General features: G+C 39.7%; 1 protein-coding gene and 1 pseudogene across 2 annotated transcripts; both read left to right on the forward strand.

The window, feature by feature from the left end:
• Positions 1–17,596: 17,596 nt before the first annotated feature.
• LOC128068054 (rab GTPase-activating protein 1-like) lies at positions 17,597–37,693 on the forward strand (annotated as a pseudogene).
• Positions 37,694–37,904: 211 nt separating this feature from the next.
• MINPP1 (multiple inositol-polyphosphate phosphatase 1) lies at positions 37,905–91,959 on the forward strand. Of its 2 annotated transcripts, none has more exons than XM_052660985.1 (5): positions 37,905–38,541; positions 41,446–41,643; positions 45,545–45,642; positions 50,127–50,260; positions 91,887–91,959. In XM_052660985.1, exons 1-5 carry the CDS (start codon positions 37,905–37,907, stop codon positions 91,930–91,932), a joined length of 1,113 nt encoding a protein of 370 aa, XP_052516945.1. In that variant the 3' UTR covers positions 91,933–91,959. The 2 variants fall into 2 exon arrangements, with proteins under 2 accessions (XP_052516945.1, XP_052516944.1); XM_052660984.1 differs by lacking the exon at positions 91,887–91,959 and adding an exon at positions 69,234–69,627.
• Positions 91,960–144,179: the final 52,220 nt, after the last annotated feature.

Below are 144,179 nucleotides of genomic sequence, written 5' to 3' on the forward strand. Positions count from 1 at the left end.
CTGTTTTATTGACTATGCCAAAGCCTTTGACTGTGTGGATCACAATAAACTGTGGAAAATTCTGAAAGAGATAGTATAGGACTTGGTGAAATGCTGGCTTAGAGTTCCTCCTCCCAAACCTCTAGACTATAATCTTTTCTCTTTTCCTTCTTCTTCAGCTTCTTTTTCTATAATAGAGCCCCTAAAGTGCAGAAGGAAAGTTACTTTGACTGTGAAAATTATTGTCCTGCAGTTTTCTCAGGGTGGACATTCTTAGTGAACTCTTCCTGTGGGCATGTGTTTCGCTCTCAGTGTTAATAACTCCCTGAAGCTCTGTGCTCTTAATGCCAGTACCCCCTGTTTAATGTATATCCCAGCAAGCAACAAAGACCTTAAGACTTTCCATATCCCTTTTTCTCCAGTCTTCTCTTCCAGTGTTGTAAACCTCTTTGCCTTATGGGTCCAGTCCAGGACTAACAAAGTACCGTATTCCATACATACAAATATAGTGCACATAATCATAGACATTATCCCATTTTTCACATTAGCTTAGCAAATAATAATAATATGTATATAGGAATTCCATAGGTATGCTGCTACTGCTGCTGCTGCTAAATCGCTTCAGTCGTGTCCGACTCTGTGCGACCCCATAGACGGCAGCCCACCAGGCTCCCCCGTCCCTGGGATTCTCCAGGCAAGAACACTGGAGTGGGTTGCCATTTCCTTCTCCAATGCATGAAAGTGAAAAGTGAAAGTGAAGTCGCTCAGTTGTGTCTGACTCTTTGCGACCCCATGGACTGCAGCCTTCAGGCTCCTCCGCCCTCAGGATTTTCCAGGCAAGAGTACTGGAGTCGGGTGCCATTGCCTTCTCCATCTATAGGTATGACTCTTAGTTTTAGATTGTCTGTGTGATTCATCCTTTATTTATACATTTATTCTAACTCTAATGGTATTCCTCCCAGGTACTTTGAGATAAAGAGCAATAGATCCCAAGTCTTCCTTTCTGTTCCATGAGTAAAACGATTCTCTTTAGAGCTAGATTTCTTATCCCAGCTTGAGTGGCTCCCTTGTCCTGGATGGAGATGTTGTCTGTCTTGGACATCCGTCATCCTGAAAGCAAGGAAATTCACTCATGTCTGTCCTCAGCTTCTGCCTGTCCTGCTTCTCGTGCTTTTAACCCCTACTGTATCTCTAAAACAATTCATATTTCTTTTCATCATTAAACTTCTTTTTCCAGAGTTATCCTCCATAGCCTATAATCTTTCTTAAATGCAAAATATAATCTCCCTTCATCGCATTTCATTACCAAATTTATAATGGCAAAATATTTTACTTTTCATGTTACCGTTCTTTTATTCTTTCAAGAGGAGGCACTGTCAAGTGATCATAAGTACCTAGAATTGCTCATAGTGTTCCTTGTAAGGGCGCATGATAAATAGATTAAGATATTGCTTGACAGTTGAATTTTACATGCTTCATGACAATGCTGGTCCAATCTTAAACATATTGGTCTAATTTAAAAAACAAAACCCAAGCCAAAGCTAATTAATAATACATTCTAGATTATTTGGAAAACATAGTTAATTTCACCAGCCAGAAAGACAACTTTTTCCTTTTAATTTTTATACACATAAATTTAAACCAATCTATTAAAATGTGATCTCTAATACACATAGAGAATTGAAATAATCAAGTATTTCTATAAAATGTATATATAAAAATGGTAATCAGGAACTATTTCCAATATTCGGTTGTTTATTGTGGTGCATTTTTTCCTCATCTTTAAATAGTTGTTTGGTTTTCTAGACTGGCCAGCAAATATTTATTTAATCTATTAAGTTACTGAAATGCTCTCCATCTTTAACAATGGTGAAATATTGTATCACAATTTTAGTGATTAAACAAAAGTAAAATGTAATAAAAACAAAATTAAAATATTTGTCTTAAATATTGAGAATTGACACAAAATATATTTGATTTTCAATTGAATGATTATCAAGAGATAGTTGAAAAATTTTATAGATATATGGTGATTTTACAAAATGTTTTTGAATGATGGCACTAGTTATTAGGTTTATTTCATTCCAAAATTCCTTTTGGTCAGTGGAGGCATATTATTAACACTAGTTAACACTAGCTAAGTATCGGTTGATATACTGGATATGGAAGTGTTAGGTGAGGTCTTAAATACTGAAATATATATAATACTCAAGTTATGAATACTCAGCTGGAAAAGTCCCATGCTGGTGAATGGTTCTTTTACACTTCAGCTTCCTTCTTCACTGAATTGCCGCTCTGGGGAGCAACCTTGCTATGCAAGCTGATAGCACCACCTGCTGTCTAGTACCCAGGGCCCATGCACAGGGATTTTCTTATCTTCTCTCAGGGTCATTACAGCCCTTTTAGTGCTGGAGTCCTTCTTATCTTTCACGACTGAGAATTAGTTTATTTGACTGAAAACAATTATCCACACAATCCTCTTAAACACTTTTTTTAAACCTCCCTATGGAGGGATTCTCTGGTGGCTCAGACGGTAAAGTGTCTGCCCACAATGCAGGAGACCAGGGTTCAATCCCCTGGTTGGGAAGATCCCCTGGAGAAGGAAATGGCAACCCACTCCAGTATTCTTGCCTAGAAAATCCCACGGGTGGAGGAGCCTCGTGGGCTACAGTCCATGGTGTCGCAAAGGGTTGAACATGACTGAGCAACTTCATGGAGGTTTCCCTAGTTAGTTACTTCAGTTAGGTCTCATTTTTCCACTTACTTTCTTTTTTTAATTACCATGTTTTTGCTTTGCTTATTCTAGTCTCCTTTCCTGGAGATCTCCTTTCCTCAGATCATGAACTCCTTATTGCCAAATTCAGACTTAAATTGAAGAAAGTAGGGCAAACCACTAAACCATTCGGGTATGACCTAAATCAAATCGCTTAGGATTATACAGTGGAAGTAATAAACAGGATTAGATATGATAGACAGAGTGCCTGAAAACTATGGACAGAGGTTTGTGACATTATACAGGAGGCAGTGATCAAGACCATCCCCAAGAAAAAGAAAGGCAAAAAGGCAAAATGGTTGTCTGAGGAGGCCTTATGAATAGCTATGAAAAGAAGAGAAGTGAAAAGCAAAGGAGAAAAGGAAAGATATACCTATTTGAATGCAGAGTTCCAAAGAATAGCAAGAAGAGACAAGAAAGCCTTCCTTAGTGATCAATGCAAAGAAATAGAGGAAAAGAACAGAATGGGAAAGACTAGAGATCTCTTCAAGAAAATTAGAGATACCAAGGGAACATTTCATGCAAAGATGCATACAATCAAGGGCAGAAATGGTGTGGACCTAACAGAAGCAGAATACTAAGAAGAGGTGGCAAGGATACACAGAAGAACTATACAAAAGGATCTTCATGACCTAGATAACCACGATGGTGTGATCACTCACCTAGAACCAGACATCCTGGAATGTGGAGTCAAGTGAGCCTTAGAAAGCATCACTACGAACAAAGCTAGTGGAGGTGATGGAATTCCAGTGGAGCTATTTCAAATCTTGAAAGATGATGCTGTGAAAGTGCTGCACTCAATATGCCAGCACATTTGGAAAAGCCAGCAGTGGCCACAAGACTGGAAAAGGTCAGTTTTCATTCCAATCCCAAAGAAAGGCAATGCCAAAGAATGCTCAAACTACCGCACAATTGCACTCATCTCACATGCTAGCAAAGTAATGCTCAAAATTCTCCAAGCCAGGCTTCAACAGTATGTGAACCATGAACTTCCAGATGTTCAAGCTGGAGTTAGAAAAGGCAGAGGAATCAGAGATCAAATTGGATCATGGAAAAAGCAAGAGCATTCCAGATAAACATCTATTTCTGCTTTATTGACTACGCCAAAGCCTTTGACTGTGTGGATCACAATCAACTGTGGAAAATTCTGAAAGAGATGGGAATACCAGACCACCTGACCTGCCTCCTGAGAAATCTGTATTCAGGTCAAGACACAACAGTTAGAACTGGACTTGGAACAACAGACTGGTTCCAAATCAGGAAAGGAGTACGTCAAGGCTGTATATTTTCACCCTGCTTAACTTATATGCAGAGTACATCATGAGAAATGCTGGACTGGAAGAGATACAAGCTGGAATCAAGATTGCCGGGAGAAATATCAATCACCTCAGATATGCAGATGACACCACCCTTATGGCAGAAAGTGAAGAAGAACTAAAGAGCCTCTTGATGAAGGTGAAAGAGAGTGCCAAAGTTGGCTTAAAACTCAACATTCAGAAAACCAAGATCATGGCCTCTGGTCCCATCACTTCATGGAAAATAAATGGGTAAACAATGGAAACAGTGACAGACTATTTTTGGGGGGGGCTCCAAAATCACTGCAGATGGTGACTGCAGCCATGAAATTAAAAGACACTTGCTCTTTGGAAGAAAAGTTATGACCAACCTAGAAAGAAAGAAAGAAAGAAAGAAAGTGAAGTTTCTCAGTCATGTCCGACTCTTTGCAACCCCATGGACTGTAGCCTACCACGCTCCTCCATCCATGGGATTTTCCAGGCAAGAGTACTGGAGTGGGTTGCCATTTCCTTTTCCAATGACCAACTTAGACAGCATATTAAAAAGCAGAGATATTACTTTGCCAATAAAGTCCTAGTCAAGGCTATGGTTTTTCCAGTAGTCATGTATGGATGTGAGAGTTGGACTATAAAGAAAGCTGAGTGCTGAAGAATTGATGCTTTTGAACTGTGGTGTTGGAGAAGACTCTTGAAAGTACCTTGGACTGCAAAGAAATCCAACCAGTCAATTGTAAGGAAATCAGTCCTGGATATTCATTGAAAGGAATGATACTAAAGCTGAAACTCCAATACTCTGGCCACCTGATGCTAAGAGCTGACTCACTGGTAAAAACCCTGATGCTAGGAAAGATTGAAGGCGGAGGAGAAGGGGACAGCAGAGGATGAGATGGTTATATGGCAACACCAACTCAATGGACATGAGTTTGAGTATAAGCTCCGGGAGTTGCTGATGGACAGGGAGGCCTGATGTGCTGCAGTCCATGGGGTCTCAGAGTCGGACACGACTGAGAGACTGAACTGAACTGAACTGAGTCTCCTTTCCTGTTTTCTAAGAGGTGGTCATGTATCTAGTATTTGCATCTAGTGTTTGACAATACAGGAAAAGGCTGGCTTGAAAGACTGTGAAATTGGGAGGCTGTCGCTTAGCACCACTGATGTACTGAGCAGTATAGATGACAGGAACAGAGCTATTAAGCACCAACTGAAATCCCAATGTGAGTCAAAGGGTCTTGTTGGCAACTTTTAAAGAGATCCTCAGCACTGGCAACCAGAGGGCAGATTAAGCTGAAAACCAGGCATATACCTTAATTCACAGTGGCAGAACGTCAGAGAAGGTGGATTCTCGGCCTGGGCAAGGGCCCACAGTCAAAATCAGGGCCGTGGTAAGAAAGGAGTGAGACTGTGAAACTTGGGATGCAGATACCTGTTTGTACGGTCAGTCCACTCAAGGTGGTTGTTTTGTTCTCGGTACATCCACTGCTTCACCTACATCCTGCTCACATGACTGACCTTCCTACCGACTTGTCCCAGGTCCCAGCTAGTGAGTGTTCTTATCCAAGGCATAGTGAGGGGCATGCCCCTCTGCTAGGACCTTGATTACTCAGTTGCCCCTGAACACCCTCTGGCCCTACAGGGATGGCCCTCTGTCTTGTTGGAAGACAGGAAAAATTTCTCTTTGCTTGAAAACCTATATAGAAGCTTCAAATTAGTCAAGTGTCTTATAAAATAACACTGGCCCTGCTCAGAATTCATCTTATTTCTCTCTTACCAGCTAATTCTAGACTCACATTTTAGTATGATCCACCTGGGGAAGTGCAGGGTCTATTAAGGGAAGAGAGAAATATATGGCAAAGGATCTGCTGGATCTGGTTGATATTTACCAGCAGGAATCCAGGGAATAAGCCTGGAAGCAGATCCCAAGGGTGCTGGATCAAGAGGATGGAATATGAAGCTGGAAAAGGAGAGCTTACCAATATTGTGGTAGTATTGTCCAGGGACACAGGATTTAACACACTGGGCAGAGCCCTGGAATGACTCTCGGAAGCTTGGCTATCCTATTTCTGTTACATTAGTCACATTTTAATCTCACCTGCCTCATCTATAAAGTAGAGGACTTGACATTGTAATTCAACTGTACTTCAATAAAAAATAAATGTAAAAAAGGCAGAAACCTCCCACAACACTGAAATTCAACTATACTTCAACTAAAAAGAAAATTTCTTTTAAAAAAGAAGGAAAATAGAGGACTTGAACAGTGCTTACTAATCAATTGTTTCAGCAAATGTTTACTAGCTTTTCAACATACACTAAGTAGTGGGTCTTCAATGTTCCTCAAGATAGACATAGCCCTTCACCTCCTGGAGCTTAGTGGGAGAGACAGATAGTAATCAAGTAAACAAAACAATTAAGTAATTCAGATTGCAACAAGCTCTCTGAAGGAAATAAGATACTGTAATAGTGACTAGTGGAAGGGAGGGCCCAATTTAGCTAAGGTGATAAGGAAGGGCCTCTCTTAGGAGGTGTTATTAAGCTTACAACCAAAAGATAAGAAATCAGCCATGTAAACAGTTTGAGTAAAAGGTTTCCAGGTTAAAGGGGAATGGAAACAGAAAGGCCTTAAGGTAAGAAAGGGATTGGTACTGTGCTGTGCTCAGTTGCTTCAGTTGTGCTTGACTCTTTGCAACCCTATGGACTGTATGTAGCCCACCAGGCTCTTCTGTTCATGTTCTGGATTGTCTTCCAGAAACTGATAAAAGGTTAGAGGTACACTATGTTCCCTTAGTGTTGTTTTGCTGCTTAGGTTTTGGAACTCTACTTAACATCAGGAGAAAAGTGAAAAAATGTCTAGGCAAAACTACCTTTGATGTATACTACAAATAAAATAGGGTTTCCCAGGTGGTGCTAGTGGTAAAGAATCCACCTGCCAAAGCAGGAGATATAAGAGACATGGGTTTGATCCCTAAGTTAGGAAGGTCCGCCGGAAGAGGACATGGTAACCCACTCCAATATGCCTGCCTAGAGAATCCTGTGGACAGAGGATCCTAGGGGGCAACAGTCCATAGAGTCCCAAAGAGTTGGACACGACTGAACCAACTTAGCATGCAAGCATGCATAGATAAAATAATTTAAATAATTAAAAGTTTCTAATATGAACTTGCATTATTATTTTTGGATATAAACAATAACATTAGATTTCATTTATTTATCCTGCTAAATACCATGTACTTTATAAATACTCCTTAACTTTAATTTTCCCAACAATCCTTCAAGATGGCTAATATTATCCCATTTATAAATGAGGAAACCAAAGCCTAAAGAAGTTAAATAACTTGACTGAGTTCACTTAGTACAAGCAAGAGGATTTTTTTCCTACTGTGCTGTGCTCAGTTGCTTCAGTTGTGTTTGACTCTTTGCAACCCTATGGACTGCAGCCCACCAGGCTCTTCTGTTCATGGAATTCTCCAGGCAAAAATACTGGAGTCAGTTGCCATGCCCTCCTCCAGGGGGTCTTCCTGACCCAGGGATTGAACCCTGTCTCCTGTGCCTCCTGCATTGTAGGCAAATTCTTTACCACTAAGCCACCAAGAAGTCCTTTTTTCTACTACTTGCACCAAAAGCCTACTCCAGCAGACCTGATTGTGTATTTCCAAATACAAAATCCAAAGAACTTTATATTAATTTAAAGATTTGGCCCTGAAATATAGCATATTACTTTATGACAGAGGAAAAAAAGAGCTTTTCTTTGATGGGTACAATGAACACCAAGTTAACTTTCCTAGTTTGCATCTAACAATTCTCTTCTTAAGATAACAGGATACTATTTCAACAAATTAGCCCAGGTTCAATATGGATGGCAGGGCTAAAATAATTCAACAAGGTTTAAAAGCTAAATTCAGTAAATAAAGGAGCAAGAACTATATAATGACAACAATAACAAAGATAAGTAACCAATAGCCTGTTAAATATTTAAATTTTTGATGATTATGTCTGAAGAAACTCCTCAGTGTTTTATAATCTGAAGGGCTGTTGCTAGCAACTGAGGGAGCTCTGGAGTGCACTAGAGAAGAATTTACAAATTAAACTTATTTTAAGGGCCATCCAAAGGCTGTAAATCCAGTAGCTAAAATTCAGATGTGTATAGACATGTAAACAAGCGAACTTTGTACTGCTGCTGAGCTTCAGTTTCTTAATTATAGAACAAAAAGTCAATGTTATCCTTTCAAAATTCATAGGAAAATTACAAAGGACTAAATGAAGGAACATTTTCTTGGCCCAGAAATATACTTGTTGAGTTAGCACAGGATCAGATTCAAAGGCTATGACCGGCATGTACTGAGGCAAGGATAATAAGCAGGTACATTTGGTCGAGCAACTCAAGGTAGTAAAAGAGATGGTGCAGTTTCAGCTCAATAGGGCTTCCTCGGTGGCCCAGATGGTAAAGAATCTCAGTGCAGGAGACCTGGGTTTGATCCCTGGGTTGGGAAGACCCCCTGGAGAAAGGGATGGCTACCGACTCCAGTATTCTTGCCTGGAGAATTCCACGGACAGAGGAACCTAGCAGGCTACAGTCCCTAGGCTCAGACACGACTGAGTGACTAACACTTTTCATTCAGCATAATGATGAAGAGAAGACACGCTGAGAGGAGGTCTGTCTAGTCTTTCTAGTCAAAATGGGAAATATAATGACATTGAAACTACTCCATTATAAATGTCCAGTGACTCTCATTCCACCTGTAATGGAACCTGATGGCACTGAGTGACTAGCAAGGTTAGCAGGATAAAGAAGTGGGACCCAGGGTGAAAGGAGCAGAAGTGGGCAGTGGTCCTCAACCTAGACTGTGCATTGCCTTGGTGGAAATTTAAGGGGGAAAAAAAGATGCCCATGACCTTACCCCAGAACAAAGGAATCAGACCCTCCAGGTGTGGGGCCTAGGTATTAATAAATTTGAAAAACACCTTAGGGGATTCTAATGTCTAGTATGGATTGAGAGTCACTGGGTTAAAGAAACTCAGGAGCTGTAAAGCAGAGTGGAGGGAGAAGGGGAAGTGTACAAAGCGAATGGATCTTGACAGACTGAAGGAATCATGCCCCTTAAAGTGCTGAGGGCAGGTTGAAGAGGATGAAGGAGCCACACCCCAACCCCTTAATCCCCTCTGAACCTTGTATGGTTTGGAAGATACAATTCAAACATATACCAGTTAAAGGACCAAGGCTTCTTCCTGACTTTTCATGTACGTCACTGGCTGAAATAAAGATTGAACCACTCTTCCTCTTCACTTTTAAGTGCTTAGTACTGAGGTTTCATTCTTTTCCAAGGTTGTTCTTAAAATGGAAATAGGAAAGTTTCAAATGGATTCACTTTCTCTGCCATCCATCATGCATTGCTTGTCACCTGTAAATTATTTCAGTTTGAGCTGGTTGCTGAAGACTGACCAAATTTCAGTTGCTAAGTGTCTGTGGTAACCAAGTCCTTCATAGCCTTACACTGGATTGTTTACACTGCAAAGTCTACATATGAGCTACTTGACCTGTGCATGGTCGGTAAGAAAAAATTACAGAAACTCTATCACTTCAAGTAATACCTACAAAAAGAAATTCTGAGGAAACATAAAGGTTCCTCTTTAGACTCTGAGTTGATGCAAGTTCAGAATAAAGAGTAAGCTAGGAGTTTAAGGATCCCAAGACAGCTTTTTTCCCCCCAATATTAAAGGTCTCTACTGGTCCTTGTATTTCCCACATAAATCATGTATTGCACCTCAGTACAAGTGCAAATATTACTTCAGATAAATAGCAGCATTAGTTCAATTTATCACATTAGCCAGTCAGCTGGCAGAATCCTGAGAGCAGGAAGAATCACCAAGTTCTAATAAATGAAGAGAAAGATGTTAGGTTTGGGACGCTACCTTGGACTAGTAAGACTCTAAATTGGGAGACTCCAGACTTAAGCAATTTCTCTGAACTCATTGGGTATATGTGGGTGCCAGACATATACTGGCTTCTTTAAGTCTGGGTTTGGTGATATGGGGGCTTAGCTTAGTATGAGAATCTCCATTTTGAACCTGTCTTTAATATACTTCCTAATCTGAAGAGTGCTTAAACATAATGAAGGCTGCTCAACTAAGAAACATAGGGTTAGGATGAAGTCTCTTGAGTTCTGTTCCCTGAATTTCATAGTAAATCTGAGCTTTTTCCAGGAAATATGCTAGATATTCACTTTGGATCAGTCCTGTGATCTTATATTACATTGGAGACTCTACTAATAGAAAGATGATTATACTTTCTTTCCTCTTTGGCAGACAAGGGAATATATTGGTTATACCACTCAAAACATTCTAATACTTAAATAACCTCCTTATGTTAGGGATGGAATGTATTAGTTCAAATAATATTAAGGACCAATTGTTGGGGTTCTTTAATGGACCAGAACCTGGTGGTCCAGAGTCGATGATAAGAAAGTGAAAGAGAGAGCTGGAGAGAGAGAGAGAGAGAGAGAGAGAGAGAGAGAGAGAGAGGCACGGGGACCCAGTCTCTGATGGAGCAAAGGTGTTTTAATGATCTTTCTGTGAGTATATATAGGCTGTTGTACAAGAAATTTCTTTCGACAATGATAAAGATCAGGAAACCAAATGTACAGCAACCATTAGCAAGGGAACAAGGGATTAATAATGGTCACCAGGTCAGGAGACAATCCATATCTCAAGAAAGAGGATCGAGACTAAGCAGTTTTGTTGTAAGGAGAATGTTTACTGAAGGAGATTCAAGCCTGTCTCATCCTATGACCTCAGTCCTGGGAGCGGCTTGCCATTCCACTGGTATCTGGCAACAGAAACTGATAAGGAACAGAGGATTTATGAGAAACAGCATGTAGGAATCCTCCTATTAAACATTCCCTGACAACCAATCTTTAAGATGTTCTAATGCCATGCAGAATAAACTCTGATATGGAAGCAAAATATTATATGCCTAATATCCCATTTATTAAACATCTATCCTGATCTCTTCTTTGCCATATTGTAAGTTTTAAGATGCTCAAGTCTCCTTTTAGTCTCTAACTAATCTAATGAGTTTGATAATGCTTCTCACAATAAGACTCTCAGGAAGAAAAGAAGAAAATATTCCCTTGATATGCAAAAGAGCACACATTATCCCATATTGTAAGGCCAGTTCTGATGAAGTAAAGAATTTAGGACATCCACAAAAACATCACTCCTATCTCTTATCCAATGTGAAGACCTGTGAAAGTGAAAGTGTTAGTTGCTCAGTTACATTCAACTCTTTGCAACCCTGCAAAGCTTCTCTGTCCATGGAATTCTCTGGGCAAGAATACTACCATGGGTATCCATTCCCTTCTCCAGGGGATCTTCCCAACCCCATGATCAAACCTGGGTCTCCTACACTGCAGGCAGATTCTTTACCATCTGAGCCACCATGAAGCCCCTGTACAAACTACATAATGTACTTTAACCTTCCTCTGTTTAAAAGAAGAGTCTTTTAAGATACTTCAATTCTCAGTATATTGCTATATCCTGTGAAAGGGACCTTATAGTTGTCAGATTTCTGTAATTATGATTGGTAGACTTATGTAATAACTTCTTGCTCAAATAACATTTAAATTGGCTGCTTTTTTATGAAAAGTATAAATGCTTGCAGGATTTCTTCACTAAGCATGAAGCGCTTCATAACGTCCTTCTTGTTCCTTTATATTTAAAATAGCAATAAACCTATGATTCTGTTCCATTCCTTATTTAAGAGTTTGAGAGACTTTGTCTCATTTAAATTCACACTGCTAAGTGCTATGGTGGAGGTTAAACGAAGAATCATAGCTGTCAAGAGGAAGTAACAGTTCTGTCTGAGAATGAGGACCTGAGAAAGCTTCACATAGGAGATGACATTTAAGATTCTGTGATGGAACAGCAAAATCTCTGCAAGCAAAAAAGAGGAGAAAGGATTGGGGAGAGAACATTTCAGGCAGAAGAAGTTGAAATGCCTTGAAAACATAAAGTACCAAAAGTTTAAACAATATTGTCCATTTCAATGTGGTAAGGGACGGGAACTGGTTACTAAATGAATCTGGAAGAATTGATTGAGTCAGATCAAATGTGATATTAAGTATTTTGGAGCTTTTTAAAATTTAAGTTGTGATATGCCAACAGATGTGGGTGAATTGAGAAGTAATGTGATTATCTATTTACTTAGAAATGTAAATAGCAGAAAGATGGAAGATATACTGAAGAGGAGAAAACCTAGATACAGAGATACCATTTAGGAAGCTACCTGATTAGTCTCTGTGAAAGATGACAAGAACAGTAGTAATGAAAAAATAAAGAGATGGAGAATTCTAAAGACATTTCAGAAGTGTAATCCTCTAGAAATAGAAAATGAAGAAAAAGGTTGGATACCCCTAAAGCGTAGGTTACGGAAAGGGGTTACAGTATCTCTTTTTAATTTTACATTTGTAATATTTGCACTGTATACTGATGGGCTGTTTCAGAGGTGAAAGAGGAGTAAATTAATTACTTGAAGTTTTCCCTAATTCTATTATCTGTGATTAAAAGCCTATAGCCATATATGTAGCCTATCTTAGTGGAAATCATCAACAACAATTAAAATATCCTATACCCTCTTTCTATGAGACCATCCTAACATTTCTACTCTAGAGAACTTTAATAATATTCTTGCTCTGGAATGCTCATCTTTCACCATAGTGACTTCCAACTTTACTCATATCCCAGAATGTAGCTATGTGAATAATGTAACCACTTTTTTACTTATGTAGAATGAGTTTCGGCTTTCAGTTCAGTCACTCAGTTGTGTCCGACTCTTTGCGACCCCATGAAACGCAGTACGCTAGGCTTCCCTGTCCATCACCAACTCCCAGAGTCTACTCAAACCCATGTCCATTGAGTCGGTGATGCCATCGAACCATCTCATCCTCATCGTCCCCTTCTCCTCATGCCCTCAATCTTTCCCAATATCAGGGTCTTTTCAAATGAGTCAGCTCTTCGCATGAGGTGGCCAAAGTATTGGAGTTTCAGCCTCAACATCAATCCATCCAATGAACACACAGGACTGATCTCCTTTAGGATGGACCGGTTGGATCTCCTTGCAGTTCAAGGGGCTCTCAAGAGTCTTCTCCAATGCCACAGTTCAAAAGCATCAATTCTTCAGCACTGAGCTTTCTTTATAGTCCAACTCTCACATCCATACATGACCACTGGAAAATCCATAGCCTTGACTAGATGGACCTTTGTTGACCTTTGTTTTGGCTTTACAGAGGGTCAATAATTGAACATTATAAGATGTTTCTATAATCCCCTCATTCACTCTTAATTTATCAATTGTTCCCATCCTCTGAATCGTTTCTCTTTAATTCAAATTTTATTATTTTTGTCTTTAAGTTTCATTCACTTTTATGGTAAACACCTTTGGTAATATTTTTCATGAAGGATAAATTATAAAAATAAATGATACAAAGTAAGCCATTGATGTGTTACATCATTGGGATAAATGATGCTCGGTAATTTTAGAGCTCTAGTTTGATAAAAGTCACTAACTCAAGTGACAAGGCTTAGCATTAAGGTGTTTTAAATTGTTATACATTCAGATTTAATTTTAGAAAAGTTATGATCATGGAATATGCATCAACAAAATAAATTTATAAATTATCTTCATCTCCAGCCAACCACATTATATAATTTTCCAAGACATGAATTTTAATGTAATGCAGGGTAGTTTTATTCTCTGAGCTATCTGAAATACTTGTTATCAGAGACAGACCTTGTCAGCATTTTGATTTTTATTATAGATTCCAAACTATTAATAAAAACAAAAAAGTCAACACCAATTTATAAAAGAAGTAGGAGAAGAGGAAAACATGTATATTTCTACATATTTTGGAGTCATTCAAAACAGAAAATAGTTTCCTCTGCAAGGGCAAGACAGAAGTGGGTGTTTTGAATGCACATTATTGAGATAAGCAAACCATTTGGTTCTAGCAGATGGGGGCTATATTGAATGATTGTGTGCATGTGTGTGCTCAGTCTCCCAGGCATATCTGACTCATTGTGGCCCCATGAACCCCCTGGCCCACCAGGCTGCTCTGTCCATGCAATTTTCCAGGCCAGAAGACTGGAGTGGGTTTCCATTTCCTACTCCAAGGGATCTTCCCAACCCAGGGATTTATTGACAGATATTTATTGAAGATCTATCTCTGTGTCAGGCACTGGGATTACAGCAATGTACAAAACTGATAAAAAATCCCTGCCCTCATAGAGCTTAAGTTCAAAGGGTGGTAAATGTTATAAAGGTAAATGCAGACTGTTACAAGAACCCATTCAACACAAACCCAATAGTTGTCTAACCATTCGTTCAAATATCTCTTGGAAAGGGCCAGGAAACTGACTTCTGATATGTTTCCTCAGGAGTAAGTTCAGGCAGTAGTAGACTAGAGAGCCTGAGAATGATGGAGTAGGGTTTTGTTTTTGCCTGAAGACCCTGTACCTTGCAATTATATTTTTTGCAATGTGTAACCACCACATTGATGAGGTGCACTTAAGTTAGTTAAGGATGTCCCTTGCACAAACCTAGACTGGAATACATACAGGAATGTGCCAGCATTGCCTATATGGATGTATGCATGCTTCAAAATGGAAAAAAAGAAACTTTTTTAGCATAATGATGTATAGAAAATATATAAGACAACAAGGGAGTTGATCTTTGAGAAAACTGGCAGTTTACTGATATGTTTTGTTGTAGTGAGGGATAATTATTAGGAAACATTTAATGAGCACTTATTCTATGTGGGCACTGTTTTAAGCCCTCTACATGTTCTAGTACAGGTGTGGGATATCTATGTGTGAATGTGAATACTAGGTGTAAATAATCTAACCTCATGTATTTTTTTAGTTAATGTTTAAAAAAACACAGAGATACAGGTATTGAATAACAAAATGGAAAAAGATGACTTCTAAATGAAAGGGATGAGATGAATCTTATAGAGGATATGATTGAAGCTGAAACAACTGAAAGCAACATAGCTTTAAAAAGCTAAGAACTGTTTTCATTAGCATGACTGTATTCTAGGAAATTCTTGCCCCAGAAAATAAAGTTACAAATAATTTTTTTGTTTGTTTTAAGAATGTCCTGAAAATCTATAGATCTGAACAAAAGACTACTCACACAGCCTTCATCAGTGTAAATAGCTCCCTTTCCAGAACAAGAGATCACTCAAATGACTATTCAGACGGCTTTACCCTTCAAGTATGTCTTCATAATCCTTGCCTCACCTTATCAACAATCCTACCGTTTGCCTATCCTGAAGTTTGCCCTATTCAATCAGACCCACTACCTCACATTGAAAGACATACTCTAAAATTAGTCAAGAGGATCAAAAATATCCACTTTGGCAGATACTTTGAACTGAAGTCACTTACATAGCAAAGGACACTTGCAGATGTAATTAAGGTTACAGACCTGGGGAAAGTACCCTGGATTATCTTGGTGGGCCCAATCTAATTACAGGTGTCCTCTGTCTACGGTCAGAGGGAGATGTAAAAATTGAAGAGGGTCAAGAGAAATGAAACTTTGCTGGCTTTAAAGACAGAGGAGGGACTTCCCTGTTGGTTCAGTGGTTAAGACCTCATCTTCCAATGCAAGGGGTGTGGGTTCGATCTCTGGTCAGGGAGCTAAGATTCCACATGCCTCGGGGCCAAAAAACCAAAACATAAAGCGGAAGCTATATTGTAACAAATTCAACAAAGACTTTAAAAATACTTCAAATTAAAAAAAAAACCTTTAAAAAAAGAGACAGAGGAAAGAGACCATGAGCCAAGAAATGTGGGCAATATCTAGAAGCTAGAAACACTGGGGAAACAGATTTTTCCCTAAATACCCCAGAAAGAAACATAACTCTTTCAACACCTTGCTTTTAGTTCAGTGAGGACCATGTTTGACCTCTGACCTATAAAACTATGAAATGATAAATTTGTGGATTTTCTTAGCTACTAAATTTGTGGTGATTTGTTATGGAAGCATAGAAAACTAATACATGGTATGATGTAAAAGTTCATCATTTTTGTGTATGGATATCCAATAGAACCAGTGGTACCATTTGTTAAGAAGACTATGCCTTCCCTATTGATTTACATATTTGTTGAAAATCAACTGATCTCATATACATGCCTATTTCTGGACTCTTCTTTACATTTCATTAATCTACATATGTATATATGCATAGTGTTATTATAATATTAGTATTATAATATATAATAAGGATTTTCCTACTTATTAGAATTAACAGAAGCTAGGCATAATCTATTCTATTCATCTTTTTATATTACAACTATCATTTTTATACTTTGTATAAATTTTCCTTTGGGGTATCATTAGAAACTCACGGTCTTTTAAAAATTCAGTGAGTTCTAATTTAACATGATTCTTATAATTTTTATTATCAAATTGACTCAACCTGGTTACGGGAATATCCTTAAACGGGCCTGTTTTGCTTGTTTAGAGTTCCCTCTAATGATCCCAAGAACATCCTGACTTTCTTTAAAGAAGAAAAGGAATTTCTGGATGCTTCTCATTTTTTTTCCTGCTGCAGGACATGACATTAACTATCCTCAAAAACCTGTTTCCTCTAGAACAGAATGACATAGACATCGAAGTATGGGCCCAGAGGTGGATTTTATAAGCATGGTGGTAAGCAAAAGTGCTTCTTCTGTGGCTGCACTGGACTGCCACAGTAAAGATTGCTCTTTATGGCTCGCATTGGTAGTTTTAGTTTAACACATTCTGTCATTGTACTTTACTTATTATTGTATGGTTCCATCAATCACTAAGACTTTCCTCACACTGGCACTTCTAACAAAACAAAACAAAACAAAAGCCAGAAGTAGGATATCATTTTTCATCTTATACACTGGAGATTAAGAAGACTGATGATGCTCAGTGTAGGCCAGAGGGAAGGGAAACAAGACATTCCCATCAACTGTTGGGGGTAGTATAAACTGGTATTACATTTTTAAAGAACAAGTTGATAACATCTACTGATAGCAAAATACTTGTTGACTTAGAAATTCCATTTTTAGAAAATTTTCTTACATATAAACTCATATACAAGTATGCATGATTACTGCAACATTGCTTGACATAGTATATAACAGGAAACCATCTAATGTCATCATGAGAGGACTCATTAAGTAAATTATGGTACAGCCATAAGATAAAATGCTATGGAACCACTAAAAAATGCATTTCCATGGAAAAATGCCTAAGATACATTTTTGGGTGAAAAAGTAAGCTAAAGAAAAGTTAGTTTAGTTTGATCCTCTGTGTGTGTATGTGTACATATACACATATATACACATACGGATCATATAGATATACATGTTTGCATTCTAATAGCAAATGTCGGGCTATATAAGAAACAATGGTTTTACCTTTGGAAATTTGAATAGGGAAGATCAGAGAGAGGAAGACTTTCACTCCCTATTTTATAATCTTTCATACTAATATAACACTTTAAAAAATACTGTCAAATTTAAACAGGGAATAGAAAAGAAGGTTGCGATTACAGTGTAGCAACTTTCTAACAAAGAATTAGCTATTGAAAGATGTTTTGGAATCTTATTAAGCCTAGGCTGAAGCATGAAGAACTATGACATTTATTTACTGGAGATGGAATCCATGGGAAAGAGCTATGATGGGAGAGCTTATATTATCACTGGCATGTGGAATAGCAATGCATCAATACTTTGGCACTTAATGAAGAAACTCCAAAAGATAAACAAGTATATATGACTGTGGCAAAGGATATGGTAGTCACGGAGGCAGTGGAGGCTATCTATTTTCAGCTGGAGACAGCTGTACATGTGTACCCTGCAAAAGAGTGTTTGTGGCATTTTAGGAGAAACCCTTTTACTTTTTCACAAGGTTGGAACAGCCTGAGGGGAAAAGCCATACCAATTCAGGAAATATATGAGGTGGTAAGTTGACAGTGCAAGTCAGAGAAGGAGGAACCAATCACTCCTGTTGGTGGATGGGGTCCAGTGTCACCGCAGGAGGATGAAGCAGAAGAGGAGAGTGATAATGAACTCTTAAGTGTGACAGGTGGTATGTCTAAGGACGGTCCTGAGACGATCCTATATTCTGGGGAGAATTGTTAGGAAGATGGTACAATAACGTTGGTGCACGACAGAAAGGGCTATCTGCTGTGGGAAAGAGTGGAGTTCCTGAAGCATTGAAGGAAGAGGTAATGATTAGCAGGCTGCCATGACAACCGGGCAATGCTGGATAGATATCAATTTCTTATCACAGTGAACTAAGCCCAGGAGAGTGATAGTCATCATACATTTCTTGCATATCATTAAAGATACCAGAGGACATGGCCAGGAATTGCTCTATAAGATCTGCAAGGCCTACTCTATGATGAAGACATTCATCAAGAACAGTTTTTTTCTTGCTGCCGTATCACTGCTGCATATGCCAGAGGAACAGTACTCTGTGTTTTGGTGAAAATCAGGAATGACTGTTTATGAGACTTCAAGAACAGCTTTGAAGACCATCAGTGCAAATTCTATCAGTTAGAGAGACTGTCAAGGGCAGTCACTGGACCTGCACAATCACTTTTCTGATCTGAATCTGGAAGCTCATATGTATGACCCCCAGTGGTTTCTCACTCCTTTGACTGTCAAGTCCCCACTCTGCCTGTCTTCCCTATCATTGACTTACTGCTTTGTGAAGGATTGAACATGGTCTTTCATGTAGCCTTGGCTCTCCTAAAGCCCTAAAAGCGAGATTTTCTGTAAGCTGAATTTGAAGGTACTTAAAAGTTCTTCAGAGCTCAGCTTTCTAGAGTCAATTAGAGATGGCAGAATAGGAGGGAGGCTCAAGAAGGAGGGAATATATGTACACATATGGCTGATTCACACTGTTGTACAGCAGAAACTAATACAATATTGTAAAGCAATAATTCTTCAACTATTACAAAAATTAAGTTATTCAGAGATACAAGGCAGAGGAAAATGTAAGAAGGTTAATGGAGCAGGCTTGCAATATTAAGGTATCAACAAAGAAACTGAGGAAAAAAGAAAAAGAATATCAGACAATGTGAGAGTCATCTGCAACAGGCAGACCCAGTGGATCTATAGTTTGTATATTTGCAGGTAACTCTCCTCTTGTTTGTACTAGGAATCTTCATAAGCTGAAAGAAAGAGAGGGAAAAAGAAAGAGAAAAAGTGGATATCAACCACCTTCAAAAATGGGAAAAAAGGAAAATGACAAAGTACTGTTTTAGCTGTGCATGGTCACATCCTAATCTACTTTAATCTTTTCCTTCATACTATATTATATCCTTCAAGATCCCAAAGAAAAGCAATGATTTAGTCAAATATTTGATTAAACATAGTAACTAGTTATATTTGTTCAACTCATCACTAATAGTGTCAAGTTGAGAGCACTCTAAATGTCCAATACTTAAATTTTAAAACAACTCAAAATGTTCATTGCCTCATACCAAGCTTCACGTTTACATGATGCATAAAATTTATAATGTCTGTAGTACTTCAGAACATTTAGTGTTGATCGATTTGCAGAAGTTTTTAAACATTTTAAAGAACATTGCCAAACAAGCAAAGTATGCCTGATGGACTAAAAATGAATTAGAAAGAAAAAAAACTGAAATGGTAGAAAAAAATTTTAACACATTTTTTGTTGTTACTTTTCTTATATGTACTTTTTTTCATATATTATGAAAGCAAGGCATAACATTACAATAGAAAGCAAAAAGAATATAATGTGCCTCCTAATTCTGTCTATCCACAGATATTAATAGTAGAATTTAACAATGTGGTAGAGCTTTGCTCCTAAACACATACTTTTCTTTCCTCTGAACACAATCATCTTTCATCCTAAGGAGCCCTGTCATTCCTGTCACCAGAGTCTTAATGTTATTAGTTTTTAAACCTGAAGGAGGAAAAGGAAGGCTGAAGGATCCAAAAGGAGCATAGTATAAAGAGGCAAAATGACTGAAATGAAGCTTCAGACTTCACAATTTTGCTTTGGATTAATTGAGGCCTAAAAACTACCACATAGCTACTCAATAACTGTTTGTCAAACAAATAAACATATGTGTCAACAAGCAAAATCGATGTAATACATATTTATTAATCTTTAGTGTTCAATTTATCGTAAGAATGTTATTTCTATCTTTAGGATAAAAATTCAAAGCAGTTTTCAGCTCCTGACATATTTATCTTGGGCCTGACACTGTCCCTTTCTGTTTCAATTCTGTTGTATCATCATATCCGAACCAACCACTCCGAGGTAACTAGCACATTATCACTTTACATTTTCCTCACTTTCTTAATCCTATAACAGACATGAATATTTTGTTTAATCCTACGTACTTCAGTCGTTGCTCATGTGAAGAATAGATATCTTATCATTGGGATTTGGTTTGAGGGCAGAAATTCTGTCACAGTAATTGGCCCAAATATTAAGAATCTAGAAATGCCTTTAAAAAACAAGCAGCCATTCCTTATCTATATCCCAAATCATCAAATGTTTTTATATATTCTCTTTAAAATTTTTAAACTTCTTTAAAAATGTTTTATTGTATTCACATGTAAAAGAGAGGATAATAAGTAACCCAGTCCTCTAGATTTCCTATTGTTTGCAAACTGTATATATATAAAATACACATCAACTACTCCAGTTATAGGAACAATAGCAATTATTTAAGAACTTCAATAAGTAATACTTTTACCTAATGTACAATGTAACAGTGTTCATTATAAAGAAGTTTCTCCCTTTTAAAAACATTTTTCATTTATTTATTTTTGGTTGTAGTGGATCTTCGCTGCTGCGCACTGGCTTTCTCTAGTTATGGAGAGTAGGGGCTCCTCTCTAGCTGCAGAGGGCAGCCTTCTCATTGTGCTGGCTTCTCATGTTGCGGAGCACAGACTCTAGAGAGCAGCTGTGGCACACAGGCTCAGCTGCCCCTCAGTATGTGAAATCTTCCCAGAGCAGGGATTGAATCCTGTGTCACCTGCACTGGCAGATGGGTTCTTACCACTGGATCGCCAGGGAAGTCCATGAAGAAGTTTTAATACAGAGGGGAACATTTCCCCACCCCACCCCCCCAGAAACTTTAAGAAAATATATTCTTCTTCAAGAACATTTAAGGTTTCTGAATGTTTGACTTTCAAACACCAAGCACAGATATTAGCAGAACAGTTTTCAGTCTTTTTCCCTTGAGAATGATGTTACCTGGGAGTTCATTATATATAGCCTTTGTCATGTAGAGACAGTTCCCTTCTATCCCTAGTTTAATAAGGGTTTTTCTCATGAAGAAAAGCTGGATTTGTCAAATGCTTTTTCAGCATCAATTGAGATGGACATATGGTTCTCCTCCTTTATTCTATTAATGTGGTGAATTATACTGATTGACTTTTGTATGTTGAACTACACTTGCATTTCTGGGATAAATCCCCCTTGGTTAAGGTGTGTGATCTTTTTAACATGCTGCTGAATTCTATTTGCTAGCATTTTATTGAAGAATTTTGTATCTACATTCACAAAGAATATTGGCCCATAGTTTTCTTGTAGTGTCTTTTTCACTAGCTTTAGTATCAGGATAATGATAACTTCATAAAATGAGTTAATAAGTATTCTTTCCTCTTCTAAATATTGGAAGAGTTTGAGAAGTAATCATGTTAATTCTTTAAATGTTTGTAGAATTCACCAGTGCAGTTATGTGGTCCTAGGCTTTTCTGTGTTGCGAGATTTCCAGCTGCTAATCCAATCTCCTTATTTGTTATAGGTCTATTCAGATTTTCTATTTCTTCTTTAGTTAGTTTTGGTAGTTTGTGTGTTTGTTATAGGGGCTTCCCTGGTGTCTCAGATGATAAAGAATATACCTGCAATGTGGGAGACTCAGGTTCAATCCCCGGGTTGGGAAGATCCCCTGGAGAAGGGATTGGCTACCCACTCCCATGTTTGTTATAATACTTTTTATTCCTGTAAAGTCAGTGATAATATCCCCTATTTAATTTCTGATTTTAGAATTTGAGTATTTTCTCTTTTTTCTTAATCTTTAGATTGGTCAATTTGTTGTTTTTTTTCTTTCAATCAATTTTTGGCTTCATTGAGCCTCTCTATTGCTTTTTTAGTCTCCATTTCATTTATTTCTACTCCAGTTCTTATTATTTCTTTCCTCTTTATGGCTTCAAATTCAATTGAATATAACATATGCAGGAATTAATTTTTTCTAAAATGCCTAAAATGGAAGAATAAATAATAATCTCTGAGTCATCAGGCAAAGACCAACCTATTTGTTAGATTTACTGTTTAAATCCATGTTAACAGCTCTCATATAATTTGCAAAAGAATATTACTATATCATTATGAAGATACCATATTTAGAAAAGGGCAAAAGTAATGAGGGAAAACTACCATACTTTGAATGTTAAGCTATCTTCTAGTTTATGAGACTTGTGTCAGGCTGAAAGAAGGTAGTACCATGGGCCTCTGGGATGTTTACAGGAAAAACTAAAATCAAGCCTCTCATTTTTAGACCATCATGTTATCATGAGACACATCCGAACTTGGTCTGTTTCTGAAGAAAACAAGCATGACAAGCATTCTCTTATATACCATGAACATTGACTTCTTCCTGGAGAGAAGAACATGGGTTGATGCCACTACTATAATATGGGTTTCACAACTCTCCCCCAAACATATGGCTCCTATGTCCCTAAGACTGGCTCTACTCAGAATAGTCGCCTTCTGCCACGTATGACAAACCCACAGCTAATATCATTTTAAACAGTGAAAAGCTGAAAGCATTTCATCTAAGATCAAAAACAAGACAAGGATTTCCATTCTCACCACTTTTATTCAACATAGTTTTGGAAGTCCTAGTCAAAGAAATCAGAAAAGAAAAAGAAATAAAAGGGATCTAAATTAGAATGCTACCAGAAAACTATTAGAGATAGTCAATAAATTCAGTAAAGTTGCAGGACACAAAATTAATATACAGAAATCTCTTGTATTCCTGATATACTACAATGAAAGATCAGGAAAGGAAATTAAGGAAACAATCTCGTTTACCATTGAATCAAAAAGCATAAAATACCTAGGAAGAAACCTATCTGAAAAGACAGAAGACCTGTACTCTGAAAACTATAAGATACTGATGAAAGAAATCAAAGATGACACAAACAGATGGAAAGATATACCATGTTCTTGAACTGGTAGAATCAGTAGTGTCAAAATGACTATACTACCCAAGGCAATGTACAGATTTAATGCAATTGCTATCAAATTACCAATGGAATTTGAAAAGAACTAGAACAAAAACTCAAAAATTTGTACAGAAACATGAAAGACTTCAAATAGCCAAAGCAATCCCGAGAAAGAAAAACAATGCTGGAGCAATCAGGCTCCCTGGTTTCAGACTATACTACAAAGCTATAGTAATTAAAAGAGTATGATACTGGCACCAGAAAAAAGAAAACCACCAGAAATATATATCAATGGGACAGGTTAGAGAGACCAGAAATAAACCCATACACCTCTGGTTAATTAATCTATGACCAAAAAGGCAAGAATATACAATGGTGAAAAGATAGTCTCTTGAATAATTGATCCTGGGAAAACTGGACAGCTATATGTAAAAGAATGAAATTAGAAAATTCTGTAAAACTGTACACAAAACTAAACTCAAAATGGATTAAAGACTTAAATGTAAGGCTGAACATTATAAAACTCTTAGAAGAAAACATAGGCAGAAAACTCTCTGACATAAACCACAACAGGGTCTTTTTGATCCATTACTCCTAGAGTAATGAAAATAAAAACAAAAATAAGCAAATGGGAACTAACTAAACTTTTTCTTTGCATAGCAAAGAAAATCATAAATGAAACAGACAACCGTCAGAATGAGAGAAAATATTTGCAAATGAAGCAAGGGGCTTAATCTCCAAAATATACAAACAGTTCATGCAGTTCAACATCAAAAAATAACCCAATCAAAAAATTGGCAGAAGACCTAAACAGACATTTCTCCAAAAAAGACATACAGATGGCCAAAAAGCACATGAAAAGAAGCTCAACATCACTTATTATTGTTAGTATTTATTCACTAAGTCATGTCTGACTCTCTCCAACCCCATGGAGCATAGCCTGCCAGGCTTCTCCAACCATGGGATTTCGTTTCGCAGGCAAGAATACTTGAGTGGATTACCATTTCCTTCTCCAGTGGGTTGTCATTTTCTTCTCACTACTTATTAGAGAAATACAAATCCAAACTATAATGAAGTATTACCTCATATCAGTCAGAATTACCATTATCAAAAAAAATCTACAAACAATAAATGCTGGAGAAGATGTGGAAGAAAGGAAACCTACACTGTTGCTGGAAATGTAAATTCATACAGCCACTATGGAGGACTGTATGGAGGTTCCTTAAAAAGCTAAAAATAGAGCTACCGTAGGTCCAGCGATCCCACTTCTGAGCATATATCTGGAGAATACCATAATTCATAAAGATGTATGCACCTTAATGTTCATTATAGCACTATTTACAATAGCTCAGATTTGGAGGCAAACTACATGTCCATCGACAGAGGATTGAATAAACAAGATGTGGTACACATATACAATGGAATATTACTAAGTCATAGAAAAGAATGAAATAATGCCATTTGCAGCAACATGGATGGACCTAGAGATTATCATACTTTAAGTGAAGTAAGTGAGACATAGAAAGACAAATATCATATGATGTTGCTTATATGTGAAATCTAAAACAAATGATACAAATGAACTTATTGGCAAAAGAGAAACAGACTCATTGACTTCAAAAACAGACTTATGGTTACCAAAGCAGGAAACGTAGAGGCAAGGGATAAATTAGGAGTCTGGGATTAATTTACACACACAAATATGTATAAAAAAGAAAATCAACAAGGATCTAGTGTACAGCACAGGGACTTCTACTCAATATTATGTAATAATCTATATGGGAAAGGAATCTGAAAAGAATAAATATATGTATAACTGATTCACTTTGCTGTACACCTGAAACTAACACAACATTGTAAACCAACTATATGCCAACATAAAATAAAAATTAAATTAAAAAATAAGTAAAGATTTGAATACTGCCCCCTCCCACCCAGAAAAAAGAATGGTTGCCTTCTCTCTGTTTTCATTTGCATCTCCCACTTAGCTCACATTTCACTTTACCTGACCAGGATCACCTCCATCACCAGGTATCTCATCCTACCCACTCACTTCCTAATTTTCCCAGTGTTTCCTATGTTTTGTTAACTGTGATCATTCAGAGACCCAAAGTCATATCTAATGGGTTGTAATCAGACAATCACCATCTATGATTTTCTGTTATTCTCAGTAGATGACTTAAGGGAAATCAAGAAAAGTATGAAAGGACATCCTAAGTGGTTAAGTGCGGTTAATAGATATCAATACTTACCCCAATTAGGAGGCCTTCTACAGAAAATAATGAAACATTGGTTTAAACGGTAAAGGCATTTATCACCTTAGATGACAAGAAGCTCATAGTACATATACTCCAGGTTTAATCCATCGGCTCATTAGCATCATCTGAGACAGGTTCTTTTCATTTTCTTCTGTGTGATCTCATTGCTTTAGCTTTGTTTTCAAGCTGGCTCCTTTCTGGTAGCAAGATGATGTAGCAGGTCTGGTTATCTTCAGACATGCTAGTGTCCAGCGCATTTGCCTCTTCCTTGAGCGTATCTCTCTCATTTTAGGAATGAAAGTTTTTAAGATTATATTTTAAATTATTTCCATCTTTGTGCTGCTGATCTTTTTCATCTTTCCAACCTTCAATGGCATCCATTAAAAATAAAATGTCTATGTAAAATACTTTAATAACATTCATGGAACTGTTGCTGAGTTAGGTGGGGGTTTTTAGGGGTGGGGTGGGCAGTGAGGTGCACAGGCTACTGGAAGGTGAGACGCTACTGGGGCTTAAGTCCAATAAGAACAGAATTTAGAAACAGGAACAAAAGTTTTGATTCAAAATTTCTTGACCTCTCATTTTTTTTAACCTCCTTACTTTTAAAAGATTTGGGACATTGTTAATATTTACAAAATGATGAATTTGGAAATCCCTTATGACTTTACAGTGGAAGTGACAAAAAGATGAAAGGGAATTGATCTTTGTTGAGGAATGAAAAGGAAGCTGCTGTCTCCTACATCATCAGTTTCATGATGTCACTTTCCAGGGCTTTATTCTTTTAAAATAAGTGATTTTTGAATAGAGTTTTAGATTGGCAATTTTTCTTAGCACATTTAAGGTTTTTCCTACCTGACACTGGCTTCTCATGTTCTTAGTGACTTCAGTTTTAGCACAGATATTTTGCAATTTGAGGTAATATAAAATCAGTCTCTGTCTCAGTATTTTTCTCTGTCAATTTCTTTCTATTTCTTATCACTATAGCCAAAGTAAGCTAGGTTTTAATGTATTAATGAGCAGCCAATATTTTTTTTTCTCTCATACGACGTGTTCTATTCAGTTTGCTATGGCAAAAGGGAGAGCAAGATAGATCAACAAGGAGAAACCATAGCTTTTGGCATGTCAGTCTTACCTCAAATAGGAATTTTTTTTTTTAAAAAAGAATTCTTTGCAACCTGAAGAATATCATCAAAGATCTGCTACTGGTGAGATTGGAAAAGATATTCCAGTTGTTATCAGAATGTCTGATGAATTTTCCAGGGTATAAACCTACCACAATAGTTGGAATTGAGGAAGATATTATCAAATATCACAGCAAGCTGGGAATATCCTTGGTAAATACTGTGACCACCCAATCACATTCTAGTTTACCCTTTGGCTCAGATCAAATACATTTAGACTAGACTGTGTCATTATTATGTATCGTTTCAAAGTTCTCTTAACCTCACTGTCCTTAGTTTTGCTTCAGCTACTCAGAGATCCAACCAGTCCATTCTGAAGGAGATCAACCCTGGGATTTCTTTGGAAGGAATGATGCTAAAGCTGAAGCTCCAGTACTTTGGCCACCTCATGCGAAGAGTTGACTCATTGGAAAAGACTCTGATGCTGGGAGGGATTGGGGGCAGGAGGAGAAGGGGATGACAGAGGATGAGATGTCTGGATGGCATCACTGACTTGATGGACCTGAGTCTGAGTGAATTCCAGGAGATGGTGATGGACAGGGATGCCGGGCGTGCTGTGATTCATGGGGTCGAAAGAGTCGGACACGACTGAGCGACTGAACTGAACTGAACTGAACTCTGTTATAATCTTCAAGCTTCAGGTTTTCCTGCAGCCTCAACATCGCCACAAATAGGATGTGAGCTCCCCACCCCGGTGAGCAGGTGCACCAGTGTGATGAGAGTGCCACAAATCCCAAATCTTGTCCTCCTCTGTGACCTACTTACATTCAAAAGCACCAATAAAATGCCCTCAGGTAGTTACTTTCTATTAAAAAAAAAAAAAAGATTTGGGACGACCATAGTGATGGTAAGGGGAGGGAGGAGGGAGGGGGGTTCAGGATGGGGAACATGTGTATACCTGTGGCGGATTCATGTTGATGTATGGTAAAACCAATATAATATTGTAAAGTAATTAACCTCCAATTAAAATAAATAAATTAATATAAAAAATAAATGAAAAAATAAAAAATTAAAGATTTGTATTCTATAAATTACCTTGGTTAAGCTTTCTTAATCTCATATTCTAAAATGTCTCAATTAACCAATAACAACCACTGTACCACCTCCAAAATACCCATTAAGCATTTCATTCACTAAATACCATTTTCTTTCCTTCCAGAATATTTCACTGTGCCAACTGCAATATTCCTCTGATTCAATAGAACCTCCAATCCATTGACCATTGACTGATCATCACTCCATCATTTAATTCTTTCTTAGACCCAAAAAAACTTTCCCAGAAACTTCCCAGTAGACTGACCTTCATATCTCAGTGGCTGGAACTGAATCATACGTTCTTCTTAAACTAAAATCGTTAAGAAAAATAGAGTTACCAGGATTAGTTTAAACCAGTCAGGATGTTTTTCCTGAGGTGGGACTAGTTTAATTTCCTGAGAGGCAACTACCTGCACATTAATTCCAAGAACATATGGGGACTAACTGTTGCATATTTAGCCAATAGTAACTGCTCTAGTGGTGGTGGTGGTTTAGTTGCTAAGTCGTGTTTGACTCTTGTGACCCCATGGACTGTCGCCCACCAGGCACCTCTGTCCATGGGATTTTCCAGACAAGAATATGAGAATGGGTTGCCATTTTCTTCTGCAGGTGCTCTTACTGACCCAGGGATCGAATCTGTGTCTCCTGCATTGCAGGTGGATTCTTTACTGCTGAGCCACCAGGGAAGCCCAACAACTATAGTATTATACTATGTGTAAAATTTATTTTTTAGCCTCAGCTATAAGTGACACTCTTCACAGTCACTGTTCATTTGTCAGGAATATGATAGGTATTAAGTATAGCTCTGTTTCCATCAATCACACTCTAGAACTGGTTCTACCAAATGCTTGTTGGATGACTTTAGGTAAGGCATCTAACCTTTTGATTTCCACACCCAAACATGATATAAATATTATTCTTCATATGCCAGGGGATAGCTGGGGAAATACACTGAACAGATGCAAAGCTATCTTATTTTAGCTTCCCATACTGCCTGTTCTATTTTCATTTATTCATTCATACACCCTTAAAACAAATATTTGTTGACAGTATGCTTTATATAATATATGAAATAAATATTTGGGAATCAAAAAAGGTTTCACCATACCCCCTGCATCTAAAGTATTAAGCAGTGAATGATTTAGCAACAACTACTTACTCTTGGAGTACAGAATCAGGGAAGTATAAGATGCCTTACAATGCAGTGTAAGATGTAAGACAAGAAAAGTTGAGTGGGATAATGAGAGGTGGTGTTTGTGGAACCATAATAGTTGCTTCAATTGGCACGTGATCCACCCTATTTACTAAAGTAGCTGCAACCAAGTGTGTGGGTCCAGTGATGCCTACATGGCTTTTCTAGCTTAAGTACTAACTGGGTTTTAATATTTACTGATACATAATATAAGCAAAACAACAAGATGAGTTTATGCTACAACAAACCAGTGAACAAGAACTAACAGAAGACTGGTTACTGCCTAAGCTAGTGAGAAAAAAAATGAACCTGCCATTAATGGACTAAGTAAAAAAACTGCCTTCCTGATGAACTAATAAACTTTTGTTCTGGAAGTTCCCCATTGTTTGGAACGATAAAACAACAACAACAACAAAACACTCATGGTTTCAGAGTCAGCTGACCAATTGTCTAAAAGATCCCACAGGTCAAAAATATTTTTCAATTTTGGAAAACTAACATTTCAGAAAAAAATGTTAAAATACAATTGCTATTGTCTGTACTTGTTCTTAAAAAATATAAGGGAGAAGAATGTCAGACTCTTTTTGACCCCGTGGACTGCAGCCTGCCAGGCTCCTCTGTCTGTGGAATTCTCCAGGCAAGAATACTGGAGTGAGTGGCTTTGCCCTCCTCCAGGGGATCTTCCTGACCTAGTGTCTTTTATGTCTCCTGTAAGCGGGTTCTTTACCACTGGTGCCACCTGGGAAGCAATATATCAATATTTTGGATGGAGGAGACTTCTGGAGGGAATTATGCTTCTGGTATGTTGAAACTTGTTACAGAACAGGACTAGAAAGTGAAAAGCTACAGGTTCCTGCTATTAATGGGAGTAGAAAAGGATAAAAAGAATATTGGTAATTTAAACTTCTGATAGTTTTGTATCTGATTTCTCAAATAGTTCTGTAGATTCAGAACCAGTATTTGATGGGAGCGGAAAATTCCCAAAATCAAAATCCTAGGATTTTGACAGTAGAACACCAGAAGAGAAGCTTTGTCACTGCCAAATAACTCCCTTAGCAGGGTATAATAGAGAAAGTAAAACAGCAAGTCACTTCCATTTTTGCTGTGTGGTTCAGTTCTAATTCATCAGTTGAAACAACTTAAACAATTCACATTAGCTTTGCTATGCTGGAGAACAATATGGCGATGCGCTCCTTTGGAGCAAAGCTATCCTGCAGTCTGTGGAGCTTGTGATCCTTGCAGCCTCTATATTCAAGCAAAGTTGAAGGCACTGTGGTTGAAGCATGGACACCTCTTCTGTTGTCCTCTTCTTTCACAGTAAAAAGCAAGTAAGAGCCAAATCCATAACTGGCAAAGGAAGGATGAAACAGCAGGGCACGGAGATACTAGACAAAACTTTCTTGGCAAAGGCACAAGGTAAGTTGCTTGACATAGCTGTGAGATAATAGATGATATTTATGAAAAACTGGTTACTTGTCAATTTACTTGGTTAAAGGAGAAGCAATAATAAACATTTTAATTTTGTTTGCTAAAAGTATCTGATACTTATTTGGGGCCAGGAACTAATATAGCATTTATGTAAACTGTTTCATTTAATCTTCTGGACAATCCCATGAGATAATTACTTTCCTCAGTTTACAGAAAAAAATTGAGGCAAAAGTTTAATTTATTTAAGATATCACAGATATTAAGTGATGGAGCTGGAATTTTAAAAGCCAGGAATTCTGACTTTAGAAATCATGTTCTTAGTATATACTGTCCTTGCAGAGACTATCCTTTTCCACAAAGAATTTAGCTTTTTCTTTATCTTTACTTCACCAGAAAGCCATCTTTCATAACTTTTGTTGGGGGGGGGGCCTACACCTAGAGCATGTGGGATCTTAGTTCCTCAAGGGATCAAGCCCTCACCCCCTGCTTTGGAAGCACAGAATCTTAAACACTGGACCACCAGGAAAATATTTTAATAACGCCTTTAAAAGTATAGTAGGTAGCTGTAATGTAAAATACTAAATATATGTCATCATGTAATCTTAAGAGTGTAATTACTTTATTGTTTCAAAAGTCCTATGAATAATCTGACAAATAACTTATTCTTTAATGTAGTGGATTGATTAGAAAAGAAGTTCTACTTAAGACAAATTAGAATAATGTAGAACAATAGAATTCAGGTTTGTTTGTTTTTTTCCACTCTGACACAACAGATAATGTTGACTTCTGGATAAAATTGTATAGCCACATGCAATTCGAGTCTTTCATTTGGGTTGTCTCAGAGCTAACAACCCAAACTTCTGGTTATTTTCCCTTTTCTCTTCACTACAAATCTAAGCCATTTCCACATTCCATGGGACTTAATTCCCATTCCCCGATCTCTTCAGACAATTTTGCCTCCTATGTCACTGAAGAAGGTGAGATCACCAGGCTTGAAATCCATGAATTCTCTGCTGCTAGACTAACAAATGTATCCAACTGTGTATCCATCCTTCCAATCTTCCCTCAGAAGATAAAGTCTCCTCTCCTTTTGGTCCAAATTGAATTCTCTGCCTGTGCTCTTGGTTCCGCCCTCTTCCATCTCCTCAAGGAAGCAGAACCATGAATTTTCCATTTCATCTCTTGTGTTGTGGTAGATTTGTCAAATACATTGCTGCCATGCCCACAGCCTCTTATGTGGGAAGGGAAATCATCCAGTCTTTAGGTGAGATGAGTGGATTTTTTTTTTTTAAGAAAAGTTATGAAATGATCTTTGATGTGTGTCTTGTCTGTGGAGGTCATTCACTTTAAGATGAAAGTTTATACTGCACAGTTGCCAGAGAACTAAGCATCTCAGCACAGGAATGACAACAACATTGAACATTATTTATGGTAAAAATATAATTCATAGCAGTCTGTAGGCTTTAATCATCTTCTATTCTCAAAGAATTCCTGCAGTACAGGTTCTAATATTCCTACTTTCAGATAAGGAAACCAAGCCTCAGAGAACGTAGGTAATTTCCCAAGGTTAATGAGTCACTGAGCTGGAGTCTGGATACAAAGCTTATGAAATTTCTGTTCTCGTCATGCTAGATTTTCCTAGCCAAAAACACGACGGCAAAAATATTAACATGAAGTTAATTCTATTTTATCATTTGCCATTCTGGCTTGACATCAAAAATAATTGGAATTGGTTTATGTAAGTATATAATCAGCATAAATGAACAGATGAATAATTAGAGAAAGAAAAAATAAAATCAAGCTGGGGCAAATCTAGTGTTTTTGAAGTTAAACAAGTTCTCTAAAGACTGTTGCATTAGGAAGGAGTGATGCTGTTAGGATTTCGTAGCTCCTGAGGACTCAAAAGATTGGTCATGAGACGTGATCATTATTTATTTATTTATCATTGCACTGGGTCTTCATTGCTGCACTTGGGCTTTCTCTAGTTGCAGAGGGTGTGGGCTTCTCCTTGCAGAGCAAGGACTTTAGGTGCACAGGCTTAGCTGCTCTGCAGTATGTGAAGTCTTCCCTGAACAAGGATCGAATCCCTGTTCCCTGCATTGGCAGGCAGATTCTTAACCACTGGACCACCAGGGAAGCCTGAGGTAATTATTAAATGCATGTATGTATAAAGTAAATACATAATAAAATGTATGTATTTTATTAAGTAAAATACACTATGTATTAAGTAAAACATAGTGAGATGCATCTGGCACAAATGTTTGCTTAATGAACTGTAACTAACAAGGACCTACTGTTCTAGTCAATCTAATCACACTAGGACCACAGCCTTGTCTAACTCAGTGAAACCAAGCCAGGCCCGCGGGGCAACCCAAGATGGGTGGGTCATGGTGGAGAGGACTAACAGAATGTGGTCCACTGGAGAAGGGAATGGCAAGCCACTTCAATATTCTTGCCTTGAGAACCCCATGAACAGTATGAAAAGGCAAAATGATAGGATACCAAAAGAGGAACTCCCCAGGTCAGTAGGTGCCCAATGTGCTGCTGGAGATCAATGGAGAAATAACTCCAGAAAGAATGAAGGGACGGAGCCAAACCAAAAACAATACCCAGTTGTGGATGTGACTGGCGATAGAAGCAAGATCCGATACTGTAAAGAGCAATATTGTATAGGAACCTGGAATGTCAGGTCCATGAATCAAGGCAAATTGGAAGTGGTCAAACAGGAAATGGCAAGGGTGACTGTCGACATTCTAGGAATCAGCGAACTAAAATGGACTGGAATGTGTGGATTTAACTCAGATGACCATTATATCTACTGCTGCAGGCAGGAATCCCTCAGAAGAAATGGAGTAGCCATCATGGTCAACAGAAGAGTCCAAAATGCAGTACTTGGATGCAATCTCAAAAACGACAGAATGATCTCTGTTCGTCTCCAAGGCAAACCATTCAATATCACAGTTATCCAAGTCTATGCCCCAACCAGTAATGCTGAAGAAACTGAAGTTGAACGGTTTTATGAAGACCTACAAGATCTTTTAGAAGTAACACCCAAAAAAGATGTCCTTTTCATTCTAGGGGACTGGAATGCAAAAGTAGGCAGTCAAGAAACACCTGGAGTAACAGGCAAATTTGGCCTTGGAATGTGGAATGAAGCAGGGCAAAGACGAATAGAGTTTTGCCAAGAAAATGCACTGGTCATAGCAAACACCCTCTTCCAACAACACAAGAGAAGACCCTACACATGGACATCACCAGATGGTCAATACCAAAATCAGATGGATTATATTCTTGGCAGCCAAAGATGGAGAAGCTCTATACAGTCAACAAAAACAAGACCAGGAGCTGACTGTGGCTCAGATCATGAACTCCTTATTGCCAAATTCAGACTCAAATTGAAGAAAGCAGGGAAAACCGCTAGACCATTCAGGTATGACCTCAATCAAATCCCTTATGATTATACAGTGGAAGTGAGAAATAGATTTAAGGGTCTAGATCTGATAGATAGAGTGCCTGATGAACTATGGAATGAGGTTCGTGACATTGTACAGGAGACAGGAATCAAGACCATCCCCATGGAAAAGAAAAGCAAAAAAGCAAAATGGCTGTCTGGGGAGGCCTTACAAATAGCTGTGAAAAGGAAAGAGGCAAAAAGCAGAGGAGAAAAGGAAAGATATAAGCATCTGAATGCAGAGTTCCAAAGAATAGCAAGAAGAGATAAGAAAGCCTTCTTCCGTGATCAATGCAAAGAAATAAAGGAAGACAACAGAATGGGAAAGACTAGAGATCTCTTCAAGAAAATTAGAGATACCAAGGGAACATTTCATGCAAAGATGGGCTCGATAAAGGACAGAAATGGTATGGACCTAACAGAAGCAGAAGATATTAAGAAGAGGTGGCAAGAATACATGGAAGAACTGTACAAAAAAGATCTTCACGACCAAGATAATCATGATGATGTGATCACTCATCTAGAGCCAAACATCTTGGAATGTGAAGTCAAGTGGGCCTTAGAAAGTATCACTATGAACAAAGCTAGTGGAGGTGATGGAATTCCAGTTGAGCTGTTTCAAATCCTGAAAGAGGATGCTGTGAAAGTGCTGCACTCAATATGACAGCAAGTTTGGAAAACTCAGCAGTGGCCACAGGACTGGAAAAGGTCAGTTTTCATTCCAATCCCAAAGAAAGGCAATGCCAAAGAATGCTCAAACTACCGCACAATTGCATTCATCTCACATGCTAGTAATGCTCAAAATACTCCAAGCCAGGCTTCAGCAATATGTGAACCATGAACTCCCTGATGTTCAAGCTGGTTTTAGAAAAGGCAGAGGAGCCAGAGATCAAATTGCCAACATCTGCTGGATCATGGAAAAAGCAAGAGAGTTCCAGAAAAACATGTATTTCTGCTTTATGACTATGCCAAAGCCTTTGACTGTGTGGATCACAATAAACTGTGGAAAATTCTGAAAGAGATGGGAATACCAGACCACTTGACCTGCCTCTTGAGAAATCTGTATGCAGGTCAGGAAGCAACAGTTAGAACTGGACATGGAACAACAGACTGGTTCCAAATAGGAAAAGGAGTACTTCAAGGCTGTATATTGTCACCCTGCTTATTTAACTTCTGTGCAGAGTACATCATGAGAAACGCTGGACTGAAAGAAACACAAGCTGGAATCAAGATTGCTGGGAGAAACATCAATAACCTCAGATATGCACATGACACCACCCATATGGCAGAAAGTGAAGAGGAGCTAAAAAGCCTCTTGATGAAAGTGAAAGAGGAGAGTGAAAAAGTTGCTTAAAGCTCAACATTCAGAAAACGAAGATCATGGCATCCGGTCCCATTACTTCATGGGAAATAGATGGGGAAACAGTGGAAACAGTGTCAGACTTTATTTTTGGGGGGGCTCCAAAATCACTGCAGATGGTGACTGCAGCCATGAAATTGAAAGACGCTTACTCCTTGGAAGGAAAGTTATGACCAATCTAGATAGTATATTCAAAAGCAGAGGCATTACTTTGCCGACTAAGGTCCGTCTAGTCAAGGCTATGGTTTTTCCTGTGGTCATGTATGGATGTGAGAGTTGGACTGTGAAGAAGGCTGAGCACTGAAGAATTGATGCTTTTGAACTGTGGTGTTGGAAAAGACTCTTGAGAGTCCCTTGGACTGCAAGGAGATCCAACCAGTCCATTCTGAAGGAGATCAGCCCTGGGATTTCTTTGAAGGAATGATGCTAAAGGTGAAACTCCAGTACTTTGGCCACCTCTTGTGAAGAGTTGACTCATTGGAAAAGACTCTGATGCTGGGAGGGATTGGGGGCAGGAGGAGAAGGGGACGACAGAGGATGAGATGGCTGGATGGCATCATGGACTCGATGGACGTGAGTCTGAGTGAATTCTGGGAGATGGTAATGGATAGCGAGGCCTTGCGTGCTGCGATTCATGGGGTCGCAAAGAGTCGGACATGACTGAGCGACTGAACTGAAGTGAACTGTACACCACGGTGAACTCTATTCAATACTCTGTAATGGCCTATATGGAAAAAGGATCTAAAAGAGTAGATACATGTATAGCTGATTCATTTTGCTATACATCTGAAACTAACACAACATTGTAAATCAACTACACACCAATAAAAAAAAATTTTTTTTAAGGAAGTCTATTAAGAAAGATTAGATGTTCGTTAACATTAATTTGAGCATAGCCCTGTGAAATATCACTGACATAAGTATTCAGGCACTAACATTCCAAAATATGGTATAACAAAAAAGAATATATTCTAAAAATGGTAACCTGTCATGGTTCTTAAAATTTTGAAGCATTCAAGTTGGAATCTACTCTTGATTTTACAGCATTTTCCTTACTGCTTAATGTTCACAGGTACACGTTTCTGGACTGGAGGGGCACTTTTATGGATAAAATGAATAAAGCTAGAGATGGACTTACCAAGAGCAATTACCAAAAAAACACTTACCAAAAGGGTCTTTGAAGGAAAAGCTACACTTAGAAAAACATAACCCAAACTTCCTCCTATTTGGATCATTCTATGACTTCTTTGGGCTTCCCTGGTGGCTCAGTCAGTAAAGAATCCACCTGCAATGCCAAAGACATGGGTTTAATCCCTAGGTCAGGAAGACCCCCTGAAGAAGCACATGGCAACTCACTCCAGTATTCTTGCCTAGAGAACCCCATGGACTGAGAAACCTGGCAGGTTGCAGTCCACAGAGGTGCGAATAGTCAGACACGACTGAAGCAACTGAGCAAAGATACATAATTTCTGTAATACTCTTTCCTAGCTGGCATATAAACTAGGATTCAAGTGGAAAAGGACAGAGTCTGGTGGCTCAGATGGTAAAGAATCTTCCTGCAATGCAAGTGACCTGGGTTTGATCCCTGGGAAGATCCTCTGGAGAAGGAAATGGCAACCCACTCCAATATTCTCGCCTGGAGAATTCCATGAACAGAGGAGCCTGGCAGGGCACAGACCATGGGATTGCAGAGAGTCAGACACAACTGAGAGACTAACAAGTAGAGAAACCAAGGTACTGGTCAGATTTATGATTTCTGGAGTGAGATTCTGAGCAATAACCTACAAAAAACCTAGGGGTTGATTTGAGTATGTAATTATGTGGGAGGAAGAGTCTGGACTCAAAGTGGCGGTAAATACAGACCTCGTTTGCTTCACAAAGATTAGCTCATACTTAATAATGGAGTAAATTTGTTGGGCCATGACTCAACGAACCCGAGTTGTCAGGATTGCTGTCTCTAGGGACTAAACCTTAGTTATCAAGCCAATACTTCTGGGATGCTGTCTCGCTGATGTCAGCTTTGACGCTCCATGTCAAAAAAGTACCAAAGGTTCAGGAATTACATTTCCTGGAGGACTGAGCCTCTTTCCAGGTTCTTCTCTGCCTGCTGTAAAAGGGCAACTCAAACGCGGGAAAACCTTGCGCTTAGGAGGTATTTTGGGGCAGCATCCACGAATCTACATTTTCATCAAAGGCTTCAGGCAGATTTGATGCAGCTGGTTCAAACTACATTTTGAAAAACAGAGTACAATATTAAGAATGATGACACAAGAGTCAGCTGTTAAAACGTGTCCTGTTTTGGCAGCTTTGGAGACTAAGCCTGAATCCGGGTTCATTCACAGCCAAGAGAATGAAAACAGCGTGGGAGTCTTCGAGTCAGTCCCTGAGGCGCCAGCTATGAGGAAACTCGCTCACGTTCCAGGGCCAGGAGATGCAGGCTCCACCTTAGCCACAGGTCTCCAAAACTCCTCGGAGATTTCTGCCGGCTTCACCTGAGCCACGGGTCCGCTGGGCTTCTCGTTGCATCCCGCCTGTCCTCTCGGTGCTCTGCAAGGCACAGCTACCTCTTCAGAGCCGGAGTGCTGAGGACTCTCAGGGAATCCCAGGGGCACCGGCCGGAAGCGCCCTTCAGGCCCGCCCCCTGCCCACCGGAGCCGGAAGTCGGGGACCCAGCCGGTACGTCACCCTCCGCGGGTCGCAGCGCACCATGCACCGCGGCCCGTGCAGCCTCGTCAGGGTCTGCGCAACGCCCGTCGCGGCCCTGGCTGTGGCGCTGCTCTCGTCGCTCTCTCGCTGCTCCCTCCTGGAGCCGGAGAACAGTGTGGTCTCCGCGCTCAGCCCCTACTTCGGCACCAAGACTCGCTATGAGGATGTCAACCCCGGGCTGCTGCCGGACCCTGAAGCGCCGCGGCGGGACCCGGAGTTGTTAGAGGAGACCTGCACCCCGGTGCAACTGGTCGCCCTCATCCGCCATGGCACCCGCTACCCGACGACCAAACAGATCCGCAAGCTGCGGCAGCTGCACGGGCTGCTGCAGGCCCGCGGGGCCGAGGATGACCGGACTCGCGCTGCCGGCCGCGGCGACCTGGGCGCCGCGCTGGCCGACTGGCCGCTGTGGTACGCTGACTGGATGGACGGGCAGCTGGTGGAGAAGGGGCGGCAGGACATGCGACAGCTGGCCCTGCGCCTGGCCTCCCTTTTCCCAGCCCTCTTCAGCAGAGAGAACTACGGCCGCCTGCAGCTAGTCACCAGCTCCAAGCACCGCTGCGTGGACAGCGGCGCCGCCTTCCTGCAAGGGCTCTGGCAGCACTACCACCCGGGGTTACCGCCACCCGACGCCGCAGGTGACCACCCTGGGCCGCCCCCAGATCCTGGACTTCCCCGACTCCAGCCTCTCCTCACTTCCCTCTGACCCCAGTCCCCCGTCCTTCTCCGCCCACCCCGCGCCCATCCTTTGGGATGTTCAGCACTTGACTCTCTCCCGTCTCATACATAATGTTCATTTATTCTTTCATCAGGGATGAATTTGGTTACCTTCTACGTACAGGAAGCTGTAGTAGACGTTGGGGGATCCAGTAGTAAAGGAGACAGGCCAGGGCAGTTTTTGATCATCCATTCCCAAAATGAATTTCTCTCTCTGAGCACCAACCCTTGTCCCTTTCCTCTCTCTCTGACAGCGAGTTCTACAGTTGGGCACACCTTTTTTTTTTTTTTTTTTTTTTTAATTTAATACAATCTATGAGTTTTTTCCTCAGGCTTTACCTCAGATACTATTTGGATTTTGTTTTATTTTTTTCATTAACTTTTTCAGATATCAGTTCTAGACCTACAATCTATCTTAGGAAGCAGCTCTCAGATTTTCTTTACCCCTCTGCTTTTTTCTCTTTTGTTGCATGTACTGTAGAGTTACTCTCTTTGTAGCTGTGGTCCGTGGTCATAGCACAGTACTTTACTAATTTATTCCATTACTTATGCTTTTGCAAAGTTTGGGAGATCATCTAGCATTGCTCTTATTTCACAGGTCATGGTGCTGAGCCCAAGAGTATCCCTTGCCTGATTGTCCTTTCTTAGTTTAAGGACTAAGAGTCAGGCCCAGAATCCAGGCCTTATGTTTTCTCTGGAATGATGCTTTTTTCCTTAGAAAGTGTTTTAATAGTCATAGACAACAACAATAATAATAACAAACACTTAATGCTTGCTGTGTGCCAGGCATGCCTCACACTTATTTCACATACTCTTTACAACAGCTCTCTGAAGTTGATGGCATTTTTGCCCATCTTAACAGGTGAGGAGGTTGAGACATAGAAACAATAATTTTTCTAATTTCAGACAACTAGGTATGGACCCAGGGAAAATGATTTAGAACTTGATCTTTTTAACCGTTGCACTGCATCTACAACTTCCATTTGTCCTATAACTTAAGGATAAGAATGAAAACATGACATTGTTGTGCCAGAAAGATGAACAAGTGTTAATACTTCTTGATCAGCTTTAAGGTAAAAGTTAAGGTGAGGCATCGTTTAGCTTTAAAAAGCCCAAGTGAAAAATAAATTAGAAGTAGACTGGTTTGTCATTTCTCAAATAGCATCCTCTCTTCAGCAGCCGTCTCCAAGAGGTTCTTCCGTTGACACTGTCATGTTACTGCTCTTTGGGTAACTTATTTTGCTGACTGGTGTTTAGTCACTTGTTGAATTGTGCTTTTGAATTAAATAGCTAGACTTTTTTCCATTAATATGGGTGAAAAATTTCCCACAATTTTTTAAAATTAGCTGAATGTTGGTATACACTAGTGTACACCAGAAAGGAACTACTGGACCTTCTGGGATGAATGGATTTTTGCCCTTAAATGGCATTGTGAGCATTAGCTTTTGCCAGCCCTGGGTCAGAATAGTTCAGGGTAAGCTGCCCCTCACCATTTTCAGTCTCAGAGATTAAACCTTTTGCTTAGCTGCATTATTATTATCTACAGACAATTGTTTTGCCTGTTTTGTACATCTGGGCTTTGGAGGGAAGCCACTGAATTGGATTTTGTATTCTTACAGAAATAGAACAATGCCTTTGTTTCTGTTTAAAGAACAGCAGTTATTAGATAATAGCAGGGGTGAATTATCCAGATCCACTTAGGAAATTTTGAGGCCACAGAAAAAGATGATAAAGATGACTTATTTTCTTAGTCAAGATGTTTCTTAAGAACTGTAATCCAGTTGCCAATTCAGTGGGCTTAATTATTTATTTCAGGATTTGGAATGAATACACACACATACATAGAGATATTTTCACAGACACATCCAAAACAAAATGGTATAACAAGACATAATTTTCTCATTTTAATTACAGAAACAATGTTATGTACTTGTGTTTTTGTCATAGTAAATTTTTGCAGAAATGATGACTGAAAATCTGTGTATTTTAAATATGATTGAGAAAACTTAAAAGGCACCCCAATAATTGGAGCATGATTGTGAATGCTTTTCTAGTGTGTATTTGTTCCTTAATTGGGGAAATAATGTAACGTAAAATTACAAATGGAAAGTTATGTAGGAGTTCCAAATAGAAAATAAACCAAATCAGAAACATCTAGCACAATGAAATACGTAATACCTGAAACTTTAATATATCTTGTGTTGTTGTCAATAGTTTTTGTCCAAAGCAGTCTTTTTGTAAAGTAACACAGATTTGAGAAAGTTAATTGAGAAAATAAAATACTCTTTATTTAGACTTTGGATTAAAGTGGTAAAACAGAGTCTATCTTGAATTCTCTCTCACCTTGTTATTAGAAGCTTTGCTAATTTTTTGTTTAATTTCTCAAATTTTCTATGCCTGATAGAAACAGGACCTATGTAATACATTTTTGTACTTCTTATGACATTCATGTCAAATCATTTTTTATTTTTTTAAGAAAACATTCATTTCAGTTTATTTCATACTGTAGTATTGCTCTAACATTTTATTTTACCTTTGATGTTCTCTGTTTCATTAGTCCTTTTTAGCGTCTCTTTTTCATCCTCTTATGAATTAACAATCTTTACAAGCGGGAAATGGTTTGCTCCATGTCTTTCATAAGCAGTGTGTTTACTTATTTCAGATATGTTGAGGTGTGAATAGGTTTTTAGTGTTCCTTTTTATACTTGAAACAAAATTTTCAATAATTTGAAATTGTCATTCCTATCAATGGATATGTGTGTGTGTATATATATATATATATATGTACACACATGTATACACACAGTATTTTTTTCTCCTTTCAGATATGGAGTGTGGACCTCCAAGAATTAATGATAAATTAATGAGGTTCTTTGATCATTGTGAGAAGTTTTTAACTCAAGTGGAAAGGAATGCTACTGCTCTTTATCATGTAGAAGCGTTCAAAACTGGACCAGAAATGCAGAACATTTTAAAAAAAGTTGCAGATATTTTGCAAGTGCCAGTCAACAACTTAAATGCAGGTAATGTGCCTATTATGTTGCATTTGAACTCTGAAATAATTTAAGTGATTTTTAAACTGTAAATACGGAAAAATATGGAAGCATAAAGCTATTCCTTTTAAAGGACCACAATTGATTTTACATTGAGAAAATAATGTATTCTAGGTCAAGAAGATTCTATTTCTCATGCTTACTATTTTTAGGTTCAGATTTTGCTTTGAGTTTTATGTAAGTTAATACACAAAATTCTTGACATAGACTGGATTTTTTTTTTTTTTTGAGGGCAAAGTTATATGAAACTTCAACCCCAAGCATTATTTAGAAATTATCTTTTCTGAATTATCTCCTAAAATCACTGCAGATGGCGATTGCAGCCATGAAATTAAAAGACGCTTACACATTGGAAGAAAAGTTATGACCAACCTAGATAGCATATTCAAAAGCAGAGACATTACTTTGCTGACTAAAGTCCGTCTAGTCAAGGCTGTGGTTTTTCCAGTAGTCATGTATGGATGTGAGAGTTGGACTGTGAAAAAAGCTGAGCTCCGAAGAATTGATGCTTTTGAACTGTGGTGTTGGAGAAGGCTCTTGAGAGTCCCTTGGACTGCAAGGAGATCCAACCAGTCCGTTCTGAAGGAGATCAGCCCTGGGATTTCTTTGGAAGGAATGATGCTAAAGGTGAAACTCCAGTACTTTGGCCACCTCATGCGAAGAGTTGACTCCCTGGAAAAGACTCTGATGCTGGGAGGGATTGGGGGCAGGAGGAGAAGGGGACGACAGAGGATGAGATGGCTGGATGGCATCACCGACTCAGTGGACATGAGTCTGAGTGAACTTCAGGAGTTGGTGATGGACAGGGAGGCCTGGTGTGCTGTGATTCATGGGGTTGCAAAGAGTCAAACGTGGCTGAGTGACTGAACTGAACTGAACTGAAAGTAATACAAATGGAAAATCATATAAAAAATTCTTTAGCTTTTAAGTAGATGTTAATGTTTGAAAGGGTTAAAGTTTTAGAAAAGAAGTGTGATTTTTTATTTTCCCTTTGAGGCTTTTGTCCTAGAGATTTTGAGAAAGTGAATAGACATATCGGTCATAAGCTGTTGCAGTGGATTGGTTGGTTGCAATTTATCATGCAACCTGGGTAAAAGGAAACACTATTAATAATTGTGCTGGGAGACCATGTGGAAAACCAGGATACATGCTCACCTAGCAATGAGAAATTAAGAAGAATAATTAAAAAATTTCCCCTGTTTTCTAGGAATGTGTAATCCATACAGCAGATACTGACCAATCTATATATAGAGTGTGATTTCTTTATAGTGTGAATAAATTTCCAAGGACTAGAAGTAGGAGATGTTGGGAACAAATTAAGTAGACTAGCATCTGTTGATCTGGTATCTAAATGCTTTTTGTGAGTGCATGCTCAGTCACATCTGACTCTTTGTGACACCGTGGACTGTAGGCCGCCAAGCTCCTCTGTCCATGGAATTCTCTGGGCAGGATTACTGGAGTGGATTACCATGCCCTCCTCCAGAGGGTTTTCCCAACCCAGAAATCAAACCCCAGTCTCCTGCAGTTCCTGCCTTGGCAGGCAGATTCTTTACTACTGCACCACCTGGAATGCCAAAGGATCAGAAAAGTGAAGATGCCTAATAGCATTTAAAATTGAGTTTTTTTCTCTTTCTTCAACTGGCTATGCATTGGAGTCATTTGCAGAGCTTTAAAAATTACTTATTTGGGAAATCAAGTACATAGATAATAATAAATATAATGAGTATCTATATACCCACAACTTAGTTTGATCAGATTTTAAAATTATGCTTCAGTTAGTTGCTTTAAATAAATTGAGGGTCCTTAGGCCCTCTCCAGGATTTCATTCCTTTCCTTTTCTCCCCATAGGTAACTGTTGTTATGAATTGAGCATTTAAGTCATCCCATGCCGGATTTTAATGTTTATATTTATGTACCTAAATGGAATATAATTTGCAGATTTTTAAACTTCTAGGAATGATGTCAAACTATGATATCAGTCTGAAATCTGATTTTAATTCAACTTTGTATTTTTTTATTTAATGCATGTAATTCTAGTTCTACATTTACACTTATGTATAGGATTGCATTATATAACTACCAGTATCTAGCCATTATTCTGTTAGTGGACATTTAAGATTAAGGTTTTTGTTTTTTTTTAACTGTTTCTAGTCTCTGAATTGACAAGGATTTTTGTGTTTTGGACTTCTCTGGTGGATCATTGGTAAAGAATCTGCCTGTCAATGTAGGAAACATGAGTTTGATCCCTGGGTCGGGAAGATCCCCTGGAGAAGGAAATGGCAACCTTCTCCAGTGTTCTTGCTTGGGGAATCCCATGGACAGAAGAGCCTGGTGGGATATGGTCTGTGGGGTTACAGAAGAGTAAGACACAACTTAGCAACTGAAAACAACAACAAATTTGTGTTTTACTGATTGGGTGAGAGCAACTTTTTGGAGGCAGTATTAGCATAATGGTTAAAATCATGGGTTCTGGAATTGAACTGTTTGCGTTTGATTCTTGACTGTGTTATATTTTTGAATAACTCTCTGATCTTTATACATCACAAGTTCCTTAATAACTATGTCATGGTTTCTTTCTGTGTAAAACAGATATAGGAATTGTACCTGCCTCATAGGATTATTGGAAGGATTATATTAGATTTATTCATGCAAAGCATTAACACAGTACCTGGCACAGAGTAGCTGCTCAAAAATACGTTAGCTATTTAAATACCTTTTCTTTTTTTACATAGAAAGGTGAAGTTGAATGTATTTTTTGTAGTTTATTCTTATTTAGAATGTAGCTGCGTAATTTTTTTTTTAATTGTGTTATTTCAAAAATATATATGATACATTTTTAGGTCAATACTAGTTAAAAGTTATTTACCCCATCATTAAGTTTTACTGGTCAGAGAGGCTGAAGCTAATACAGTCCAGATTCTTTGTATAGGAAATTACTTTTCTACTGAAGTTTTTCATAGTTTTTAACTCTTTCAAATAATGCAACAGTGAACATCCTTATAGTCTGCTTTTTGCACTTGAGAGTTTATAAGATAAATATAGGTAGACTTATTGGATTAAGGAGCATGAATATTTTACATCTTGACGTATACTACCAAATTGTTCTCTGAAAGTGTAGGAAAACTTATATCAGCAATATATGAGAATGCTCATTTCCCCTAATTCAGCCAATAGTGGATATTATTAGTCATTTTGATTAACGAAAGATGATAGCTAGCTTTATTTTGTGTTTCTTTGGTTACTTGTAAGGTTGAACATCCTTTCATATGCTTATTAGTTATTTCATTCCTACTGTGAATTGCCTCTTTATAAACCTTGGCCATGTTCTGTTGGATTATTCTGTTTTTTCTCATTGAACATGGGTAGCCTTTATGTGTTATAGATATATTAATTATATATTCTTTACTGTTGCTTAACAAAAGGGTAAATGTTTTTCCTATTTTGCGTTGAGATCCAGGGAGCCTAGAATGAGTTACCCAAGATAATTAGTGGCAGAGTCAGGTCTCATAGTATGATTTTTCCCTCTTTCTCTCCTTCTTGACCCTTTGTTTCACCTTCCTCCTAACTCCTCACTTACTCTGCCCTTTTTCTTCTCTGTTTTTTTATATCCTTCTCTGTACTTTCTTCTTAATAGTTAAAGTAAATTGTTGTGTAGTTTAAAGAACTGTTCAATAAATGTCCCTTGTTATTGCTAATTTTCAAGTTGGGGATTAAAACCTTTTATAACTTTATCTCCCCTCTTCCAACCCTCTAGAATTAACAGAATCAGACTATGTTTTATGTAGTAAGTCCTTGACATTCTGTAGATATTCAGCCTTTGGAAAACTGCATAAAATAGTAACCCACATATTTTACTCTTTTTTTTTCTCAGATTTAATTCAGGTAGCTTTTTTCACCTGTTCCTTTGACCTGGCAATTAAAGGTGTTAAATCTCCTTGGTGTGATGTTTTTGACATAGATGATGCAAAGGTATGTATTACTTTTGGAGTTTCTTTGCCTTCTTTGCATGGTTTTCATTGTTATTTGAAGCAGCTTTTCAAAAAAGAGTAGGGGACATTAAGTGTCTTGGACTATCTCATAATTTTCTTAACAAAGATTAATTGTTCAGATAGGACCTGTCTGTTTGTAAATAGTTTGTGTTCATAAAACTCTGGGAAACATTCTTCATTGTGATTTGATTTCTAGATCCACCCGTTTAAAAACCTACTTAACCCATCAGCAAATTTTACTGCTGTAAAGGATTGTAGAGCTAATATAATCCAAATTCTTCTTTTTATAGGGTGAATGGATTTCCAAAGTTCAGAGAGGATGAATGGATTTCCAATACCTATTCGTTTATAAAATTTTCATAACATATTGAGTTCTGTGCTCTATCTGGTGATGGCAGTAATTCATCTACAGTTTCTGCCTGCCTAGTTGGTATTCCCTTTCTTTCCTCTTCATTCATATGGCTTCTTTGTAGAAGCCAAACTATTTTTGGAGCTGTTCCAGTGTATATCTGGAACCTATCTGGAAACCTGTCTTTAGGCTTCTTCCCACATCTTTTTTTTCCTCATTTTGTACTCTCTTTCTTAAATGATTATTTTATTTTCTTAAGTCTTTAGAATTCATGATACTATATTTAATTATAGTTTTCATCTGCTCTGTAGAATTTCTAGGGTGAGGGGGCTTTTTTTCTGGCTGTTTTATCTGTGTAGCTGTCTTGTTTTTAATTTATATGTTTGTATAGACACTAGCACTTTTTAAATTACTCATCTTTGCAATGAGTTCAGCTTTTACTTCTCAAGTGGCCAATAGGGATGAGCCTGTTGGTTCAGAGATAAGTAGTGTTCCTTACAATTTAAAATGTTTTTCTCTGAGATTCTTTGCAGAACACTTCATGTAGAGGTGGATGGTCAGTATGTTTCCTGTAATGGTGTTACAGACTGTCCAGGGAGGCTCCTGTTAGACGTCATTGTTTCGAGCCAGGATTGCTGGATTTGCGTCCGCAAGTTACCATGTGCTTCGAGGATCTGTCTTCTGCTGGTTTTATCTGAGGTGTTGTGTTTGATCTTTACTGCATTTGGCAGTCCGTCCTCATTTATGGTGGTGGCTCAGGGTACAGAGGATTTCTAATCTCTTTGAAAGGAGCATTTGCCTTTCTCTTTCTGATTCTTGTTTTTTAGAGTGATTTCTGAGAGAAGAGAGCAGATATATCTTTATATTTTCTAGTTAAGAGCACGTTCAGTTTTTCATTATAAAATATGTTTGGCATAGTCACCAGTAGTTATCCTTACCAAATTAAGGAAATTTCTGTTTCTTGTCTACTAAAACTTTCTATTTGTTTATTGTTTTTAAAATTAAGGACGTGCTGAATTTCTGGCATCTAGGAAGATGATTATTTTTTCTTCTTTAATCTTCTAGCATAGTTAATTACATTAGTACATTTTCTAGTATTGAATTGTGCTTGTATTCCTTTTTTCTTATGATAGATTCTTTTATTGACTGATTTTTCTCCTAGTTAATGTTATGTTTCTTATTTCTTCATGTATTTCTAGTAATTATTAGATAATGGACACTGTGAATGTTACAGTGTTGAATACCTGGATTTTGTCTTTTAAGTGTTGAATTTTATTTTCTTCTGCAGTTAAGTTACTTGTGGATCAGTTTAATCCTCTTGAAGCTTCATTCTTCCTGAGTTTCATACTCTAGACCTGACCTTAAAAAACTCCGACACAAGAATTTACTTATACACGTCTTTACTATTAAAATATGACCCTTTGGCGTCCAGATTGAAATTCTGGATCTCTTGGTGTCTGTGGAAACTCTCTATTTAAGGTGCTTGGAACGTGAATATCTCCTAGCCTTGTGCTAGCTCTGCAATTGATCAGCTTACAAATCCCATAACATTAGCAACATAATCAAGGGGATTCCCCCCGCCCCCCCCCCCACCGCCATGATTTTTGGAGTTCTTTTTCTGCGTAGCTTCTTCTTCTCTTCTCTAACCTGCTAATTCCGGTCACTTCAGACTTAGTAAACTCTGAGCACCGACTCCTTGACTCAGCAAGATGCTGCATTCTGCCCGACATTCTTTTCCCTGTGTCAGTTTCAGAGTGCCTCTTCTTTTCATTTCTGATACTATTTTTGTTTCATTTCTTGAAAAGATTTGGCAAAACTTTGTCTAATTCTTTTTATTTTCACTAAACAAACTTTTACTTTGTCCTTTTGTTAACTTCTTTATTTAATTACCTCTTTAGCAACCCACTCCAGTATTCTTGCCTGGAGAATCCCGTGGACAGAGGAGCCTTGTAGGCTAGAGTCCACGGGATCGCAGAGAGTTGGACATGACTGAGCAATTTCACTTTGGCTTTTAGTATTTGTTGAGCTTTGTTTTTAGTGCATGGCACTGGCCTGTCCTTGCTCTTGCTTTTAAACTTACAGCTAGCACTTAATTTCTTTAGGGACTTTTCTGGGAAGAATGGCTCATAACAGCTATATAGTCTTCTCTTGTACCTCTTTTGGATTGCACCTTTTTATCCTCTACTTTTGGTGTTAGACCAAATGATACGTGAATACAAGTTTTCACATTCAGATAAAGGCTACCTGAATCACCGACTCCAAGTTAAGAGCTCTCCACAGAAAATCTACCATTCTTGTCAGTTTGATGTGTACTTCTCAATCTTTTAACGTATGTGTGTATTTTGGTAGTAAATGGTATTGTACTGTATTTATTCTACTTTTTTCCTTTAACAAATGTCTTTTACAAAAATACAGAAATTCACACAAAAATTGGCATTTATTGAACAGTGTCTGTGTGCTAAGGGCATTTTTGAGGACTTTGCACAGTTCTGAGGAGGTGTTGGAACTCTGAGCAGATAATGCAGTAAATCTCAGCTAAATTATGGAATGTGTCCAAGATTTCAAAACTCCAAATGAAAGAGACCCAGCATTTTAAATAGATCTCTGAAAGGCATAAGGCTCCAAACATTGAAAATAACTGCATAAATTATAGCTTTCGATTACTTCTCAGGAAAATGAAAAAAGAAGATTAATATATTCCACTACTAGTCCACACTTAAGATGTCAGCAGGACTGGTCTCCTCTGAGAGCTGTAAGAGAAGGATCTGTTCCAGGCCTTTCTCACTGTCTCACATATGACCATCTTCTATACGTATCTGTGCCCCATCCTTCCCTTCATCTTGCTCTTCTCTCTTTACCAACAATAGTTAAACAACATACACTGGGCTACATAAAAAAAGTCCAGTAGGGTAAGAATACTCTGGCCATGACAGGTTCAGAAATGCCTGATATTGCCGCATCACACTAAAATGGGCTTCCCAGGTGGCTCAGTGGTAAAAAATCCACCTGCCAGTGCAGGAGCCGCAGGAGACACAGGTTTGATCCCTAGGTAGAGAAGATCCCCTGAAAGATGAAATGGCATCTTCAGTATTCTTGCTGAGATAATCCCATGGACAGAGGAGCTTGGTGGGCTACAGTCCCAGGGTCACAAAGAGTCCGACATGACCGAGCAGCTGAGCATGCTTGCACACTTTAACAGTAGTTAGTGGTCTGATTTGCCTGTGGTGAGGCCAACAAGTATTTATTATTCTTAACCAGCTCTTCTCATTCAGCATTATGTCTTGGAGATCTTTCCACATCAGTTCATGTAGATCTATAAATAATCCTATAGTATCCATAGTATGTGTATATTATAGTTTAATTATCTACCTCTTAATGAAGTTTAGGTATTTCCAGGATTTTTTTTTTTTGGTTCCTATAAGCATTGCTATTCTAAGATATTCTTGTACGTTGTCTCTCATGTTCCTCTGTGATTATTATAATAAATGGAATTACTAGGTCTTAGAGATGTGTGTCTTTTGCCAGTTTGTCCTTTAGAATGTTTTAATATATTAATACATTCCTTCTAATACCAATTTTCCATAATCTTGGTCTACTTTTTTTGCTATTTTTATTACTGTTTTTGGTTACTTGAACCAAAGTAACTCATTTTCTATCTGGTTTCTACCTTCCTAAAATTCTTTAAAATTCCTGACTCACTGTGAGCAACTTTCTGTGCTATAATGAATATTTTTCTATGTATGTTTTCTTTTTTCTGTATCTATCTTTGCTATCATCTTAATATAATTTTAGAGGAGAAGGGAGCATGTACCTGTCTTTATCCCACTCTCCTGAACTGTCAAGGATGCTGGGATTGTTGGCTGTGAATATCACTGACTTGCTCTTGCATGTCAGTCTCTACATTCCCATTCAGGTTTGTGTCTCAGCATAAATCTCTGGGTCTCACCCTTAAATACTTGAAATGGTAAATAAAAACTTTGTAACTGCTAAGATTCTCCTGTGCTTTTTGTAGAATAGTGATTAAACAATGTAACCTTTTATGAGAGATCATTATTAAATCAGAAAATCTGTTATAGTAATAAAAATGTAATGATTTTTGAAATGTTTATTTTTAGGTTTTAGAATATTTAAATGATCTGAAACAATATTGGAAAAGAGGATATGGATATACTATTAACAGTCGATCCAGCTGCACCCTGTTTCAGGATATCTTTCAGCACTTGGACAAAGCAGTTAAACAGAAACAATGGTAAAAACTTTTAAAAACTTTTAAAAACAGGATTAAAGCCCAGTTAAGCTTCTGGAAAATGTTTTATAATGGGTGATTCTTAAAAGTAGATTTTGCTTTTATGTTTTTAGAAAATAATTATACTTACAAAAGAATTAGATGACCTATGTAAGTTATAAAGCATGTACACCCTCCATTCAACCCAAGAACTGGAACATTAGTAATAATTTGCATTTGTCTATTTATGTACTTCTCTGTGATTTCATTTTCCACTCTCCCCTGGCCCTATTTACTTCCTATCCCCTTTGCAGACTATTCCCCATTTGGTTCATATTATTCCATAGTCTCTGTAAAATTTTTTTTATTATGAATGTATCCGTGCCCAAATGACATGCTTAGTTTTGCTTGGAGACATATGCTTACTGTGTTTTGGGATTGTTTCTTTCCCCCTCCAACATTACATTTATAATATTTATCATCTTACATATACTATAGTTTATTCGTTTTTACTAGAGTACAGTATTCAGTAATGTTCATTATTCAGTAAATAAATACCATAGTTTATATCATCTTGTCACTGAGCGTTTGGGTAGTTTCTAATTTTTGCTATATTTTAAATAGTAAAATTGTACATGATTTCTGGTTAGAATTTTTCTAAGTTTTTATTTTAAATGAGAATTTCTCATCAAAAAGTCTCTTTAACATTCATACATCTCAAAGTTTAAAAATACTTTTCATAATTTGAACCTTTGATAGAATCTAAACTGTTTGACAAATATGACTCCATGAAAGCTTTTATATTCACAGTTGGAAATGAAAATTTTTTCGTAAAAGATTGTGACAGAAAGACTGAAGATGGTACATTTGATTGAGTTTGTGGTACTAAGTTTTATATACATACAGATATAGAGAGAAATTGTGTGTGTGTGTGTGGGTGACTTTAGTTTGTGATATTTCCTTGGGTTAGATGGGAGTTAGGGAAGAAAACCAGGTTTAGTATACGTGGTTCCTAATTCATGATTTATGATGATGGTTCCACTTAAAAGTTTTTGACTTTATGATGGCGCAAAAATGATACACATTCAGTAGAAGCTGTACTTTTCCCAGGCTGGCTATCTGCAGTATGATGCTCTCTCATCCTGCTGGGCGTCGGCAGTCTGCTGGAGCTCTGTCAGCTGCATCTCCGTCAGTAATGCAGTCACAAGCCAAACACTGCCAGTATTCTTAGAACCATTTCAGACCCATACAGCCATGCTGTATTTCACTTTCAGTACAGTGTTTAATGTGAAATATTCAGCACTTTATTATAAAGTAGGCGTTGTCTTAGGTAATTCTGCTCAACTGTAGGCTAATGTTAGCATTTTGAACACATTTAAAGTAGGGTAGATTTGAGCAAATTCCAGGAAATAGCAGGACAGGGAAGCCTGGGGTGCTGCGGTTCATGGAGTCACAAAGAGTCAGACACGACTGAGCAATTGAACAACAGCCAAAGGTTAAGCTATGCTGTTGGGTAGGTTTCTGACTGGATGTTTTCAGTTTAATGAAGTGTTTATTGAGATGTAACCCCACCATAAGTGGAGAAAGAGCTGTACTTAGTTTCTGCAACCAAACACTTTTTTGGCAGCAGAAACAAAATAGTCAAGGCAAGTTCCCTCTTTCAGATCGGTATTAATTTCTTTCCTACTTGGTTTTATGAATGTTTTAAAACCCTTAAACTTTATGAAATAACAGATCTTTGCTGTTTTTTATTAATGTTTATCTCATTGATGAATGTGAGGTATGGCAAACTTAAAATTGTGTCTGAAAGATTCGTAAATAACTTCTGCAAAATTTGCTGTTAAAACTTGTTACCAGATTCCAAGCTTAAGTAAGAAATTTATCGTTGGTATTTTAAAAAATGAGTGTTTCTGTACACTGAAAACTACAAAGCATTACAGAGAGAAATTAAAGATAACCCAGATAAATCCAGAGATATACTATCTTTATAGATTGGAAGATTCAGATTGATCATCTGTAGACTGACTGCAGTCCCTGTCATAACTGCAGTGCATCTCTCTGTAGAAACTGAGAAGCTTATCCTAAAATCTATGCAGAAATGCGGAGGATCTAGAAGAGCTAAAACAACTTTGAAAAAGCAAAAGGACTTAATACACGCCTGGCTTTAAACCTCATTATAAAGTCGTAGCCATAGACAAATGGATCAATATAATCAAGTCAAGAAACACATTCTGATATATATATGCTCAGTTTTTTGCACAGATGCCAAGGGAATGTATTGGTGTCCTTTCAACAAATGGTGCTGGAACAGTTGCATACCCATATGTTAAAAAAAATGACACTCAGACCCTTCCCCACACAATACAGAAAAATGGATTATAGAGTTGTATAAAATCTACAATTAGAAAACTTCTAGAAGAAAATGTAGAATCAAGCAGCAAGGATATATTGTGCAGCACAGGAAAACATAGCCATTATTTTGTAATAATTTAGAGTATAATCTTTAAAAATATTGAATCACTGTTATACACTTGAAACTAGTATAGTTGTACTATAATTTTTAAAAAGAAACAAACAAAATGTAGGATCAATGACCTGGATTTAAAAGCTATAACTATGAAACTCTTAACAAGAAAACATAGTAGTAAGTCTTCACCATCTTGGATTAGGCAATGATTGCTAGGATACAGAAACAAATGCATAATCCATTTTAAAAAATTGAAATGAACTTCATCAAAATTAAAAATCTTTGTGCTTCAAAAAGCACTGTTTGGAAACTGAGAAGACAGGCAACAGACTTGGAGAAAATAGTTGCAAACCATATACATGGGATTAAGGATTTGAATCCAAAATATATTAAAAAATTTATATCTCACTGATAAGGTGACACATAATCCAGTTTTGAAAAGGGGCAAAAATCTGAACAGATACTTTACTAAAGAAAGATATATGGATGGCAAATAAGCATGTGAAAAGATACTAATAAACTATTTGATAATATCATTAGATATTAAAATCACAATGCTGCTGCTGCTAAGTCGCTTCAGTTGTGTCCAACTCTGTGCGACCCCATAGATGGCAGCCCACCAGGCTCCCCCTTCCCTGGGATTCTCCAGGCAAGAACACTGGAGTGGGTTGCCATTTCCTTCTCCAATGCATGAAAATGAAAAGTGAAAGTGAAGTCACTCAGTCATGTCCGACTCTTAGCAACCCCATGGACTGCAGTCTACCAGGCTCCTCCATCCATGTTATTTTCCAGGCAAGTATACTGGAGTGGGTTGCCATTGCCTTCTCCAAAATCACAATGAAATACCACTAATACCCCTAAGTTGGCTGTAAAATAAGAGAAAAAATATATATTTTGGTCTCTGCCCCAGGTTCTTGACATTGGGCTCCTGAAACCATTGTACTGTCTCAGGTGGTAAGAGCATCTTTTGTTCTAATGAGATGACTGGATGGCTCCAGGATGATGGCTGTTAACTGGAACTAACAAGCCGTGATTAGAAGCTTGGGATTTTCAGCCTCATCCTCCCCCTTCCCCCAAACACCACCACCATTCCCCACAGTTCTCTTGAGAAGGGAGAAGGGCTGGAAATGGAGTTAATGATCAGTGATGCCTGCGAGGTTCACAGGACTTCTGGGGTGGTGAACAAGTAGAGGAACTGAGAAAGAGGCATGTCTGGAGAGGGCATGGGAGCTCTGTGCTCCTTCCCGCTTACCTTTCCCTGTACACCTTTTCCATCTGGATGTTCATCTGCGTCTTTTATCATACCCTTTTATAGTAAACTGGTAAGTGCAAGTAAGTATTTTCCGGACTTCTGTGAGCCACTCTAGCAAATTAAACCTGAGGGGATCATGAGAGCCTTCTATCTGTAGCCATATCGGATAGAAGCTGTGGGTGACCTAGGTGAAGACCTACTACTTAGAGTTGGCACCTGAAGTAGGGGGCAGTCTCGTGGGACTGAGCCCGTAGCCTGTGGGAGATAACGCGTAGAACAGCCATCTGGTGTCACGGAGTATTGCCTAGTGTGGGAAAAACCCTGCACATACGGTAACCAGAAGGGTCAGAAACATTAGGAATGTGAGAGGAAACGAGAAACATAGGAGGAAAGGACTAAAAGTATTTTTCCTATTCACTGGCTAAAATAAGAAAAAAAATTTTTTAATTTTTCTGAAGTGTTGATAAGATGTGGAGCAATTGGAAACCTTATGCATTTTTGGTGGGAAAGTAAAATTGTTTAAGAAGAATCTTTTTGAACATACACCTTATATGTGATTTATATTAAAATGAAATTCCAGGTTTAATTTATTTTGTTATGCTTTGCTTATCTTACCCACAAGTAAAGTATAGCGGGGAAAAAAAATTGCAATGGACTGACTATTCCATTATGTTAGGTAATAGCTAGTTATGTTTTTTTATCTACTCAGACGCTAATGAGACTAATTTTCATGTCATGGATGTGTTGTTGAATGAGATGCAGTAATAGAGAAGCCATGGGATGTAGTAGGCAGACGCTTAGATTTGGTTTTGAGTCCTGGTTCTACTTTATTGATGCTGCAGATCCCTCACTTCTGAAAAGGAGAATTATTGTCCTCACAGGGTTGTTAATCAAGTGAGATAATTTCTATTAAAACACTTAGTATAATGTAGGATACAGATATGGTATTGTTACTCTATGTGAGAGCTCTCTGGTCAAAACATGTCCTTAATATCTTTGTCATTCACATACCTTTTCTCCCCCTGCCGCCATGATTATTCAAATATTAGAAACAAATACTTTCTAGTACTTAACCGCTTCAGATTTTTGTGTTCTTGAGCTCATTCCTTAAATTAATTCCCTTTCCATCAGCAAGATAGAGAACATTTTTACTCCTTTTGAAGGATTACTCTTGTATTTGTGAATTGAAAAGAAGGTTCATTCAACAGTATTTTAAACATCTACTGTGATATGTGTCAGGCAGTATCCTATGAGCTGGACAAAGTCATTGCACTTGTGACTGTTAACAATATAGAGAAAATAGAAATGTATAAAAAAGCCATGGGTTGTGATATAGCTATTTATGTAAGATTGTAAAATAGTATGGTTATTCCCTCGTGGTTCAGTTGGGAAAGAATCTGCCTACAATGCAGGAGACTGGGTAAAACAGTATAAAAGTTAAAGGAAGGAGAATCTGACCTTGTAAGACAAAATTTTTTTGGCCACTGCCTCCTTTTCTAGCTAAGGAAAGAAAGTCAGCACTTATTGTGAAGAAACTGGCAGATACTTTTCAGGTACGGTTTTCTCTATACTAAAAGACTGATTAGGGATTTTAAAATTTGTTTAACTGTATCAAGATGAAATCTTAAACAGGTAAAGGGGAAAAATTGAATTTAGAGACTTCTGTCAGATTGCTTTCCAGAAAACAGAGTGATACTAACCAATTTTATTAGCAGTGCCAAAATTTAGGATACTTCTCAAGAAAACCAATATATGCTCAGTACAGAGAGAATAATAGGTTTTAAAACCCCAAAACTGATAGACTTTGTTTTTTAGAGCACTTTTAGGTTTACAACAAAAATGGGTGGAAATACAAAGTTCCCATAATCTATCCCTTCCCTCACAGACATAGCCTCCTCCCCTACTAATTTCACACACCAGTGTGGTATAATAATAATGTTTTAACAGAATATTTAATATTTATATTTTTTATGAACTGTTTTATCAAAATATTATTTTTACTTCATGACTTTTTTGAATTTGCATTTAGAGTTTATACTGTGTGTTTATATATGTATTTGTATACATATATAGAGAAACAATATTTATCCTTAATATTATCTGAAGAAATGTCTTCACTCATTTCTAGAGTTCTGAGGCTATTTTTGCTTTCTCCATCCCTCCTCCACCCCATATTGAGATGGTACTGTGTACACAGGTTGTGATCTTTTTTTGTTGTTATCTTGTTATAGTAATGTTAAATCAAAGATATTCTTCAATGTTTCTGAATACTTTTCAACATAATTCTAATAGTGTGATTTTACTTCACAGAAAAATTGGAGATTGTAAATAATGTTAATTGATAATTATCAACATTTTGGTTAAATACAACCAGTCCTCCAGATCCATGGTCCTTGACACTTACTAGGATCTTGACCTTATTTTCCTTCTTAAACGATCACTACAGTCATGGGATTAAAGTTAAAACCAGTAACTTTAGTATTTAAGCAAATTTGAACAGCTATTGCTGTTTAAACAGCTGTGGTTAGAAAAGCAGGTTAAACTTGAATAAGTAAGATTTATCTGCATTTTATTCTACTTTCCCATTCCCCATTGTCTGTTAATATATTTTTATTTTTAATTGAGATTCAGTAAGTCACTTCCTGCTTTTTCAAAGAAAGGTTTATATTCTGAACTATGTAATTGCTTACCTCGTGAGATCTTCCATTTTGTCAGGGATATTCTCAGATATGCAAATTAATTATTGTAAATATATGTTACAGTCATTTAATAGCTCTCATTAATCTTTTTTCAACCTTTTCATTCACTATTGAATAAGGGTATGGCTTTTTAAGATTGTGTAGTTCCACGTGTTAACCTAAGATGGCAGTATTGAAATAAAAGTATAGTGGCACCAAGTAATTACTTAGCCCATTGTAAGGAGTGAGCTTTGTCTTTTGAAGTTCTTAGAAGTGTATGCAGATTCTAAATTCTCAGAACTTGTTACTGTTCTGAAGTTATTGTTCCATCAGTTTAACTAGGTACCACAGACTCTTCTAGTGCTAGTTGTTGAAAGATACTGGCTAAAATAAGGTAAAAGTTAATATAACTAGCCTGGCTGTGCTTTGAATTCAAATTCAGCTGTCCATTTGTCTTTTGGAAAGACATGTCTTGACTTCCAGTGGACGGTAGATCTGTGATGGCTAGAACTTTATTTCCCTGGCCTGTCCTCAGTGTCTAGAGCATGCCTGTGATGCAGTCGGCGCTTAGTGTATGATGAAGGAACATCCACAGTTCGGCAGTCATTTATCCTCCGGGGCCTCTAAGCCGCAAACCTGTGTATTATTCTTGACTCTGTCTCCCTCACCTTCTACATCTACTCACCATAATGTGGTATTTTGTTGTTGTATTTTCTTCACATCAAGTTCTTTTACTTTTCTTCACCCCCACTGCTTCCACCTCAACTCATATCAAACTAATACCGTCTCTCTTTTTTATTTTAGCAGTTACCTCCTAAGTGCTTCCCTGATTTTAGTTTTACTTCTACTCAAATTCAATACAGCTAATTATAGAGAATAATAGGTTTTAAAACCCCAAAACTAATAGACTTTATTTTTTAGAGCACTTTTAGGTTTACAACAAAAATGGGTGGAAATACAAAGTTCCCACAGTCTATCCCTTCCCTCACAGACATAGCCTCCTCCACTACTAATGTCACACACCAGTGTGGTATAATAATAATGTTTTAACAGAATATTTTATATTTGTATTTTTCATGAACTATTCTATCAAAATATTAGGCAATGGAAGGTATATACAAAGATGAAGACATTTAAATTATTGTCTCAAGGCACTCATGTCCTATTTTGGAGCATATCTATATAACAGCACTAAAACAGGTAAAAAACAATACTGAAGGATTGATTTGAACCGTTCGGGGTTGGTAAAGCCTTTATGGGAGCAGGAGTCTTTGAGGTTGGTCATATCAACCCTTAACACTTAACTTTATGAAGTATAATTGATGTGAAATAAACAGCACATATTTAAAGTATACAACTTGATAAGGTTTTACCTATTTATACAGCCATGAAACTGTCACCATAATCGAGATAATGAACTACCCATTGCATGCAAACATTTCTTTGTGACTCTTTCTAATATAGTTCCCACCCCTCATTCCCAGGCTGATCCACTTTGTGTCACTATAGATTATTTTGTATTTTCTAGAATTTTATATGATGGAACCTTATGGGATGTATGTGTACTTTTTTAGGGGTTTGGCTTCTTTCACGTAGCGTAATGGTTATAAGATTCATTTGTGTTTTGAGTGGTTTCGTGGTTTAGTCACTAAGTCGTGTCTGACTCTTGTGGCCCCATGGACTGTAGCCCACCAGGCTCCTCTGTCCATGGGATTCTCCAGGCAAGAATACTGGAGTGGATTGCCATTTCCTTCTCGAGGATCTTCCCAACCCAGGGATTGAACCCAGGTCTCCCGCATTGCAGGCAGATTCTTTACCAACTGAGCTATGAGGGAAGCCCTTCAGAGCCCGGATCCGGAGTGCTGCGATGGTGTCAGTCATTTATTCCTTTTCATTTAGTATTTCACTTGTTGTTCAGTCGCTCAGTCATGTCTGACTCTTTGCATCACTATGAACTGCAGCACGCCAGGCTTCCCTGTCCTTCACTGTCTCCTGGAGTTTGCTCAAACTCATTTCCATTGACTTGATGATGCCATCCAGCCATCTCATCCTCTTTCGCCCCCTTCTCTTCCTGCCCTCAGTCTTTCCCAGCATCAAGGTCTTTTCCACTGAGTCAGTTCTTCGTATCAGGTGGCCAAAGTATTGGAGTTTCAGCTCAACGTCAGTCCTTCCAGTGAACACCCAGGACTGATCTCTTTTAGGATGAACTGGTTGGATCTCCTTGCAGTCCCAGGGACTCTGAAGAGTCTTGTCTAACACCACAGTTCAAAAGCATCAGTTCTTCTGCACTCAGCTTTCTTTATAGTCCAACTCTCGCATCCATACATGATCACTGGAAAAACCATAGCCTTGACTAGACGGAGCTTTGTTGACAAAGGTCAACAAAGTAATGTCTCTGCTTTTTAATATGCTATCTAGGTTGGTCATAACTTTCCTTCCAAGGAGTAAGCATCTTTTAATTTCATGGCTGCAGTCACCATCTACAGTGATTTTGGAGCCCAGAAAAATAAAGTCTGACACTGTTTCCACTGTTGCCCCATCTATTTCCCATGAAGTGATGGGACCAGATGCCATGATCTTCGTTTTCTGAATGTTGAGCTTTAAGCCAGCTTTTTGACTCTCCTTTTCCACTTTCATCAAGAGGCTCTTTAGTTCTTCACTTTCTGCCATAAGGGTGGTGTCATCTGCATATCTCAGGTTATTGATATTTCTCCCGGCAATCTTGATTCCAGCTTGTGTTTCTTCCAGCCCAGCATTTCTCATGATGTACTCTGCAAAGAAGTTAAATAAGCAGGGTGACAATATACAGCCTTGATGTACCCCTTTTCCTATTTGGAACCACTCTGTTGTCCCATGTCCAGTTTTAACTGTTGCTTCCTGACCTGCATACAGGTTTCTCAAGAGGTAGGTCAGGTGGTCTGGTATTCTCATCTCTTTCAGAATTTTCCACAGTTGATTGTGATCCACACAGTCAAAGGCTTTGGCATAGTCAATAAAGCAGAAAGAGATGTTTTTCTGGAACTCTCTTGCTTTTTCCATGATCCAGTGGATGTTGGCAACTTGACCTCTGTTTCCTCTCCCTTTTCTGAAACCAGCTTGAACATCAGGAAGTTCACGGTTCCCGTATTGCTGAAGCCTGGCTTGGAGAATTTTAAGCATTACTTTACTAGCGTGTGAGATGAGTGTGATTGTGCAGTGGTTTGAGGATTCTTTGGCATGCCTTTCTTTGGGATTGGAATGAAAACTGACCTTTTCCAGTCCTGTGGCCACTGTTGAGTTTTTCAAATTTGCTGGCATATTGAGTGCAGCACTTTCAAAGCATCGTCTTTCAGGATTTGAAATAGCTCTACTGGAATGCCATCACCTCCACTAGCTTCGTTTGTAGTGATGCTTTCTAAGGCCCACTTGACTTCACATTCCAGGATGTCTGGCTCTCGGTGAGTGATCACACCATCATGATTATCTGAGAAGTGATTCAGTACTACACATTACAGCCCTGGCAGAGACAGCAAAAGCTGTTAAGGGCTCAAGATAGTACCAGTTATGCTAACAGCCATACAACTAGTGTTACTGAGGTTAGTTACCATCCTTGTGTTTACTTTGGTTAAGTGTTCAAATCTTTTGCCATTTTTTAATTGGGTTATTTATCATTTTTATTATTGTTGCTTTAGAGTTCTTTAATGTATATTCTAGATACAGAGATTTTCTCAGATTTATACTTTACAAGTATATTCTCCTAAACTGTGGTTTGCCTTTTCTGTTTTTATAATAATGTCTTTTATGGGCTAATTTTGCAACACTTTTGAGTCAATTCCTCCTGAGCATCTATTTGGTACCCTGTATATTTTGAGATTTTCCTGTAATGGCTTGTGTGAACACGAACTATTCCTGGCCTTGTGTTAGCTTTGGGGATTCTTTCCTATTCTTTGTGTTCGGTGCTTTTTGCCTGGATTTGGATAGCTTTCTCACAGACAGTGATCTGATGAGTACTAGCTGACATCTTGGGAGGAGTCACTGCACATCTCTCTTCTCTGGTGTGCTAGCCTGTAGATTCTAGTCAGTTGGGCCTCGATGAATTTCCGGTTCTATCTCATCTCTCAGGAAGATTGATGTACTCTGTTTGGGTTCCCGTGCCCTGTGCTGCAGCCTGGAAACTAGGCAGTTAAGATGGAAGAGCTGTGGGGATTTGCCTCCGCTCACTCTTATTCTCACTATTGTTGAATATCTGGAAACTGCCTTTTCATATCTTTTGTTTAGCTTTATAGTAGTTTAAGGCAGGAAGGTAAATCCAGTCCCTGTTACTACATCTTGGATGAAAGCAAAAGTTATTTCTGTGTATTTTTCTTGAGGAAAAAACTTTACACTTGAATCATTTCATTCTGTATTTGTGTTAAAATGTCAAATTTGATACTTTTCCAAATGCCACATTGGAGCTGATGGTTCAATCAGATGTAAAATAGGATTAAATTCTTTTTCCTTGTAATTTTCTTCCCAGAGCCTCTCACATATCTGGCAGTTCATGTTGCTTATTTGTGCACTTACATAATTGTGGGAATTACACAAGTCTAAAGCTCTATTTGATATTCTCAGATCATGTTTAAAAATACACTTTGTGTAACATTACTCGAGTGTGAAACATGAACTGAGAGCTTAGAAAAACCTAAGCTGAGTACATTTAGGAGAAAACATGCAGTTATTAGTTGTTTTTCTGGTTGAACTCTTTCCTGGGTCTTTTATCTACTTTGAACACATGTATACATGCATAGTTATCAAACCTCATTTAACAACGTTATTTTAGACTTCAATTTAACTTTTCTTTTTAATGGAAGATTTAATAAAATCTCCTTACCAACTTACGTAAGTAAAAAGAGGGCTGAAATTTGGAGAACTGCAGTCTTACTTGCTAGATAACATTAGGTAATTCACTTGTCCTTTCCCTATTTCTAAAATGAGAAGTCATGACCAGATTCCTCAACTCTAAAATATTAGAATTCCAACTGTGTATTTCTACATATAATTCATGTAAGTTATTCAGTTGTTTTCTTGTATTTGTATTGATAGTGTCCATTTTCTAATGTTTTTAATTTTTAAAGCTAAAATGAACCTCTGTTAAAAGTGGTTTTGTCACTTTTTGAAAAATGTGATATCTCAAATTTAACACATTTTTATCAGAGGGATAGGGCAGAAAGGTACATTAAAGGTACATTAGATGCCTTTTGTTCTTTTTTTTTTTTTTTTTTTTGAGACATTGTGCTGCAAGTCCTAAAGAATAGCGTTACAAGTCAGGGATATAGTTAATATGAGAGATGTGACTGACTAATAGAAGTCTATGTTGGAGGATTGGAGTATGCAGTCAGAATGTAAAGAACAGAAACTACACGATTCAAGAAAAATAGAAATGTTCACAGCAGATTATAAACTATCTGGATTTTCCTTAATTTGGTGTTGTGTATAAATTTAAATGTAAATTAATCTATTTAGACATTTTAAATGTAGAGCTCATTAGGACAAAATTATCCGACTTCTCTGAAACACACATGATGCGGGAGATAAGAGCTAGTGTGGAACAGGATTGTAGATGCACTGCTCCTCAGGACGTCAGACTGTAATATACAGCAGAGGGGTTCTTAGGATGTGTAGAGTCTGAATTCCCAAAACCGTATTCAAGTTTTTATGGGTTTGAGCATTTCTCTGGGATGAAGTCTCACTCCTTTAGATTTTCAAATGGTTTCATGTCCCCAATAATTATAAAACTATAGATGCAGTGAGTATTGAATACATGTCATTACTGATTGCCTTGGCAGTTCCTCCTTTAAAAAAATTTTACATCTTCCTACCAAAAGACTGCAGTTTTTAGTTGAAGGTAAAAAGCTAGTTCTTTCTGTCATGGCATCCTGAACCTCCCAACTCTGTTTATTGAAAGGCCATATGATACAAAGAAAACTATATGGGACCACAGGTAGAATGGAATGTAGCAGTCTTTATGCTCTGCAATTTTCTGACAAAATTATGTGGCCTTACATTAGGAATTGAATAAATTGAGAAGTGATTTTTTTTTTTTCCACACATTCTTTCCCCTGTTGTCTTCCCATGCATTATGTTCTCTTGTTTTTTCTGGTGTTTCTAACCCTCCAGCCCCTAGACAGGCAGGCAGACACACGCACACACACACACACACACACACACACTGTAACCCATTGGTGCACACACACACATACACACACACTGTGACCCATTGGTGCACACACACACACACACACACACACACACTGTAACCCATTGGTATACACACACACTGTAACCCCCTGGCACACACACACACACACTGTAGCCCATTGGCGCACACACACACACACACACACACTGTAACCCGTTGGCGCGCACACACACACACACTCTGTAACCCATTGGCACACACACACACACACACACGGCACACACACACACACGGCACACACACACTGTAACCCATTGGCTGGTGCCAGTGTTTTGGACTTAATCATAAACCAACTTTGCTTTAAATAAGCTTGGGAATAAAACCCAGAAAATTTCTCATGGCATCCTTGAAACTTGGATATATTTAAGAAGTGGGGTTCTGGTTCTTTCAAACAGCAGTTGGGCTTGTACTTAAAGAAGTAAATCAGTTTTTAGCAGATAGCTTAGAGGGGATTCACTGTGAGGATCTGGAAGAGTTCACATCCCCTATGACTGGTCCCCTGAAATTTTTAACTCTTACTCTTGTCTACACCAAGCCTCTAGCAGTTTGTCAATTTTCAGTTTTAAGTTTTCTGACCCTGGCATAGGTTCCTGTGGAGGTGTCTGCTCCTGTAAATTGTGGTTCTCTGTGTCTCCCTGTCTCCAGTATAGTGGGCAGCAGTTTGACCTGTGACCTCACCTCTCCAATGGATCTAAGATGAACCGTTTTCATTTTGTTTGGCTCTTTGCTGTTAGGGCAGAACAGCACTTTCTAAGCTCCTTACAGACTGAAAACTGAAAGTTCTATTTTTTTTAATACCCAGAGTTTTCGCAATTGAGCTTCAAACAATAAAGTAGAAATCAGTTTATATATTGCTTACATGCATGTGCGTGAGGCAGAAATACTGGAGTGGGTTGCCATTTCCTCCACAAGGGGATCTTTCCAACCCAGGGATCAAATTCACGTCTCTGGCTCCTGCGTTGGCAGGCAGGTTCTTTACCACAGAGACACTGGGAAGGCCAAAATATGAGATCCACATATTGTTTAGTCATTGTTTATAAGTGAAGAAAAGCGTTCTCACATTCTTAGCTGTAAATAGGCCCTTGATTTGAAGTATGTAGTCTAAGAGGACTGAAAAATTATTAGGTAAGTTCTTTTGAATTATGTACCTCATGAGTCAGATGTTTTACTTCTGCTATTTTAGGGAGCCTTTAAGATTACATGAAGAATTACATTTATTCTAGTTTTAGCACTTGAACCGTTAAGGATTACCAAGTTGAATTCCAGCTAAGAAAAACAAATAGTGAAGAAAAAGTTTTGTTTGAGTCTCGTGATTTATATGCTGAGCTTTTATCTGTTGGGAATACTTTTTGAGTTAATGCAAAAAATACCTAACTTTTTTTTTTTTTAATCTTGTAACTTACTTAGGAATGTGTTAAATTCTGCTTCTTACCCTTAAAATCCAACCTATAAATTTTGTGAGCTCTGAATTTATTTTGAAATAAAATCAAGAAGAAAGAGTTTTAGAATTATTTAAAATATGGAGGTTCAGTTCAGTTCAGTCACTCAGTCATGTCCGACTATTTGCGACCCCATGGACTGCAGCACGCCAGGCTTCCCTGTCCATTACCAACTCCCAGAGTTTATTCATACTCAGGTCCATTGAGTTGGTGATGCCATTCAACCGTCTCATCCTCTGTCATCCCCTTCTCCTGCCCTCAATCTTTCCCAGCATCAGGGTCTTTTCCAGTGAGTCAGTTCTTTGCATCAGGTGGCCATAGTATTGGAGTTTCAGCTTCAGCATCAGTCCTTCCAATGAATATTCAGGGCTGACTTCCTTTAGGATGGACTGGTTGGATCTCTTTGCAGTCCAATGGACTCTCAAGAGTCTTTTCCAACACCTCAATTCAAAAGCATCAATTCAAAGCATCAAATGTTGGATCCCACCAAGGAAAGATACCCCATCCCAGAGCAAAGGAGAAGCCCCAGGAAGATGGTAGAAGGGGCGAAATCGTGTCTAGGATCAAACCCCATACCTGCCAGAGATCCTTGTGCGCACCAGGACCCAGAGACCCCCAGAGCCTGAGGCAGAAGTGTGTTTGAGCTCATACCTCCTATGGAGTCATGGGTCAGCAGTGGACTGCCACAGGGGCACGGGCTCTGGATGCAATAGACCTGGATATGGCATCAGCCCTCCTGAAGAAGGTTGCCATTAACCCCACCAAGGAGGCGCCAGGACTTACACAGGACTGGGGAAACACACTCTTGGAGGGCACAAACAAGAGCTTGTGTGCACCAAGACCCAAGAGAAAGGAGCAGTGACTCCACAAGAGGCTGACCCAGACTTGCCCATGAGTGTCCAGGAGTCTCTGGCAGAGGCATGGGTCAGCTGTGGCCTGCTGCATTCTGGGGGCAGTGAGTGCAGCTGTGTATGCATGGGAACTTTTGAAGGAGGTCACCGTTATCTTCCTTACCTCCACCATAGTTTGGCCTCAGGTCAAACCACAGGAGGGGAACACAGGCCCGCCCATCAACAGAAAATTGGATTAAAGATTTACTGAGGATGGCCCCACCCATCAGAACAAGACCCAGTTTCCCCCTCAGTCAGTCTCTCCCATCAGGAAGCTTCCATAAGCCTCTTATCCTTCTCCATCAGAGGGCAGACAGAATGAAAAATCACAGAAAACTAACCTATCTGATCACATGGACCACAGCCTTGTCTAACTCAATGAAACTATGTAGGGCCACCCAAGAGGGACGGGTCGTGGTGGAGAGTTCTGACAAGTCATGGTCCCCTGGAGAAGGGAATGACAAACCACTTCAGTATTCTTGCCTTGAGAACCCCATGAACAATATGAAAATATGGAGGTGGTTAAAGATAATTTTAGACACTTTAGAGTTTTTGTTTATGTTCATGTTGATAGTAGCATATTTTACAAAGTTTCATAAGGCATTCTTTTCTATTTTTTATAAAATAAAAAAGCTCTTTCTCTATGAGATAAAATTTATCTAAGCCAGATTTTTAATACTGTTCCTTGGCACTTTTAAAAAAGATATAAACCAAACCAAGGCTTCCCTGGTACCTCAGATGGTGAAGAATCCACCTGCAATCCTGGAGACCTGGGTTCAATCCCTGGGTTGGGAAGATCCCCTGAAGGAGAGCGTGGCAACTCCATTATTCTTGCCTGGAGAATTCTATGGACAGAGGAGCCTGGCAGGCTATAGTCAGTGGGGTCGCAGAGAGTCAGACACAACTTAGCACACAGAACACACAAACTAAACCAATGAAGTACCTTCTTATTCTGTGTTCAATAAAGATTTGTGTACATACATTTAGGAATGATTTACACATATTTCTTAAAGTGGTAATTTGTTTTGAGTGATTATATGATACATACATACACATACATACGTACATATGTTTGTGTTTGTTACACATCTAACAAGGGGTGATATTGCTATCAAAAAAACAAGAAGTCAGGTACCATCCTGAAACAAACTAGTGCTGTATTTTGTAATTAGGTATCTTAGAAATGGGCAAAGTGATTTTAATTATGTCTGGGAAATGAGAGATAAAGAGGGGGAGATTGGTTGGCAAGGCAAAGATGTTCATCTCTAAAGAAAAAAGTGTTTAGGAAATTGTATCCATTGTATCTGGATACAACTTCAGTACAGTGTTCCAGATAGCTATTACTTATTCATTGGAGTTGAAACATTTGACCTAGATACAGTCTCCCTGAAGTTAAAAAATTGTCATTTTTTGACATATTCTCTTTGTGCTATAATAAAAAAGTAGTTCCATACACTCTTTATTACTCAGCAAACTGAATTCAAGGCATAAAGTATAATTACTATGTTGCAGAAAATTAGGCACATCCATTTTTTCCAGTGCTTTTTGTGTGTAAATACAAGGGACATCAGCCAACTTCTTTTTCTGAAGTAGCAACAGCATCTGCTCTGTGTGCACGACCCTAAGGCACAAAGGGTAAAGGTAGGCAAAAAATAATTATGAGTGAAATGGTGCTCATTTCTCCTTATATTTGGCATTATTATAAAAATATGTAACCTACAAAGAATTATAAGTTGCTTACTATTTTCTGCAAGCACTTTTAATCTCTAAGTAAGCTGATGATTTTAGTTTTTTACATTGTTTTGAGGAAGGCTACGTTAGTTTTGACCCTCTAATATGTAGTCTCCCTTATCTTTCATTATCACTGTTGTATTTATGGATTTAACCAGACCTTTAAAAATACTGTTTTTTTATATATTTCATCCTTTTGTAATGGAGATTGATCTGTAATAAGATAATATTTAGGGCACTTATTTTTTAAATTGTGTTTTTCCTTTCTGTTGAAAATTTCTTGAAATTCTAAAATATTTTCTTTAATTTAGATGCATCATATGGCACAAAACAGTCATTTATTTTTGTTGAGTTGGCTTCCTGTGTGAATCTAATTATATATAAGCTTGATTTCCCATAAAACTCCCAATAAGGATTTTTAAAGCACAGTTTTTCTCAACTTTCTTCTCAAAAGTAGCTGATTTTAATATGTGACTGAAAGTAGTCAGTCAAAAGAGAAAATGGAATTTATTGCACTTTATATAAATCTAAGGAATCTTGGTTTGAAACTTAAATATGGGTAACAGTCTAGATTTAATTTCTTCTGTAGCTCGTATGTATGAAGTTAATAGGACTTTGAACTCATCGTTTGTACCCTGTTGGTCTGTCGCCTTCCCCCAGCACACGTTTTTTTTTTGTTTCATATGTGTTTTTGTTGTTTGTCTTTTATCTTTTTGTTTCCTATTTTCTCTTTGATTGACTTTTGAACCCAAGTATGTAGGTAAGTCTGTTTACTCCACTGCCTATTGTACGCTTTTCCACACAGTAGCCCACCAGCCACATGTGGTTATTCAGCACCTGAAAATGGGGCTGGTCTGAATTGAGATTGCTGTAAGTGTAAAGTGCACGTGGCGTTTCAAAGATTTGGTAGAAATAATAAAATAGTTGTGACTGTTTCCCTTGGGTTTTGGATCTGCTATCCATTTGCTCCATCTATTTTTATGTGAGGAATCAGGAGGCTTCAGAAACTGCTGCAAATATTGCTCTCCTCCCAGAAAATATGTAACCTAATGCTTGGTTAACTGTGTTTGAATAGAGGTTGTTTTTTTTTTAATTGAGTACAGTTGTTTTACAGTGTTGTGTTAGTCTCTGCTATACAACAAAGTGAATCAGCCTCACGTATACATATATCCTGTCTTCCTTGGATTTTGTGTTTGAATAGGCTTACAAATTATATTTGAGAACAAAAGCCATAGTCTTTTTATAAAAGTTGGAGAAAAGGGGAAATAGTCATTTGCTGCTGTTTTTGAAAAATTATTTCTCTATTTTTGGCTGAGCTAGGTCTTCTTTGCTGCTCAGGCTTTCCTCAAGTTGCATCAAGTAGGGACTGTTCTTTCGTTGCAGTGTGGAGGCTTCTCTTGTTGCAGGGCACAGGCCCCAGGGCACACAGGCTCCAGTAGCTGTGGCCGGTGGTCTCAGTGGTGGTGGCTTCTAGGCTCTAGAGCACAGGCTCAGTAGTTGTGGCACCCTGGCTTTGTTGCTCTGCAGCCTGTGAAATCTTGCCCAGTTCAGGGATCTAACCCATGTCCTGCATTGGCAGGTCGATTCTTTACCACTGAGCCACCAGGGAAGCCCTGCTGCTACTTTTGGGAGAAGTCTTTATCAGAGAAAAATCATAGAAAACTTGAAAGGAAATTAAAAGGTGACCTAGCTCATGTGTTGAAAGCTATTGTTTCTGGCAGTGTATAAACTCCATTCCCAACCACAGACGTAGTTTATCAGCTAGAATAGGTTGTGTCATTACCTTTTTTGTGACTCTCCCACATTTGGTGACCAAGTCAGGTCTCATAAAACATTGAAGAATTATATGCATTACCATTCACTGTTCAGACTTGGTTTTAACCAAGAAATTTACTGAATAGTGTCCTAATTCCCTAAAGATGAAATAACATTTGAAATTCATTCAGACGAGCTCCAGAGAGTAATCAATATTTACTAAAGGCCAGGTGCTCAGATTCATTCACAGAAAGGCAACACAGTTTTGAAATCCATATCAACTTGAAGTTCCCTTATCTAGCAGTAAAGACTCAGCTCTCTTTAAGCTTAAAGAAAAATGTGCGTGTTTTAGATAGATTTACAATATGCAGTGATCCAAATTTTTAAAATGTAAGTTTAGTGCTTTAAGTTCAGTTCTCTGCCACACAGAATTTAGCAATACTGTTGTTTATATAAAGATTTTTAAAAGATGAGAAAGTTAATTAATTCTAAGTGTGGTTTTTATGTTAAATTACTATGTATGTAGAAAATGTTTTATATGTACCTTTTTCTTTATTTCTTTTTGAAGTTCTCAACCAGTTTCCTCTCCAGTCATCCTCCAGTTTGGCCATGCAGAGACCCTTCTTCCACTGCTTTCTCTCATGGGCTACTTCAAAGACAAGGAACCCCTAACAGCTTACAATTACAAGGAGCAAATGCATCGGAAGTTCCGAAGTGGTCACATCGTACCTTATGCTTCAAACCTGATATTTGTGCTTTACCATTGTAAAAATGCTAAGACTCCTAAAGAAGAATTCCGAGTGCAGTTGTTACTGAATGAAAAAGTGTTACCATTGGCTCACTCACAAGAAACTGTTTCTTTGTATGAAGATCTGAAGAACCACTATAAGGACATCCTTCAGAGTTGTCATACCAGTGAAGAATGTGAACTACCAAAGGTGAACACATCTGATGAGCTATGAGTGACTGCCAAACATTTTTAATTCATCAGCAATCTCCAGGGAGTGATTCTATGCTTAGAATAGGTGGGCAGTCCCTGAGTACAGAAAGCTTTAACATTTCTTGGATATTTCTGTTTTTTCAAAGAAAAATGTTTCTTTTTGAGTCTGGACATGGATATGTAAGAAATGATTTTTCACCGAAGCAGCTCTCATGGGAAATCTGTTCAGAGATAACTGGTACTACATATATTTACAGAAATTAAATTCTATTTATGTAAGAGATCTCACACTGAGATAGAACATGATTTCAGAATGATGCACAGAAGTTTTGGAGTAACAAAATATTTTGTCAGTTGGACAATCCGTAACGTGACTGGACTAAGTCTAGGAACCTTACCAGTTGTGCTGCCGTCCTTTCTTTTTTCCTCAGGTAGCACAGTTCTAGTATTATCTTCTTAATCAGAGCTGTTAAGATTCACTGGGAGCATCACTTTGGAAGAAATTAACATCTCTAGTTGAGAATTTGAAACAATATTAAGAAACAGTATGATTTAAAAGAACACCTTCACTGAAGGAAGACAAAAGTGTAATTAAAATATCTTTGTTAAGAGTATTTATAAAGTATTTGAACACGATTTCAGTAATTCCTTTTACCCTCTTAGTAAGTCTTGAAAGGCCGTTATTTAATTATTATCATACCTGTTTCACATATATAACTGGAAGAACAAAGAGGACCATTAGCAACAAGGCAGAAGAATAGAATCACACTTAAATCCATTGCTTTATGTGTTTTAAAAAGTTGTCACTTCGCTTGTGTTTGTATATTTTACTGTTATGTGAGATACAGCTTTTGAGGATTTAATTTCTTTTTTGTTCTTTATTTTTGTAAAGACTGACTTCATACTGGTGGGCTTTCAGTTTCACATATGCTGCTGCTTAGTCAGTCATGTCTGACTCTTTGTGACCTCATGGACTGTAGCCCACCAGGCTCCTCTGTCCATGGGATTCTCCAGGCAAGAATGCTGGAGTGGGTTGCCATTCCCTCCTCCAGGGGATCTTCCCGACCCAGGGATTGAATCCGGGTCCTCCACATTACAGGCAGATTCTTTACCATCTGAGCCACAAGGGAAGACCTTTCACAGATATGAACCGATTTCAAAGCAATATTTCTGAGTTCTATCAAATGTCATATAAGTAGTTTCTATAATAATAAACATAATTCTTATAACTTTTCTACCAGTTTTTTTTTTTTTTCTGCTTTCCATATTGATACACAGTCAGTTCAGTTCAGTTCATTTGTTCAGTTGTGTCCAACTCTTTGCAACCCCATGAACTGCAGCACACCAGGCCTCCCTGTCCATCACCAACTCCTGGAGCCCACCCAAACCCATGTCCATTGAGTCGGTGATGCCATCCAACCATCTCATTCTCTGTTGTCCCTTCTCCTCCTGCCCTCAGTCTTTCCCAGCATCAGGGTCTCTTCCAATGAGTCAGCTCTTCGCATCAGGTGGCCAAAATATTGGAGTTTCAGCTTCAACATCAGTCCTTCCAATGAACACCCAGGACTGATCTCCTTTGGGATGGACTGGTTGAATCTCCTTGCAGTCCAAGGGATTCTCAAGAGTCTTCTCCAACACCACAGTTCAAAAGCATCAATTCTTCTGCGCTCAGCTTTCTTTATAGTCCAACTCTCACATCCATACATCACCACTGGAAAAACCATAGTCTTGACTAGACAGACCTTTGTTGGCAAAGTAATGGCTCTGCTTTTTAATACGCTGTCTAGGTTGGTCATAACTTTCCTTCCAAGGAGTAAGCGTCTTTTAATTACACAATCAGTAATTGATGGTAAAAGGATAGCATTTCAGACAGCTTTGACTAATCAGGCAATATAAGGACATTTTCTTCCAATAAAAATTTCTGGGGAGGAAGGCTCAAGACAAAAGTAAATATATATATATGAAATTATGGCTGAATTGCATTGTTGTATGGCAGAAACCAACACAACATTGTAAAGCAATTTTCCTCCAATTAAAGAATAAAAAATTCCTTAGGTTTTTACTTATTAAGAATGGAAATCTGTTTTGTTCAAAATCTAAATAAAATGTTACAACTGTATATTGAAATTATAAAAATGCACAGATCATTGATCTGTAGATCATTGATCTTCAACTGAGTGATGTTCACAGAATAGATGCTTAGCCAATAAATACTACTGATGCATCAATACACTGCTGATTATTCCTACAAAGGTCGGATGTTAATCATTTTCTTTTTTAAGAATTCATCTAAGGCAGACAAGAAGAGAACAGTATAATGAGCATTCATACCCATCATACTGTTTATCAAAATTAACATTATATCATTTGGTTTAGATCAAATAAGAAGAATTGAAGACTTTCATATGTCTGCCTGATGCTTTTCCCTCACTGCCTGCCTGTAAGGTAACCACCAACATGAAGTTCAGTATTCACCATTCTACTGCATGCTTGACTCTGAAATTTCATAGTATTTTGGGAATTTAAACTTTTCTATAAAAAGGACTTCACTGTGTGTATCATTCTTGAATAATTGATTTAATTGCTGTATTTGTTTTTCAAGACTTTTTGATCATTTATCACAAATCAACAATATCATTTCATGAGTCATGTACTTTTTATGTACAAAGACTAGACTTAGACTGTGAGCGTGTTAAAGCTGAATAAGCCTAGTTTTTCTTTCAAGGGGGTTATCTTAAAAGACCTTACAACAAATTTACTTGATGTCTGGAACATTAAATAATTGGATTCATGAAGTTTTCATAGACTATTGAAGTTTTATAGAAATTGTGTAATTTATTTATTGTTAAGTAGAACCACATAGTTATCATTGTAGTCTTTGGTATGTAAACTATTTCAGGATAGAGGGTAAGTATGGTCCATTTTCGTTAATGTTACAGAGGCTGTGACATTATTCTGGTGCTATTATTCTCACTTAGGAAATACCTGAAACTGAAGAATCTTATGCTAAAACCAAAAGGTCTTATCTAGGATAGGATATATAAAAAGTTGAATGTTGAGAAATAACCTTTGGCCAACAATAATTCATTCATGATAGGTGACCACTTTAGTCAGTTAAGCCAAAATGTAATCACTATCGGTTCTGAGATTTTGGTCAATTAATAAATAGCCTGTGAACATTAGTCATTTTTCTGTCTGTAGTCTACAACTTGATGTGTGCAGTGCGTTTGTCTTTACTCTTTTTATAGTCATTTTATCATTTGGAAGTTTCTGCTCTCCAGCACATACTCCTGCACTTGAAACTGTCTTTGTATATAATCTTGATCTTAGTTTTAACACTGAAAGCAGAGTTCAACTTGTAAAGGAAAAGGAGCTTCATTTTTTTCAGGCAAAAGTCGAATTTTATATCTTTGAGTGCTTTCCTTTTGTAAACTGCAGAATTGATGCATGACCTTAAATATCTGAGAGTTACATACAACCAAACAAGAATTTGTAAATATAAATTTTTGGAATGTATTTCTTTAAGGTGGTATTTCATACAGTTCATTAATGATCCTTGGAATTTGGACTATTCTGCCAAATGTAAACTGAAAATAAATATTTGCATTACAATGTAATTTGCCTTTTTTCTAGCTCTTCTCCTGAACTTACCCAGTCACTTAACTCTCATAGAATAACAGATCACTGAGTTCTCTATTCTTTTTCTCTCACTTACTTAAGCATTTCCTTCCACTCACCTATCAGCTTAACCTACCCTTAAGCACCTGCACATCAGTCTATTAAGCTATTTTTTAATTGGTGTATGTGTATGTGTGTGAGGAGAAAGAGAAGAAAAAGGAGTGAGTTTTTTTGAGAAAATTCCACAGCAGGAAGAAAGATGTCATATTATTCTAGTTAAAAGAATTGTAGTTTGGGCTTCATACCTGGCAGATTAGGAGGCACTTAACTTTCAAACTTCATTTTATCATTACTGGAGTAATACATTTTAAGATAGAAGGATTCTTAAATATATTATGTCTAAAACTGGTCTCAATTTAACATCATCCATGTACTGTTCCCAGATGCTAAACCATTCTTTAGAGCCAAACAGTTTATATTCACACTTCTGTTTGTTGCACTGGCAGAACAAATAATTATTCATGAGAATGATAGCCTTCAAAGTTTAATAGGACTCCTAGTATATAATGAGAACATTTTGCTAACATATTTTACATTATTTATGAAGTAGCTAATGTGAAAATTGGGGTTCCCAGTGGTAAAGAATCTGCCTGCCAATGCAGGAGACATGGGTTCAGTCTCTGGTTCGGGAAGATCCCCTGGAGAAGGAAATGACAACCCACTCTAGCGTTCTTCCCTGGGAAATCCTATGAGTAGAAGAGCCTGGCGGGCTGGTCTATGGGGCTGCAAAAGAGTCGAACATGACTTAGCAACTAAACAACAACAAACAATATGGAGAATTAAGTTGGGATTTATTGATTGTGTTTTTCATTAGAGTTCATTCTACCAATTTTGGTTCTGAACGTTGATAATTTGGGTGCTTTTAGAAACTTTTTCAGTGAACAATCTTATCCTGGAAAAAAAAAAAACACCTTTGATGTAAATTATAAAAATGTGTACTTGTGAACCATATCTTTGGATACACACAGATGAGAGCGTTCTGTTGATAAAACATGCCTAATTGGAGATAGGAAGAACATCAATCATGCTCTAGCTATAGTTTCTCTTCGTTTGAGCAGCCCTTAGTTTCTTTTTCTTACAAGTTTTTTTCTTTTCCTTGCTTTCCTGAGAAGCTAAGACTAGTCTTTGGAAGACAAAAAAAGTGCTTTTTTTCCTTCTGTTTGCAGCATTACTCCTTGAAATTATCTGTCACTCTTTGCATCATGGAGACTTGGTGAGGGCCTGGTTTCCTAATTTGACTATTATAGGTAGAGCTGTGTAGCCTCCTAAGTTCTATCCATGGTGGGAAGTTACAATTGCGTTTCATAACTTTGTTTGCTACTTCAGTACTAGATGACTGAGAAGAGTCTGAGGAGAAATACTGAAATCCTTGGGCAGAAGTCTGAAGAAATGAGAAACGATCTGCCTTTTCCTTGCTGAGAAAAACAATGCGTGAAGCTCCCAGATGGAGATAGGAAATAAGAAGTAGCTGGGATTCTAAATCCAATTGACTCTGGTTGCAATACTTCAGGTGTTTCTAGGAAGGGAAATGGAGTAGAGCATTATGGGACTTTTTCAGACCATGTTACTAGTTTTTGCCTCAGTCACTGCTGGAGGTAGGCAGTTAAATAGAACTTCCTTTTCAAGTCTAGCTGCTATCAGCCTAACTCTTAAAAAAACAAAAAAACAATTATGACTAGAAGACAGTTCTCTACCCAGTGGGCCTGCATGAGCTTCAAAAGACTTTTTTTTTTTTTAAAGACAAGTCTAAAAGCTCTTTGGTTCAGTTCAGTTCAGTCGCTCAGTCATGTCCGACTCTTTGCGACCCCATGAATCGCAGCACGCTAGGTCTCCCTGTCCATCACCAGCTCCCGGAGTTCACTCAGACTCACATCCATCGAGTCACTGATGCCATCCAGCCATCTCATCCTCTGTCGTCCCCTTCTGCTCCTGCCCCCAATCCCGCCCAGCATCAGAGTCTTTTCCAATGAGTCCAACTCTTCCCATGAGGTGGCCAAACTACTGGAGGTTCAGCTTTAGCATCATTCCTTCCAAAGAAATCCCCGGGTTGATCTCCTTTAAAATGGACTGGTTGGATCTCCTTGCAGTCCAAGGGATTCTCAAGAGTCTTCTCCAACACCACAGTTCAAAAGCATCAATTCTTCGGTGCTCAGCCTTCTTCACAGTCCAACTCTCACATCTATACATGACCACAGGAAAAACCATAGCCTTGACTAGACGGACCATAGTCAACAAAGTAATCTCTCTGCTTTTGAATATGCTATCTAGGTTGGTCATAACTTTTCTTCCGAGGAGTAAGCGTCTTTTAATTTCTGGCTGCGGTCACCACCTGCAGTGATTTTGGAGCCCCCAAAAATAGTCTGACACTGTTTCCACTGTTTCCCCATCTATTTCCCATGAAGTGATGGGACTGGATGCCATGGTCTTCGTTTGCTGAATGTTGAGCTTTAAGCCAACTTTTTCACTCTCCACTTTCACTTTCATCAAGAGGCTTTTTAGTTCCTCTTCACTTTCTGCCATAAGGGTGGTGTCATCTGCATATCTGAGGTGATTGATATTTCTCCTGGCAATCTTGATTCCAGCTTGTGTTTCTTCCAGTCCAGTGTTTCTCATGATGTACTCTGCATGTAAGTTAAATAAGCAGGGTGACAATATACAGCCTTGACTTACTCCTTTTCCTATCTGAAACCAGTCTGTTGTTCCATGTCCAGTTCTAATTGTTGCTTCCTGACCTGCATACAGATTTCTCAAGAGGCAGGTCAAGTGGTCTGGTATTCCCATCTCTTTCAGAATTTTCCACAGTTTATTGTGATCCACACAGTCAAAGGCTTTGGCATAGTCAATAAAGCAGAAATAGATGTTTTTCTGGAACTCTCTTGCTTTTTTGATGATCCAGCGGATGTTGGCAATTTGATCTCTGGTTCCTCCGCCTTTTCTAAAACCAGCTTGAGCATCAGAAAGTTCACGGTTCACATATTGCTGAAGCCTGGCTTGGAGAATTTTGAGCATTACTTTACTAGCATGTGAGATGAGTGCAACTGTATGGTAGTTTGAGCATTCTTTGGCATTGCCTTTCTTTGGGATTGGAATGAAAACTGACCTTTTCCAGTCCTGTGCCCACTGCTGAGTTTTCCAAATTTGCTGGCATATTGAGTGCAGCACTTTCACAGCATTATCTTTCAGGATTTGAAATAGCTCCACTGGAATGCCATCACCTCCACTAGCTTTGTTCATAGTGATGCTTTCTAAGGCCACTTGACTTCACATTCCAAGATGTCTGGCTCTAGATGAGTGATCACACCATCGTGATTATCTTGGTCGTGAAGCTCTTTTTTGTACAGTTCTTCTGTGTATTCTTGCCACCTCTTCTTAATATCTTCTGCTTCTGTTAGGTCCATACCATTTCTGTCCTTTATCGAGCCCATCTTTGCACAATATGTTCCCCTGGTGTCTCTTATTTTCTTGAAGAGATCTCTAGTCTTTCCCATTCTGTTCATTCCTCTATTTCTTTGCATTGATCACTGAAGAAGGCTTTCTTATCTCTTCTTGCTGTTCTTTGGAACTCTGCATTCAGATGTTTATATCTTTCCTTTTCTCCTTTGCTTTTCACCTCTCTTCTTTTCACAGCTATTTGTAAGGCCTCCCCAGACAGCCATTTTGCTTTTTTGCATTTCTTTTCCATGGGGATGGTCTTGATCCCTGTCTCCTGTACAGTGGCACAAACCTCTGTCCATAGTTCACCAGGCACTCTATCGATCAGATCTAGGCCCTTAAATTTATTTCTCACTTCCACTGTATAATCATAAGGGATTTGATTGAGGTCATACCTGAATGGTCTAGTGGTTTTCCCTACTTTCTTCAATTTAAGTCTGAATTTGGTAATAAGGAGTTCATGATCTGAGCCACAGTCAGCTCCTGGTCTTGTTTTTGTTGACTGTATAGAGCTTCTCCATCTTTGGCTGCACAGAATATAATCAATCTGATTTCGGTGTTGATCATCTGGTGATGTCCATGTGTAGAGTCTTCTCTTGTGTTGTTGGAAGAGGGTGTTTGCTATGACCAGTGCATTTTCTTGGCAAAACTCTATTAATCTTTGCCCTGCTTCATTCTGCATTCCAGGGCCAAATTTGCCTGTTACTCCAGGTGTTTCTTGACTTCCTACTTTTGCATTCCAGTCCCCTATAATGAAAAGGACATCTTTTTTGGGTGTTAGTGTAAAAGGTATCGTAGGTCTTCATAGAACCGATCACTTTCAGCTTCTTCAGCGTTACTGGTTGGGGCATAGACTTGGATTACTATGATATTGAATGGTTTGCCTTGGAAACAAACAGAGATCATTCTGTCGTTTTTGAGATTGCATCCAAGAACTGCATTTCGGACTCTTTTGTTGACCGTGACAGCTACTCCATTTCTTCTGAGAGATTCCTGCCCGCAGTAGTAGATATAATGGTCATCTGAGTAAATCCACCCATTCCAGTCCATTTTAGTTTGCTGACTCCTAGAATGTCAATATTCACTCTTGCCATCTCTTGTTTGACCACTTCCAGTTTGCCTTGATTCATGGACCTGACATTCCAGGTTCCTATACAATATTGCTCTTTACATCATCGGACCTTGCTTCTATCACCAGTCACATCCACAGCTGGATATTTTTTTTGCTTTGGGTCCATCCCTTCATTCTTTCTGGAGTTATTTCTCCACTGATCTCCAGTAGCATATTGGGCACCTAATGACCTGGGGAGTTCCTCTTTCAGTATCCTATCATTTTGCCTTTTCATACTGTTCATGGGGTTCTCAAGGCAAGAATACTGAAGTGGTTTGCCATTCCCTTCTGCAGTGGACCACATTCTGTCAGACCTCTCCACCATGACCCGCCCGTCTTGGGTTGCCCCACGGGCATGGCTTAGTTTCATTGAGTTAGACAAAGCTGTGGTCCTAGTGTGATTAGATTGACTAGTTTTCTGTGAGTATGGTTTCAGTGTGTCTGCCCTCTGATGCCCTCTTGCAACACCGACCATCTTACTTGGGTTTCTCTTACCTTGGGCGTGGGGTATCTCTTCACGGCTGCTCCAACAAAGTGCAGCCGCTGCTCCTTACCTTGGACGAGGGGCATCTCCTCCCGCCGCCCCTCCTGACCTTCCATGTGGGATGGCTCCTCTAGGCCCTCCTGTGCCTGTGCAGCTGCTGCTCCTTACCTTGGACGAGGGGCATCTCCTCCCGCCGCCCCTCCTGACCGTCCACGTGGGATGGCTCCTCTAGGCCCTCCTGTGCCCATGCAGCCGCTGCTCCTTGGCTTGGACAAGGGGCATCTCCTCCCGCCGCCCCTCCTGACCTTCCACGTGGGATGGCTCCTCTGGGTATTTAAAAAGGACCACTGCAGATAGGCTCCCCTGGTGGCTCAGGTGGTTAAGAATCTGCTTGCAGTGCGGGAGACCCAGGTTCAATCCCTGGGTTGGGAAGATCCCATAGAGAAGGGAATGGCAACCCACTCCAGTATTCTTGTCTGGAGAATTCCATGGACAGAGGAGCTTGGTGGGCTACAGCCCATGGGGTCACTAAGTGTCAGACACAACTGAGTGCCTAACACAGTTGTACAATATAGGTATATGCGTTTGTTTGTATTTGCCCAAACAGAATGTGTAAAGCTAGTCTTAAGAGAAAAATCATTGTAATTCTCAATACTTAGCCATGTACTTGATGTTAACTGGGTTATCTAAAATATAAATCACTTGTGTGAAATAATAGTTGTTCTTGAGTACAGGAAATATCTACACCTGCCAAGTACTGTATAGAAGTACTTTACCTGTTATTCCATTTAATCTTCATTATAGACTATGAAGTTCATAGTATGAAGCCTGTTTTGCAGATGAAGGAATTGAAATGGAGGATGAAAGTGCTGTTTTGTTTTGTTTTACACTCTATGCTCTATTCAAATGCTGTATCAGTGGTAACAGTGGAATTTTGACTTCTTTCGTTTGGGGCACTTTGGCATGCAGATTGTTTTAAGTAATGCAACTGATTGTAAACCACTTCAGTCTCGACACTACCCACCACTGGGGGAAAAAGTGCTTTTGAAGATGCTGCCACCCTCTGTCCTTCTCTGTAGCCATTAGCTATAATTGCTTAGGTCAAAAAGGTTGTATGCTTAGCAGGAAATGGGAAGAAGACAGAAGTCTAAGCAGAGCTTTGTATGTGACCGTTTCCAGGACAAATCAGTTTATATCTCCAGGCTCAGCTCACTACCATGCACCTGGTATACAAGGCTTTCTGAGTTAATCAGGAGGGTGGGGCAGGTTAGTAGCTGTGTTACAATCCATCCCTTAGAACTGCATTTGTAGCATTTCCATGTATAACACATTCAGACCTTACTGAAGATTCTAAATTGTATGAATTACAGGATAATGGTAACTACAGTTATATTCTGTACTTATTTTCCCTTCCACTTCTTTAAAGCAGTTCCTTAGCCTCATGCCCTTGACCCATCCCTGGAGTCCATAAAGCCAGGCCCATTGAGCACACGTTGAGCAGTGGCAGCTGGCAGAGGCTTTGGCTGATATCCGTGATGGGGAATTCTAGGGGATGAAAAAGGCAAGGCTTTGCTGAAAGTTGCACATGTGTCATGCCGTGTCTGTGGTCTCTGCCCCACTCCATCATGTAATAACCATCATTGCAGTAACAATGTGTTTTACAGCAAACACCACATGACCAATTGTATGTCAGTAGAATCATGTTACATATTAATATTGCCCGAAAATATTTCCCAATCTGAGGATCTGAAAATAAAACTTAATCCCTGTATGGTTGTTAGCGTAACTGATGCCATCTTGGGCCCTTACAGTTTCTCCCTCCACTGACCCTACCCAGAACTATACAGTGAACCACTTTTCTGTCATCAAGGGCTTTGTATCTAATAGTTAATAGGTATTGTTTAATAATGATCAGGACCAGGTGGCCTCTATGCTCTGTTAGTCCCCAGACAATGATGAAAACCTTTGCTGATGAATTCCTGGTGCCCAGGAGACTAGTTACCCATTCATGAATCTTAGTTAGGAACGCTTGTCCTGTTTCCAGGTACCTACCTCATATCCTAGGTTAACTATACAATTATCCCAGTGGTCTCCCAATGATGTAGAGTATAGCTGTGAACGTTTCTGGATTATCCACCTGATCCCTTCCCTCCCTGTAAGTTACCCTACAGTAAAATGACCCATTGATTACACAGAGCTGCCTGCCTGGCATTTTGTTTTCAAGATGCCTTCTGTTTACACTGCATTCCTTCCATCCTCCAATAATTGGCAAGCCAAGCAGTAAACTGGAAACAACGCAGGAAGGAGTAAAGGGGCCATGCTAGGGGAAAGCCCATTGTTCACAGGGAAAATCCCAGGCTGGCGAGCTACTTCCACAGAGGGTGACCTGGCTAGGTTTATGGAACGCCAGGCATTGCGTGAGTACAGGAACACGCGAAAAAGGCTCCAAAGGGCAAATAGCTAGATATATTAACGGAAATGGGAAATCAAAAATGGGAAAAAATGAGCAAACTCTTGGTTGTTACATGGCTTTGTTATGAGCTCTAAGTACTAGCACAGAAAAGGAATTACAGCTCAGCAGGAAACTAGATAAGACTAAAGGCAGTGCCTTTAGGGAGGGATGTCTGGACAGCATGCTCTGCCACCTGGGCCACTACATCAAAATAACAACGGGAAGAACGTATTGAAATGGTTGCCTTTTACATGGTTAAAGTGCAGAGCCATAGGCTGCCCCATTCAAAGATGAGGACTATTATTTTGCAGGAGAATTGAGACTCCAGAGGTGGGGTCATAACTAAATGGCCTGTGTTTTAGGACATAACTAAAACATAGGCCACTAGGAATCGGAAATAATTGAGGTGAGATCCTTAAGAGCTGAAAACAACTAAGCGGGAATATTCCTCTGCTGAATTAGTAGCATTAGCCATCAGGTTTAAAACCAAATTGAAAGGAAAAATTTCCAGCTTTAGTATTGCATTTTTAGGATGCTTGAGGAGGTGGTATTAAATGGATCAGAAATGTCCCCAATGGCCTGGGTTACACTGCATCCTGCCCTCTGGCAATATTTGCATGCATTTGGGGTGGGTAAAAACTGACAGCACCTAGCCAACTTGATTGAATGGATATGTGCAGGTAGTATATACCTGGCTTGGCCAAATGAGGGAGAGATGCTATTCCTCCCTTCCTGGGCATTTATGGAAGAGTTAAAAGAAATAATGAGTTCCTCTTCTGAAACTCCTGTTAGATGTATGTTGGATCCTTTCAATCTATTCACCTGTAAATTGATGCTCCAGGTCTCTTCACAGCCTTTTAATATATTTTTCAACCCTTTGCCTCTCGATGCTGCTTTCTAATTTTCATACTAGTGTTGTCTAGCCTAGAGTTTATCCAATATGGTGAGGTCTTTTTGTTTTGTTTTTTAATTTGATTGCTACTTTTTAAAAACTGCAAGACTACTTAAATAATTTCCAGTACTTCTAAGTGGTTATTTTTCATATTCACCTGTTTTATTTCTTTTTGTTTTATATTTTAAAATGAAAGTTAACCTTCAGTTTGTCTCTTTGGGCATTCTAAATATCTATTTTAAAGTTTTTGTCATCCTGTAACTTAAAATTATTTTAAATTTTATCCAGGATGAATTCATGTTCTTGTTGTGGATTTTATTGTTCATTTTTCTTTTTTTAAGTTAAATATAAATTTATTTATTTTAACTGGAGGTTAATTACTTTACAGTATTGTATTGGTTTTGCCATACATCAACATGAATCTGCCACAGGTATACACGTGTTCCCCATCCTGAACCCCCTCCCTCCTCCCTCCCTGTACCATCCCTCTGGGTTTTCTCAGTGCACCAGCACCAAGCATCCAGTATCATGCATTGAACCTGGACTGGCGATTCGTTACTTATATGATATTATACATGTTTCAATGCCATTCTCCCAAATCATCCCACCCTCTCCCTCTCCCACAGAGTCCAAAAGACTGTTCTATACATCTGTGTCTCTTTTGCTGTCTCGCATACAGGGTTATCATTACCGTCTTTCTAAATTCCATATATATGCGTTAGTATACTGTATTGGTGTTTTTCTTTCTGACTTACTTCACTCTGTATAATAGGCTCCAGTTTCATCCACCTCATTAGAACTGATTCAAATGTATTCTTATTGGCTGAATAATGCTCCATTGTGTATATGTACCATGGCTTTCTTATCCATTCATCTGCTGATGGACATCTAGGTTGCTTCCATGTCCTGGCTATTATAAACAGTGCTGTGATGAACATTGGGGTACATGTGTCTCTTTCAATTCTGGTTTCCTTGGTGTGTATGCCCAGCAGTGGGATTGCTGGGTCATAAGGCAGTTCTATTTCCAGTTTTTTAAGGAATCTCCACACTGTTCTCCATAGTGGCTGTAGTAGTTTGTATTCCCACCAACAGTGTAAGAGGGTTCCCTTTTCTCCACACCCTCTCCAGCATTTATTGCTTGTAGACTTTTGGATCGCAGCCATTCTGACTGGTGTGAAATGGTACCTCTTTGTGGTTTTGATTTGCATTTCTCTGATAATGAGTGATGTTATCTTTTCATGTGTTTGTTAGCCATCTGTATGTCTTCTTTGGAGAAATGTCTATTTAGTTCTTTGGCCCATTTCTTGATTGGGTCATTTATTTTCTGGAATTGAGCTGCAGGAGTTGCTTGTATATTTTTGAGATTAGTTGTTTGTCAGTTGCTTCATTTGCTATTATTTTCTCCTATTCTGAAGGCTGTCTTTTCACCTTGCTTATAGTTTCCTTTGTTGTGCAGAAGCTTTTAAGTTTAATTAGGTCCCATTTGTTCATTTTTGCTTTTATTTCCAGTATTCTGGGAGGCGGGTCATAGAGGATCCTGTCGGAGAGTGTTTTGCCTATGTTCTCCCCTAGGAGTTTTATAGTTTCTGGTCTTACGTTTAGATCTTTAATCCATTTTGAGTTTATTTTTGTGTGCGGTGTTAGAAAGTGATCTAGTTTCATTCTTTTACAGGTGGTTGACCAGTTTTCCCAGCACCACTTGTTAAAGAGATTGTCTTTAATCCCATTGTATATTCTTGTCTCCTTTGTCAAAGATAAGGTGTCCATAGGTGCGTGGATTTATCTCTGGGCTTTCTATTTTGTTCCACTGATCTATATTTCTGTCTTTGTGCCAGTACCATACTGTCTTGATGACTGTGGCTTTGTAGTAGAGCCTGAAGTCAGGCAGGTTGATTCCTCCAGTTCCATTCTTCTTTCTCAAGATTGCTATGGCTGTTCAAGGTTTTTTGTATTTCCATACAAATTGTGAAATTATTTGTTCTAGCTCTGTGAAAAATACTGTTGGTAGCTTGATAGGGATTGCATTGAATCTAAATTGCTCTGGTTAGTATACTCATTTTCACTATTGATTCTTCCGATCCATGAACATGGTATATTTCTCCATCTATTAGTGTCCTCTTTGATTTCTTTCACCTGTGTTTTATAGTTTTCTATATATAGGTCTTTAGTTTCTTTAGGTAGATATATTCCTAAGTATTTTATTCTTTTTGTTGCAATGGTGAATGGAATTCTTTCCTTAATTTCTATTTTCTCATTATTAGTGTATAGGAATGCAAGGATTTTCTGTGTGTTGATTTTATATCCTGCAACTTTACTATATTCATTGATTAGCTCTAGTAATTTTCTGGTGGAGTCTTTGGGGTTTTCTATGTAGAGGATCATGTCATCTGCAAAGAGTGAGAGTTTTACTTCTTCTTTTCCAATTTGGATTCCTTTTATTTCTTTTTCTGCTCTGATTGCTGTGGCCAAAACTTCCAAAACTATGTTGAATAGTAGCGGTGAAAGTGGGCACCCTTGTCTTGTTCCTGACTTTAGGGAAAATGCTTTCAATTTTTCACCATTGAGGATAATGTTTGCTGTGGGTTTGTCATATGTAGCTTTTATTATGTTGAGGTATGTTCCTTCTATTCCTGCCTTCTGGAGAGTTTTTATCATAAATGGATGTTGAATTTTGTCAAAGGCTTTCTCTGCATCTATTGAGATAATCATATGGCTTTTATTTTTCAATTTGTTACTGTGGTGAATTACATTGATTGATTTGCAGATATTGAAGAATCCTTGCATCCCTGGGATAAAGCCCACTTGGTCATGGTGTATGATCTTTTTAATGTGTTGTTGGATTCTGATTGCTAGAATTTTGTTAAGGATTTTTGCATCTATGTTCATCAGTGATATTGGCCTGTAGTTTTTTTTTTGTGTGGCATCTTTGTCAGGTTTTGGTATTAGGGTGATGGTGGCCTCATAGAATGAGTTTGGAAGTTTACCTTCCTCTGCAATTTTCTGGAAGAGTTTGAGTAGGATAGGTGTTAGCTCTTCTCTAAATTTGTGATAGAATTCAGCTGTGAAGACATCTGGACCTGGGCTTTTGTTTGCTGGAAGATTTCTGATTACAGTTTCAATTTCCATGCTTTGTGATAGGTCTGTTAAGATTTTCTATTTCTTCCTGGTTCAGTTTTGGAAAGTTGTACTTCTCTAAGAATTTGTCCATTTCTTCTATGTTGTCCATTTTATTGGCATATAATTGCTGATAGTAGTCTCTTATGATCCTTAGTATTTCTGTGTTATCTGTTGTGATCTCTCCATTTTCATTTCTCATTGTATTGGTTTGATTTTTCTCTCTTTGCTTCTTGATGAGTCTGACTAATGGTTTGTCAATTTTATTTATCCTTTCAAAGAACCAGCTTTTGGCTTTGTTGATTTTTGCTATGGTCTCTTTTGTTTCTTTTGCATTTATTTCTGCCCTAATTTTTAAGATTTCTTTCCCTCTACTAACCCTGGGGTTCTTCATTTCTTCCTTTTCTAGTTGCTTTAGGTGTAGAGTTAGGTTATTTGCCTTTTTCTTGTTTCTTGAGGTATGCCTGTATTGCTATGAACTTTCCCTTAGCACTGCTTTTACAGTGTCCCACAGGTTTTGGGTTGTTGTGTTTCCATCTTCATTCGTTTCTATGCATATTTTGATTTCTTTTTTGATTTCTTCTGTGATTTGTTGGATATTCAGCAGCGTGTTGTTCAGCCTCCATATGTTGCAACTTTTAATAGTTTTTCTCCTGCAACTGAGATCTAGTCTTACTGCACTGTGGTCAGAAAAGGTGCTTGGAATGATTTATTTATTTATTTTTTTGAATTTACCGAGGCTAGATTTATGGCCCAAGATGTGATCTATCCTGGAGAAGGCTCCGTGAGCACTTGAGAAAAAGGTGAAATTCGTTGTTTGGGGATGAACTGTCCTATAGATATCAATTAGGTCTACCTGGTGTATTGTGTCGTTTAAAGCTTGTGTTTCCTTGTTAATTTTCTGTTTAGTTGATCTGTCCATAGGTGTGAGTGGGGTATTAAAGTCTCCCACTGTTACTGTGTTATTGTTAATTTCCCCTTTCATACTTGTTAGCATTTGTCTTACGTATTGTGGTGCTCCTATGTTGGGTGCATATATATTTATAATTGTTATATCTTCTTCTTGGGTTGATCCTTTGATCATTATGTAGTGTCCTTCTTTGTCTCTTTTCACAGCCTTTGTTTTAAAGTCTATTTTATCTGATATGAGTATTGCTACTCCTGCTTTCTTTTGGTCTCTATTTGCATGGAATATCTTTTTCCAGCCCTTCACTTTCAGTCTGTATGTGTCCCCTGTTTTGAGGTGGGTCTCTTGTAGACAACATATATAGGGGTCTTGTTTTTGTATCCATTCAGTCAGTCTTTGTCTTTTGGTTGGGGCATTCAACCCATTTACGTTTAAGGTAATTATTGATAAGTATGACCCCATTGCCATTTACATTATTGTTTTGGGTTCGAGTTTATACACCCTTTTTGTCTTTTCTGTCTAGAGAATATCCTTTAGCATTTGTTGGAGAGCTGGTTTGGTGGTGCTGAATTCTGTCAGCTTTTGTTTGTCTGTAAAGCTTTTGATTTCTCCTTCATATTTGAATGAGATCCTTGCTGGGTATAGTAATCTGAGCTGTAGGTTATTTTCTTTCATCACTTTACATATGTCTTGCCATCCCTCCTGGCCTGAAGAGTTTCTATTGAAAGATCAGCTGTTATCCTTATGGAGATCCCCTTGTGTGTTATTTGTTGTTTTTCCCTTGCTGCTTTTAACATTTGTTCTTTGTGTTTATCTTTGTTAATTTGATTAACATGTGTCTTGGGGTGTTTCATCTTGGGTTTATCCTGTTTGGGACTCTCTGGGTTCCTTGGACTTGGGTGATTACTTCCTTCCCCATTTTAGGGAAGTTTTCAACTATTATCTCCTCAAGTATTTTCTCATGGTCTTTCTTTTTGGCTTCTTCTTCTGGGACTCCTATGATTCGAATGTTGGGGCGTTTAGCACTGTCCTGGAGGTCTGAGATTGTCCTCATTTCTTTTAATTCGTTTTTCTTTTTTCCTCTCTAATTCATTTATTTCTGCCATTCTATCTTCTAATTCACTAATCCTATCTTCTGCCTCTGTTATTCTACTATTTGTTGCCTCCAGAGTGTTTTTGATCTCATTTATTGCATTATTCATTATATATTGAGTCTTTTTTATTTCTTCTAGGTCCTTGTTAAACCTTTCTTGCATCTTCTCAATCCTTGTCTCTAGGCTATTTATCTGTGATTCCATTTTGATTTCAAGATTTTGGATCATTTTCACTGTAATTATTCAGAATTCTTTATCAGGTAGATTCCCTATCTCTTCCTCTTTTGTTTGGTTTGGTGGGCATTTCTCTTGTTCCTTTACCTGCTGGGCATTCCTATGTCTCTTCATCACGTTTATATTGCTGAGTTTGGGGTGTCCTTTCTGTATTCTGGCAGTTTGTGGAGTTCTCTTTATTGTGGAGTTTCCTTGCTGTGGGTGGGGTTGTACAGGTGGCTTGTCAAGGTTTCTTGGTTAGGGAAGCTTGTGTCGGTGTTCTGGTGGGTGGAGCTGGATTTCTTCTCTCTGGAGTGCAATGAAATGTCCAGTAATGAGTTATGAGATGTCAATGGTTTTGGAGTAACTTTGGGCAGCCTGTATATTGGAGCTCAGGGCTGTGTTCCTGTGTTGCTGGAGAATTTGCGTGGTATGTCTTGCTCTGGAATTTGTTGGCCCTTGGGTGGTGCTTGGTTTCAGTGTAGGTATGGAGTCGTTTGATGAGCTCTTGTCAATTAATGTTCCCTTGAGTCAGGAGTTCTCTGGTGTTCTCAGGGTTTGGACTTGAGCCTCCTGCTTCTGGTTTTCAGTCTTATTTTTACAGTAGTCTCAAGAATTCTCCTTCTATACAGCACCATTGATAAAACATTTAGGTTAAAGATGAAAAGTTTCTCCACATTGAGGGACACCCACTCCAGTACTCTTGCCTGGAGAATCCCATGGACGCAGGAGCCTGGTGGGCTACAGTCCACGGGATTGCAAAGAGTCGGACACGACTGAGCGACTTCACGTTCACGTTCACGTTCAGATAAGTTCACAGAGTTACATGGAGAAGAGAAGAGGGAGGAGGGAGTTAGAGGTGATCCGAAGGAATGAGGTGGAATCAATAGAGGAGAGAGCAAGCTAGCCAGTAATCACTTCCTTATGTGCAGTCCACAACTGGACTGCTCAGAGATGTTAACAGAGTTATACAGAGAAGAGAAGCGGGAAGAAGGAGACAGAGGTGGCCAGGAGGATAAAAGTGGGGAATGAAAAGGAGAGAGACAGATCCAGCCAGTAATCAGTTCCCTAAGTGTTCTCCACCGTCTGGAACACACGGAAATTCAGAGTTGGGTAGAGAAGAGAGGGGGTAGGGAGGAGACACAGGCGACCTGGTGGAGAAAAAGGAGAGTCCAAAGGGGGAGAGAGCAGTCAAGCCAGTAATCTTGCTCCCAAGTAAAAATGGGTACTGAAGATTGGGTTCTTAAAGGTACAAAATTGATAACATATACCAAAAAGCAAAGATTAAAAATCTAGAGTAGAGTTTGGAATTTCAAAAATGCAATATTAAAGAAAAGAAGAAAAAAAAAGAGAAAAAAAAGTCACAAAAATTATAAATATATATATATATGAAGTTTGCTTTTAAAAAATAGGGTCTTTTTTTTTTTGCAAAGTAATAGTAGGTTATAAAAGTGAAAATTAAAGGAGTAATAGAGGACTTACAAATTAGAAAATTTTTTTAAAAATTGAAAAAAAAAGAATGATCGTAAAAATAGTAAAAATATATCTAGGACTTTCTCTGGTGTTGTAGGTATTGTGGGGTCAGTTCATTTTCAGATAGTTCCTTGATCCTGCTTTTATTTCTCAAGATCTATAGGCCTCTTCCTATGTAGTCGGTACTAACGACAGGGTTTTAATCTGTTGCACCTGTCACTTCCAAGGCGGTTCCCTCTGTTTTAGCTTCTTCTGTTTGCTGGTCTCTTCAGTGTCTGATTTCCACCCTGATACAAAGGGGGCGGTGGTGGACACTTTTTTAGGCTCACTTGTTCAGTCATGCTTTGGGGAGGGAGGGATGCTGCAAACAAATAACACTGGTGTGTTCTCGCAGTGCCTCAGCCACACCGGGCCTGCCCCACTCACGGCGCATGTACCCTCCCTCCCCACACTGCTCAGGCTCTAGGTTGCTCCACTGGGAACCGTTTGAGGCCGGCCCTGGGTGCATGCACTTCCCAGGTCTAAGCCACTCAGGTTCAGGCACTCGGGTAGGCCTCAGAGGCGCAGACTCGGTTGGGCCTGCATTTTGTGCCCTTCCCAGGTCCGAACAGCTCAGGTGGTAAGGTGTTTGGCAAGCGTGGTCGCTGCGACTTATCGCCTCCCCTGTCCCTGCCGTTTGGTTTTTTGGGTGTACAACCAGCACGCCTTCTCAGGCGGATGTTGACTGTCCAGAACCCCAAGAAGTCTTAGCAAAGAAGCCTGCTTGCAGTTTGGTAGATAATGCTTCTCTGGGGCTGCGATTGCCCCCTTCCGGCTCTGGCTGCCTGTCACTAGAGGGGGATGGTCTGCAGCCGGCTAGCTCTGTTCAGTCCTTTGTTCTGTGCACGGGCCTGGCTGTGTCTTAGGGCTTTTTGCGTGGTAGCTATCCCACAGTCTGGTTTGCTAGCCCAAGTTAGTTCATTCAGATTGCCCTCAGGGCATTCAGGCCAGATTCTTACTCTAAGCAGTGCAGCTGGAGCCTCCCTGCCCAGCCCCCACTTGCTAGTGGCGGGTGCAGGCATCTGTGCTGCTTCTCCGCTGGGGGAGTTACTGTTGGGCTTGTAATCTGTCGGTTATAATTATTTATTTGTTTTTCCTCCCTGTTATGTTGCCCTCTGTGCTTCCAAGGCTCGCCACAGACTCGGCAGTGAGAGTGTTTCCTGGTGTTTGGAAACTTCTCTCTTTTTAAGGATCTCTTCCCAGGATGGAGCTCCATCCCAACCTCTTCTGTCTCTTTTTTTGTCTTTTATATTTTTTCCTACCTCCTTTCGAAGATGATGGGCTGCTTTTCTGGATGCCTGATGTCCTCTGCCGGCATTCAGAAGTTGTTTTGTGGAATTTACTCCGTGTTTAAATGTTCTTTTGATGAATTTGTCCAGGAGAAAGTGGTCTCCCCATCCTAGTCCTCTGCCATCTTAGGACCGCCTCCGTTTTTCTTTTCTAAATTAGATTTGTTTTCATTTGAAATGTCTTTGGCACTCTTGTTTAGCATAGAGGTTGTGTTTATTTATGTCTTTTTCTTCTTTTCCTTTTTTTTCCTTTATTCAATGTTTCTATCCTTACATCTGTTTAGTGGTTTTGCAGTTGCCGTAGTCTAGATACCCAGCCAAATCCATGTCTCATAAAGATAGTTGGGGATCTCGTATATCATCAAGCCATTCGTAGGCATAGGCATTGTCCTCCTGATTCCTGAATCCACTGTCCCCTGTTCCCTGAGCTGCTACAGCCTACTGCTTCCTCTTAGACCATGTCTTCTAGAAATGGCTGTACCAGTTTGTTTTTTCCATCTTTTGAAATCCTTTGTTTTAACCAGTAAGTAATTAATTTCCCATCTCATTTAGAACATTTTTAGTCTATGTACAATAGGAAGGTTTTCATGTGTTTGAGAACAAAACAAAATCCCTAGACAGAAGTCCAGTCCTGCGGTCTAGTGTGACCTCTGCAACTGACAAGCTATGTGACTTGAAGAGGGTCACTTAGCTTCTTCACATTACACGTTTTTATTCTCACCTGGGAAATGAAGAGCATTCCAGAGAGAGTATGTTCGTGATAGAACAAACAAGAAAACATATCATGAAGTCTGGAGGATTTTTACCTTCTTTGAATTCTGTTCTTTGTTTTCAAATACTAAGTGTCCTGGTTAGTTGAATTTCAGTTTCCCCAAGTTAAAATATAAGCTTGTTAATAGAAGTCAGTTTATTTTTTGTAGATCATGGGGATAAATGAATAGGAATCTTAAGGAGCAGCTCAAAAAAAAAAAAAAAAAAAAAAAACCAGGCTCTATGATGATTTAGTGGAGTCTGTCCTGAGCTTTCCATGGATTCTGCAGCTCCATTTGGGGGCCAACATTAGTATAGCCGATGACTGGGACTGGTCTGGAAAGGAAGTGTCTGGGGAGCATCTTTTTGTTGATTCTAGAACCTGGCCTCACCTCAGCTCATGACACTTGAGTGGATTATTATTGCTCTCAGCTACTCTTGTACGAAAATCTCCCTGCTTGGGATGTCAAGCAGGCAAATCATTTCCTAAAGCAAACAGGTACAGACTATCTACCTGAATCTCATCTGTCTGGTGCAAGCCCAATCAAGATCAAAACTTAATTTTCTATTTGGGGCCAAAGGACAGTCCAGTGACAGAAATGTGAGGTTTGTAATAACTTGGAACTGAGACGGAAGGCCTAAGGCTTTGAGTCTTGAGTTAAAATCTAAAGAGGCTTTGGGAGAACAGAACCCACTGGGATCAGCAGGACCACTGCTTTTGACCTTGATGCTGATAAAAGTGAAACTAGGAAAAGCAATCAAAAACATATCTCCTCTCTTGATATCCTCTGTTATTTGCCAGCTCTGGAACCTTAAACCTGTCTTCTGGTCCCTCTCTTTCCCTCTTTCACACCCTGTCCTCAGGAAGCTGCAAGGCAGAGGGTAAAATCATTAACAGGAAGGGAAGGAGTTAAGTTCTGAGGAAAAGGGCAAGTTTGAGGTGCACAGGGTCTAGGGCTTGAATGCTCTTTTTGGTTATCCTTGACTTCTAAACTGGGATGCATGGGTTTCAGCATCTGGAATAAGTGCCCAGCACATCATAGGAGCTGAACAAATGAAGAGAATAGAACAAGGTAAAGTTCTGAGCCAGGTGTGCTGATTGCGCTTGACTCTGTCTTCTGAGGCTTCTCTGGTGGCTCAGATAGTAAGGAATCCGCCTGCAATGCAGGAGACCCAGGTTCAATCCCTCCGTCTGGAAGATTCCCTGGAGAAGGAAATGGCAACCCGCTCCAGTATTCTTGGAAATCCCAAAGATAGAGGAGCCTGGCGGGCTGTAGTCCATAGGATCACAAAGAGTCAGACATGACTGAGCGAATAACATTGTCTTCTGACTTTTTCTCTCTCTTCATTGAGTATTTATCTAGGGCCAGGAATCCTTGGGCTCACACTCACCTGCTGAGAAAGCCTGGACCAGGTGAGCACCAGGTGAGGGATGCATGGTCTCTTGAATGTGTTGCTTCTCTGCTGACTTGCTTGTTCTTCCCACATCCACCTTTCCATGCTGTTAGAGTAGTCACATCCAGAGAATCCTGCATATGGGCTTAGGGAGGAAACGATTGCAAGGAGCTCCTTTGCTTTTAGGCCCTAGGCCTGCCTCTAGCCACGTGAAACAGATGTTCCCCAAAGGCCAGCTCAGATTACTCTCCTCTGCATAGGGATTTAGGCCAAAGTCTTTTAACATGTATTTTCCTGACCTGTTTTTTGTGCATCCGTTTTTGTTTCCTTCAAGAAACTAAGGTGGAAAGGAGGCCAAGGGGAAAGAACAGGAAGAATGGAGGCATTTAAAATCCTGAGTCCCTGCCATCTCTTCCTCTTTGTAATCTCCGCTCCTTTCAAATATGATTTACATTTTTCATGGAAATCAATCCAGAGGAAGTTGTGGTCAGAAGCTGAAACGTTGTCTACCTGCGTGCCAGTGGACTGTTCCACTGATTTCCATCATTCTGACAGGCAGGAAAGCACGAACAGATTATGTGCTTAGATTGCTGGGCCTTGAGCTGAATCATCCACCTGTCTCACTGATCCTCACAGTAATCTATGAGGTAGATAACTGTTATCATTTTCTCTTTTATAGTTGAAAGAAACGAGGCTCAGAGCAAACTTGTCCAAGGTCAGGAAGCCGTAGGTCTGGGAGACAAATTCCAGCAGTCTGACTCTGCAGTTAGTCTTCTTACCTGTTATCTGCACCTCTCTCCTTCCCCCACGTGTACAGAGGAAGAGCCAGCAGTGTGCTTACCTCCGTCGACCTAGTAGGAGTTCGCTTCGGCTCCCAAGAGCTGCTTAGACTGCATGGTTGATGTTTGGGATTCCACCATTAGACAGAATTCCTTGTGACATAAAGCTGTGTCCAGTACATGAAGTCACACCCTAGGTTGCACTTCCTCAGCATAAAAGAATAAATTCAAGGTTTTCCCGAATGGGCTTCTGTCAAAGAGTTGCCATTTGGGTCTAGTCATTATTTGTCTTAACAGAAATTATCTAAATTTGAGATTGTCTATCATTCCTAAGACACTTATTGACTAGTATAAATAGATGCCTTTTATAGTGTTTACATATCATTTTGGAAAGGGCATCAACCCATCATTATTCTTGTCTGGAATATTTCAGAAAAAGAGCTACAGAACCTGAACGTATTAGGCCAACTCAAAACCAGAGGGAATGGATGTATTTCTGTTCTCAGTGAAGTAGCACTTTGTTGGCACTAAATATGTGTTTCAGTTTGAGATGACGAGCAGGTCAGCCAAGGGACAAGAGTACTGTATTTCTTTTTAGTAATGTAATTGCGAGCCTTTAGAAATCACTGAGTCTGTCCACAAAGGAGAAATGACATCAAGAAACCCCATATTCACCACAATTATAATTCATTTTTAAAAGACCTTTTTAAAAGGATCTGGAATATATTCAAGGGAATATATTCAGAAATAACATCCTTATATGCCAAGCACATGTATCTTTAGCACGTAAAATGACTTCATTTTTCACACAAAACTGGCTTCTTTAAATGACTAATTTGAACCTTGTCAAGCTCGGAAATGAGACTAATCTTTGCTTTACTCCTCCCTCCTGCTTTTTCAGATATTTATGAATGTTAACTAAAGCTGATTCATTCTTAGATGTTCCATTCAAGATAATTGTGCAACAAAACAGCTTAAAACTATGTCAAAGGTGACAGCAAAATAGGATCATTAAAAAAAAGTGTAATTGATAAGGTTCTTCTCAAGTTAAATAGTAAAGTAACAGATACAGTTTTCTTGTCTATATCTAGATAGGTTGGAGAAGGAAATGGCAACCCACTCCAGTATTCTTGCCTGGAGAATCCCAGGGACAGAGGAGCCTGGTGGGCTGCCCTCTGTGGGGTCGCACAGAGTCGGACACGACTGAAGCGACTTAGTAGCAGCAGCAGCAGATAGGTTAGTTTCTTTTATTGTTATTATTACACTAATGCTATATTTATTTTTGTTGTTGAAAAAAATACCCTTAGAAAACTAAGATATTAAAGTCTTGAAAAATGGTTTATGGACATGTCTAATCACTATCAATATATTTCATAAGATCTTTAAAATGTAGAAATTTAGTAGACTGTATTATGAACATATATTTAGCTGTTGGACTATAACAATTCAAATAGAATCATTTACAGCTTATGGAGTGAATAAATGTACCTCTATAAAGATTCACATTATTCATTTAAGTAAGTTTCTAATCTCCATTTTCTGATGTCATTTTTCAAAAACAACCAGGAGATCCATTGTCTACCAAGTCAGTAATCTCATATGTGTTTTAGGCAGAATTTATATAAATTGGGTGCCCAGGATTTGGGCTTCAGCCTTTGGGCATTTACGGAAGCTCTATTTCCATGCTGGGCACTGGAAAAATGACATGGTGCCCACCTCAGGAAACTCATGGCCTTCTGAGGGAGACCGACCCTTAAGAAGATCATTGCAATGTACTGTACAAGTGCCAAGAAGATACATAGAATGATCAGCTCTGATGCTCAAAGAAGCTTCCTCAGGGAGGTAACCTCTGAGCTGAGCCATGAGGCTGTGTAGCACTCCCATGGTGAGAAGGGGCAGGTGGTGCCAAGTCTCAGCACAGTGAAGAGCTGTGTTTGGGGAACTGCAAAAGCATGTCCCTTAATCTCACATTATAAAACTCGAGTTTTATTCAGCTCTGGACAAAACGGTTGTGACAATTACTGGTTTTCTTGAGAAGTATGAAAACAGGGCCTTCATGTTTGAACACACTTAGCTTCACATCCTAATTCTACCACATGCCAGTATAATCTTGAGGGTGTTAATATTACTGTCTCTCTCTGAATATCAGGTACCTTATTTGTAAAATTAGCATTCTTACTTTGCAAAATTTTTTAAGGGGTTATGAGAAACAGCATAGGTAAAGACCTATAACAAGTAGGATTGCCTGATTTGGTGAATAAAAATACAGGGCACCAAGTTAAATTAGAATATCATACAAAAACGGATAATTTTTTTAATATAACTATGTTCCAAATGGGCTTCCCTGGTGGCTCAGATGATAAAGAATCTGCCTGGAATGTGGGAGACCGGGGTTTGATCCCTGGGTCAGGAAGATTCCCCTGGAGAAGGAAATGGCAAGCCATTCCAGTTTTCTTGCCTGGAGAATTCCGTGGACAGAGGAGCCTGGCAGGCTACAGTCCATGGGGTCACAAAGAATCAGACACAACTAAGCGTGATTAATACACATATTCCAAATATTGCATGAAGTACGCTTACACTAAATAATTATATGTGGTTTACCTGAAGTTCATACCCAAAGGGGCATTATTTAATATTAAACTATTATTTAATATTAAACTCATAATTGAAGAAGAGATGCTTTTGCATTGTGGTGCTGAAGAAGACTCTTGAGAATTCCTTGGACTACAAGATCAAACCAGGCAATCCTAAAGGAAATCAACCCTGAATATTCATCTGAAGAACTGTTGCTGAGGCTGAAGCTCCAATACTTTGGCTACCTGATGTGAAGAGCCCTGATGCTGGGAAAGATTGAAGGCAGGAGGAGAAGGGGGTGATAGAGGATAGGATGGTTAGATAGCATTACCAACTCAATGGACATGAATTTGAGCAAACTGTGGAAGACAGTGAAGGACAGAGGAGCCTGGTGTGCTGCAGTCTGTGGGATGGCAAAGAGTCAGACAAGACTTAGTGTTCAACAATAGTAACAACAAACCCATACTAAATGAACTGTAACTCAATAAGTTATTGGCATAATAGGTGTTTTTTATGCTGGAGAGCACTCACTTGGAGGAAATAGGAGATTTGGAATAAAATTATAGACTCTACATAGTGTGTAAATACGTTACATTCTACATAGATGTAGATACACATACATGTGGTGGGTTGGTGGGGTAATACTGGGCAAAGTGGAGGGAGGGTTTTAGTTCATATTAGGAATCCAGAAACTTCTCCAGGATTGATGAACATATTCTCTTAAGAAAAAAAAAATTTTTTTTTAAGTTGGTTAACAACAGTAACAAAATCAACACATTTACAACAATCACTTGTTTAAAGGCCAGGCCAGCAGGATCTGAGTTTTGGTACCATACTTCAAACTTTTCATCAGTCTGTAGTCGTAGAGATGTTGGCCTTTTTTCAGGCATAAAGATAGTTTTCAGGCCCTTAATGTGTCAGACTTCACACTTATTCTCTTCTTTCTCCTAATAGCACTGACAGGTCTCAGAGTCCTTGGCTACTGAGAGGGTGATGCACATTGGACCAGCTAAAAGGTCACTGAGTCTAGCACTTTACAAAACACTTAGCTTATGTCAGGAACTGGGGGGAGGGATTAAAAAAAGGATAAGTCCAGTGCCCTCCAAGAGTGTGCAATCCTATTGAGTCTGGAAAAGAAAACTGAGAAATTTAGTTTACTGCTCTAACATATGTTCTTCGAAGGCCGAGTGGACTTTACCAGTGTATCCCCGAGAGCTGAGGATGGTGCCTGACAGACAGTAGAGGTCCCGTAAACATTTGGTGAGTAAAAGAGTGTGGGGGCTGGATTCACTAAGGAAGGTTTAATGCAGTAGTTTAGTCAGTGGCTCAGATAGTAAAGAATCTGCCTGCAGTGCAGGAGACCTGGATTTGATCCCTGGGTCAGGAAGATCCCCTGGAGAAGGGAATGGCTACCCACTCCAGTATATTGGCCTGGAGAATTCCATGGACAGATGAGCCTGGCAGCCTACAGGCCATGGGGTCATAAAGAGTTGGACACAACTGAGCAACTAACAGTCAGAAATGGACCTTAGGGGAAGAAGATCTGGCTGAGCAGAAAATCATTTGCATCATCATCATAGCAGCTGGCATTTGCTATGAACCAGGCACTGAGCACAGGACTTTATGTGAATTCTGTTCAGATGTTTCCGGTAGCCCTTAAAAGTTTAACTACACAGCCCCAAAAAGCCCATTTTGCTTCTGCAAATCAGCTTGAGTGTTCCCTCGTCGGGTAGATCATCCCTGACCATACTGTCCAGAAGCATTCCTTCCTGTTTCTCTATCTCAACCCCCTGTCCTTTCAGGGCACTGGTGACACTCCATGTGAATCTATTCAGTATCTTTGGTTTATATTTTTCCAGTCTCTGAGGACAGAGGCTGTGTCTGGTTTCATCACAGTTGTGTTCCTTGTACCTGCCAGCCAGTTCATTCCCTGGCAGTTGGAAGATACCCAATAAATAATTCTTGAACAAGTACATTCTTCTGCACAGAATCATCTTCTCAGTTCAAAGAAAGAAACAAAATAAAGTACCTCCAGAAAACTAAAAACAAACAAACAAAAAAAACATAACCTACCAGGACTCCAGAGTCTCTGGGTCCAAATGTCCATTAGTGGGTCAAAGCATCTATTTCTTTTCTTTTTCAAAATCAAATTCTGTTTGTGCATCTGATACATAGCTAAAGAAGAGCACTCTGGTGAGAGCAGTGTAGTGTAAGGAAATTCACCATATGAATTCATGATAAAATCTGATGGATATAGTTTCTTCCATGCAATATTTCAAGTAAAGTTTCATAGGTCTTTCTCTAAGAAACATATTTGCCATTACCTTTGGCTCAATATAAACTGGTTTCATACCTAATCATACCCATCCTGTTCTCTCCAACTTTAAAAAGTAAGAAAATACTACAAGCAACAAATACATTGAAATTAAAATGTATTTTCCATGACCTTTAAACATGATAAGATGGTCAAACTTATTCAGAATAAGAGAGGTGAAAATTATAACTATGTTGGCATCACTTCTCACCTATCTGATGGCAAAAGTGCAAAAGTTTGACAACATTTAATTGGCAGGACCACAGAGAGACAACCACTTTGATACATTGCTATGTATGTTAGTTGCTCAGTCATGTCTGACTGTGAAACCCAGTGGACTGTAGCCCAGCAGGCTCCTTTGTCCATGTAATTTTCCAGGCAAGCATCCTGGAATGGATTGCCATTCCCTTCTCCAGGGGATCTTCCCAACCCAAGGATTGAACCTGGGGCTCCAGGATTGCAGACAGATTCTCTACCATCTGAGCCACCAGAGAAGCACAAAAGAAAATCCAGAAAAGTGATGATCAAGATTACAGACTCTTGGTCCACAGTGATAAAGCAAACACAATGTCCATGGCAGTCTTTCCATGCTGAATGTATCCAAAGGAGAAATTAAAAAAAATATTTTCAGGATGATGAGGAGGAAAAGAGAAAGAGGGTAGCAAGAATTTTGTGAAATAGTGACTCCTGTGTAAAAATGGATGAAGGACCAAACTCTAGGAGCCATGGTTTGAAAGGACCTAGGGTATCAACTTCAGATTCCACTTAGTCAAAAGGTTCTGGGTCAAGTCTGGGGTAGAGGATTTCACACGTTTTATCTGATTTAATCTTAGTTCTATATTTTAGCCATGCGTTGCCCCCTCCTTCATCAAACTCTTATAAATGAATGTTAACATTTACCTTTTTTATATCACCAATCTTCTCTGGAAGTGCTGATGCATAGTCAAGGTGTGCGTGCTTAGTCACTGAGTCGTGTCCAACTCTTTGCCACCCCATGGGCTGTGGCCTGTCCTCTGTCAGTGGGATTTTTCAGGCAAGAATACTGGAGTGGGTTGCCATTTCCTCCCTCAGGGGATCTTCCTGACCCAGGGACCAAACCCGAGTCTCCCACATCTCGTGCATTGGCAGGCATTTTCTTTACCACCGAGCCATCTGGGAAGCCCCATAGTTAAGGTAGCCAGAAGCAAAACCAGAGAAGCCTGTTGTAGTAGAAAGAATAGTGGAACTCCAAAGATGGCTATGTTCTAATTCCTAAAACCCATTAGGTCATATGGCAAAGGGGAATTAAGGTAGCAGATAGAGCTAAGGTTATTAACAAATTAACCTTAAGAAAGAGAGTATACCCTGGATTATTCAGGTGGGCCCAATATAATCATAAGAGTTCTTAAATGTAGAAGAAGAAGGCAGAAGGGAAGGTCAGAGTGATGCAATGTGGTGAGAACTCAGCCAACTGTTGTCAGTTTTGAAGACAAAAGGGGGCCATGTTCCAAGGGATGCGGGCAGCCTAGAGAAGCTGGACAGAGCAGGAAAACAGATTCTCCCATAGAGCCCGCAAGAGACTGCAGCCCTCATGACACCTTGATTTATCCCAGTGAAACCCATCTCAGACTTCCAGCATCCACAAAACTGTAAAATAATGAAGTTGAATTGTCTTAAGCCACCAAGTGTGTACTAATTTGTTATAGCAGCAATAGCAAACTAGTGTGCTTGTTTATGGCCACAAACTGAAAACTCACTGCAGATGATCCAACAGATCAGGTGCCTCAAAGGGGTGATGACGGATGAGTTCAGGATGGTCAACCTGGTGGTGGCCTGGTCCTTACTGAACCTGATTGTGGAGATACAATGTGTACTAGCTGACAACAGCATTGGTGAAAGGTCATTCATTCTTGGCAGAGTGCAGAGGGAAAGGATGAGCAGCTCAAAGGAGCCTGAGAAACTACCAGATAGCGGGTGTAACTCCAGTCCTGGACCCAGGACTTGCTGTGACAAGCAATTACTCTAATAGTTCAAACTTTGACACCCTTGTTGTTTCTGCAGCCCTCCTTCCTGTCTAAGATTTCATCTCTGCATGAGAGGTAAAGAATACAGCTCATTTTATGCTCACAGTTTTTCTTGTACATTATGTCTTTCTCCTATATGTAGCACACTTTAAAATTTTTTGAAACTACAAGAAAATTTTAATAGGACATGTCTAGATGTTCACTTTTTTCTTACCTTTCACGTTTGGGTATATGATGGGCTCTTGAATTCCATGCACTGTAATACATCTTCATATCAGCAAAGTTTTCTATGAATTAATTAATTTTTAATAATCTGTTTCTGTTAATTTATTGCTTATGGTTTTTTCTGCCTTGGACCTTAGGAATAATTTTTATCTGGAATTATTATCTAGTCTCTGCCCTACCTATTTATCACATTTTCACTCTCAGCATTTCCATTTTCCTTGTTTTTAATCTTGAGTAACCTTGAGAACACTCCCTCCCAGTGTTCTGAGAACCGTAGAGTTAAGATAATAGATATCCAGGGGGGGTGGCACTGCTGATTGGCCATTCTGAAGATAACAGTTCAACATTCTCTTTTGTGCATGGTGGGGAAAACAGATGTCACAGAGTGATGTTTGATTGATAGTTATAAAATCAAGGGGGTGAGAGCACAGTGAGAATAAATTCTGAATTTCCAGTCAGTGGATCTTTTAGGTAGAACGCAGATGAAAACAATGAACAAATAAACAGATGAAAATCACACTACTCAGAAAAAAATAGGTTACTTCCCTGTATTTTTTCTAATGCTTCCTTCTCAAGCTAATTCTCCAAATCACTGCTTCAGTTTTCTTCTCTGTCAGTGTGTGACTAATTATGTGATTATATTTTAACTTCTTTTTTTTTTTTAACAATGGTCCCATCTGATACAGTTTTTGATTTCTGATTCCATCTCAACTAGCTCCTTTAAAAAAAAATCAGTTTGTTATCATATCTATTTCATAGTTTATCTTTTATTTCAAACATCCATGTTTTCCTTAATCTTATTCAGAGTGCAAAGCTGATGGTTTCTAAAACCAATTAGGTCTCCTATAGAAATATTTTCCAAACACATGTTATTCTGAAAACCTCAAGGGCCAAATTCTCTATCATTTATGTTATATAATGTTTCATAGGCTTCCCCTACCACATTTTAAATATTGATTATCCTTGAAAAGGGAGAACTATATTCAGCTCTGGTGGATGCCTGTAATCATGGGGCAACGGTGAGTGTTGGAATCCTCTGTTTGCCTCTCAGACTGGAGGACTGAATGGGCAAGCCACCCAGCCCATCTTTGTTAGCCTGCGGTTTTCTTTTTATCCTGAATCTGTCCACTCTAAAGGATAGATCCCCAGGTCCTTACGAAAGAGGACTTCTGATCTTCAGGATTGATTCCTCTGCCCTCATGGGGGCAGTCATCTCTAGCAGTCTGTAGTTCTGCCCGTATTCACCATCTCACTTTTCCCTACTTAGAACCCCTCTAAGTTACATCCCCCTAGCTTGTCATTCCAGGCTTTGCTATGAAAACGTCCTTCCTAACATCTGGCAGATATCTGGGGAGCATTCCTAGTTGGTAACGCCAGTGTGACTTTTTCATCTTCTCTCCTTGTGCTCATGAGTACTTTAATAGGAAACAGGAGAAGAATAACCAGTACTGCTTGGTTTCTGCTCTCTGGGAGCTCTGGTTGAGAATCAATGGAGACTTTCCTGCTGGGCTTTCAGAAACTTGCTCCACTTGCTATTTTGCCTCGTTTCCCATGTAGGAATCCTGTGCTTCAGCTCTCCTAGTTTCTTCGCTTCCGCTCTGAAACACTACCCTCATTCATAGCCAGCCTCTTGCTAACAGTTTCACAAGACGGCCTCCGCAAAGCCAGCTCCAAGCTGGAGACTAGGGTGCAAAGGGCTCCTAAAGGGAAATTGAGGTCAACGCCTGTGGAAAGACGCAGGGAAGCAAGATTAAACAGAAGCTGAACTCCCATTGAAGGCTTTGGGAGCCTTGGGGGTGGAATGGTCCTTTAGATATCCCACACTGGGAGAAGAGGGGCAGGATTTTATATCTCACCAAGAATTCTTCAGGTGTGGACTGCCCTCAGAGAAGACATGGCTGTGAGGAAGGTGGCTTCAATGGGGCTGACATCTTCCAGCAGCACTCCCAACATCTGAGGGAATAAACTACTCGTTCCTCAGAGGGATCTGGGTAGCATAGCAGCAGTCAGCGGATAAGATGGCCCAATGCCTTAGCCTCTTGAGTCTTAAGAAACTGGATCGAAATGCTAATAACACAGAGTGCCATCTTTCATTGGGTTGATTAAGGTAAAGGGCAAGATTATAAACTTCCTGCCATCAATTAGAGTAAGATGACAACCAGATGGCCTTAGATTAGAACCAGAATTGTTTAGCGTACTTCAAACTAAAATGATTTTTTGTTTAACTTATGAGACATTTAACAATATATTGATTTCAGTTGTACAACATATGATTTCATATTTGTATATATTGCAAAATGATCACCACAGTTTAGTTTAACATCCATCACCTTACATAGTTACAAAACCTTGTTTTCTTTTGATGAGAACTTTAAAGATATACCCTCATAGCAACATTCAAATATGAAATACAGTATTGTTAACTATATTTATGTTATTATAACTATATATTTTGGGCTTCCCTGGTGGTGCAGAGGTTAAAGCGTCTGCTTGCAATGTGGGAGACCTAGGTTCAATCCCTGGGTCGGGAAGATCCCCTGAAGAAGGAAATGGCAACCCACTCCAGTATTCTTGCCTGGAGAATCCCATGGATGGAGGAGCTTGGTGGGCTACATACAGTCCACGGATCGCAAAGAGTCAGACACGACTGAGCAACTTCACTTTCACAATTGTATACTTATTTTATTTACTAAAGGTGGTTTATGACAATTGATAATGAAACTACAGAATAGTATTAGATAAATATAATTAGTAGTAAGTAATAAAAACTAGGAGTTGTCTGTTTTGAGAGAAGACCAAGGATTAATACAAAGACTGCTGATTTTGTGAAGAGAATTTACGTTGTCTCTATAATTTTCCTTCCTATAATATAAGAGCCTGAAAGTAAAATGATCGCAAGCTTTAAATACTTTTGGAAGAGATTTTCGTTTCATTCAGCTGTGAAGCAAAACCCTCATTTATGTCCTGTCACCTTATAGGTCAGCAAGGCCATGAGTAACTATGACTTAGAAACTTGATATATGCTTCCTCAGAGACAGTTGATAACTAGAGATGGAAAAAAAATTGAATCAGTGGTTACAAAACACATGTGTGCAGAGGAATGGGAGTGGAAGGGCAGTGCCTTTCATTTTCCAAGAGAAGGTAAAAATTCAGATTTCTGTGTGAAGTTTCCAGATTTTTTAGTGTAGGAGACTAATGCAACTTTAAAAAATTATCATCTGAGTCAAACAATAAATGTTATAAAGTGAAATCAGGCCTGCGGGCTGCCTGACTGTAACCTATGAGTTCAGTGTTTCATCAGAATCCTTTTTGGTGAAGTCAATGAAAGTTGCGACACAAGCAGAACAGTGCTGTCATTTATTGCAATAGCATTTCCTTCAAAAACTTTGTTATAACGTTACATCAGCCCCAGAATATTGCTGTTTAAGTAGACAACCAACATCAAGAATATCACTAATATACAGTAAGAGTATAACTACATATTCCTTTATATTTGGCAATAGTTCAGGTGAGTAAAATTTTAAGGCTTTTGACCAAAGGCCATTATAAAACTTCTAGAGACTAAAAATCTAGTACCTTTTGCTCTTTAAAGTCAGTAGTGACATGGACACATAGTATTTCGTATTATCAGTTTCTCCTCTTTCTACTGGAAATAACATTTCCCAATTTGTGTCTCAGTGGTAAAGAATCTACCTGCCAATGCAGGAGACATGGGTTTGATCCATAGGTCAAGAAGGTACTCTGGAGAAGGAAATGGCAACCCACTCCAATAGTCTTGCTTGGGAAATCCCATGGACAGAGGAGCCTGGTGGGCTACAGTCCATGGGGTTTCAAAGAATTGGACACGACTGAAGCAACTGAGCATGCGCACAGGCATTCTTGAGAACCACTCTTCCTTTTTCAGTCCTGTGATTCCTTTGGGAGCTGCCATGTTTTTGTCTTGGGTTGATTTCCTGCTCACTATTAACTGATCTAGTCCTGAGTGTCTGACCCAAGGCAGATGAATCAGAGCTTCCTGAGAAAAGGAGTCCGGACCTGTCTGATGGCAGGAACTTACAGGAGCCATGTGGAAGAAGTTTGTCTCTGATGAAAGAGACGAACATTCAGCTCACCTGCCAGGAAAACCAGAGCAGGTGATAAGGAAAGAGAGAGGGAGTCTTGGCTGCATTTGTGACCCTGGCTCCAGTTGTTTCTGAGACCCGGCTGTATCCCTATACTACTTTCGGTCTGATTGTTCACCGAAACATGCTCAACAGCACGTGTCATTAGGTAGTACAAATCAAAACCACGGTGAAATACCTCTTAACAAAGACTAAGTGGCTATAACCAAAAAGACAATAGCAAGTATAGGTGAGGATGTGCAGAAATTGAAACTCACATTATGGTAGGATAATAAGATGGTACAGTAACCTTGGAGAATAGTTTGGAAGTTTCTCTAAAAGCTTCTTGAAAATTGGAATGGTATGTCTGCACAAAACATATTAAGTGAATGTTCATAGAAGCATTGTTCATAATAGCCCCAAAGTGGAAACAACCTAAATATCTCTAACAGCTGATGAACAGACAAATAAAGTGTGATAAATTCATACACAAGGGGCTTCCCTGGTAGCTCAGACGGTAAAGAATCTGCCTGCAGTGCAGGAGTCCTGGGTTCAATCCCTGGGTCAGGAAGATCCCCTAGAGATGGGAATGGTTACCCACTCCAGTATCTTGCCTGGAGAATTCCATGGACGGAGGAGCCTGGTGGGCTACAGTCCATGAGGTTGTAAAGAGTCAGGCACCTCTGAGCAACTAACACTTTCCCTTTCAGGTTCTCTATAAACAAAGAAAGAGTGATCCAGGTAGGGGATATTTTTTATTTTGCGCATGGTCAGGAGAAAATCCTGGCCTGTGAGTGCAGCAGGAAAATAAATATGACTGGAAGTACTTTCCTATGTGAATAAAACTGATTAGAAACTCTACTTGGAATTCTGAGGAACGTTAGACCTGGGAAATCAGCTCTCTGAGGTTGATTTATTTTATGGCTATTTAATTGTCCCCAAGTTATCATCTCAGGTCAAACTGAGTATGAAAATACTGTATAAATGGCATAACTTGTGTTTCATTTTTGCTTAATTTTGGTGGAAGAAGTTGATTTTTTTTTTAAAAAAATCCTTTTCCAACAAAAGATCGTGTGTCCCAGACTCTGAGATGGAAAAATAGATGGCATCTCTCTACAGGGCTAGGGAATGGCAAAGTCGAAATATTGAAAAGCCAGAGAAATGAGGAATCTAGCAATGGGTGAATTTTTTTCATTATTTATATCCTGTATGTTTCCAAAAATAAATTTTAACACACTGTGGTAAAGTGTGAGCATTTAATTCAGCATGAAAAGGAAGGCAAGTGAAGCAAAAATATGGGTGATGAATATGAAGGCTGAATTAATTAAGATGCTTTGGGATGAATTCATGTGGTAAAAACCCATCTAATCTAATTTTAGCCAAAAAGGTGACTGAATGACTCAAGTAAGTAAGAAGTCCAGGAGTGCACCTAGAGTCAGGGAAGGCTTATTCCAGGAGTTCAGACAGTGTCACTAAGGCAAAGTCTTTTTCTCTTGACTCTCCTTTTTTTTTTTTCCATTTCTTCTTCTCTAGTCCTATCTTTTATTGTGTTGACTGCATTTTCTTTTTTCCACATTTCCCACTTCTACTGTTTTATATATGTGTATGCATGTGTGCATGTAAGTGGTTACTTTATTTAAACACACAATTTAATCAAAATCTCTATTCTCCAAGCAAAAAAAAAAGACACTTGACTTACTGTTATTTCTCTCTACACTATTCTTCCCAACTTCCATGTTACTACTTTCTGAAATTTTGGTCCCAGCTTGTTTTTAAACACATAATTTTTAAAACATTATTCATTTTGATCTACTACTATGTTTTTGTTGATTTATTTGCTCACTGTGACTTTTTGCACGCTTCCTTTAGATTCACTTTTTTTTGCTTGCAAGGGTACACCCTAGTGTAGTTTTTTCAGTGAGAGTCTTTGGATAGTAAATTAAAATTTTTCAAATATTTGTATGTATTAAAATATCTATTTTGTCTTTCCACTGGGCTAGATATAGAATTCTGAGTCCAAAATTATTTTCCTTTAGCATATTGACTGATGATCTCCAGTGTTGTTGATAATTTCATTGTCATTCCTTTCTTGTATTATTATGTCTTTTCCCTCTGATAGCTTTTAGAATGTTCACTTTATCTCTGATACTCTGGAATTTTACATGATATGCCTACAGGTGTGTTATTATTATCTTCCTATTCACTTGATAGGAATTTTCTATATGAGAGCTCATTTCTTCCCCTTTAGCTTTGGGTTGTTTTTCCTAGTATCTCTTCAATATTATCTTTCCACTATTTCTTCTATTCTCTGCTTCTGACACTGTACTAAATATATAGATGTGTTCTGTTTGAACTTTTCTTTAACTTTTCATTCTCTTTATCTTTTTGAACTTCATTCTGGGAGATAAACTTTGACCATCTGGTTTACCCATTCATTCTTCAGCAGTAAGGAAGCTGATATGAAGCTCATCTATTCAATTTTTATTTCAATACTATATTTTCATTTTAACATTCCTAGTTGATCCTAGTTCTAGCATGTCCTAGTTTCAAACTTTCTCTTGTTTCGTGGATTTTATTCCCATCTAAATTTGTTTCCTTGAGGATTTTGAGAATATCCTCACTGGAAAGTTCCCCCTTCCAGTATTCATTGATACTAAACAATAAAAGTACATTTATGAGTAGATTACATTGAAATAAATGTCTCAAGAACTAGAAGCTTCTAAGGGATTGAGAACCAAGAATATCCTCTTCTCTCTTTCTGTTTTACATCTTCTCAAAAGATAGTGTTAGGTAGGTAGAATAGGGAAACAGAGTCCAAAATGGCGGTGGCTAAAAAACAAGGAAGGTCCGAGGACCAGAGTGAAGACTTCAGGTAGAACGAACAGCACTCCTGGCTAAGCCCAATTTGCATAGGGCAGGCCCAGGTGGAGGCAAAAACATATAAAAGGAGGAGCCAACGCGCGCGCTCTCTCTCTCTCTCTCTCTCTCTTTCTTTCTTTCTCTCTTTCTCTTCCTTTCTCTCCCGCGTGCGTGTGCTCTCTCTCCCTCTCTCTTCCTCTCCTGCATGCGTGCGCTCTTTCCCTCTCTCTCCCTCTCTCTCTCTCCCCCTCTCCCACGTGCTCCTCCACTCTCTTCCCTTCAGTTCTTTGGGTTGGCATGCCCTCACACTTCGAGGATGGATTCTCCTGCTATCTTCTAAATAGAATAGAGCTGTAACACTGATTTGCCTAAGAGCTATAACACGGTTTGCCCAAGACCCCAGAGCTGTGACACGCCGAGGGCTTTAATGTCCGTCACTCCAAATCTTTGTTGTGATGAGACAAAGAACCGAGAACATGCTGTCACATGACAGTAGCATTTGGGAATGAAATGGATTTATAAAATGCATTTGACCCATTTAGAAATACTTGTAAGAAATTATATTCCTCCAGAGAAGAACTAGGAAGTTATTTTTTTTTCTCTTCCCTTTCCAATCTTGATAAAAAGTGCTCAGGACACATAAATCAAGATCAAAACTTTGCTACATCAAAAGCTTGCAAATGAAATGTAGCAAGGCAGTCTAAGACAACAAACACAGAGAATCAAAACGTCCAGGACTCTCGGCATCCTCAAGTTTCCTCTGAAGCTTAAAGGGTGACACAAAACCAGCTGCAAGAAGTGAGAGTGAACCATGTCTTTAACATTTGCAATCTGAGATCAATAATCAGGTAAAATTGTAATTGGATTTGGAAGAGATTTAGCTTCTCCTCCCTTAATAGTCCTATTTTGAAACCTGAACTTTGGGAAGGCTGAATAATTTGAGTTTCTTAAGGCTACACTGAGAAGCCTCGAGTTTTGCTTAATTGTTTCTAAATATGGAAGAAAACAAAACATGAAAAGACTGGTCTTGATTAGGTGGAGTGAACATTTAGACCTGCTAACCTGGAAACATCCTATCACAGGCCAATAAAACACAGTGTCACTTAGATAACTTTATCATTGCTAATTTTATTTTACATTTTGCCCCAAATAGTATTTTAGTCTCTAAAGTTTATTTTTGTTACAGTTTGATTTATTCCTTCTTTCAGAGATAAAACATTTAGAAAAAAATCATTGATTACAAATATAAATTTGTCTGACGACTTGGAAATATCATGGGGCAAGATGGAAAACCTCTGAACTATTTAGTTTGCTGAGTGTTTCTTAGCTTCTATGTTGTCTGAGTAGCTCACCTCCTGCATCACTTTAAAAAAGTAATGCATTTTGCCAACAATAAATTGGCAGTGTTAAATGACAGACTTAAGTAATTTTTCTTTTGTTTCATTTTCCATGTGTCTTTTGCAATTGTCTTTCACGATGTCATGAAAGAGAAAACAGATTTATCAAGAAGCTTGGAAATTTGCTTTGAGTTATAAATAGAACCACTATCATATGTTTCTTCACTGGAAAATCTATTTTACAAGTGGATTTTCATTGTGTTTGGGGAAACCTTTTGTTCCAAATGAATCAGCAAAAACATTTTCTAAATCCTGTTGGAACCACAAATTGAAGTTACTAGTGATATTTCATGGAGAAGGCAATGGCACCCCACTCCAGTACTCTTGCCCGGAAAATCCCATGGACGAAGGAGCCTGGTGGGCTGCAGTCCATGGGGTCCCTAAGAGTCGGACATGACTGAGCGACTTCACTTTCACTTTTCACTTTCATGCATTGGAGGAGGAAATGGCAACCCACTCCAGTATTCTTACCTGGAGAATCCCAGGGACGGGGAGTCTGGTGGGCTGCCATCTATGGGGTCACACAGTCGGACATGACTGAAGCGACTTAGCAGCAGCAGCAGCAGCAGCAGCAGCAGCAGTGATTTCAAAATTCCATTTTGTTGGAAATACCTTGTATAGTAAAAATGATGGACCTATGTTAAATATACTTCTACTTTTCATATATTTAAATGAACCACTGTCCTATACAACTACTGGATTTAGGCACCAGATTAAAACACAGCTTTTCAAAAATTATTTCAAAGCCTGAGAAAATCAAACACACCCATTACTGAAATCTATCCTTCCAGTCCATGAAATGAATTGCTTCATTGAAACCTAGTTGTTTCTACCAAATCCCCTTGTTACATGTTGGCTCTACATGGATAGACAGTTTTAGAATTTTCCAAAAGTGATCACAGAGCTGACTCAAGCTTTCTGAATCTGTAGCACTCAGGGTGTTTTGTGGTTTGGCTCACAAACCTGAAGTTACTCCAGTCTTCAGTAGAACCATAAGTCTTGCCCTTGGCAGATTAAATATTCAATTCAATTTTTCAGACATGTGCTAAATGGAGAAGGGAGAAAGATGGTAGGAATAATCATGGCCCGAGATCCACAGTTATCACTCACAACACCTTGTTAAAACAGAATCTCCTTCTGATTTTGGCAACATGATGGACTGTGCTAATGCCTGATTTAAAAAAAAATTCTGTTATCAGATAAATTTTCTAATTAACATTTGATAGTATAGTCCTTATGACTGTCTAAATGTTTGCCTCTCTAGAATGTGCAGGTAGAGAGGGGCCACATTATTTTTAAAACAAATAAGCAAACAAATAAATAAACTGATAGGATTACCACGAGAATCTCAATAAGCACTAATGTATGAGCATAGTGCTAGGTACTTATTAAGCACATAATAATTGGTTAAATACCGATCCAGTGCCTTATGCTTTATTTATAGGTGGTATCAATTAGCTATTACTGTACAAAAACTCTCTGAAAACTCAGTGGGTTAAAACAATGACCATTTATTGTTGCTCGGGGGTTGTTAATCATCTGAATGGTTCTTCTGGTTGTGGATGGACTCACTCATGCACTTGTAGACTTGTAGGCAGCTTTTCTGATTTTTGGACTGGCTTATTCATAGGTTGAGTGTCAGTGGCATTCTGCTCTAAGATGGGCCTGGCTGGAATCAATCAGTTCTGCTCCATGTGGCCTCTCATCCTACAGTAGAGTAGCCTGGGCTTGTTTACATGGCAGTCACAGGGCCCCAGGAGATCGATCAGAAGCAAGCACAGCCTTTTGAGGCCTAACCTTTGAACAGATGCTTCATTGCTTTGACCACATTCTGTTGTCCAGAGCAAATCACAAACCCAATCCATTCCATATTCAATAGTGGGGAAACAGACTCCATCTTTTAGTGGGAGGAGTGAGCAAGTCACATTGCAGAGTTACATGAATACATGGAAAGATAGATAATTGAAGCCAGTTTTGCAATTAGGCTGCTAAATAGATTTTCCACTAATGTAAGAGAATATGTAAAAGGAGGGGATTTCACTTATACATATTTCACTGCTGGATAATGTTATCTACATTTAGGGTTTCCATTTCCTTTAAATTCTGGGTTTGAAGTTTGGGTTCTTTGATTCTTTGGTGATGTGCAGTAGAAATTGCAGGTAACAGGCAAAAGAAAAGAAAGAGAGAAAAAAAAATATAGGCTTGCTCACAGACTTTAAGGATAAGCTGCAGTAAGGACAGGGACCCTGGATCACTCAAAATTTAGACAACAAGAATTAATCTGTTCAGGGCACTGCCTTGGGATTCAGCTTTCCTGGAGAGAAAGTCTAATTGGCCTCTGGGTTAGTTGCCCAGACCTTGGTCATAGGAGGGTCAGGTACCTTGATTCTAAAGTGGTAGCAGGAGTGCAGGCTAAGAGTCTGGACAGTTCTCTAAGATAAAATGGAATTCACTACCAGATGAAGGGAATTCAGGGCAGGCAGATATACAGCAGTGTTTTCTACAAAGTTTAAACAGCTTGACCCTAGAAAAGAAGATCCAGTGGTGGTTAAATTCCCACCAGTGAGGGCCTGGAGAAGTCAACTGTCCTGTCCCTTCTTATCACTCTTCCCAGCAAGTAAAATTTAGAAAGTAGCCAGAGGCAAAAGATGCAGATAATTCAGATAGAGAAAGTAAATTGGAGCTGTCTTTCCTCTACCCATTCAACTGCAAGCAGCAACTTACTTCTTTAATTAATTCTTCATCTGCCCTGGCTTGATCAAAGCATATTCCACAGATTATTATTAAGCCCTTACTCTGCTTCAGAGAATGTGGGAAATGTATGGACAAAAAGAGAAGGTACATTTTTCAGAGTTATAGAAGTTAGGAATGCTTCTGGGCACTGTGACTTTACTCATGGGATGTTTATTGTTACTGAGGAGTAAGTCCTAAAGTAGTGGTTCCAGAGCGGGTCCAGAAACTCAACAGAGTCTTCCAAGGACCCGGTGCTCAGTGTAGCTGCAATGTCTCCTCATAGCTACAAGACGGCTGCTGCATCTCCCAGCATGATATTCTCACAGGACAGTATCTCTGGCAGAAGGGAGAGAGGAAAGAGCAAAAGAAACACTTTTGCTTTGCTCACTTCCCTTTACCCAATACCCTTCGGTGTTATCCTTTAATGCTCTTACATTTTATTGGCCAGGACATGACCATCCTTAACCTAATCACTCTAGAAGGGAAATGAGATTGCCACAATGGGCTTAGACCAGTTTTAGTTCAAACTCTCAAGTTTGGCACATTGCCTCTGGCACCAATGGTGCCTCCACTCACATTTACTTGGCTTTGTCCCTAATTCCAGCCCCAAATGGGGTCAGGGCTGGGTTCATGGGGCACGGGACCTATGTAGTTGCACAGGACGTCTCGTTTAGAAGGGCTTGGGTTAGTGCTCTTCTGTTGGTGTCTTGAAATTCTCAATAATTTTTAAACAAAGAAGCCAGCCTTTTCATTTTGCCCTGAAATCCCACAAGTTATCTAGCCAGTCCTGGCTGGGGTGGGCGTTCCACACAGGCCTTGACTCAGTTCTCCCCAATAATCCTTGGTACAGGAAGGCACCCATTCAGTTCAGTTCAGTCGCTCAGTCATGTCTGACTCTTTGCGACCCCATGAACCGCAGCACGCCAGGCCTCCCTGTCTGTCACTGACTCCCGGAGTCCACCTAAAGCCATGTCCATTGATTCGGTGATGCCATCCAACCATCTCATCCTCTGTTGTCCCCTTCTCCTCCTGCCCTCAATCTTTCCCAGCATCAAGGTCTTTTCAAATGAGTCAGCTCTGCGCATCAGGTGGCCAAAGTACTGGAGCTTCAGCTTCAGCATCAGTCCCTCCAGTGAACACCCAGGAAGGCACCCATGGGTGTACTCAATAGGCTGATGGAGGGACTCCCCTGGTGGTCCCGTGGCTAAGACTCCAAGCTCCCAATGCAGGGGTCTGAATTGAACCCCTGGTCAGGGAAGCAGACCCCACATGCTGCAACTAAGAGTTCATATGCCTCAACTAAAGATCCTGTGTGCCTCCACAAAGACTGAGGGTGCCCTGTGCTGTAACTAAGACTCCCTGCAGCTGATAGATAAATCAGTATTAAAAAAAAAATCGGCTGGCTGACATGGAAAACTTGGAAGGGTGGGGGACTAACCCAAACTAACCACGGCCACACAGGACCAACAGAGAAGTGATAGTGCGTCTCATCCTTCAGGGGCATTCTGCATGCCTCGTGGAAGGTCCTTGTGGAATCCAGCTCCATTGCCCACAGTAGTGACCTTGATAACATACTCTTCAATTGGCCTGTCTTCCTTTTCTGCCCAACTCTCCTCAGACCCTCATTCCTAGTCCCTAGAATCACCTTCCAAATAAACATGTACTACGTGCACACTAGTCTTGTCTCAGGCTCTGCCTTGAGGAGAATCCAAGCTCAAATACCATTAAAAAAAAAATCATGGTTTCCTGTCAAGAAGTGTACATGACTGTCTTTTGGCTAAGCAACATTAACAATGTCACCATAACGCTTGTGGGATGATAAGGAGGAACCACCAGATCCTGTCCCCCTGACTTGCACAAAAGAAATCTAACACTTGTTGAGTACCTCCTCTGTGTCAGATACTGTGCTGGTTTTGGATGTATTCTCTTATTTCAGCTGCACAACAGCCATACGCAGTAGTTGTCCTCGCCTCCATTTTACAGATAAGAATACCAAGGATCAGAGAAGTCGAGTGGTTCTCCAAGGTCAACAGGTGGAAGACCAGAAATTCAAACACAAGTTACCTGATCAGTCTTCCCACAGTGTGGCCCTACTGAAAGAAAAGACACTTGCTTTATAGGCCAACTAGCTAGCAACGTGGGAAGATGGGTGCAGCCGTGCTCTGAGGCTTGTGATCACTCATAAAGTACAAAGTACTTCCTGGAGAACAGCTAGTGGGCAGGAATGCTAGCAAAGGGGCAGACTTTCCCCTCAGTTTCTGGTGCTTCTATAACAGTGTTCACAGCAGTGTTTCAGGCACAGAAGGAGGTGGCCAGCACATTGCTCAGGCGTTTTCTTTAAACCAATAACAACCTGGCAACTGTATTTTCCAAGCCTGGCTAGACATCATTCTATTTTGCTTTGTCACTTCCAAGGCAGTTTTCTGCTCCTTCACAGACTCAGGGCTGTGTAGCAGACTACATTTATAGAGTGTTCTGGATAATGAGGTCAGGCGAACATTTGAAGAGACAGATCACAGACTACAGGGACACCACTGTCTTTTTCCAGGGCAAGCAGAGAAAAGAAGTCGGACGCTGGACCAGACAGCGTCTGCGGTACCCACCAAATGGGTAAAGCTTGCCAATGCCTGGCTAGCAGTCAGGGACATGAGTGAAGAAAGAACTGTAATGTTATCATTCTCCAAGAATGTATTCTTGGTACACAGTATATAAGGTGTGACCCTCTTCTGTGGAGCAACACAGAATGGAAATTTGCTTAATACCAAATTACTACCATATGATGAAGAATTGAAATGAGTTGAAATGATAATTTCAGAGAACTTTCTAATAGAGACTTTCAGATTAGTTTTTATTTTAATCATATATAAAAATTCCTTTGGTATTCTTAATATAAACGAAAATTTGATATGTCAGTACCTCTTGCTGCTTTTCTTACATCCATTTCCCTGTTTTTTTGTGTTTTTTTTTCCTGTCATCTGACAGGATGCCAAAGCAGTGATCTGTAATTTTGTTGATTGTGCCCCACATCAATAAAAACTGTGTGCATTAATATCCAATATATGGCAGGGGGGATTGGGGGGGTGGGGTGGAACTGGGAGAGTATCACCAGCATACATACACCGCGATGTGTGAAATGGCTAGCTAGTGGGAGGCTGCTCTAATGCACAGCGAGCTCAGCTTGCTGCTCTCTGGTGGCCTAGAGGGGTGGGGTGGGGGCTCAAGGGGGGGTATATGTGTACACATAGCTACAGCAGAAAAGAATACAACATCATAAAGCAAGTGTACTCCAATAAAAAATCCAATCTGTATGTATTTACCATTTAGAAATTTTATCTCTATACTCCTGCACTACTATTTTATGTTCTCTATGAAATAGGCCAGCATTAAAATTTAAAGGGTAAGATAAAGATTACACTATTTTAAAGGTATTTTTAAATTACATTTTACTTAGTAACAGTACAGGCCTTGCCTTGTGGTACAGTGGATAGGGGTCCACCTGCCAATGCAGGGAACACAGTTTCAATCCCTGGTCTGGAAAGATCCCACGTGCCACGGAGAAGCTCAGCCCCTGCAGCACAACTACTGAGCTCATGTGCTGCAACTACCGCAGCCTATGGGCCAAGAGCCTGTGCTCCACAGCAAGAGAAGCCGCTGCAATGAGAAGTTCATGCACTGTCCCAAAGAGTAAACCCCACTCGCCACAACTGGAGAAAGCCCTTGCAAAGCAACAACGACCTGGCACAGTGAATAAATAAAATAAAAATAAATAAATAAAATTCTAAAATGTAGTAACGGTCAAAAAAACCAAACTGTTTTTGCTAGAAAGCAGTATGATTAAATATACTTTTTTCTTAAAAAAAAAAAAAAAGCAGTTTGTCGCTCTGTGATACTGCAGTTCAAATTTTTGGATTAGTCCAGTTTCTTATTAATACAGTATTTGTATTTTTTAAATCTTTTAAAAATTGAGATATAATTCACATACCATAAAATTCACCCTTTTTATGTACACAACTCAGTGATTTATAGCACACTCAGCAAGTAATGGAACTACCACCACTATCTAATTTTAGAATATTTTCATCAACTCAAAAAGAAACCCCGTACTCATTAGCAGTCACTGCCCATTCCCTGCTGGCCTGACCCCTGGCAACCCCTAATCTATTCTCTGTCTATGGATTTGGCTATTATGGACATTTCACATACGTGGATTCTTACAATATGTGGCTTTGAGTGTCTGATTTTTTTCACTTAGCACAGTGTTTTCAAGGTTCACCCGTGTTGTAGCGTGTATCAGTACTTCATTCTGTTTGACAACTGTATATAATATTGCAGTGTATAAATAAACCACATTACCTTTATTTGCTGATGCACATTTGTGTTGTTTCTACTCCTGGCAATTATGAATAATGCTGCTATGAACATTCATGTACAAGCTTCTGTGTGGACTTCAAAAAAAATTTTTTTTTTCTGTATATTTACTTGGGTGCAGAATTGCTGGGTCATGTACTAACTTAATGTTTAACTATTTGAGGAAATGCCAGATGGTGTTCCAAAGTGGATGCACCATTTTACAATCCCACCAGCAATGTAATGAGGGTTCCAATTTCTCTATACCTTCACCAATACTTGTTATTGGTCATCTTTTTCTTATAGCTGTCTTAATGAATGCGAGTGGCTTTGATTTACATTTCCCTAATCACTAATGATGCTAAGCCTCTTTTCATGTACATATTGGTAGTTTGTATATCTTTGGAGAAACGTCAGTTCAAATTCTTTGTTCATTTTTAAGTTGAGTTATTTATCTTTTTGTTGTTGAGTGATAAGCTCTTTATATATTGTGGACACTAGACCCTTCTTGAATATATGATTTACAATTGTTTTTAAGCTTATGGGTTACCTTTCTCTTTTCTTAATAGTGGCCTTTGAAGAACAAAAGATTTTGTTTTGATGAAGTCAGTCACCTTTTATATTTCCTTGGTTGCATGTGCTTTTGGTGTCATGTCTAAAAAGCCAGCGTTTCATCCAAGGACCCAAAGCTTTATACTTAACGTTTTTCTCTAAGGTTTTATAGTTTTAGCCATTACGTCTAGGTCTTCAAACCAGTGAGTTCATTTTTATAGATGGTGTGTAGTAGGGGTTCAACTTTATTTTCTGAATGTGGATAGCTAGTTGTCCCAGTAAATTTATTGAAAACAACTATTCTTTCCTTCACTGAATTGTTGTGGTAAGCTTGTCAAAAATCAGCTGACTGTAAATGTATTTTTTTTAACTCTCAATTCTATTCCATTGGTTTATATGTCTCAATACTTGGTTCTTAATGTATATATCTGATGAAATAATAACTCACAAAGATTCTTAGATCAGTTGGGGGGAAAATGCACCATTGACTCCTTTTACTCATAATCTTTTAATTACATAGTTAAAAATTATCCAAATGTTTAACTGACTGCTGCTGCTGCTGCTGCTGCTAAGTTGCTTCAGTCGTGTCCGACTCTATGCAACCCCATGGACAGCAGCCCACCAGGCTCCCCTGTCCCTGGGATTCTCCAGGCAAGAACACTGGAGTGGGTTGCCATTTCCTTCTCCAATGCATGAAAGTGAAAAGTGAAAGTAAAGTGGCTCAGTTGTGTCCGACTCCTAGCGACCCCATAGACTGCAGCCTACCAGGCTCCTCCATCCATGGGATTTTCCAGGCAAGAGTACTGGAGTGGGGTGCCATTGCCTTCTCTGTTTAACTGACTACCTAGGGTGAATTTTCATCTTTCTGATGTCTATGAGTTGTTCTTGCAAACAAATAGGTACAAGCTGCATTTCCCCCCCTTTTGACACATATATACAAAACTCTTCATTTAGAAGATTTTAAAAATAGGTTAGCAACCTCTTCTTTCATGTTTTCAAAAGTAGCAACTATGAGAGCTTTTAATACCTTGCCTGGGGTCACTGAAAGTTCTTATGATTATGGTTGATTAGAAGTAAAGGATATAGATTAAAATCAGTCAAAGAGACACATTGGGCAGAGTTTGAGGGGTCCCCAGTGCAGGGCACCCATTGGCCTCTCCTTTGGAGCCAGGATACTTTACCCTCTTGGCATCAATGTGTGACAATGTACATGGAGCAATATCAACCAGACAAGTTCATCTAAGTCTCAATGTGCAGAGATGTTTAAAAATTCTAATTTTTGAAAAAGCTTCAGGTATATACTGTATTGATTTAAGAAGTATTCAGGGACTTGCCTGGTGGCCCAGCAGTTAAGACTTTGCACTTCTACTGCAGAACAAATGGGTTTGATGGGGGAACTGAGATCCTGCGTGATGCACAGTGTGGCCAAAAAAACTATCCAGAGTGTACTGGGGACTCCAGTATGTAGATGTGATTGACTGATAGATTGTCCCTATAGTTGAACCCAGTCTCCTGGTCAACTTATACTATGTGACTCAAAACCCCAACTCTCCAGTTTCTGTAAAACAATAGGAGTGAAGCTTAGGAGTTAATTATTGGAGTTTTCTCATTTCTGGAAACCTCTTTTCAACCAACTGAATCTGACCCAAGTTTTCCTGGCCCAGGTCCCACTCTCCCCAGTGGGTAAAAAAGTCTCTTGAATTCTTAACTACTCTCGGTTTGAGGGCAGACTTTCTTTTGTAGGCCTGATCAATTAGGAAATCAGGTCTTTGTAAAAACTGCCTTCTCCATTCAATTCTTTCAGCTTTCCAGCAAACCTAAAATAACACTTTCTCCTGTGACCCTTTTTTCTGACTCTCGATTTGAATAATTCCCTCTTCTCTGTATGCTTCATAAAAACTTTGGTGCTGGGTTAGAGTACTTATCGAATTGTTTTCCTTTGTTGTTGTTTATTTGGTCTTCACTAGACTGTGAGTTCCTTGTTTGTTTATTTTAGATACAAAGAACAGGCAGGAATTTTAAAAAGGCACATAGTACAAAGTTTATCTGGATCAAGTCACTGGTATTTATGTAAGAAGATGGACTCCAAGATAACACAGAGAAATTATCTTTAAATATGTGTCACAATTCAAAGAAATATTTTTGCTGTTGTACACCTGCAACTAACATGATATTATAAATCTACTGTGCTTCAAATTTTAAAAAGGAGGGAAAGGAAAGAGTACCTCTAAAAAAAAATCAAGAAATAAAAATGAAAAGAGCAGAGATTCCATAGCGACCTCTTCCTGGGGTTAATGATTGCCTTATCTTCTGTTCTCCTTGGAAGTATTTTTCCAGTTAATGTTTCATCATCTGTGTTGCTATAACACTTGATTCCTCAAAAGTATATAAACAATAAACATCTATATGAAAAAATAAGTTTTTAAAAATAAATATTTTGGAAGAGGCAGCAAGCAGATTGTCCAAGTTCTCGAGGTCAACTAATAATTTCTTCAGTCTATGTCTTGAAAAATATGTGTCTTTGCAGCAAGAAAAGACTGTGCAGACTCACTTGAATTTGCTCTCCATTATGTAAAAGGAGAGAATAAGTCCTATTGTTTGTTAAGATATTTTCTTTACAATAATTTCTTGTATTTTAAGGGCAATTTTTGAAGTTTTTGTTTAGGAATTTAGGAGATACAGATCAAATAGTCAATGTCTGACTACATGCTCAGTCTGCACAAATGTATCATTATTACTAATAAATTTGATGTGTAAATTTGCACAAAGACAATGGCATAGTTTTTCACTTGTATGCAGTACTCTCCAAAGGGAGATAAGTACACAGGCCACAGTATGGATGAAAAACACCCCCCAAGAAGAACATTTGTAGTGTAAATGCCTGGTATTAAAGTTTTTGATAGTAATGTAAGTGCCTGACATTAAGCTTTTGGTTGCAGGGGCATCAATTTCAAAGACTTTCATCTCAGATAAACCTATTGCCAGCTGTATGATGAAGTTATTATAGAAAAAACTAGATAAGGAACCAAGCTGAGTACCACCTCAACATCCATGAATTCCGGACTTTAGAAAACTTTGGGTGACCTAGGTAATTGACCACGTTGGTTTCAGAGGGAGAGCAGTGAGCAGTTCTGAAGAGAGATCTTAGTTCTTTGCCCAGGAATTAATGCTGTGTAACCTGGATGGAAACTAGGAATCTTGGCCACCAAACCAGCAGGAGCCAGAGGCTAGAGGCAAGTGGCTCTGGTTCTTGTCCCTGTTTGAAAGCAAGGAAGTTTCAGGGAGGTAAAAACTGTAAAAAGAAGTACAACGTTTATTGTTAGAGACAGTACAATGAATGGGAAAGCACACAGGAAAACAGGTTGTTTACTTAAGACAGAAGCAAGACAGAAATACACACCAGAGAGAAAGGGTATGGGAATCCTCTCTAAAGAGGAGGCGTGCAGTAAGTCAGAAGGTGGACAGAGACACACACCCAGAGGGGAGTGCGGTGTCCTGAATGAGAGGGAGTGCAGTAAAGAAGTGATGTAAATTACTTTTATAGGATCATCCTCCTGGATCTTTGCTTACCTTTGGCCAATTACCTTGCTTCTTTCTTCACATCCAACTGGCCCATGGACCCTCCCAAAGATGTGTGAGCAACTTTTTGCTAAGATGGATCTCACCGCAGTGGCCTATGGGTGCATGTCCACACTTACTATGGTGTGGTGCCTCCTCCCTTTTGGATCCACAAGTAGCCTTCCTGAGCACGTGCAGACAGGGAAATCTTCCTTGACCTCAGGAGTGGGCACCTTATCTCTTTGTTTTAGCAGAGCTCAGCTTTTGCCACTAGTTTTGTCCTTGGAGCGTCTGGGTTAGAACAAAGTGCGAACTTTACTCCACTTGGCAAACACCAGGTGTCCGGCCCAGAGGCCCACTATCTCCTACCTCAACTTGAGTGGCCTGTTTCTTTCTCCTTTCCCACACTTTGTGTGTATGTGTGTGTGTTGGTTGCTCAGTCGTGTCTGACTCTTTGTGGCCCCATGGACTGTAGCCCTCCAGGCTCCTCTGTTCAGTATTCCAGGCAAGAATGTTGGAGTGGGTTGCCATTCCCACACCTTATTCCTACTCTTCTGCCTTAACTTTGCCAAAAAAGAGTGAACCCATGAAACCTTATGTACCCCACCTTTGCGTGCTAATAAACAGAACCCCAGGCCCGTGCTCCCTCCCTCTCTCACTACCCAAGACCTTGTATCACCTTCTAGCATGTCAGGTACCCTCCAGGACCTGTGACTAATAAATCTCATTTGTTAGAATTCCCTGATGGCTCTGCTGAGATGTGGGCTGCAGTCATAATAAAAAACCAAAGAAAATTAGTCACAAGATTGGCCCTGGTGGTGGGGGTGGGGGTAATGTCTGGCCGATTTAGAGACTGAGTTTATCTAGGTGGGTGATCAATCAATCAATCAGTCATGTCTACATAATGGAGCCCCAGTGAAAACCCTGAACACTGAGGCTCAGATGAGCTTCTCTGGTTGGCATTACTCCATGCTCATGTCACACATCAACACAGGACTGTAAATCCAACAAGCAGCCCAAGATACAAAATTAGGTGCTAGTCAGGGATGATTCAGGCCCCTGTTCCAGACCTGGAGCCAGGCCACAAACCCCTGGGAGGACCCCATAAGTGCAAGTTTCAGAGCTCCTAGGGCATCAGGGTGACACCACAGGCACAGGGCAGAGGCCAGAGAAAACTCTGCAGAGAAGAAAGCAGATACCTGGCCCAGTGAGTGTCCAGGCCCCAGACTGGAAAGGTGTCCAGTCCCTTCCCAAGGGGACTTGGAAAATTTCAAGGAAGGCGCTTCAAAGGGTAGGAGCCTGAAGAGGCAGGGCTGGGGCGGAGGCCCCTCTTACAGCAGTTACCACGACCGAGAAAATGTTTCTTTCAGAAATGCTTGCCTTTTGCACTAGTTAAGTTCTAATAGCACTAGTCCCCACTTCCCCCTTGGAATTTCTGTGACCATATGCTAATTAAATTAGAAAGCTGAGTACAGCAAAAATAGAGATTTTTAAAGACCGTGCTCTAAAATCCTCCTCCTCTCTAATTCTTTGAGTTGTTAACCTCTAGACAGCTCTCTCAGCTGTACTAGGGCCTTTCACAGCTGCAAATCCTCTTTCTAGAATCTTTAATGCCCTAAACAGATCAAATTTCCCTAGAAGATATTCCTCCTTGCCTGTGTTATTAATATTCCCATTTCCAGGAAGTGTTTTACATCTGCATTGCAAAAGAGCAATCATGCCTCCTTCTCACTTACCATGGCAGGATAAATGTTCCTTTCCCGACAAGCAGTTTGGATGCCTTCCAGCCCCCAAGGCTCTGTGCATCAATCCCTATGGAAATCCTTTCCCTTTCCAGACAAGTTGTCGTCTCCAGTACAGAATGGGTCTTGTGCTTGCCCTAACTCTTACTGCCTTCCCCCATACCCTCTAGCAGTCCAATTCTTCTAGCAAGGAGGTGGAATAAACCATTTCTGTCCTGCCACACCCATCTTCCCCTACACCCCTGCTGGATCAATGTCTCCTCTGTTTCCCTACTTTCACGCCTTTGATCATGTTCTTTACTGCACCTGAATTCCATCTCCATCACTCTCCTTCCCCTCATGTCACCTCAGAGAACGAGGAACACCAGTTTCATCACAAGGCCAAGTTAGAGGACCGTCTTTCCGAAAGCACGATTGTGGCCATTTTCCTTTCAGAAGAGTCTAAGAAAAACAGCACAAAGTTTCTCCTCCTGTCAGGATTTCCAACTTTAACTAGCACACAGGCTCCAGGCCGGCAGATAGAAGTGGAAAGGGACACAGCATTTTACCCAGCTACAAGCTGAGCTCAGCGGCAGTCTATTGAAAAAAATTAAATAAAAAGGACCAAATTGCATGGAAGGATGTGGAAGAAGGCAGAAAAAATAAATAAAACACTGCCTACAAATAGAAACATGTTTTTAAAATTTCTACAGGTAGAACCGTTAGGACAGCTTATCGACTTTCATGGGCCCTACACATTTTGGGCCTACAGGCCTCCACCTAAACAATGCCTTTTCATGGGCATGAAAACTGTAAGGAAAATAATTAAACATTTTCTTCAATCCCAAGTTCATTTTTTTTCTTTTGATTATAAAAGATATTTAAACAATTTGGTGAGCCTCTAAAGTATTGTGGGTGTCTAGAAATTATGCACAGTGGATAGCCAGCCCTTAGACTTTATCTTATAATGTAGCATAAAAGTCATGGTTTGTTATAGTGGTTAAGAGTGGTAATCCTAGAGCCAGGCTCTCTGGGTTTGTATCCTGTTTCTGCTCTTCTCTATCTGTGTGACCTCAGGGGAGTTATTTACTATCTGTCTTTGTGACTCAGTTTCCTCATCTGTGGAATAGGGATAATACTATTGTAGAGTTTACTGGGTTATGGTTAAGGTTAAATGGACTAACGGGAGCTAATATCAAAGACTATGAGTACTATATGTGTTAGCTATTGTCATGATTAATTATTGTCAATATTAGGTGCTTAATCAACATATGGCTTCCCTGGTGGCTCAGTGGTAAAGAATCTACCAGCAATCCAGGAGACTGCCTGCAATGCAGGAGATGCAGGTTCCATCCCTGGGTCAGGAAGATCCCCTGGAGAAGGAAATGGCAACCCACTCCAGTATTCTTGCCTGGAGAATCCCATGGACAGAAGAGCCTAATGGGCTACAGTCCACAAGGTCACAAGAGTAGGACACAAAATATAATCAACATATATTAAATGAAACAAATGAATACTCTTCTTATGCCAAGATATTATTTTGAGCAGCATCAAGCCACCTTAAAAGAAGGGTTTTAAATCTGGACATAGTTATTTCTATTTTTGAGAAAGAGGAAGAGAAAACAAAACCTTCTGGGAAATGAAACCAATCCTTGATAGTATATGACTACATCTTGTTCTACACGTTTTGAAATCCCAAACTGTTTTCAGCTGGAAGCGTTTAAGAGGCCATCTAGCCTAGTGCTTGAAACAGTGAAAAGAATCTTCTTCTATAACAGGCTCCTTGATCAATTTCTGGAACATGGAGTTGAATCTTTCATCAAGCATCCCACTTCACTAGGAATTAGATCAAGTCTGAGAATGTTCTTCCTCACATGCTAACTAAAATATTGCCTCCTTGCAACTTTCATTCATTGACCTTCCTCTTTGAAACTACTTAGAACAGGTCATTCTTTTTCAGACAGCAAGCTCCTAAGTATCTTTAGATGGAATTCAAGTCTTCTTTTGTCTCTTTTTTTGCAGCTCAGGGTAGTATCCATTCTTTTCATCAATTTTCTAGGGCCCATGTTACCAAACTGATCTTTCTCCCCAAAGCGTAATCTAATGCCGGTTTAATTCTTGGCTGTCCATCGTGAACATAGTACTGCAGCTCTGCTCCTCAGGACCTCTGAAGCTGTGGCCTTCTTTGTTGTGGATGCTAGAAATATAGGCTAAGATCACTTGAGATGTTTTGGTAGTTTCATTGTACTGTTGGTTTATATTAAATTAGTGAGCAACTAAACTCTAGGTTCCTTTTACGTAAAAAAATGATCAAACCAGGTTTTCTCCATTTTTTACTTTCACAGTTCATTTTATAAACCCTACTGGAGAGCTTTGCCTTATTATGACTACTTCACATCTTACTACTTTTAACTCAATTTCTTAGCCTACTGAATCTTGATTTTCTTGTAGCAATCACATTAATTTTCCCACCCATCCTTTCACCATATAGAAACTTGGTAAGCATATTTTCTGGGATCTCATCTAAATCATTCACATATATCTTTTTTTTTTTTTTTTCGGCTGTACCATAAGGCAGGCATGTGGGATCTTAGTTCGAACCCATGCATCCTGCATTACAAGCACAGAGTCTTAACCACTGGACCTCCAGGGAAGTCCTTTTTCACATGCATTTTATTTACTGCAGAGTCAGAACACTAATCTAAGAGGTTGCCTCTGGGTTGACATATTTTGGGGATATAGTTTCCCAAACAGTTTAACCCTGGACAATTCCACAGACAGAGGAGCCTGGTGGGCTACACAGTCCATGGGGTTGAAAAGAGTGGGACATGATTGAGCGACTAACACTTTCACTTTTCACTTTCAAACAGTTTAAAGTATCCTGATTATCATCATTTAGCTTGAATGTTTTGATCTCAGCTGCAGTATAAACAGGGATGATTCAATCAACATTTAGCTCATCTAGGCCAGTAGTTTGCCTCAACATCAGAATCATCTTTCAGAATCCCCTTCTTAAAAATATAGATTCCCAGGCCCCACCACTCTGAGTCTGTAGGTCCTAAGTGAGTCTTGAGAATTAGTACTTAAAAAAATAAAAAAAAAAAAATAATCATTTCTGTTGTGACTAGACCTGGGGACCAAATGCTCTTCTTAATCCTAGTGTGGCTTGCAGATCAGCAGCAGTACCTAGAAGCTGGTTGGAAAAACCTTAGACCTATTGAATCAAAATATACAAGATCCCCAAGTGATTCATGGCACATTAAAGTCTGAGGAGTGCTACATAGGTCATTCCCATAAGTTAGCTCTCTAATTACTCGAGAAGAAGGAGAAGGGGAGGGGAAAGAAGTTCTGCCTCCTCCATGTATTTTACGTTTGGACTTGGACAAATTATTTTACCTCCCTCTACTTTTTTTCTGTCAAATGGGCATGGCAGTCATTCCTGTCTCACAAGGATGCTGTAAAGGTTAAATGAGTTAGTGTGAAACACTGAGAACAGTCCCTGCACACAGTAAGTTCTCGGTGTATCTATTTTGGGTTAAACTGGGTCCCCCCCCCACCTGCAAAAAATATATATATGTGTATATTGAAGTCCTGACCCTTGGAAATGGAGTCTTTGCAGATGCAATCAACCTAAGATGAAGTCATTAGGGTGAGCCTTTCTGGTGGCTCAGATGGTGGTAAAGAATCTGCCTGCAATTCAGGAGACCCAGGTTCAATCCCTGGGTTGGAAAGATCTGGAGAAGATGTCAACCCACTCCAGTATTCTTGCCTAGAGGATTCCATGGACAGAGGAGCCTGGCAGGAGCCAGCTTCTATGGGGTCACAAAGAATCAGACATGACTGAGCAACTAACATTAACTAATTCAATGTAATAGGTATCTATTTGAAAAGACCCTGATGCTGGAAAAGATTGAAGGCAGGAGGAGAAGGGGACAACAGAGGATGAGGTGGCTGGATGGCATCACCGACTCGATGGACATGAGTTTGAGCAAGCTCTGAGAGTTGGTGATGAACAGGGAAGCCTGGCATGCTGCAGTCCATGGGGTCGCAAAGAATTAGACACGACTGAGCGACTGAAGTGGTAAGAACAGGAAAATGCCATGTAAAGACATAGGGAGAATGATGTGCCACCAGAGGCCAAAATTGGAGTGATGGAGTGATGTAGCCTCAAGCCGAGGAACACCAGGGATTGACAGCCACCACCAGAAGCTGGAAAGAGAGAGGGATTCCCTATACGCTTAGAGGGAAACTGGTCTCCGGGAATTGGTGATGGACAGGGAGGCCTGGCGTGCTGCGATTCATGGGGTCGCAAAGAGTCGGACACGACTGAGCGACTGAACTGAACTGAACTGAGCCTCAAGCCAAGGAACACCAAGGACTGACAGCCACCCAGAAGCTGGAAAGAGAGAGGGATTCCCTATAGGCTCAGAGGGAAACTGGTGCTGTCACCACTTAGCTTTCAGACTTCCACTGTGCAGAACTGAGCCAACACTGTGAGACCCAGTTTGTGGGACTTTGTTACAACAGCTTTAGGAAACAAATACAATATCTTAGGTGTAGTAATTATGGTTCTTACTATTGTTTTTTGTTATATATTTTTAAACTTTTAATTTTGTATTGGGATATAGCTGATTAAGAAACAATGTTGTGACATTTTAAAGTAAAGTGCTGGCACTGGGCTGAGCACTGGGGAGACTGTTACCTCTGAGATAATCTAGAGAGAAATAATCTACTTCTGCCCTCAGGCAGACTATAGCTGGAGCTGTTCCAGGAGTATAGTGATAAGCAGCATGATGCCCTTCTGGGCCTTTGGAGGAGGACCACAGTGGGAGAACGGGGGAAAGGCACTGAGCAGTCTTGAGGGTCCAGAAGGACTTTCAGGGGAGGTGTGATCTCCTCTGGGGGAAAGCTAAGGTCAGGTATAGGCAAGAAGCCTACATGTACTATTCCAGGTGGAGGGACCGTGTTTGAAGACATCTCTGAAATCACATCGCCATTTCTCTCAGTCTTTGGTCTTATACAGCACCTGGAGATGAGAAAATGAGTTCTTTTTACATGGCCAAATATCCTTACTTTTTCTTCTCCACCTGGAGCCAAAGTTCCCCTCTTTAGTGCAAGTGCCTTTCACACTTCATTTGAACACTTTGTGGAAAGGGGACTGTGAAATGGTGCTGGAGTGGTTCTGTTATCCTGCTTTGGCCCTCCCTCTTTCTCTCTCTTGTTCCAGCATCGTGCTGACATGGTCCTTCTGTCCACTTAATATTATATGTTCATGCAACCTGCATTCTAGTCTCCCCAATACTTTTCTGATAAGGGATATTGGTTTGGGGGATTTATCCTTAATTAAGCATTACATCTTGCCCCTTCTAAGTTTCTGCTGTGCATATTCTTTTAGAAATGTTCCCTTATCAGAAAGCTACCTATGTGGCCACACTTTTTTCTTTAGAAATGTCAAGAAAATTGCTTTTATTCTCATTGAATTCATTTGCAGCTTTATTTTTAGTATTTTCATTTTTAGAACCTTGCATGCCTGTCGAACAGATTCTCTCTGGGAGCTTCTAGCCCATACATTCGTATCTGTCTTCCCTATGAACTTTTAAAGTTTTTTTTTCCCCCTAAAGTTAGAGATGTGTTTGTTCACTCATTCAGTTAATATTATTGAGCATCTAAACTGTATAACAGGCACATAGAACCCTGAACAAAATGATCCACATCTTTGTAGAGTTTACAGTCCAGTGAAGATTTGTGTCTGATTGAGTCACACACTCCACGGGTGTGGCGGGGGTTGGGGCGTGAGCTGTTTGTTTGCTTTTCAATATTATGAACCCTAAGGTGACAGAGAGTCCCTGTCAGGATCCTAACAGCCAAGAAATACAATAATGAAGAGGTGTCATTGAGGATAGTCTGTGAAGGGACTGTTTACAAGGTTGTGAACAGAGTTTAAAAAGGATAAGGACTAGCAATGACAGGATGCCAGTTTCTACTCCTGTGTCAAGGTTAGGGAGAGAGCTGTAGCTGAAGGTCAGTGCCAGCCAGTTGGAACAGTACACCCAGTACTAACCTGCAGCTTGGCAGGGAGGAGCAAAGGCAGTAACTTCATGTGAAAACTTGGCTAGGCCATGCACTCAGTTTTGGTAAAACAGCAGTCTTTTTTTTTTTCTTGACTTTTTATTTTATATTACAGTATAGGCAGTTAACAGTGTTGTGGTGGTTTCAGGCTGACAGCAAAGGGACTCAGCCATATAAACACATGTATCCATTTTCCCACCAAACTCCGTCCCATAGAGGCTGCCACATAACATTGAGCGAGTTTCCTGCGCTGTACAGTAGGTCCTTGTTGGTTATGCATTTTAAGCAGTGTGTACATGTCCACCATAAACTCCCTGACTATCTCTTCCCCCCATTCTTCTTCCTGTCAACTGTCAAGTTCATTCTCTAAGTCTATGAGTCTGTTTCTGGCTAAAACAGCAGTCTTGATGCTGCTATGAAGGTATTGCTTTGCTTAGATGTAATTAACATTTAAATCTGTAGACTCTGAGTAAAGCAGATAACTCTCCATAATGTAGATGGGCCTCATCTGAGCCGCTGAAGACTTTGAGAGGGAAAAAGACTGAGATGCCTGAAGGAAGAACGATTCTGCCTCCAGACTGCCCTCAGACTGGAGATTGTAACAGCTCTTCTCCAGGTCTCCTGCCTGCTGGCCTGCCCTGTAGATTTTGTACTTGCTGGCCCCCACAATTATGTGAGGCTCTCTCTCTCCATATTTATGTGTGTGTGTATATATATATATATATATGCATATATTTACACACACATACACATAAACAGGACTTCCCAGATGGCTCAGTGGGAAAGAATCTGCCTGGCAATGCAGGAGACATGGCTTCAATTTCTGGGTCAGGAAGATCCCCTGGAGAAGGAAATGGCAACCCACTCCAGTATTCTTGCCTGGGAAATCCCATGGAGGTCACAAAAGAGTCAGACACGACTTAGCGATGAAATAACATACATATATACATATATAAACATACATATATGCATACATGTATACATATATGGAACTATACACACATATTAATATATATAATTACGTATTTGCACACGTGGTTATGTCTCTCTGGAGAACCTAAATAACATAGTACCTAACTGCTCCCGCACCCTTGGTTTCCCACCAGTGCTTGTCAAATACAGCAAGTGAGCCTGTGGATGCTGTCCACAGAGGTTAACCTCTTGGGGCACAGAGTAGGAAGGAGAGGGTGATTCTGGAGGGGCAAATCAAGATTGTCAAGACAGCTACTTCCCCACAGAAAGGTTTTCAAAGCATAGATCTGGCCGTGCAGATGATGGCTTAAGTACCTTTCACTGTATGGAGCAAGGCTGAGGCTCCTGGCCCGCATGACTGGCTGCATCTCTTACGACCTCAGCCTTTCCTTTCTCACCAGCCTTGCTTTCTGCCCCTGTACCGCCTTCTGCTTTATGTTTCCATGGCAGTTCCCCGAAGCACTAATAATTCCCTAGCCTGAGCAGGTTTTTCACGCTGCTCTGCCTCTCTGTACACACCACTCTATCTGCCCGGGCTGCCCTTTGCCCCCACCCACTAGCAACGTCTTGCTTATCCTACCAAATCTAGCTCGTGTGTCACATGCCTTGTGAAATCTGTGAAGTCTGTCCTGTTTGCTTGGTCCCAGAATTCCCTGGGCTTTCCTCTTTGTCACCCCTGTGGGATACACGGTTCCCTGATCACCCAGAGCTTAGTTACCTATAGAGTGCTCTGCCTTCACCTGCACTGTTTGGTGCCATAAAGACAGTGATGGCTGTGAGCCCTCTCCACGTCCAGCCTCCAGCCCACAGCATAGAAACAGCAGAGGTGGTGAGCGCGAGCGCCCTGAGAACTTGGGCTTCTCATTGAGATGTGGACGTGCCCCTCTTTCTGGAACAGTTTCAAATGATAACTCTGGCTTTTTAAAACCCACCTAGTCTGAATATACCTGCATTTCTGCACATCTTCCATTTTGAGGCAGCCTAGGAAATGTCCTGCAGATTTCTTCGCTGGCAAGTATCTGATGTCAACCTCACTCATACCAGCGACCCACAGTGTGTAATGAAACACACTGAGCTACATTCTTTGGCTGCTTCTGGCAGCATGAAGTGCATAAAAAGCAATTCAACAGTTGGACAAGGCTCTCTTGGTTCATCTCGACCTGAGGTCTCAGCACAGACTCAAACTGTTCTAAAGCCCTTTTCAAAATGGTTTTGCCAGTTGGATGCTAGAGATTCATTTCATGGAGTTCTGTTAAGGGAAGGATTGCTCTCGACACAGAGATATTTCTGTATGTGTTGGGAGAGCGTGAGGGGAAAACATAACATATTTATTTAGTTCATTTTTTAAAAATACAAGCCTTATTCATGTTTCCTTGAAATAAAGAATAGTGTCCAATTTCAAATCAGTTTCCAGAATCTCTCTAAGTATAACATGCAATTTCCCACTGCCGGTAAATGCTGAAATGCTGTATTTCAAGCTGAAGTTCATTACAAACACCACCCCACACACCAAGAATGAGCTCTCTTTGATTGCTTAGGAAGACTGTATTAAGAACAGAAGGGCTAAGATAATGACATAATGAAGAAGAATAACTTAATTAGTAAACTTTGTACCATTTCACATGTTTAATAATATTAATACTATTCCACAAACATTTAATTATGTGCGTGTAGTAGGCACAGCCTTATCTAACTCAATGAAACCAAGCCATGCCTGCGGGGCAACCCAAGACGGGCGGGTCATGGTAGAGAGGTCTGACAGAACATGGTCCACTGGAGAAGGGAATGGCAAGCCACTTCAATATTCTTGCCTTGAGAACCCCATGAACAGCATGAAAAGGCAAAATGATAGGATACCAAAAGAGGAACTCCCCAGGTCAGTAGGTGCCCAATATGCTACTGGAGATCAGTGGAGAAGTAACTCCAGAAAGAATGAAGGGATGGAGCCAAAACAAAAACAATACCCAGTTGTGCATGTGACTGGTGATAGAAGCAAGGTCCGATGCTGTAAAGAGCAATATTGTATAGGAACCTGGAATGTCAGGTCCATGAATCAAGGCAAATTGGAAGTGGTCAAACAGGAGATGGCAAGGGTGAACGTCGACATTCTAGGAATCAGCGAACTAAAATGGACTGGAATGGGTGAATTTAACTCAGATGACCATGATATCTACTACTGTGGGCAGGAATCTCTCAGAAGAAATGGAGTAGCCATCATAGTCAATAAAAGAGTCCAAAATGCAGTACTTGGATGCAATCTCAAAAACGACAGAATGATCTCTGTTTGTCTCCAAGGCAAACCATTCAATATAACAGTTATCCAAGTCTATGCCCCAAGCAGTAATGCTGAAGAAGCTGAAGTTGAACGGTTTTATGAAGACCTACAAGACCTTTTAGAAGTAACACCACCAAAAGATGTCCTTTTCATTATACGGGACTGGAATGCAAAAGTAGGAAGTCAAGAAACACCTGGAGTAACAGGCAAATTTGGCCTTGGAATGTGGAATGAAGCAGGGCAAAGACGAATAGAGTTTTGCCAAGAAAATGCACTGGTCATAGCAAACACCCTCTTCCAACAACACAAGAGAAGACCCTACACATGGACATCACCAGATGGTCAACACCGAAATCAGACTGATTATATTCTCTGCAGCCAAAGATGGAGAAGCTCTATACAGTCAACAAAAACAAGACCAGGAGCTGACTGTGGCTCAGATCATGAACTCCTTATTGCCAAATTCAGACTCAAATTGAAGAAAGTAGGGAAAACCACTAGACCATTCAGGTATGACCTCAATCAAATCCCTTATGATTATACAGTGGAAGTGAGAAATAGATTTAAGGGCCTAGATCTGATAGATAGAGTGCCTGATGAATTATGGACTGAGGTTCGTGACATAGTACAGGAGACAGGAATCAAGACCATTCCCATGGAAAAGAAATGCAAAAAAAGCAAAATGGCTGTCTGGGGAGGCCTTACAAATAGCTGTGAAAAGGAAAGAGGCAAAAAGCAAAGGAGAACAGGAAAGATATAAGCATCTGAATGCAGAGTTCCAAAGAATAGCAAGAAGAGATAAGAAGCCTTCTTCAGCGATCAGTGCAAAGAAATCGAGGAAAACAACAGAATGGGAAAGACTAGAGATCTCTTCAAGAAAATTAGAGATACCAAGGGAACATTTCATGCAAAGGTGGGCTCGATAAAGGACAGAAATGGTCTGGACCTAACAGAAGCAGAAGATATTAAGAAGAGGTGGCAAGAATACACGGAAGAACTGTACAAAAAAGATCTTCACGACCAAGATAATCATGATCACTCACCTAGAGCCAGACATCCTGGAATGTGAAGTCAAGTGGGCCTTAGAAAGCATCACTACCAACAAAGCTAGTGGAGGTGATGGAATTCCAGTTGAGCTGTTTCAAATCCTGAAAGATGATGCTGTGAAAGTGCTGCACTCAATATGCCAACAAATTTGGAAAACTCAGCAGTGGCTACAGGACTGGAAAAGGTCAGTTTTCATTCCAATCCCAAAGAAAGGCAACGCCAAACAATGCTCAAACTACCGCACAATTGCACCCATCTCACATGCTAGTAAAGTAATGCTCAAAATTCTCCAAGCCAGACTTCAGCAATACGTGAACCATGAACTTCCTGATGTTCAAGCTGGTTTTAGAAAAGGCAGAGGAGCCAGAGATCAAATTGCCAACATCCGCTGGATCATGGAAAAAGCTAGAGAGTTCCAGAAAAACAGCGATTTCTGCTTTATTGGCTATGCCAAAGCCTTTGACTGTGTGGATCACAATAAACTGTGGAGAATTCTGAAAGAGATGGGAATACCAGACCACCTAACCTGCCTCTTGAGAAATCTGTATGCAGGTCAGGAAGCAACAGTGAGAACTGGACATGGAACAACAGGCTGGTTCCAAATAGGAAAAGGTGTACGTCAAGGCTGTATATTGTCACCCTGCTTATTTAACTTATATGCAGAGTACATCATGAGAAATGCTGGACTGGAAGAAACACAAGCTGGAATCAAGATTGCCGGGAGAAATATCAATCACCTCTCATGAGAAATGCTGGACTGGAAGAAACACAAGCTGGAATCAAGATTGCCGGGAGAAATATCAATCACCTCAGATATGCAGATGACACCACCCTTATGGCAGAAAGTGAAGAGGAACTCAAAAGCCTCTTGATGAAAGTGAAAGTGGAGAGTGGAAAAGTTGGCTTAAAGCTCAACATTCAGAAAACGACGATCATGACATCCGGTCCCATCGCTTCATGGGAAATAGATGGGGAAACAGTGGAAACAATGTCAGACTTTATTTTGGGGGGCTCCAAAATCACTGCAGATGGTGACTGCAGCCATGAAATTAAAAGACGCTTACTCCTTGGAAGAAAAGTTATGACCAACCTAGATAGCATATTCAAAAAGCAGAGACATTACTTTGCCGACTAAGGTCCGTCTAGTCAAGGCTATGGTTTTTCCCGTGGTCATGTATAGATGTGAGAGTTGGACTGTGAAGAAGGCTGAGCATCGAAGAATTGATGCTTTTGAACTGTGGTGTTGGAGAAGACTCTTGAGAGTCCCTTGGACTCCAAGGAGACCCAACCAGTCCATTCTGAAGGAGATCAACCCTGGGATTTCTTTGGAACGAATGATGCTGAAGCTGAAACTCCAGTACTTTGGCCACCTCATGCCAAGAGTTGACTCCTTGGAAAAGACTCTGATGCTGGGAGGGATTGGGGGCAGGAGGAGAAGGGGACGACCCAGGATGAAATGGCTGGATGGCATCACGGACTCGATGGACATGAGTCTGAGTGAACTCAGGGAGTTGGTGATGGACAGGGAGGCCTGGCGTGCTGTGATTCATGGGGTAGCAAAGAGTTGGACACAACTGAGCGATTGAACTGAACTGAACTGAACTGAACTGAGTAGGCACAAAGCTGGTTGATGAGAGGATGTGTTTCAGGGCAGAGGGGCACATGGCGCCTCACAGGCAAGTGTAACTTAAACAGAAGGAAGGAGAGATTTGTGGGGAGAAGCTTGGAAAGCTTTGCAGAGGGAGTGACATTTGGTCATTGAAAAATGGTAGTGTTTCAACAGGTAGAGATAGGGGAGAATGTCATTCTAGAAAATAGGGACAACGTGAACCAAGGCATATGGTGAGTCACGTGTGGGGACCCCTCAGTGAAAGGTGGCCATGTCTGCAGCATCAAGTGCATTGGGACAGGTTACTACGGAAAACTAAGGCTTGAAATACAGCTTTGTAATCACATCTTAGGGGATTTGAATGCCTCTATAAAGAGACAAGAGAAGACAATGGCAACCCACTCCAGTGTTCTTGCCTGGAGAATCCCAGGGATAGAGGAGCCTGTTGGGCTGCCGTCTATGGGGTCGCACAGAGTCGGACACGACTGAAGCAACTTAGCAGCAGCAGTGGCATAAAGAGACAATAGGGAGCCATGAAAAAGTTTGGGCAAGGACATGGCATGGTTTGATTTGTGCTTGAGGTCAGTGACTCTGGGGATAGGCAGTATAATGGATGCATTTAAAGAAGGTTAAGTTGTGGAGTTCCCTTGTAGCCTAGTGGTTAGGATTCTGGGCTTTCACTGCCAGGACCCAGGTTCAATCCTTGGTTGGGGAACTGAGATGCTGCAAGCCTCACAGTGTGGCCAAAAAAATAGGACAAGTTAAAGAGCTCTCTTCATGTTTATAACATTTCTCTTTAATACCTTACTGCTTAGACGTTATAGCATGTTATACATTAACAAGTACAAGTGGTGTATTGACATCTCTCTTTCTCTCTCCAAAGGCAGGAATTTTGGCACTCAGCTTTCTTTATGGTCCAACTCTCACATCCATACATGATGACTACTGGAAAAGCCAAAGCTTTGAGTAGATGGACCTTTGTTGGCAAGTTAATGTCTCTGCTTTTTAATACACTGTCTAGGTGTGCCGTAGCTTTTCCTCCAAGGAGCAAGCGTCTTTTATTCTCATGGCTGCAGTCACCACCTGCAGTGATTTTGGAGCCCAAGAAAATGAAGTCTGTCACTGTTTCCACTGTTTCCCCATCTATTTGCCATGAAGTAGTGAGACCAGATGCCAAGCTGAGATGGTGGATAAGCTCCATAAAAGAGTTGTGTACAGGGTACCTGAAAAGAATCTTAGGCTTAGAGTCAGATTGAAGACCTATTCTTATGCTTTTGCTGGTCTAGCAGTTCTCTTCTGTACCTTAAGAGTAGGCATGGGACCCAGGGTAGGCTTAGCCCCAAAGCAGCCCTTGAACCAATTCAATCCTTTTCCTAGATTTTTCTGTTGGAGTTGTGGAAGGAAGTCTTTTCCTTCTCGGTTCAGAAGGGAAAGCACCGTATATAAATCCAGACTTGCTAGTAGCCACGTTGCTCCCAAGCAGTGATGTCTTAGAGAATGACAAAAAACTGAGGAAACCTCCTAGCATCTTTGACTTTAAAAAATGCACAACATGAAAGTTGTGAGTTAAGTTTTATTTGGGACAAAATGAGGATCGCAGCCCAGGAGACAGCACTTCAGATAGCTCTGAGAAACTGCTCCAAAGAGGCCCGGGGGAAAGGTCAGTATAGATGTGATTTTGGTGAAGGGAAATTACATGCAATCAAGCACACATTTTTTGTAGAATGTTTCCGCTGGTCTTGTGAATGTTTCTGCTGGTCAATCACTCAGTTGTATCTGACTCTTTGTGGCCCTATGAACTGTAGCCTGCCAGGCTCCTCTGTCCATGGGATTTTCCAGGCAAGAATGCTGGAGTATTTTGTCATTTCCTCCTCCAGGGGTTGTTTTCAATCCAAGAATCGAACCCATGTCTCTTGTGTCTCCTGCATAGCAGGCAGATTCTTTACCACTGAGCCACCTGGAATCCCCAGCTATTCTTAATAGAGTGTATCTAAAGGTCAAATTGCCAATATCTGCTAGATCATGGAAAAAGCTAGAGAGTTCCAGAAAAACAGCTATTTCTGCTTTATTGACTATGCCAAAGCCTTTGACTGTGTGGATCACAATAAACTGTGGAAAATTCTGAAAGAGATGGGAATACCAGACCACCTAACCTGCCTCTTGAGAAATCTGTATGCAGGTCAGGAAGCAACAGTTAGAAGTGGACATGGAACAACAGGCTGGTTCCAAATAGGAAAAGGTGTACGTCAAGGCTGTATATTGTCACCCTGCTTATTTAACTTATATGCAGAGTACATCATGAGAAATGCTGGACTGGAAGAAACACAAGCTGGAATCAAGATTGCCGGGAGAAATATCAATCACCTCAGATATGCAGATGACACCACCCTTATGGCAGAAAGTGAAGAGGAACTCAAAAGCCTCTTGATGAAAGTGAAAGTGGAGAGTGAAAAAATTGGCTTAAAGCTCAACATTCAGAAAACGAAGATCGTAGCATCGGTCCCATCGCTTCATGGGAAATAGATGGGGAAACAGTGGAAACAGTGTCAGACTTTATTTTTTTGGGCTCCAAAATCACTGCAGATGGTGACTGCAGCCATGAAATTAAAAGAGGCTTGCTCCTTGGAAGAAAAGTTATGACCAACCTAGATAGTATATTCAAAAAGCAGAGACATTACTTTGCCGACTAAGGTCTGTCTAGTCAAGGCTATGGTTTTTCCTGTGGTCATGTATGGATGTGAGAGTTGGACTGTGAAGAAAGCTGAGTGCCAAAGAATTGATGCTTTTGAACTGTGGTGTTGGAGAAGACTCTTGAGAGTCCCTTGGACTCCAAGGAGATCCAACCAGTCCATTCTGAAGGAGATCAGCCCTGGGATTTCTTTGGAGCGAATAATGCTAAAGCTGAAACTCCAGTACTTTGGCCACCTCATGCGAAGAGTTGACTCATTGGAAAAGACTCTGATGCTGGGAAGGATTGGGGGCAGGAGGAGAAGGGGACGGCCCAGGATGAGATGGCTGGATGGCATCATGGACTCGATGGACATGAGTCTGAGTGAACTCCGGGATGGACAGGGAGGCCTGGCATGCTGCGATTCATGGGGTCGCAAAGAGTTGGACACGACTGAGCGACTGAACTGAACTGAACTGAACTATATTAAACCTAGGCACAATGAAAGTATTACACTGATTATTATGTTGATGACTCTAAGACACGTCTATATTAAGTAGATCAACAAACTTAAATATTAATACCAAGTACTAATTTAATATTGCATATTTCCCTGAAAAAGTCATTTAGCCTAATTTCTCTTGTATTTAGAATTGTTTGGTTTTAATTTGTACCTTTCTTTAAGCTATTTAAATTAAAGCTCACCAACAAATTAACCTCAGCAATTCTATCCAAAGACAAAGAAAGACACATACTGAGACATACATGTATTCAGACAGATACAGTGAGAGATCTAGCTTTAAGTTTCTGCTGGTATCATGAAGCTTCTGCTAGTCACAAGGAACAGTAGTCATCATGAAAGATTTTAGTGTTTTTTGAGATATGAGGAAATGCAAGAACTGAGCTCATAAAATCAGCTCCTGAGAATATCTAACTGTCTGAAGACCTGTGCGGCCAGTTTTTCCCTGAGCACAGAGTGCCTCATTTCTGCTGTCTACGCTGAACTCCTTCAGGAGGTGTTGAAGGTCAGCAGCTGCAGCAGCATATTATTTAATCCTTGTAGAGAGATGGCAAGCACCCATGTGTGTGCATGCTAAGTCGCTTCAGTTGTGTCCAGCTCTTTGCAATCCCGTGGACTATAGCCTGCCAGGCTCCTCTGTCCATGGGATTTTCCAGACAAGAATACCGGAGTGGGTAGCCATGCCCTATACTGCAGGCAGATTCTTTACCATCTGAGCCACCAGGGAAGCCCAGCAACAGTGAGTTGATTTGAGAGGCATTTCTTAATATCTGCTGGGCCACTGGGGAAGCCCAGCAACCATCTCTGGCAAGTGCCAATTTGTAGTTGACAGGGTCAAGTTTTAGACTCTCCCTCAGAACTACCATGCTTCCGAAGGCTCTTTTTGTGATCCTATAAGTTACCCCAATAGCCCATTCAACAAATAACAACTGTTTATTTTGACTAAGATACTTTGAGTTGCGTGGTCTCCCTTGGAACCAAAATAGGCCTGATTTACTTAATAAGCACATTTTTGGACCACTGTGAAAACCCTATGATGCAGAATTAGTGTGAAATTTCCAGTATGGTACCAAGCAATGCTCAGTAAATCTACCAAACTGAATTGAATCAAGTATGATAATTTGGAATTGCTTTTACATGAATGACATTTCAGGGTTCAAGACTAATGGAAATTTTTATTGTAACCCCCCCTAGGCTTATTTCTCCAGTGTTCTTGCCTGGAGAATCCCAGGGACAGGGGAGCCTGGTGGGCTGCCATCTATGGGGTCACACAGAGTCGGACACTTCTGAAAGTGACTTAGCAGCAGGCTTATTTCACATTTTAAATGTATAGATTAAAAATGATCCGAATCTTACCTCTCAAATTTGAAAATGCTCCAACATATGGAAAACTAATGAAATTTTCAGGTAATTATGCATCTAGCCTCAGAATTGCTAATTATCATAGCCTAGATTATTTATTGCAGTTTACATTAAATAGCTTATTGTAGAACGTATTATTAAATCTTTGCTTCCTTTGGAATGTGGTTTTAATGATATTCTGTGTGAAATATTTCTTCTTCCTATAACTTTGTTTCAATTCTGCTTATTTCATTTTATTACAAATAATATGTTTCTTCTGCTCATGTGCCATCTGACATCGCGATAACTTATACCCTTTTATTTAATTAGGTTGGCAGTGAAATTGCTACTGATGATTTCTATAGAGTTGTTCTTTTCTTCAAAAATAATGAGACTCTGTAGGAGAGCTTTAAGAAGTAACGTATACCCTTTATCTTCCAGGAGTACTGAACACAGAGCTCTTGCTTCTGTGTAATATCCAAAATTTGTTCTCTCAGTACAAGAGTCTATCTTAATGGCGAATGAAATTCTAACATCTAGGCATCATGACCAGAAAAAAAATCTGGCAAACCAGGAAATCATATCCATTTAATCTGCAGCCGTGATCTCTAATGTTAATGTAGGACTGATCTTGGATAAACTCAATTCTGAGAAATATATGTTCAATATCCCTTTTCACAGTTACCTTGAGGCTCAGATGTTAAAGAATCCTCCAGCAGTGCCGGAGACCCAGTTTCGATCCCTGGGTCAGGAAGATTCCCTGAGAAAGGAAATGGGAATGGCAACCCAATCCAGTATTCCTGCCTGGAGAATTCCATGGACAGAGGAGCCTGGCAGGCTATAGTCCAGGAGGCTGCAAAGAGTCAGAGACTACTGAGCAACTCACACACACACACACACACACACACACACACTGAGTGACTCACACACACACACACACACACTGAGCAACTCGCACACACACACACACATACACACTGAGCGACTCACACACACACACACACTGAGCAACTCACACACACACACACACACACTGAGCAACTCACACACACACTGAGCAACTCACACACACACACACTGAGCAACTTGCACACACACACACACACTGAGCGACTCACACACACACACACACACTGAGCAACACACACACACACACTGAGCAACTCACACACACTGAGCAACTCACACACACACACACTGAGCAACTCACACACACACACTGAGCAACTCACACACACACACACGCTGAGCAACTCACACACACACACACTGAGCAACTCACACACACACACACACTGAGCAACTCACACACACACACACACACACACACACTGAGCAACTCACACACACACATGCTGAGCAACTCACACACACACACACACATGCTGAGCAACTCACACACACACACACACACACTGAGCGACTCACACACACACTGAGCAACTCACACACACACACACACACTGAGCGACTCACACACACACATGCACACACACTGAGCGACACACACACACGCACACACACTGAGCAACTCACACACACACTGAGCGACTCACACACACACACACATACACACACTGAGCGACTCACACACATGCACACACACTGAGAGACACACACACACACACACACTGAGCAACTCACACACACACACACTGAGCAACTCACACACACACACACACACACTGAGCAACTCACACACACACACACTGAGCAACTCACACACACACACACTGAGCAACTCACACACACACACGCTGAGCAACTCACACACACACACACACACACACTGAGCGACTCACACACACACTGAGCAACTCACACACACACATGCACACTGAGCGACACACACACACACACACTGAGCAACTCACACACACACACATACACACACACTGAGCGACTCACACACACACATGCACACACACTGAGCGACACACACACACGCACACACACTGAGCAACTCACACACACACACTGAGCGACTCACACACACACACACACACACACACACACACACACACATATCCCTTTTCAGCACTGAGCTCTGACTTCCTGGTCTAGAACAGTCAGGGTGGTGACCTGAGGGCAAGTCTAGGACTAGTTCTCCCACCTTGCCACCAAAATGAAATCAGTGGTGGAATATGGGGGCTGAAGTATAACTTCAACAAAGGAATCCTGTTTCCACAGACAAAGGCATGGAGGATGCTTTAGCATTTTCAGAAATAACCCTCGGGTTTGTTTCCCACTCTGGAGAAGGCAATGGCCCCCCACTCCAGTACTCTTGCCTGGAAAATCCCATGGACGGAGGAGCCTGGTAGGCTGCAGTCCATGGGGGTCTCTAAGAGTCGGACACGACTGAGCGACTTCACTTTCACTTTTCACTTTCATGCATTGGAGAAGGAAATAGCAACTCACTCCAGTGTTCTTGCCTGGAGAATCCCAGGGACGGGGGAGCCTGGTGGGCTGCCGTCTATGGGGTTGCATAGAGTCGGACACGACTCAAGTGACTTAGCAGCAGTAGCAAAGACTAATCTCAGATAGGTTTTAGTTTGCTAATGATTCTGTGCCACGTTTTATTTATTATCCAGTTGTTTGGAACTTTGAATGGTTTTGAATAGATATGTCACATATTATGTCAAGGTCCCCGGGTTAGGCTTCCTCTCACCATTCCCCCGAAAGAAAATTTTAACCAATAGAAACCTGAAATTTGATACGTATGGAATTTTAAAACTGAAGAAAATATTTTTATACATAGCATAAATTTAAAAAAAAACTGAACTCAAAAATAACTTTTTTTCTTAATTTGAAAGCTGAGGTTTGAGGAAAAGAGGATTAACTAGAGAACACAAAGCAGCCGATGAGCTGCAACAAGTCTGAAGGACTTTTTGTGTTTTGGAAAGATTTCAAATTTGGTGGCTCTTTATTCTAATTCCATGGCTTTCCTTTTTTTTTTTTAAGGCAAAAGTATATCACCAAACTACAGTAAGATACCACTTTCTATTGAGATGACTACCATAAAACAGACAATAACAAATATTGCCAAGGGCATGGACAGCTGGAGCCCTCACTCGTTGTTGCTGTGACTGTGAAAGGGTACAGCCACTTTGGGAAACAGTCTGGCATTTCCTCAGATGGTTAGCATGTGAGATATAAGATGGCACGGAAAAATCTAATGGACTTTTGGCTAACCCAGTATATGTTTACTGCATCACTTTGCTGTACAGCAGGAATTAACACAATGTTGTAAATCAACTATACTCCAGTAACAAAAGAAAAAAGTAATAAAAAGCGTATCACTAGCAGTATTCCTTGCTATCACTCTCTTGACTGAGAGTCATATCTTATTTTGTTATTTGAAGACTAACATGAAAATTAGAGGTAAAAAGAGACAAAAAAGAGGAATGATTAAAAAGCGTATGCACGTGTGTCCTTTTGTAATGACAAAGCCATGTTAAGAACTGGAATTAATTGTCCTAAGAGCAGTGTAGGGGCATAAGGGTGGCCCTGAGCTCTGCCCACGCTCACCCTCACAGCAGAACAGAGGACATGTGGAAGCTTAGGTCCAACGTGTCTGCACACCTAGAAGCAGGCAACTGCTCCTGACTTGGAGAAGACAAAAATTTAAGTGTGGGAAAGAAAGGAATTCAGTATTGGCAGCAGAAGTGAAAAGACAAACCAAGGAAAACTATCAAGCAGTTGCCGCTAACCAATGGCATTCACGAGGAAGTAGAGGTTTAAGGTAAAGAGGCACAGACACTATAGAAGCACAGACCTAGAAAAGCTGTCACAAGAATATCAGATTCTCTGGAGCAGGAAACAAAGGACCTCTGATGCCAGTGCGCATCTCAAAGAAATTCCAGGAGACATTTGCATCACCCAGCAGACCTCAGATCAGAAGCTCTGAATGCCAGCAAAGTGTCCATTCACCTCAGCCCCCCAAGACACCAATCAACTCCATGCGAACAAGGGCTCCACACACCTTGGGAAGCTGTCTGGCCAGTGTGTCATTGCTGTTCCTGTGGCTCTGCACCAGGAAACGTGGCCTGGTTCAGGCTTCCCTCCGGCTGGGGCTGCTTGTGAAATAGAAGCCTTTGCCTGTGGAACTCATCACATTGCACTCAAAGGCGGGTGAGGAAACTTGTAGGACAGTTCATCTCTCTGAGTCTCCTGGAACCTCTCTGCTCACCAAAACTTTGGAACTTTCTTCACTAGTACTCAGGAGTTTTCATCAACTATCATTGCCTCTAACCTGCTGCTGTGCCCTGTGCAAAGTTGGGGATGAATGGAGGTAACCTCAGATATGCAGATGACACCACCTTATGGCAAAAAGCAAAGAAGAACTAAAGAGCTTCTTGATGAAAGTAAAAGAGGAGAGTGAAAAAGCTGGCTTAAAACTCAACATTCAAAAAATGAAGATCATGGCATCCAGTCCCATCACTTCATGGCAAATAGATGTGGAAACTATGGAAACAGTGAGAGACTTCATTTTCTTGGGCTCCAAATCACTGCAGATGGTGACTGCAGCTATGAAATCAAAAGATGCTTGCTCCTTGGAAGAAAAGATATGACGAACCTAAACAGCATATTGCAAAGCAAAAATATTAGTTTGCCAACAATGGTCCGTCAGTCAAAGCTATGGTTTTTCCAGTAGTCATGTATGGATGTGAGAATTGGAGTATAAAGAAGCCTGAACGCCGAAGAATTGATGCTTTTGAACTGTGGTGTTGGATAAGACTCCTGAGAGTCCCTTGGATTGCAATGAAATGAAACCATTCAGTCCTCAAGGAAATCACTCCTGAATATTCATTTGAAGGACTGATTCTGAAGCTGAAACTCCAATACTTTGGCCACCTGATACAAAGAACTGACTCATTAGAAAACATCCTGATGCTGAGAAATAGTTTAACAATAGAGCACATACTGATCTAACGATAGCACATTTATTGAGAGAAGAGTTAGCAGGATAGAATGCAGTCTCATTTCTCAGACCATGCTTAGGTTAAACCCACAGGTAAAATACAAATTAAAGAATGAAAGACTGAAGGCAGGAGGAGAAGGCGATGACAGAGGATGAGCTGATTGGATGGCATCACCGACTCGATGGACATGAGTTTGAGCAAGCTCCGCGAGTTGGTAATGGACAGCCTGGTGTGCTGCAGTCCATGGGGTTGCAAAGAGTCAGACATGACTGAGCGACTGAAACTGAACTGAACTGAACCTATGGCTGTGCCTTCTATCAGGAGGTTGCCACTTACAAGTAATATCAAATATTCATACTCTCTATTGTGGATTCCATAGAGCCAATGGATTCTCAAAAGAACGCTTTTGTGATTTTTGCCAAATTCTTTAATTTGTATTTTACTGTGGGTTTAATCTAAGCATGGTCTGAGAAATGGGATTGCATTCTAATCTGCTAACTCTTTTCTCAATAAATGTACTATCATTAGATCAGTATGTGCTCTACTGTTAAACTATTTCTCACCTTCATACAAATTATATTCATCAAAGTGAAGCCTCTTCCAGCTTTAGCACTGTGTGTGACACATTGTGTCACTTGTTCATCAGTGTTTTTATTCCCTGCTGAATAAAAGCTTTTGAATAGTGGAAGAATATTCACTCAGTGTTCTTTCTTTTTTCTTTCTTTCTTTCTTTCTTTTTTTGATGCTATGTTCAATGTAACAGCTATAAACATGATTCATTTCAAGTTTAATATTCATTATTAAAATTTTCAGTTATTATCTTAAATCCAGACTACAAATTGGCAAAATATAGCCTGTATCTTTTTGTATGGACCAAGCTAGGAATGGTTTTTACAGTCTCAAATAGTTGAAAATGATCAAGAGAATAATAACGTTTTGTGATGTGAAAAATTATATGAGAGTCAGATTTGGGTATATGTAAGTACTTTATACTGAAACCCACCCATGGTCATTCATTTATATATTGGCTAGGTCTGCTCTTGACTATAATGGCAGAATGGAGTGCTTGCAACAGAGATTGTATGGTCTGCAAATCTAAAATATTTATCCTCTGGTACTTTATTGGAAAAGGTTCCTGATCTCAGCTCTGGAATAAAGCAAGCCTTGACTATAGCATTCATGCATTTCTATAATCAAGTAGACCCACCCTCTTCAGCAGGGATTCCAGTCCAGTTTTGTGCTCCCTCTTCATTCAGTCACCATGGTCTGAGTCGCTTGAAAGTAATAACATATGTCAGCTCTAATGGCTAGCAATGCATCAGATCACTATCTCAGATCTATGAATTTTCAACATAATTTATTCCTCTTTGCCTGTCGGGCAAATTGCTAGCCCTACATCTGCATTCCTCATCATTTGATTTGCACTGTCCTTTCAGAAGGACACCCAGTTTTTTCAAAGGTGGGAATTAGAACACTGAATTTTTTTATTTCCGGAAGAAATATAGCCTTCTTAGATAGTCTGAGTTCTGAACCAAAGATATTTCCATATTTCTAAGAAGTTGAAAAGAATGGCATCATTTCAGACTTGCAACGTAAACATTGAATCAGTCCATCTTCATAGACAATAAACAGATGAATGAAAGCACCCAAAGGAACTGTGAGGCCA

The sequence above is a fragment of the Budorcas taxicolor genome, chromosome 23, assembly GCF_023091745.1.
Source record: "Budorcas taxicolor isolate Tak-1 chromosome 23, Takin1.1, whole genome shotgun sequence".
NCBI classification, from domain to species: Eukaryota; Metazoa; Chordata; class Mammalia; order Artiodactyla; family Bovidae; genus Budorcas; species Budorcas taxicolor.

What these genes read in the sequence shown, in the direction of transcription:
- MINPP1 (XM_052660984.1), top strand. Translation starts at nt 37,905, where the DNA reads ATGCACCGCGGCCCGTGCAGCCTCGTCAGGGTCTGCGCAACGCCCGTC. An exon ending in ACCGCCACCCGACGCCGCAG is followed by an intron (nt 38,542 to 41,445) that starts GTGACCACCCTG and finishes TTCTCCTTTCAG; the next exon opens with ATATGGAGTGTGGACCTCCA. An exon ending in AGTCAACAACTTAAATGCAG is followed by an intron (nt 41,644 to 45,544) that starts GTAATGTGCCTA and finishes TTTTTTTCTCAG; the next exon opens with ATTTAATTCAGGTAGCTTTT.